Source organism: Lactuca sativa, chromosome 7 (genome assembly GCF_002870075.4).
Source record: "Lactuca sativa cultivar Salinas chromosome 7, Lsat_Salinas_v11, whole genome shotgun sequence".
In the NCBI taxonomy this organism is placed as follows: Eukaryota; Viridiplantae; Streptophyta; class Magnoliopsida; order Asterales; family Asteraceae; genus Lactuca; species Lactuca sativa.
The window spans coordinates 138,234,177-138,378,355 of NC_056629.2; the positions used below are offsets into that span (position 1 = coordinate 138,234,177).

A 144,179-nucleotide genomic window follows, 5' to 3' on the forward strand; every position below is an offset into this window, starting at 1 on the left:
GACCGCCTGAAAAATATGTTATTCATGTAAATCAGAAAATTCAAAAAGATATGAAAAGCTTATAATTTTGGAGTGAAAACTTCACCTGACTTCTTAATATTACCCCACCTTCGATTTCCTTCATATTGTTTTCCTTCAATGTGGTTCCACTACTAACAAGATCCACAATAACATCCGCAATTCCCATCTAAGCAAATGAAAATACATAGACATTAGAACAATATAATGTGAATTATAGCAGCCTACATTCATTTCCTTCCATTACATCATTATATTTTCTATTTTTTCATGGTTTTTAACATCAAGAACCGAATTAAATGAGCACCTAGCTAGAGGCTACCCAAAAGAAGGTGAAATTTACAACATACATGTTTTTCATTTTTTCTCTTGGTAAATCATTACTATCAAAAATTACCCAAGTATAACATTGTTACACTTTAACTTTTTTTCTTAGTGGGACATGATACTTTGAAACATCCACCCAGTTCTACATGTGAAAATTGCTTTGTCTTTGGATGACATTGCTATAAGTGGGTAAAATTTTCAAAGTACAATGTTGTAATAAGGAGGAATGAAAGTAAAATGCTATAATAACCAAATCAGTTAAGCTATTTTATGATTTCTTTTAATAAACCCTAAATCCATAGGAGTAATCCCTGACAGAAGTCAGAGTTAAGAAGACTCACAGCAGGAGCTGCCTCCAGTGCTCCATCAGCAGTTGAAAAGGAGACATGGTGAATACCATTTTCTTTCAGAAATTTTGGACTTAACTGCCAGGAGAAAAAAATAGGAATTAATGTAAATACCAACTTGAACCTTTAACTAGGTGAAACTAGTAAAAAGACAACTTCAGTATTACATGAGTAAAACCAGTAGCAACTCGTAGAGGCTTCTCAGCAGTCCAATGAGGCATTTGTGCTAGCTCCTCAATAGAATTGATGTCCTTGAAGATCCCATGTTTTGGAACCTAACAAATGAAGAAGAGATGTCAAATATATAGTTTTGAAATTTAAATGATCAGTTAATGTTATTAAGGTAGGTTATTATATATAGAAAAGGCTGACTTACAGCAAGAGATAAACGACATTCTCCATATGCGAGTGCATCATGAACAATGATTAGATCTTCATTACCCTATAGAAACAATCAATACATATAGACCAAAAGACACATTTATTAATCAAAGATAGCATGTAGTAACTATGTGTTTCTTTTTTACTTGGGATCACTTAGTCTTTCTTTTTTACCTAATGAGCATAATATGTGAAGATCCGATCATACAAAATATAAGAGTGTTTCTTTTTTCCTTAATAAATAAAACTTGGCTTGATGAGCCAAGTGGGAAAGGTTGCCTTTTTAACTGGACTACCCTTTACCCTAAATTCCAATTTTATAACACAATTGACCATGTTTCTCTCCAAATTTTGAAGATCTCATTTGTTGCATGTTTTTCTCCTTCTCAAGGTACTTTTTTAATTGTTTCTTCCTCTGCATGAATCACCAACCTACTAATATTACTTTTTAAATCTACAAAATATTATTATTTGAACTTTTTTCAATATTACATCTAGTTTAAGTTACTAATCATATTGTTATTTTCATTTTCTGTAAAAGTGGTCATTTACAATTTTACTTTAAAATGGTTCTTGAATAAACATTCATTTGATTTTGAAGTCATTTGTTATTTATCACTTATAAACAAGAGGGTCTTTATATATACAAAACATTATATGGACATAGACCGCTACCGTTCTACTGCTGTATCCATACCTCATAGTTGGAAACAACTCTAAAGACTAAAAATGAAGCAGGATTATGTGAAATTTCAGAAGCATGTTAGTGTTTTTAACATTAAGTTATATATTACTATGGAAGTGACTTATATGTTAATTTAGCTACTGAAATGGTAGGTATGATGAATTTTGAAAATGAATTACTATTATATTAGAATGACTTTACAGATCTGAAGGGAATTCATTTAAAATTGTTTCTCAAGTAATAAAACTGTTCAGATTAAGTGCAAAATAAGATGTATCACATAGTTAAACAGAAATACATAAAGAGAGGAGGCTGCATGTTGTTCCTTTCAAGGTTAAAGTATGTTATATACCTCTCCATATTCACTAACTGTGTCAAGACCAACAATGCCGATGTCTAGATCTCCTGAAACCATTTTTCGTACAATGTCTTTTGGACGCTGAAACCACACTTCAAGATTTTCTAGCTGCCAATCAACATTGTAAAAAATTTAAATTGAAAAGTTCTTAAAAACATTAAATAGATTTTACTAATGCAATCTTCAATAGACATTGTAACCTGTGGTATGTATGCAACGTATTGTCTAGGGTTCGGATGCCTCACAGATAATTGACAATTCTGCAAAAAAACACAAAAAAAACTTATATGTAGACAGAAAAAAAACTAAATTTAAAAAAAAATTATGAAGAGATTGAGAGTATACGTTGAGGAGATCTAGCGTATCAGTAGCCATTCGACCTTTACTCGGCAAACCTAGCCTAATCTCACTCCTCTCGGTAGATGTCGTATCTACATTTCCGTTAACATGGGTCATCGGAGATGGGATGGTGCAACATGAGATGGTGAATTTGACGGAAACTTTAGTAGAAGAAAGAAATGACGATTGAGTGAAACCGCCACCGATGATGGGGCCTTGCTGGAGAAATGTTGGCATGAGAGACATGGTTGAGTTCTCCGTTGAATCTTTGTCGGCAACGCGATTTCTGGTGGAGGAAGGAGGGGGACATGCAACGCCGCCGTGAAGGAAATGGTGTGGAGGGAGGATCTCTTTTTGGGTTTATATATACATGCGGCGGAGAAAAGCAAGTATCTAGTGATCCCGTATATCTTATACATATAATCTTGTGTTGTTATCAAAATACATGTAATTATGTTTGTAATGAATGAAGATTACAACATATATTGTGCCATCTAATTTTAACCTGAAATAAATCTAACAATTATATGTGTAAATTACAAATTTAACCCCTTGTTTTGGTGTTACTTTGCATGAAGGGTATAATGCCAAGTGGATCCTCTTTTAGGTTTCAAATGCCCACAACAATAAAAGTAATGTTTCTAGTGGTTTCGTTACCCATTTGGCTTTAACGTTTGGAGTACAAATAAATTAAATAGATGGGTAAGTTATTTTATCTCCAGGTTTTGGTGTTTTTATGGATTTTAATATTTGAATTTTGTTGTGAAAAAAATAAAAGTTAAAAAAATGTATTGTAGTATTTACGTAGTATTAAGTTATCTCCATGTTTTGGTGTTGTTATGATTTAGTGGATCCCCTTGGTATGAAATGTCCATGTCTAGGAAAGAAATACTATTGTGGTAGTATTGTTGTCGCACCATTCCACTTAAAATTTGTAGTGCAAATAAGTCATACATATGGATTAATGTCTTCAATGGTAACTATATGTATGTGAAATATGGCTTGCATGGCCTTTTAAAAAGATATATTGTAGTATTTAATGTATACAATATAGCAACATGAAATACATCGTATAATAATATTTACAAACTATCAAATTTGTGTAAGTGTTGTAGTGTATTTAATAGTATTTCTACATGAATATAATGTTAAATGGTTCCTTTTTGTGTTTAAATGCTCACAAAGAGAAAGGTTGTGTTGTTGTTGCTCTTTATTTTTAACATTTTGTGTGAGAGTAAATCGAGTGGATAAATAACATTGGTTCAATAGTTACTAAAATTATGTAGATATTACTTGCACATAAGTTTATAAAGATGTGTTATAGTATCTAACTTATCCAGTATATCAACTTAATAAACACTTGACTTAAATGTTATACTTATTGTTCAAAACAAGCTAAAATTATATAAATCAAGAGTGCTAATAGTTGAAATGTAACATATGGATTACTAAGAGAGTTTTAGTCCAACTATGGTAATATTAAACTAGCTCTTATGTTGAAGGACCAAATATATTAGAAGAGTGACAAAGTCTTAAGTAATTAGGATTTATACCCCTAATTTGAAGAAAATGGATTTTGAATGAGCTATGGAGCTTCATTAATGGTAAATAACTCATTGATTCCTTTTATTTGAAATTGGTGGACTAAACATCCAAATGTATTAGAACAAGGTTTCTAAGAATAAATGTACATTCAGTTGGAAGAAATCTATAGAGATGACACAATTGATTGAGTTGAAGTTAAGATTGTAGTTAATGAAGTTTTAAGAACCTAATTATACATTAAATTCATGTCTATGTGTTTATTATGAAGGACTTGAATCTTTACCCGATCTTTTAATATAATTTATAATGAATTAGAATGGTCATATGTGAAGTATAATTGCCAATAAGTTGAGAAATAAGGATTGAAAGTGGTTTTCAGAAAAAATTGTGTTGACTTTTGCATTTACATGGTTTTGTAATATGCAATGCAATTTTACATGATCCATATAAACCCTACGTTTGAGACGGGTACATAGTTCTTTGAGCTCATATCCTATTTTGCATGATAGTTTCATTTATGTGTTTTTTATAATGATTAGTACATATCCTTGAGTTTATACATGTTAAGTTTTAACTATTTTTAGAGAGTTGTCTTGTAAAAAGTTATATAGATAAGATTTATCAGGAGTAATTTTTGTGTTTGATGTTTTGAATATGCAACCTTGATTGAGTTTAACTTATATTGATTACATGTAGTATTTGGGAGTGTAGATTCCATGATTCCAATCTTTGAAACATGATTCAATGTATGTTATGGAGTTATAAGGTATCAATTCCTTCATATAATTTGTGAGTTCATTTAAAACCTTTGAATGTTTTTTTTTAAATTCAAACAAGTTTTACATTTAAATCCAATGATTCATTTGGAAATTTAACAATTGTTATTAATGTTTCTCTTTGACTTGAAACTAGCACATTCAATTTCAATAATGAATACAATTATACTCACAACTTTAATAGAAACCTTGGAATCACCATCAACACATGATCTTATAAATCAAAAAAATTAGCCTAGATTTCATGGGTTTAAATTCAAAAGATACAACTATAAGCTAAATTACAAATTCTCTAAGCTAATGGTGTAATTCTTTATCAGGTTTCCAAATCTCTAACACCATCACTAGAGATGGAATCAAACATTCTAATGGACCAAAGGATGTTATTTTGATGTTCAAGACCATATATTTAACAACAAACCTCACTCAAATAATGTATTTACCTTGAGGATTCTTATATGCAAATGACTCTAAACTCTGTTTCAATTTCTATAGAGAAGATGAAAGAGAGTATACCTTCCAAGTTTCACAATGTTTCCTTAGCTTCAAATCTTTAATCTATACTTCTATATCTTCTTCAACCTTGAAAAATCGCCATTCTCTCCCTCACAAAGGGAAGAAAATAAATAAATTGTGTATACCTTTGACAATTTGTCACTTTATACCCTTATAAATCCTATTACTTCACTTTAACCACCATAATAACTAGAAACTTACTAGCAACTTAAAATATTTCTCAAATGATGCTTCTCCATCAAATCACTTACATTTAAGGTTCTAAGTTATAAAAGTGAGTTAACTACTAGGGAAGAACCTAACTTTCACTAAATTTACATATTTAGCCTAAATGTCTTTAATTTTATTTTCATCATATTTTTCTATAAAATTTCATTTTTATTCAACATAGTTAATGTAAGAACAATGAATAAGATCGATTGATTCTATATTAAATAACAAAAATTAAATGAAAAGAACAAAGATCAAAAATAGTGTCGAATGCTTTGATTAGAATAGCTCTATAAGATTTCAAGGAAGAACTTCTCTGTGAGAGCTAGGTAGGGCGACAAAACGTTAACCCTAACTGATACATGCATGCACTATAAATAAGCGAAGTCTAGAAATTAAACCGTGAATGGACATTCCCAAACCGGTAAATAAGACTATACTAGCACATACATTTGACACAATAATATTAAACCTAACAATCTCCCCATTTGTGTTAAATTCCGAAGGAGAGCATCATTGTTGTCTTTTCTGCACCTTGAATAATATCGGCATCAAATTCAGAAAAGTGTTCCTGATAACTGTTGGGTTTTAGCCATAAGAACTTTCCTATGTGCGCATGCAAAACCCTAATGCTTGGATCTAGGCTTTCTAATAAACATGCATTGAATCCAAGTCTTCTAATGACTAATTAGGTTAAATAACAACATTGAAACAGATCTAGAATCATACCTTTGAGTTCCTTGTTGATCTTGAGGTCTTGGAGCTTCTAGAGTCACAAGTGTCACTCCTCTAATGGCTTACAAACACCAATAGCAATAAGAATGATTTAGGAGAGAGAAGAGGGAAGGAATTCGACCAGAGGTTCCTTGCTTTTGGAGATGTGTCGAATTCCCTATGCCATAGGGTCTATTTATACTTGTAGACTCCTTAAGGGTTACAACCTAAACCCTAATTGGATAATCTTCTCTTAAGGCTATCCAAATCCATTCCTAAGATAAGTATATGGACGATTTAAGCTATCCTAAACCTCTTAGAATTCGTCCATACCATATCCAAATGGAATTACAGTCTAAAGCTTAACTATCAATCAATTGACAGTTTATACCCCTTTATTTAATTAATCTCTTTAAGTCACCAAATTAATTCTAATTAATTCTATGACTTATATTAATCAAATAACAACATATTATTCATTATATTATTCACATAATATATTAATAATATTTACTCTCTCTTAAATCATCCTATCAAGTTGCTATGGTGAAGGCAACCCAAAAGGACCATGCACAACCGGATCAAATACTTGACTAATATAGTTACAGCCTTAGACACTATTCCAACAGTCTCCCACTTGGATAAGTCTAGTAACTATACAAGTACAATTCGGTTTGCAATCATAGCTCTCAAAGACGCTGTCAAATCTGATCTAATCAATCTTGTCCTTTAGATAAGGGAACGTACAGTCCTCTGTTAGATATCATGCTGACAATCCTATGGAATGGTTAGTCAAGCATTTAGGTTTCTCGATCTCTGATTTATTTGACATAGAACTTAATCGAACACATCAATTCAGTTCTGACCGGGCCCGGCACATAAGTCAAATCAAATCATCGAGCGGCCGAGATATCGCTTTTACCTTCTTAGATAAAAGTTACAGATAAACTTCGACTTATATGCATTTACTTATTCATTAATCAACTATACACAACAATACGTTTTATAACACCAAGTTACTGATGCGTTTTCGTATTATCAATGTACAATCAAATAACAAATAATAAACCATATATCTAGGTTTTAAGACTATAGGATATTATCGTCTTGCGATCACCTTTTATATCGTATTCCACAAGGTGATTCCAGCAAGCGTGGGTTTATTCCAATGCTCAAAACTAGTTCATAAGCACTCATGAACGTTGCAGCAATCCTTTGCTATGTCTAACACCATTTAGACACTCTACAAACCAATTCATGACAATCTTCTTTCATATCTACTCCCAACATATGAACGATTGTGGACCATTTGAATAATTCGATTATTCCTAATAAACTCAATTATTCTGGAAGTCAAAACATGCAAAGTGAAACAATAGCTAAACAATTAACATAAGATAGTATCATTACTCATAAATAAAACTCCTTTATTTAATCATCAAATGTCAATTTACATTTATCTATTACACGTTTCTAATACTATCTAATCTATGCTAATATCATCCTTCAGCCCAATACTCCTAGCATGCTGTAAGTGCTTAACCCTACTCAGTCCCTTCGTAAGCGGATCTGCTGGGTTATCTTCTGATGATATCCTCTTCACTACGAGTTGTCCTTCTTCTACACGATGTCTGATGAAGTGATATTTTCTGTCGATATGTCTTGATCTACCATGATCCCTCGGTTCCTTGGTTAAGGCAACCGCACCTTCGTTATCACATAAAATCTCCATGGGCTCCTTTATGGCAGGTACGACTCCAAGATCACCGATGAAGTTCTTTAGCCATATTGCCTCCTTCGACGCTTCGCTCGCTGCAATGTACTCTGATTCGCACGTTGAATCAGCTACGGTCTCTTGCTTGGAACTCTTCCAGGTCACTACTCCTCCATTTAGGGTAAAGACCCAGCCCGACTGCGAACGGTAGTTGTCCCTGTCTGTCTGAAAACTGGCGTCACTATACCCTCGCACCTTCAAGTCATCACTCCCTCCGAGGACTAAGAACCATTCCTTTGTCCTCCGAAGGTACTTAAGGATATTCTTCACCACAATCCAATGTGCTTTGCCAGGATTCCCTTGATATCTGCTAACCATGCTCAAAGCGAAGGCTACATCAGGGCGAGTACAAGTCATAGCGTACATGATTGAGCCAACTGCGGAAGCGTATGGTACTCGGCTCATTTCTGCTATTTCAGCTTTGGTACTCGGACTTTGAGTCTTACTCAATTTGGCATTACTTTGTATTGGTAATTCTCCCTTCTTTGAGTTTTCCATACTAAAACGTTTCAGTACCTTCTCCAAGTAAGTGTTCTGACTAAGTCCAATTAGTCTCTTACTTCTTTCTCTCACTATCCTTATTCCCAAAATGTAAGAAGCTTCTCCGAGGTCCTTCATAGCGAAGCACTTCCCGAGCCAGGACTTAACTTCCTGCAGAGTCGGGATGTCGTTTCCTATGAGCAATATGTCATCGACATATAGGACGAGAAAGCTTACTATACTCCCACTGGCTTTGACATATACACAAGACTCGTCTTCGCTTCGTACAAATCCAAACTCTTTGACTTTCTCATCGAAGCAAAGATTCCATCTGCGAGACGCTTGCTTAAGTCCATAAATGGACTTCTCAAGCTTACACACTCTATTCGGATGCTTCGGATCCACAAACCCCTCGGGCTGAGCCATGTAAACATCCTCAGCCAACTTCCCATTAAGAAAAGCGGTCTTGACATCCATTTGCCAAATCTCATAATCATGAAATGCGGCAATAGCTAGCATCACTCTAATAGATTTAATCTTCGCAACTGGTGAGAAGGTCTCATCATAGTCAACTCCAGGAGTTTGAGTAAAGCCCTTCGCAACCAATCGCGCTTTATATGTGTGTACGTTTCCATCCACGTCGGTCTTCTTCTTGAAGATCCATTTGCACCCAACGGTCTTACGTCCGGGCACATAATCAACCAAATTCCAAACTTGGTTATCATACATGGATTGGATCTTGCTATCCATTGCCTCTTTCCATTTTGCAGACTCCGGGCCTGCCATGGCTTCCTTATAGCTATTAGGTTCATCAAGGTTTACTAGTGTACCATCACTAATATACGTGTCCCCTTTGGTAGTAATATGAAAACCATAAAAATGGGGTAGAACTCTAACTCTATTGGAACGTCTAAGAGGTAAGGATTCGTCAATCGGTTCAACCGGAGTTTCCTCCTCGGGTTGAGTGCCAGCGGTAGAGGTTCCTTCATCTATCGACTCTTGAATCTCTTCAAGCTCGATTTGCCTCCCACTGTCTCCTTGGCTTATGAGTTCTCGCTCTCGGAAAACTCCTCTCCTTGCAACGAAGACAACATTGTCCTTCGGTCTATAGAAGAGATATCCAAAGGATGTCTGCGGGTAGCCGATGAAAATACATCGCTCACTTCGAGGTTCAAGCTTGTCGTGAGTATCTCGTCTTACGAAAGCCTCGCAACCCCAAACCTTGATATGTGCCAACGAGGGAGCTTTCCCTGTCCACATTTCGTGAGGTGTTTTGGCAACCTTTTTAGTAGGGACTCGGTTAAGGATATGGGCAGCAGTCTCTAAGGCATACCCCCAAAAAGAGATTGGTAGCGAAGCACGACTCATCATAGAGCGAACCATATCCAATAAGGTTCGATTACGCCTTTCTGCCACACCATTCAACTGCGGTGTCCTAGGAGGCGTCAATTGTGAAACTATTCCACACTCCTTGAGATAATCGTGGAATTCAAGACTTAGGTACTCTCCTCCTCGATCGGATCGAAGCATCTTGATTTTCCTGCCCAACTGATTCTCCACTTCATTCTTGAACTCTTTGAACCTTTCAAAGGTGTCTGACTTTTGCTTGATTAAGTAGATATACCCATATCTACTATAGTCATCGGTAAAAGTCACATAGAAGCGGTTCCCATCCTTCGTGGTTGATCTAAACGGTCCACACACATCGGAATGTATTAGGTCCAATAGACCCTCGCCCCTTTCACATGTATTCGTGAAGGGCGACTTAGTCATCTTTCCAAGCAAACAAGACTCGCATGTGTCATCTTCCCTAAGGTCGAATGAGTCCAACACTCCAGGGTTTTGGAGTTGGGCTATGCGTTTCTTGTTGACATGTCCAAGACGACAATGCCACAAGGATGCTTTATCCATACTAGTGGAAGAATCAATATTCAAAACATCATTTCCTAAGTTATCAACAATCATAACGGTTTCATATATTCCATTACATGGTATAGCTTCAAAGTAAAAGACACCATTTAGATAAGCCAAAATAGAACCATTCTCATTATTAAAAGAAAATCTAAATCCTTGTCTATATAAACCATGAAATGAAATGATGTTTCTTGCCATTTCTGGCGAATAGCAACAATTGTTCAAATCTAAAACTAAACTATTCCTAAGCACTAAGGAATACACTCCAATCTTGGTCACAGGCGACGATCTTCTGTTCCCCATGATTAGATTGATCCTTCCTTGCTCCACATCCCTACTTCTTCTTAGTCCCTGCACATTAGAACAAATGTGATAACCACAACCGGTATCAAGAACCCAAGAAATAGCATGATTAGAATCGTTAGATTTGATTGTATATATACCTGCGAAAGATGGCTTGATCTTTCCTTCTTTGATTGCTTGCAGGTAATCCGGGCAGCTTCTCTTCCAATGTCCTATCTTGTGGCAGTGGTGGCACTCTGCCTCCTTCGGGTTAGAGCAGGGCTTGGCGGGATCAACTTTGGTCCCACTAGAAGAGGCACCATCTCGGGCTTTCACCTTGCGATAGTTCTTCGATGAAGCTTTCCTCTTCTTTCCCTTCCCTTGTCCAATAGCCAAGACAGGAGCAGCGGGCGGATTGGGAGTGGGTGCAACAGACTTGTCCTTGAAGTTGCTCTCAGCAACCCTCAAGAGACCTTGGAGCTTGCTTAGGGTGACCTCTTCTTTGTTCATGTGGTAGGTCATCCTAAATTGGTTGTACATCGGAGGCAAAGAGTGAAGCACCATGTCGATCGCCAAGTCTTCACCGAAGTCAACATTTAACTTGCGGAGGCGGTCAACATACCTTTGCATCTTTTGCAAGTGCACGGTAAGAGATTCTCCATGACCCATCTTCGCGGAAATCATGTTAGTGAAAATATCGTACCTCTCTTGTCTCGCGTTTTGGTGGTACCTCTCCAATAAGTCTTGATGCATCTCGTACGGGTACATGTCCTCGTAGGACTTTTGGAATTCGGAGTTCATGGTGGCGATCATGATGCAATGTACCTTCGTTGCATCTCGCTCATGAGTTTCAAAGGCGGTGATTTCGGCGGGAGTAGCAATTTCGGGGTTGATTTTCTCGAGCTTCTCATCGAGGACATACTCCTTATCCTCATAGCGAGCAATGGTGCGAATGTATCTTATCCATTCGCTAAAGTTCGTTCCATTGAAGGTGACCTTTTGGCAAAGGCTCATCAACGTGAAAGAACTAGCAGCAGCGTTGTTTGCGTTTGACATCTTTGATTAGAAAAGGACAAAGATAGATTAGAATAAGAATCCCTAATTATCACCCAATAAGAAAATTAGGGCTAGGATCCAACAATAACATTTACATACTAGAAAAGGGATGCCGTAATCTAACATGCAAATAAATTGAAGGTAAGTGAATGACGATTCACTAATTCTCCATCATAAAACTTACACTATTAGTCCTAAGTGTTTTTTTTTTTTTTGAGAATTCCTAGGTTCGGATGAGATTCATTGAAACTATTCAATGGCATGTTTAAATCTCGATATGCCCCTCTCGTTTGTGACTGGGATGCCGAGGATCACAAAGCGGGTGTGAATTACCATGCAAATTCACATGGTGCCTTCATTGTAACAATCACCTATTCGATGTGCCGGTAAACCACACACACTCCATCGAACTATGATAAACAATGAATCACCCTTTGCCACCTTCGCTTAGAACCAATTAGTGTGCCGGTAAACCACACACGCTCCACTAACATCTTAGCAAGGTGCAAAGTGTAATTTCATGGGATTGCATCAATTCACTTTTCCTAAAGTAACTAGGATTGGGAAATTTTAAAAAATATATGTAGTTACTTTATATTTCTTATTATACTTTTAATGAGAGAATGAGGTTGCCCTATCCTACCCGTTCGGCTAACGACCCTCCACCAATCAAGCAAGCGGTGGGTGTGAGTGTACACCCATTAAGCGCCATTTTATAGGACGCAACCTTATACCCACCTTATAGATCGGCTTCGTGAATGAGGCCTACTAACGGTAAGACTAGCATTTAGTTATACATATATATATTATTCTAGTAATATCATATTTGTATAGTGTTGTATTTTAAAACTTTTAAAATCTAGGGTTTGAAATTTAAGTTGTCTAAATTAAAACTTTTAATCACAAAAGTAAATTTCAAAACATGAGGGTAGGTTTTAAACATTTAAAACATGGAGGATCAAATAACAAATAATTCCAATTAACAATTAATATCCTAATTATCTATATTTGATTTATTCAAGATTTCTTTGAAAGATAATTACCAAAATAGTCAAAATAATTAATTAATTATCATATAAGGAAATTAAATATTTAATTAGTTGATAAATATCCTTTTCTAGATCAAGATAATAGTCATATATATCATAAAATCGGATTTAGGTTGATCTATTATCATTAAGGTAAGTTTCCATAAGATAAACACAAAGAAATCCCGAATCTGGTCATTCCTGACGCCTGGACTCGCCGAGTGCACAAGGGGACTCGCCGAGTCAGGCCTACTCGCCGAGTCCACCTTGGGACTCGCCGAGTCAGTGACTCAGAAACCAAAAATCGAATTTTGCAGGTTTGTTTCAGTTAATCAAGCAACAATTTAAAGAAAACCAAGCTAGGCTCTGATACCACTGTTGGGTTTTAGCCATAAGAACTTTCCTATGTGCGCATGCAAAACCCTAATGCTTGGATCTAGGCTTTCTAATAAACATGCATTGAATCCAAGTCTTCTAATGACTAATTAGGTTAAATAACAACATTGAAACAGATCTAGAATCATACCTTTGAGTTCCTTGTTGATCTTGAGGTCTTGGAGCTTCTAGAGTCACAAGTGTCACTCCTCTAATGGCTTACAAACACCAATAGCAATAAGAATGATTTAGGAGAGAGAAGAGGGAAGGAATTCGACCAGAGGTTCCTTGCTTTTGGAGATGTGTCGAATTCCCTATGCCATAGGGTCTATTTATACTTGTAGACTCCTTAAGGGTTACAACCTAAACCCTAATTGGATAATCTTCTCTTAAGGCTATCCAAATCCATTCCTAAGATAAGTATATGGACGATTTAAGCTATCCTAAACCTCTTAGAATTTGTCCATACCATATCCAAATGGAATTACAGTCTAAAGCTTAACTATCAATCAATTAACAGTTTATACCCCTTTATTTAATTAATCTCTTTAAGTCACCAAATTAATTCTAATTAATTCTATGACTTATATTAATAAAATAACAACATATTATTCATTATATTATTCACATAATATATTAATAATATTTACTCTCTCTTAAATCATCCTATCAAGTTGCTATGGTGAAGGCAACCCAAAAGGACCATGCACAACCGGATCAAATACTTGACTAATATAGTTACAGCCTTAGACACTATTCCAACAATAACGAGGTACCACTATATCATGTCCGAGAAACATTTTTGATCAGTAGCGGTGTTAGATTTACAAGCTTCAGTCAATCCAAGGATAGAGTTCAGAGCAGCAGTGGAGTATAAGTGTTTGTCTCGCAAGAAGAACATACTCTTCTGAACATTTTGACCATCCTTCCGTTGGTACACTACACACCAATTTTCTTTTCAGATTTTACCTAGCTTGAGCTTATGTAGATCCTTCGGCTCCTCTTCAGGCTTTAGAACAGGCCTTTTCTTCAGAACAGATGCTTTTTCTACATCCATTTTCTCAATTTCATGAATGTAGCAAATCATCATCCTCTTCAGGTGTGCAACAATTGGCTCGTATGTCTTTTTTTCTTTGGACACAACCATGAACAATGAAATCCAGTCATACGGATTCATGCGTGGTAAGTCTGCCAGAGTGAATTCATCTTCGGTACGACTTGCTCCTCGGAATCCTTTGAACTTAATGTTGACAAAGTTTTCAGTCGGAACAGGTGCATAAACCATCAAAGCAACAATCTTCTGCGAACTCCGTGTTTTGAATTGAGGCTTGGCATATTTAAGATATAAAGAGAAGAGAATATGATTAACATCAAAGTCTGAGTGCGGTGCCTTCTAAATCTTCTCGAAGCATCAAAATAGAAAATCCCTGTGAGTGATTGGAAAATCAAGTTGAGAATCTATGACAACTAGCAAATTAGGGTTAAGATGTTGATCCTTGTACAAGATAACCTCCTTGTGTAATCTTGCAACATTTCATCTAGTGAATTTCAAACTTCAATGCTATTAAGTTCATACTTTCATACATTGTCATTCAAGTCGAAACAACCTCGTATAAGTCCAAAACTCAATCCAATTAACCAAGCCAATCAATTTTGGGCCTTAGCCAAGATTTTTTGACCCAAAATCCTTGACTTCCTTATTGGGCCCTAATAGGCCGATAACTTCTCCTTTTGGTCTTGTTGGGCCGAAACCCCCTCTTTGGACCCTAATGGGCCAAAAACTTCTATTAGACATTATATTGGACTGAAAACTCCTCTAATGGGCCTTTTTGGGCCGAGAGCTTTTAGTTGGCCTTTATATGGGCCGAAAACCCATACTTGGGCCTTGGTTGGGCCAAGGACTCCTATTTTTGGACTCTTTGAATAAAAAAACCCCTTATTAAGCATTACTAGGCCAAAAATCTTTATTGGGTCAAGCAAAAGCAAAGCCCACTAATTATTTTGGGCCAACCTTGGGCCGGTTGGGCTAATTAAAAAAAGGATTAAGGGGTGGATAGGAAGGGTGCCGCCTCCTTATTATCCCCCATATATCCATACTAGATGTTGCATGTATCAAGACACCATCTTATCGCCCTCCATAGGTTAACTCCTATTCTCTCCACCTCCCTCTCTACCTCTCGGCCTCCCTCCCTCCTCCTCCCACTCTCATTTAAACTTCACTCTCAACTCATTTCCTCACAAACATTCAACACTTCTCTCATCTTCTTTCCTCCCAAAAATTTCGTGGGTGTGTGCATATGTTAGCTTCAAGGAATCTTCTTCAAATTGTCATAAACTTGGTAAGTTCTAAGTTAAACTCCATTGTTTTATTTCAAGATTATACTAAGATCTTTCCTCTTACACTCTTATTTTCGTGAAAATGAACCCTAGAGCACCACCATTTCGAGATTCTTACCAAGAGAACAAGAAAGGCTTGAAAATCCTTCTTCATTCTCTTCTACATCTCAAAAATCCTCAAGGTGAGCTTCATACTCCACTATTTTCAAGTTTTCATCCTTTTTTTTGGGGGGGGGGGGGGGGGGGGGAATACAAGTCAAGTCTTGTTTAAATCTTTGGATATTGCATGCACTTGTATGTTTTATATGTTTATGTGTGTTGAAATGTTGTGACCTCATACTAATACTCCTTAAACTCGAGATTTTTACAAAGTCTCAAGTTGTTGGAACAAAGTTATCTTTGTGTAGTTTCACATATGTTGGTGTCATGTTGAAAATGAAACAAGATGCTAAGTGAAAATGGTTTCTTTTAATGGGTGTTAAAAATCACAAATAATGTCAAAGAAAATGTTAAATCATTTTTTGTTATAAAAGCCTGAGAGATGGTAAAATATGAGAGCTTACATTCAAAATGGTAAATTTTTGGATATACAAATTTTTACCACTAATACTTCTAAAATTGTTGAAACATAATAAATTTTAAGGTTTTATGTAATTTTGTGTAAATTGTGACAAGTTATAGTCACAACAAAAATAGAGTATTTTTGGTGTTACAAAACACTCAAACAAATTTTTGGTGTGTTTAAAAAAACCCACCATCTCACTTGAATATTTTACTAAAATATAGTTTTTATTACTAAAATAATCGTAAAAAGTTGTACTATTTCAAAGGTTTAAAACCTAGAGTATTTTGTTACTTTTACAACGCATATTGTAAGTTGACAATCAATTAGTAATTATTTATAAATATCGTTATAAATAATTTAATATAACCAGTATGCAAAATAGAGTTTTAAGACAGGAATATCCGTGTGTCCTAATTTGACCAACATAAAGCTTTAATAATACAAGTGTTAAGCTATATGTCATAAAGCTGTGAAGCGCGTGTCACAAAACTGTAGTCATAAATTTACACTAAGAACGCCATATGCATTATTCAATAAATTCGTGTAAATTTTATTTGAGGCTCTTGTGAGACAATCCTTCACTGTACCTACCTAGCGTACACCGTAAGTCCTGTAGTTATAACCGGAGTCTCCTGGAGGGAGAGCGAGGTAATTGTGTATAGATCTATACGGGGTTGACACCACCACACATGAGTTGTTCGCTATAGCTAGACGGGTCAGTCAAGGGTGACAAATATCTTAATAGAAACTGACGCCTAAAGAACGTCAAGGAAGGCACTTTAGTCGCATTAGCATGGTTGTAACGACTCACATAGAGAATAACAATAATATTTTGAATTTACAAAGAATATACACTCTACTAGTTTTATAAAATACAAAACTATGTTTCGTCTATTTTGTAAATTAATATCACCACTCCGGTCTTAGGGCTTTAAGACTACTACTGTTTATATATATCAAAAAGTATAGGATATTTTGGGGACACACTTTTTTCAAATACAGACAAAGGAGAATAAGAAATATGGATGCAAGTATACACGGTTTTGGGAACGAGACTCACAACTACTTTTTTTTTTTTTGAAAATATTGGATTTTTCTAGAGTTTTGCAACTTATTATAAACTAAGTTATTAAAAAGTTTTTCCTACAAATATGCTTATGAACTCACCAACATTCTATGTTGACACTTTTCAAAACAACTTCTATTCTCAAGGACTCAGTGAACAGGTACTCGAGCCTTGGATCTAGATGTTTTGCTATCTTTTTGAGACATCATACTTTATGTTATTTTTGTGTAATGGAAGAACAAGTATAATTTGTAAACGATGAATGTTGGTATATTGTGATGGGTTATGTTTGGTTGCTATGTATCATTTATATTCAACTGCTATGATATTACACAATGACGTCATCTGCCACCGGATTCCGCCATCCAGGTTCGGGGGTATGATAGAATCAGCCACATTACTCAGATAAAAAAACCAAAGGCTCCAACCAGTGGATGTTCAGATCATCAATAGCTTCCCTCTGAAATCGTTCCATTGTCCAAGGAGGAAAGAGCAACTTCTGAGCTTCAAGAGTGACTTTGGCAATGTTAGCTTCCTTTTCTTTGTCTTCTAACTCTTTTCAAAGTTTCAAACGATCATCGAGTTCCCTATCGTGCTTCTTTCTCACAAGATTTTTTCCTTCAGAAATCTCTTTCTTCTTCTTCTTCTTCTTCTTCTTCTTCTCCATCAGATACTTTCCCCTTGCCTTTACTTGATAAAGAAGCTTCATTAACCTTATGTGCATCAAAATTCAGATTTTCTTCATGTTGTTCATCAGTCATTTGCTTTACCTGGGGTTCTTCCTCGTGTTCTTTGTCTCCTCCTTGTTTCGGAAGAGCATCGCTATCTGAAACACCCTCAATCTGATTTAGCATTGCAAAGACTGGTTTAGGTTTGTCCAAAAGGTGTTGTCAGACTGAGACTATGAGTAAGGAGTCACGAGTCTCCACAAGTCGGTGTAGGAATTGATTAATCTCATAAACATAGCTTTTAACTACCGTTTTCTCAGATTTCAGATCATCTAGACACTTGTTTGTGTACTGCAGTTTCACTGAAAGAACCTTGGCCTTCTTAGTCTTTGCAACTAATTTATCCATGAGATTATTTTCTACAGCAAGGTCGATCTAAATCTTTTCAATCTTCGATACAACAAATATATTCAGTTCAGTGTTGTCTCTCTTGATCTCAGAATAGACAAGGAAAAGAGCCTCCTTTTCAGCCTACAAGGAAGTCCGAAACCCTACAATGACTTTGTTCATTGCTTCATTGTTGGAGTCAGCATAGGTTCTGAACTCATCCACAAACGATGTAACATCTTGGTGTAGTTTTTCGACTTTTTCGGTCGGTTCTGAAATAGTTTTATCTGAAGCTTGAATTGCCTTGGTCAAATCTTCAAGGACTTTCGCATTCACCTTCCTTAGCATCTCAACAATAGCTCGATGGGATTTCAGCATGTATTCCTAGTTGGATGAGGAGATTGATTTGGAAGACTCTAACAGAGAATCCAACTTCTCATTAAGATTTTTAAATTCCACTTTTGTCATCGGGGCTTCATCATCGTCACTGGTTTCGTTGATGATAAAAGGGTTAAAAACAAAAACTGTGAAATTCTCCTGATCATCTCCAAAGAGAATGTTTGGATGTTCATCATGAAGTGGAGAAGCATAGAGGTGGCTTGTTCCTTTGTCACACCAATCTTGGCATCTGCCCCCGTATCAAATACGTTGACATGAATGTCGGAAGTATGTACTTCCTCCGAAACGGATTTGGTGATAGTTACTTCCGGTGTACTTGTAGAAGTAAGAGGAACAGTGGAATCGGTAAAGATAGGTGTAGAAAAATTAATGGAGATCTGTGGAAGATAAACACCTACAAAAAACTTTGGTGGTAGTGGAGGAATGGAGATCAGAATGGTAGTGGTGGTCGGAGAGGGTGGTGGAGTGTTCATCTGAAAGAAATCGGAAAAGGGAGTAAAAGTGGTAGATGGAGATGATACCTTCAGAATTGGTTCAGTTGGAGTTGGTTTAGAAGTTGTTGTTGTGTCTTCTACCTCATTCTGAACAGTAGCCTCCTCTTGAATATTAGTATGAGTTCTGGATTTCAAAGCCTCCTGAACAATCGGAAATGGTGATCTTGGTTTCCTTGCTTGCTTTTTGACTTTCTTCAGAGTCTTCACCACTTCATAAGGGGCAACTTTCATATTTCTCTTTCCTCTGCTTTTCGGTTGTTTAGCTTCCTCGATAGCCTTTCGTAGTTCATTTGACATGAGGCGAACACCAGATGAAGGTTGCTTACGATACTCATTGACAATCGCATTATCCGAAGGAACTTTTCCCAAGGTTGCCTCCAGAATTAAACCCAAAAAAATGAACTTGCTTGGGCCAGCCATCATAAATGTTGAAGTTTGAAGAATCATAATTGCAACTACAACAAAATCAGTCATCAATTGAACATCGTAGTGGTTTAGGGCTCGTTTGACTATTAAGGACCAAAATCAAGCACATGAGATCTCGATATTGCTAGTGGCGGAAGCAGTACTCTAAATAAGTTAAGTCTACAAAATTGAACCATAATCAAGATTGATTCTATGGTAGAGACCATAGATAATAGTGTAGATGTTGGGTCTAAAATATGGTTTATACTTTGCTTTTCTTGGCAATTGGGTTTTCGGTCCATGTGGTTGGGAATGTTTACGGTCGTAAACGTGTTTATGGCCATGAACCCATTTGTGGTTGTCTCTCTCATATAAATAGTGTTAGTGGAGTCATAAGTGTGTACCGCTAGAAAGGAGCTTAAGTGTGTGTACTCTAAGGTGTTCTAGAGAGAGAAAGTAGAGAAGGTACAAGTGTGTGTGAATCTTGTGTTGGATCATAACTCTTATCATCACTACATTAAAGATTCATCTTATTCTTCTTCTCTATTTTGATCTTCCATCATCCAATTTATTGGGATTCCACGCCATCAATTGTATCTGATTGATACGTCAAGCAAATTTGGGACTTACAGTTGGTATCAGAGCTTGGATTGTATCAATCATTATGGCCAGATCTGGAGTGTTTTTGCACTTTTTCTTAAAGGATTTTGCGTTTTGGATAGTTTTTGAAGAAATATTGGGGGTTTGTTCTTTGCGTTTTTCATAAAAATGAATTTTTGATCGAACTTTGGAGCAAAAAGGGGTGAAAACACTGTTTTTTCGCGATCCAAAGCAGTGTTCACGGCCTCCGAAGAAGGGTTCTCGGCCGATCCGAAAGAGGGGTTTACGGCCGGCTCGGACGTTTACGGCTCAGCAGCCTCGATCTCGGCCCAGCAACGTGTTCCAGGTCTCTTCGCATTCGCGGCCAATACTCAACAAAATTTGGGGGTTGCAAGGATCGAACCCGAGTCCCTTGCGTAATCAACCAACGATCTTACCAGTCCATCTAGCAAGCTAGATGTTATGTTTTCTCACGTTTTTGATCAAATAGCGTCCTTTCTTCGATCCTATTTTCGCAATCTTGTCATTTTTGGCGCAAAATTCAATTTTTCAAAATTTTAAATTTCATTTTCTACCCAAAATTTTGTTTTTTAATTTTTGACTATCATTTTTTACTTTTGATTTTAAAATTTTGACTTTGAATTTCAAGTTTGACCTTTGACTTTAAACTTTGACTTTCTCATTTAACCTTCAAAATTTTACTTTTAGCTTTTCGGTTTGACTTCTAAGTTTGACTTTTAAGGTTGACTTTTGAGTTTTTAAGTCAAAGGGCAATTTAAAAAAAAAACAACAATTTCCGCAAAAATCCCGGTCAATGAAGTTTCATGCTCTCAATCTTGTGAAACTACTATTAAATTTCTCCGAGATCAAATCGATTTGTTAAAAAGAGAAAATAAGGACCTTAAGTATGAAGGCTATACTCTTAGGAAAGTTCAAAAACCCTTAAAAGCACAACTAGAGGCCAAAACCAAGGACTTTAGAACACTTCAAGAAGACTATAGCAATAAATGTGCGAATTATACCTATGTTAAGAAACAACTTGCTAACTTGACTACCGAACTTGATGCATTAAAAGCTAAATATAAAGATGCTGAATTCAACTTTAAGAAATTTGATGTGTCAAGTGAGGTAGTTGCTTCAATGATTGATAAACAATTAAAATTTGAAGATAATCAAACCAATGGTTTAGGGTATCATAGTGTTCCACCTCCCTTCAAAGACAACTATACCCCACCCCTTGAAACCAGTGAAGCAAAGATACCCACTCAGCTTGGACAACCCCCTGCACAAGTTTCAGTTAAAACTGAACAATCAGGGCCAACTGAGGGTGTTGAGATGAAAGATACTAATGAATCCACTTCTTGTGCAGGTAAAGTAGTGGAAGAGGAGAACAAGGAGAACATAAATAATTCTAATTATGTTGATGTTGTTGATTGTCAAACCAATGACTCCTTGAACTCTGAATATGTTGCTTCTAACTTAGTTACTTCTGATCAACATACTATTGGTAAATACAGGCCACCAATTCAAGTTAAACATAGTGCCTATTGCAAGTGTGGTTGTAGGAACAATCAGAGACAAGGCAAGGGCACGCCACCAGGGGCAGGAAGAAACAATTCCTACGTGAAGAAAAGACATGTTTTCATTGTGGAACACCTGGGCACATTGCCAGAAATTGTCCTAATCGTGCATATGTTCCCTACTATGCACAACGGTGGCAGGAAGCACTAAGAGGGAGATACTTCAAAAGAAACCCTTTGAGGCCACGTTCAAACAATGGTGACTGGAACATGCAGAAGGTCAAGAATCAAAATCCCAAGGGAAAGAAGGGAATGTCGGCCAAGAAATCCAATCCAAGAGATGCTCCAGTGAAACCAAGATCAGTTAGATCAAAGTCATCTCAAAGATCAGCTTCATGTTCAAAATCAAGTGTCAAGACACCCATCCGATCGAACAAGAAATGGGTTAAACCCGACTACAGATGGGTTCCAAAGGTTCAATGTCCTAAATCATCTAATGCTTCTAATATTTCTTCATTTTCTGTGTCTGATAAGAAGGATATGTCATGGGAGAGATTACCTTGCAAAGATGAAAAAGGTCGACCCAGTTTCAAAATGGATTGGGTTCCAAAGACCAACTGATCTCGCTCTGTGTTGGAGCAGCTATGGAGCCATATCATCAGACTTCGGTTTGTTGGTAGTGGCTGTTCCAGATATATGATAGGGGACATATCTCAATTGTACAACACTCAGAACTTAGTTTGCGAGTATGTTTCCTCTGTGGGAAAGGAAGAAAGGAAAGGATCACACATGGGGTTTTGTGCTTAATGATGTGAAGAATTTTCGGATCTGTTCTGAGATTATGCATGTTGTTCTCAAATCTTCTGGATGCAAATTCAATTGGTAACTTATGGTTTGAGGTTTCTTCTCGATACTCCTGAGTTTATCTTAAACTGATTCATTTTGAAGACAATCTTTTATTTTCTTATAGTTTTTCGTTAGTAGGTATTATTAGGAAATGATATGAAGTCTAGTGCTAAAGGGCAATTTATGATGCGTGTAATGCACTAAAGTCGAGTTGTCTAGACTCTGTGTTCAATGTGTTCGTAGGCACAAAGGATTCAAAAGAACTAGAAATTGATTGAAAAATGAAAGGACTTGACAATATGAACTTAGATAGTTTCATTTGAACTGACAATACGACGCTTGGGTAGATTGAGCAGTGAGATAAACATGGGAACCTACGAGATACACTAAAAGTTAATAATCTAGAACTGTGGCTCAACATTTCCCTGATGTATGGATTATGTCCTTAATTCCGGTACTGATAGGGCGACTGGGGGTTTTGATAAAGTAGGTATGTAGGAAATTATTTTCTTGCTTTCTATCTGCTAGTGATATGTTGCCTTATCTGCGTGATTGGAACATATCCGACCTGGAATGCAACAGATGCAACTCTATCTTTATGTATCCTCTTCTATATGCAATTCTTTCTATCTATTAGCCATATGTTGTCCCCTCTGCATGATTGGAAGATCCAACCTGGGACACAACATATTCACCCTACTATCTCTAATCCTCTATCTATATTAGACATATGTTGTTCCCTCTGCGTGATTTGAAGACATCCGACCTGGGATACAACATATGCATTTCTATATCTGTCTTCTCTCTTAATGATTGAATACTCACCTAAAGTAAGGAGTTCTTTAGAAGTTCTTGATTATCGAGTATATCGGGAAGTGGTAAACACGTTCTAGTGCATCTAAAATTGAACCATTTAATAGGTTTTCTATAGATTTCGCTACTTAATTTAAGTGGACAACAATATCCTTGGTCGTCGTCAGGTAAATGTCCATTTAAGAATATAGATCACACTGTCTTGTCACTTATAACATGTCCAATTTTATAACATCCTTTGTGTTTAAGCGGATCACAATACCAATGATTGACTAGATCTAAACATGCAGTCATGTGGATATAAACGATATTGAATTGCCTTACAACTTTGATCCCAAAATAGTCTTAATTTTAGCTATTATTTTCGTTTTTATTAAATTTGTTCATAGTTTTCCTCTATGCACAAATTTAGGGGATAATTAAAAATTATAAAAGACAAACAAAAATCAGAAAACCAAAAATCCAAAAATACTATTATTTCTCTTTTATTTCTTTTTCAAGAAAATATAAAAATCCAAAAATATATTTTGTTTCTGTTTTATTATGTTAAGAAAATATGAAAAATCCAAAAATATTGTGTGCTAAGTTTTCTTTTAGTTTTTTTTTATCTCAAATTCTCTTTGTCTTGAAAATGAATTCAGATGTAGATGAGACTCATGGAGACTGTATCGAATATTTCTAAGCCAAAGCTTCATCCGTGATCATTGAAGAATTCTCATTCGAAGGAACAATAAATGAAGAATATTCTTTCAACATACAATCTTCCAACCCCAGAAGCAAGGTGAAGCTGTACTAGAAGATTATGTGACAGGTTGTAAATGAAGCCTCCTCAATCAATTCGGTGCTATCTATGAATCTGCTGAAGTGATCTAGAAGATTAGCTCTCTCTTTTGTTCTCTCTGAAGATGCTCAAGTTGAAAGCACCATTTTTCAAGAAAAGCCCAACTACTCAAGACGAAGTCATTTATTGAAGATTCATCAAGTTCATCTTGAAGCTGTGAAGAAATCGAAGATTAAAGCTGAAGCCAAGCTCCAAATGAAGATTGACAAGAAAAGTCAGCTACATATTAGGAGGAGTTTGTTGGGTCAATTAGAAAAGAAAGCTATAAATAAGGGGGAGATTTTTGGGTCTAAAATATGGTTTATACTTTGCTTTTCTAGGCAATTTGGTTTTTGGTCCATGTGGTTGGGAGTGTTTACGGCTCAGGTGGTGTTTACGGCCGTAAACGTGTTTACGACCGTGAACGCATTTGTGGTTGTCTGTCTCATATAAAGAGTGTTAGTGGATTCATAAGTGTACACGACTAGAAAGGAGCTTAAGTGTGTGTACTCTAAGGTGTTCTAGAGAGAGAGAAAATAGAGAAAGTGAAAGTGTGTGTGAATCTTGTGTTGGATCATAATTCTTATCATCAATACATTGAAGATTCATCTTATTCTTCTTCTCTATTTTGATCTTGCATCATCCAATTAATTGGGATTCCGCACCATCAATTGGATCTGATTGATACGTCAAGCAAATTTGGGACTTACAATAGAACAACTTGCTCGTGTTGTCAAATTCAACAACTCATTCAGAAAAGATCTTGAACATAAGAGTGAAGATCCCATTCCACAATGGAAGAAGAAAGGTATTCGTGAACTTTGACAAGAGGGATATGTCTCCAATGTATCCCATATGGTGAAACATGTCGATGAGTGCAGTAGTGGAAATTGATTATGGATCGACAAGTACTTCGGACGAAGCAAGCCGTAGAATCCTGCAAAAATGGGCTTTGTTGATTGAGGTCCTGTTTGAGGCTACCTCGAAGGTAATGATTCCATCAACTTGAATGTAGGTGGCAGAAGAATACGCCTTAGAAAGATGGACCAGAGGAACAAATTATGCCACGGTTAGAGCTTGACCCAGTGGTGAGAACCTTAAGCATTCAATCATCGGCTTTAGAACTTCTTGGTAACAAGAAGAGTCAAGATCGAGTATGAGATTTTGACTTGCCTTGATGTTCAACATGACGAAAGATGTCGATTAATCAGCGAATGAAGTGGTTTCAGATGATCCTGCCATTGTAGCTATGAGGAAGATGATGAACAGTAGAGAGGAAGAGGGATTTTGTTTTGAAAATTGTATGAGTGGTAAGAGAAAACAAATTCTCGAAAACCCTTATAAACGTCATGTGATGAGTAGAGAGATAAAACCGCTACTTGACGTTCCCATATCCCGTAAAGTAGCCTGGGATAGCATGACAACTCATCATGTGTCAGACGTCGTGTAACTGACATGCGTGATGTCAGGGATTTGAAAAGACGCGCCTAATTTGAACTTAATCTCCAAGATATCGTTGTTTCAATTTTTATCCATTCGAAATAATTAGCCAATCAACCATGACTTGTTTTCTGAAGTACATGTAATCAATCAGAATACGAACCAGACTTTGAAAAATCATAATGATTTTTATGCAAGAGTGTGCCAAAGAAAAAGAAATAAAGCAAATTAAATTTCTGGGATTCTGTGATGTCAAATTAAATTGACATGAAATTCAGATGGATCCCGGGAACAATCTCTTCCTTCTGAGTCGAGAGAGACTCTGAAGTGTTTGTGTGGTATCCCGTTGAATTACATCTATTTGTTAAGAAATAGTGAAAGGCTTCTTTTAAGTAGGCTGCAAGGGTGGCTTAAGCTTCAACCAAATTCCAAAACTCAACATAAATCTGAAGATCTGGAAGAAGTAATTGTTTGACCAGTGTATCCATAAAAACAAGCATGCTTTGGATATTCTTTAAGTGACTGGATATTATGGAAATCTTAAGAAAAATGAGATTTATGGGAAGAAACATCTTAGGTCGAGAACATTTCATTAAGATCACTTAAAAAGAAAATTGAGATTCACATGATATATGGCTTGATCTTAAGCCCACGACATAAGTATGGCTTACCCCCAGGGCCCACAACTTATGTCTGACTTGCTCCTAGCCTAATTAATCATTATATTGGCACACAAATGTCCAACCCTTAGTATGATTCTGGCATACCAACCGGTCCTCAACTTGTATATTGAATGCTTCTGAGCCCGCAGTATGAGTCTGGTATGCCCTACCTGGCCCTCAACTCATATCTGGATTGCTCCAGTACCCTCAAGCCCTCAGTACGAGTCTGGCATACTACCAGGTCCTCAGCTCGTATCCGAAATGCTACTGAGCCCTCAGTATGAGTTTGGCATGCCCTACCAGGGCCTCAGCTCATATCTGTAATGCTCCAGAGTTTGTTGCCTACAACACGAAGTAGTACAACCTCAACCAAACACAATATACCAACATATAACAAACATATACAGATAATCACATAGACAAAATCATAGGTAGTCGTACTGATCTACCATACTAGCATATCAGGGATAACATGCATGTCAATTATATACTCAACATATCAACAATATGGATTAATTGCCTTTAAGGTTTATCTGTTCATATTCAATTTATTATGATTGCTTCATAAAGATCCTTATGTGTTGATGTTACATTCTTACCGGTTTGTTGCTAAGCATTGTTAGGTTAGACGAACATTCTAGTTTGATATGCTTGAATCATATGAGTTTATGAGTTATAAATTTGTATGACTTGTGTTTGATCAAAACGTAGGGTTAAACAGTAAGTTAGTGATTTAAGTGTGCAAGTATGAATGTGATGACCACTGATATGTAATTAGCTTCATGATCTTGATGCTAGTAGTTCAACTCTCTCATAATATGAACTGAATACTAAATTTTAGGATAATTAGTGCACTTGATCACTGCTAGTAAAACTCTTGAAAGTCAAAGGACAAGTTGTCTAGACCTAGAAACTAGTCATATTAGGAATCGGTGAATGAAGAATAAATAACTTTTGTGTGAGCAATTGTCTACAATTTTTAGATGTAATTTGTCTAAACCAAAGTACCTAAAGAGATTTGTCTTCAGTCAGTTTATCGATATTTGTTGTTTAGTTGTTTATTTGAGATTAAATTCCATAAAACCCCTATTTACTGCTTTTGTGTGTAACCTATAATCAAAAATTCCAAATTAATTCACTACCGTTCCCCTTGTGTTCGACACCTAGTCTTACCACAACTATACTATTACACGATTAGGTTCACTGCCTAGTGTGTTTAATAGTTTGGTTGCGATTAAATTAGTTTTATAAATTAAAAACTTGAGCAATTAAAATGTACACATAAAAACACACATCAAGTTTTTGGCACCATTGTCAGTGAACTGTTTTCAATTAATTTGGTTTGTTTGATTATTCGTTATTTTTTTTCATTTTTATTTTTATTTTATTTTGTTTTATTTAATTTTTAAGTTCTTTGATAATGTGACTTGTCAGAAGGTTTTTTTTTCTGTTGTTCAAGTGAAAAATAAAATTATTCAAAAATGCCCAATGGAGTGTGATTGAAAATTGATCAAAAAAAAAAATAAAGGCACGGATTTACGCCCAGTGTAAGTTTCATTACGCCTTGCGTACGAAAGAGGATCACGACTGAAATTTTCCGGAACAACGAGTACACCCAGCGAACGTTTGGAGAACGCCCCACATAAATAAAGGAGTCACGATTTCGGAAATGAGCTTCATCGAGTACGCCTTGCATACAATAGTTGTACGCCCAACATACCTCGCCGACCAGGTTATACTGTTCTTCCTTTATTTCTTTCCTCTTTCACTTATTTTTCAAAACACTCTCGTTGTATCGGATTGTACTCAACAAAAAGTTTCGATTTTTCTTCTTTCTTTGCTAAATTCGAACTAAGGTATGATTCCCGTTAACCATTTTACTTAAATTTGTGTTTAATTTTCGGACATGCTTTTCCACCCCAAAACATAAAAACCGAAAATAGGGGAGGCGTGAATACTCACAATGCATTGAGATGATGCAAATGATGCCTTGAACTATGTTTCACCTATACCATTATCAATTCTTACATGATGTTACACACTAATGAGTCTCTAACCGAAATATAATACAATTATACTTACTACTACAATAGAATTATGTCAACATTGTGTCAAAATTGTGATATTGATAAGTTACAAATATTTTTCCTATGAAATTTAGATTTCTATGAATCAACTTGTTGTATAACAAATTCAAGTGGAATTTCACATTATTGAAATGTTAAAATTTAACATTTTAATAGGTGTTCCAACGATTAAATATTTAAAAACTAAGTCAATTTAGTTCCAAAATTTCCCTAACTTTGTAAATCACTGATATGCAACATATATAATCTGGGAAAATATAAAAATGGATTTTCAAACAAATAACACGATTTTTCTGATTTTTGTGTATTTATTCTATCTAGATAGAGATAAATAAAAAAACAGTTTCAAAAATTCCCCAATGTTTTTATACTAGTGTTATTAGACATATAAAAGTTGGAAAAAAAATATAAAAGTTGGTTTCCAAATAGTTTAGATATTTTTCTTTGTTTTATTCACTTAAATAAGCATTAATTCGTGAATAATTATTAAACCATAAATGAAAATTACCAAACATTTTGTAAAATTCATCTACAGTGTGCATAAGCTGGGAAAAATACCAAAATTGATTTTCAAATAGTGTAACCCGATTTTATGATTTTTTTTGTGTTTATTTTAACAAAAATGAAGATAATTAGGAAACAGTATGTAAAATTTTCGAAACTTGGTGCTCCACTTTTATTAGAAAAATGTCAAAGGTGATTTTTTAATATACGAGTCTGATTTTAGTAAAGAAAACCGGGATCGAGAACAAGCATAGAAAATGGATCAACCGGGATCGAGAGGCGGCACATGAACTTTTAGTATGTGATTATTTTGTTGTTGATAGTTTACGTATAGCTAGAGATTTGACACGTAATTATGAGTTTTTCCAATTACGATGGGATGCTAGATTTAAACGTGGTTTTACTACAATACAAAAATTATAACATACCAAAAATCAAGACCAAAAATTTCATTTTTAATTATTAAATAAAACCATTGTTATCAAAATTTTCTCATCAAAATGTAAATCATAATATCTCATCATCATGTCAAAAACATATATCAATCTATATCCGAGTAAAAAAATCACAGGCTAAACATAATGGTGTGTGCATTGCAGTCATCCCTAGCTCTTCCCTTTGCTACCGGAAGTACCTGAAACCAAAATTGAAAACAGTAAGCACGAAGCTTAGTGAGTCTCCCTAAACTACCACATACCACACATATAATCTAATAGTCACATAATAACATATCATGGGCCTTGCCAGCTTCTGTCACACCCCCGAACCAGACGGCGGAAACATCTGAGGGCTCGTGTGACTATCAATTGAAATATCATCACAATGAATATACATGAAACATAACACATTCATCACCAAACATTACATATTACAACTGATATTGTTCACATCAAGTACATTGTCATAGGTTACATAATTCCATAAGTATTAATAGTACGATAAGTGATGTTACACAAAATAAATCCATACACACTTGAAAATCCTCCTGCCTAACGATTACCTGAGAATACAAGTTATTTTGAAAACGGTCAACATATATAATGTTGGTGACTTCATAAATATGGTTGAATAAAAGTCTTTGTATCTTTTGTAAACCCAGAAAATCCAATATTTTCTGTAAAATGTCTGAAAAATGATGTGAAAATCGAGTATAGATGCATGTGTGAATTTCATAGTAGTAACATATAGGAACGCAGTTTTAAATTTCTTTGTATTCTTTCTGCTGTAAGTAAGTGGTAATTGAATAATAGTATTTCCCTAGAAAATCCGATATTTTTTTATTTATAAAAATGTCGCGATCCTCGCAACGTAGAAATGTTTTGTATCATTATGACTTACGATTTTTTAATTTTCCGTAATGTCTTAAGGGGAATGGATCTTTATATGAGTCGTTATAATCATACATGATAATGACTGATTTGCCTGTCTTGGCATTTTTCCAAATGCCGGATTTTCGTTCAAGGTTTTGTCACGCTAGAGTGGCCTAGTCTAACTATAGCGAACAGCTCAGGTGTGGGGGAGTCACCCCATATAGATCAATACATAAACCCTCGCTCACCCTCCAGGAGACTCTGATTATAACTACAAGCTACAGTCATACACTCGGTGGTGTCAACCGAAACGTCTCACCAAATCTCATTTGTTTCCACATAAATTTGTATAATTTTAGAAGTTCGAACACTAGATGATGTATGAAATGAAAAGATAAGGCCCAACACACATGAAGAAAAGGCAACAATGTCCCATTAGACGTGTAAGTTATTTTTGGGCTAAATTAGCATGTAAATAGACAACTGAGGCCCAATAACATGTAAATGCTAAATTAGGCCCATTTAGCATGTAATTGGGTCACTTAGGCCCAATAGACATGTGATGAATACATTGTGCCCAATAAACATGTAATTGGACCATGAAGACCCAATAAACATGTATAACAATTACTAGGCCCAATAATCGCACCATTGTTGTATTTCGTTTGTTCGTTATAATATAGTTTGTTACGTCGAAATTCTATAATTTGAACTTGTTTTTAATAAACTTGCGCCTAAAACCTCTTAAAAACTAATATGAGACATGTAAAGGCTTATTTCGTAAAAATGTCATTTTTGGTCTCTTTTAGTTAAAAATAACATTTTAGCCCGTTAATTTATAAAAGTTATATATTTTCGGCCCAAATGTTTAATAATTGACAGATTTACCCAAAAATACATGTATTGGCGTTTTCAACCCATTTTTGCAGAAAATTACATTTTGACCCATTTTCTGTGAATTTTACATTTTCTGCCCAAATTCCAAAAACTTTGCATTTTTAGCCCAATTTAGAAATAAATGTTATTTTCACCCCTAAATTCGGTTTATTTACATTTATGGCTCAAACTTTTATCATATGACATTTTCAACTCCAAAACTCTTATTTTTCGTAAATTTGGGCCCAAAATCGTGAGGCCTAAATATTAAGCTCGTTAGGCTAAAATTTACAATTTTGGCCCTTTGACAAGTAGGGTTATCATAAAAACCCATTTTTATATAAGTATGACCTGTTTGATCCTTATAAAACCATAAATGTCACTTTATGCCCTTATCTTTTATTTTCTTGACAAATATGACCCTTAACAAGAGTTTTGCTTTAAATTTTCATATCTTAAACGTATAAACACTTTTAACTTGATAATATGATGTATAAGGTGTCTTAGTTCATGGATTTTTTACTCAATGTTGCTTAAGATGTCGAGATGTGTTAAGATCTAACACATTTTTTACAGAATAAACTAAGAAATCACACATGACATGCATAAAACTCATAGATCTATACATTTTACTTGTATTCTCCCCAAAAAATCATGTAAAAACCGAAAACAAGGGGGTATGAACTCACCTTTGCTTTGATGTTTCGGTTTTGGAAAGGAAATGGAGAGATTTTTGGTCCTAGCAACACCTTGGTGTAGTTTTCGGACTTAGATGATTTCTAGGGATTTAGATCATGAACAATTGTTTAGAAGGAATTTTCTAATATAAAAATGAAGTTATGAAAATTGGATATATAAGAACTTACCAAGAAATGATGATTTTTGGTGGTGAAACCCTCTTGAGATACACACTAATTCTCGAAAATTTAGAGGAAAGGGGGAGAGTTCTTGAATGAGTTTATGAAAGTGTTTGAAAAGATGAAGGTTGGTGTGATGGAGCTTGGCCGAGACCATTAAGAAGAGAAGGAGAAAAGGGATTTTGCATGATGGATAATGAGGTTCTTGATACATGTGATCATCTAGTTATTTTCTAGATATTAATGTGTTGCCATCCCCTTATTTCATCATCCCATCATTGTTTTTATTGTTTTTTACATATGGGCCGAAAATGGGCCGAATGAAGTGAAAGAAAATAGCATTGGTCTCAATCTCTTGGCTTGTTCGAAGTCATGAGGCCTATATAGAAAATTTTCGGCCCATTAGGCCTTTAGGGTAGTTCATGGCCCAAATGGCATAAAAGAATGAGTTTTATGGTCCATTAAGGTTAATTGGAATTACTTATGACCCAATAAGGCCCAATAAAGGTAAACTAATCCATTTTAGGCCCATATGGTCCAAAATGTTAAATTTCATGAGTGTGAGTCCATTTTGAACCCAATTAGTGTTTCTAGGCCCAAAATAATCAACTTGGATACTTATTGGTCCATTAGGCCCAATAAGAATGTCCTCGACCATAATATACTTGAACCGGAATATTTAGAGTTTCAAACTCTTTGTTGAACATGAGAGATGTATTTAATGAGCATTGAGTGATATCCTCTTAGAGTACATGTTTTAAAATAGTTGAATGATTACATGAGAATAGAATTTTCCTAGCTAAAATGCTAGCTGTGACAGCTTCATCGAGCCCCGCCCGGCACCGGACAATGTCCGGCATCGGGCCCCGCCCGACATCGAGCAAAGCTTGGCATACATATAAACATATCAACAAATACACATAAATAATCACATAACATAAATATATAAACATTCATCGGGCCCCGCCCGACATCGGACCGAAATTCGGAAGCATATAAACATTCCTCGAGCTTTGCCCGACATCGGACCGAAGTCCGAAAACATACAAAAACAGACACATGCAAGAATCACAAAGACATCAAGCATACAAACATTCCTCAGGCACTGCCCGACATCGGATCGGAATCCGAAAACATATAAACCTACATCGGGCACTGCCCGGCATCGGACCTTGGTCCGGAACATACTAGCATACATATACGGGTCGACATTGGTGCCTTCGACCCATTCATACAGGAGGAAACTCACCTCATAAAGCTGAATGCATAATGTCACGGTAAGGAATCTCTAACGAGTGCTCCAACGACTCTCCGACTATCATTACCAAAATGACACTTAGTCAAAATCCAATATTCCTTCTTAGGGTAAAATGAATATTTTACCCCTTATCTAATTTGGTCCATGACCTAGGCCCAAATCCAAAATATGAAGGCTCAATTCTATATAGCTTTTCCCAAGCCCACTAATGGCCCACTTATGGCCCGATTTTCTAAAGTGGGCCGAACTCCATAAATGGGCCTCCCATTAAGCCCAACATCTTATTTAGTAAAACAAAAGCCCAAAATAATGATCCAATAGGACAATAGTAGTAAAGTCCACGGGCATGAACCGAAGAGGCCCACTGAATTACAAACGCAGGGCGTTCCTTATCAATTCAGATCACGAGTCTCAACGGGAACGCAACGCATTCACGAGCCTTACGCGGGGGGTTCTTGTCCAACTTCCAAAAACTGACCATTAAGCATTTAATTCTTAATCCATGCTATCCAAACATAGATCCAAGTTATTTAGGACCCCTAGAATCATAAAGTCACGGACTTGGTGACTTTGCATGTCCCCAAAAGTCCCAATCTCAAGAAATAGCAATCAATTTCCATAAAGATGGCCATAAATCTTGCATGAACCGATTAAGACCTCCAAGGTGGCAAATTTTCTGTCTTAGGGACTCAAATGGCACCAAGGGTGGCAACCCTAAGCCTAGAAACGGATTAGAACCACAAAAATCCATTCTTGGGACCAAAAAGGTCCAAAACACAATTATTGTAGATCTAAGCACACATGAGGCAAGTTGTGAGTTTTAGTACCTCAAAATAGTACCAAATGACGATGCTATCCCGGGTCTATGAGCTCAAAATACTCAAGTTCCTCTTCACTAACTTCTTCTTTCTCCTTCCAAGCTTCAAAATACCACAAAGGATTCACAAGTTCAAAATCACACAAGATGAAGAGTGTAAGGCTTTCTAGGGTTTTTCTGAGGTTGAGAGGCTGGTAAGGAGGCTGGGGTATGGGACATAATGTTCTTTTATATGTCTTAAACCCAAAAAGTTAGGGTTTGCATTCAGCGTGTTCCTCAACGGAACTCCCCGCGTTCGGGCTCCGCCTCCAAAATCCTGATTTGGCAGAAATAGGCCCTCCTTCCTCCAAACTTACTAATTACAAGGTCCAAAAGCAATAAATGTAAATAATACTTGGACTGAGCATTATAATTCTCCCCTACTTAAATCAGACTTCGTTCTCAAAGTTTGTCGCCTCGAACAACTCCGGGTAATGCTCCCTCATCTCCTCCTCTGGCTCTCAAATCCACTCCAAGCCCTTACAGTGCTACCACTGCACCTTCACCAACTCTACCCTCTTATTCCTCAACTCCTTCATCTTCCTATTAAGAATGGCTACTGGTCTGTCGATGTAGTTCTGGCTGTCATCAACCTGAATATCCTCTAAAGGCACAACAGCAGAGTCATCCACTAAGCACTTCTGCAGCTAGGAGACATGAAAAGTGTTGTGAATCTAGCTGAGATCTACTAGAAACCCTAAACAGAACAATGTACCTAGGGCCCAACTTGAGTTTCTTTCTGAACCGGATGATACCTTTCCAAGCTGACACTTTCAAGAGAACCAAGTCGCCCACCTGAAACTCCAAGTCTCACCATCGCTTGTCGGTATAGCTTTTCTGCCGACTCTGAGCAGTCTGAAGACTACTCCGGACATGCTAAATCTTCTCAGTGGTGTTGAGTTGTCACACCCCCGAACCAGACGGCGGAAACGTCTGGGGGCTGTCGTGACTCAATTGCATACCATAACATTGAATATATATGAAACATAACAGCATTCGTCACCATTCATTAACATAGTACAACCAGTAGTGTTTACATGTCACACATTGTTTAAACATTACATTCCCAAAAATTAAATTGTTTGATTCGTACATAAATAAACTGCAACCATCACTAAATATGATTTCCCTTGGTTCACTGATTCCCTGAGAATACAAGTATTTTGAAAAACGTCAACATATGAAATGTTGGTGAGTTCATAAGTAGTGTTTGAAATCGAATGTTTGTATTTTTTGAAAAACCACCAGAAAATCCGATATTTTCTGAAAAGAGAAGCTTTTGAAAACGTTTCTGAAGATCCATAAGTATGCTTGTTTGTTTCTATACTTGTGACAAAAAAAATGTTCATTGAAGATGTATGCATTTCAAATCTGTATGTATTAAAAACCCTAGGAAAACCCGATGTTCCCCTAGTTCCTTTGAAATCCATTAAGTTGCGTTGAAACCATTACAAAGATAGAAGTGTCAGTCCCAGGCGACGTTGGAAGGTTCTCGAGCAGGATTATTTACTACAAACCCGCGTTACACAAACGCCCAGTTTATAGTTATACTAACGATTCCCGAAGGCGTCGTCAGTACTAATCGCGTTATCCAATCGCCCTGACTAGGTGTAGTCCCACATCCGAAGAGAAAGAGGACACGAAGGCCTCGATGACTCTATATATCGGTTGGGGATAATATGCGTGCGAGGGGTCCCCGACCCGCCTCGTAAAATATGCAGACTTTTCTAGCAATACCAAGGACCCTTGGGGACCAGTGGTATACAAGCCATTGAAAGTCCCTCTACGTTGTGCCAAGTCGGTGAAACTCAACACCTCGTAGAAAAATATGCGTCTTCGGGCCTTAAGATCAGGTCATTGGGCTAGCTAGGCCCAACAAGCAAGATTTTACACTTTTGGGGCCCGAAGATGGTGCATAGACGTCTGTGCACACTCGTATGTATATGTATTACCAAACGTTACTTGTATGAATCGTAGTGTCGTAGCGTTAGTAGTTGTAGATTTCTATTGGCTCGAGACCGAGCCAATTCGTTTAACAACGACTTTTGGTATTGTAATGTATTGTATTTCGTCGATAGTCGCGGTGCCATTATTTGATCAAATTGTGTATATTAAATTAGCCTTGAAATATTTCTGTTTTCAGCCCCTCATTCTTTGTAAAATTTACATGTTCAACTCTTTTATTAAATACTTCCCGGTTTGGTCCTTAAACTAATTTTCTTGACATTTTAACACCAAAAATTATTGAAATTATCATTTTTCAGCATATTTATCATAGAAAACAGTTTAAGTCCCTGAAAAAGCAGTTTTCTCGGTTTTAATCCCTTCTTTTCGCAATTCTGACAATTTTGGCCCAAATTGGAAAAATTTTGCAACTTTGGTCCTTTTTAATTTAAAAAGCATTTTAAACCTTTGAAAAGGGTTTGGAACACTTATAGTCCACTGTTTTACAGAAAATCACAGTTTTGGCCCTCCAAAACAGAAAAATTCGCATAATGGGCCGCATTGGGCCGAAATTTTCATTTTTAGCCCATTAAGCTTGAAATTCATGTTTTTAATCCCCTAATTAAGTGTATTTCCAGAAATTGACTTATGGAAACTGTTTTGGCACACTTCCTCCATCAGAATCTGTGAAATGTCAATTTGGGCCCTCAATTTTGTATTTTTCACATTTTTGGCCCAAAATTTGTGTTTTTAACCCAAAGAAAATTATTACTAAACCACTTAGCCATTTTTCTTGAAACACTTTGTATGTAGAAGTATGTTTGAAGCTAAAATCATAAAACATAAGTTATATCTCGGTTTTGAGGGGTTTTATGGCTAGATCCAACATTAAAACACATAAAAGCATACATATAAGCATGGAAATTATACAAGGCATACAAAACACATATAGATCTACACTTTCACTTGTATTCCCCCCCATAAAACTCATAAAAACAGAAAATAGGGGGTATGAAGCTCACCTTGGGGTGTTGATTCGGTTTTGCAAGGAAAAATGGAAGGAAAATGAAGTGTTTTTTGGCCTTAGCTCCCTTTGATGAAGATCTCGAGTTTTGAGATGGTTCTTAGATGAAGAATTTTGTGGAGATTTCCTCTTGAATGCTTCCTAGAACTCGAGATTTTTGAGTGGAGAGGGAGAGTTGTTCTTGAGTGATCTAGAGAGGATTTGAGAGATTTTTGTGTGTGTGTGTGTGTGTGGGTGTATGGCCGAGAGTGAGAGAGAGAGAGGAAGGAGTGAGATGATTTTTGAAGTGATACTTGCATGGGAGAAGGAAATATCTTGCATGGAGATCCTATGGACAATAATGAGGTGGCACACTTAAGTCAACTCTTCCTTATCTTCTTGGATTTGGGCCTTTGGGCCGAGATTTTTGAAAGGGAAAAGAAAAATTTGGGCTTTTTCCCTTAAGCCCAAAATTAGAGTTAGTTAGAGTGTGTTTTATGCTTAAAAGAATGTAGTAGGATTTTTATGTTTTTCTTGAACTAGTTTTAGGTTATTCATGTATCAAGGCTCTTAATCCATTTCATTCTAGGCCCAACATGACCTAAAATGTTAAAATAAATAAGTGTGGGTCCAATTAGAGCCCAATTAGGGTTCTAAGCCCATGATAATCTAATTGGAAGCTTATTGGTCCGTTTGGATCCAATAAGGGAGTCCTAATCCAAAATGGACTTAACAAGGACTTTTAGGGTCTCTAATTGTTTGATGACTATTTGTAGTTCTAGCATGTTGTATTTGATTGAAGCTTTTGATTCCCATTAACTTGAATGTATAGATTACATGGCTCAAAATTTTCAGTTGTGACATCATCCCCCCGTTAGAGGGAATTTCGTCCCGAAATTCTATTTGAAAGCTAGATTTGAGAATGCTAGAATAGGTGAGGGTACTTTTGTCTCATTTGATCCTCGCGTTCCCAGGTGAATTCTAGCCCACGCTTTGCGTTCCACCGTACCTTCACGATCGGGATGCGACTCTGCTTAGTACGCTTCACCTCCCTGTCCATGATCTCGATTGGTTCTTCGACGAACAGGAGATTCTCATTGATTTCGATTTCGTCAAGAGGAATGACAAGGGTTTCATCTGATAGTCACTTTTTCAGATTAGAGACATGAAACACGGGGTGTACACCGTTTAGCCCCGCGGGTAGTTGTAGTCTGTAGGCTACCGGGCCTATTCGGGCGACGATTTCGAAAGGTCCAATGTATCGTGGGCTCAGCTTTCCCTGTTTTCCGAAACGTATAACCCCTTTCCAGGGTGAGACCTTCAACAATACTCGATCACCGACCCGGAATTCTAAGGGTTTTCGCCGTTTATCAGCGTAGCTCTTTTGCCGGTCACGCGATGCTTGTAATCGAGCTTTGATCTGGACAATCTTTTCTGTGGTCTCGCGAATGATTTCCGGTCCTGTTATTGCCCTATCCGACGTATACGTTCTTGCTAGCTGGGTGTCACCTACTTCAGCCCAACATAACGGTGATCTACATTTACGCCCGTACAGTGCTTCGAAAGGGGCCACCTTGATGCTCGAATGATAACTATTGTTATATGAGAATTCGATCAACGGCAGGTGGGTATCCCAAGACTTTCCAAAGTCTATCACACATGCACGAAGCATATCCTCGAGCGTCTGGATGGTTCGTTCGCTCTGACCGTCCGTTTGTGGGTGATACGCGGTGCTCATATCGAGATGAGTTCCCATTGCCTTGTGGAGTGATTGCCAAAACCGCGACGTGAATCTACTGTCCCTATCCGAGATGATAGATTTTGGCACTCCATGGAGTCTTACGATCTCTCGTAGGTACAACCGCGTCAATCTCTCCATCTTGTAGGACTCTTTGATTGGCAGGAAATGGGCAGATTTCGTCAGTCGGTCGATTACTACCCATATGGTGTCCAATCCGTCCGACGTCTTGGGCAGCTTGGTCACGAAATCCATAGAAATTCCTTTCCATTTCCACTCAGGGATTGCCGGTTGCCGTAACAATCCGGAAGGTTTCTGGTACTCCACTTTCACTTTGGCGCACGTAAGGCACTTACCAACATAGGTCGCGATTTCCGCCTTCATGTTAGGCCACCAATAGTGTTGCTTAATGTCCAAATACATCTTGTCTGAACCGGGATGAATGGAGTATCGTGTCTTGTGGGCCTCCTTCATAACGGTCTCCCTAAATCCTCCAATTTTTGGGACCCAAATACGGTTCATGAAGTAGTATACCCCATTCTCTTTGACCTCCAGGCTCTTCTCCATTCCGCGTAATGCCTCGATAGTTCTATTTTCCGCTTTCATAGCCTCTGCCTGAACTGATGCAATTTGAGCGGCCAAATGAGACTGAATGGTTATCGAGTGCGTTTTCGTACGGCGATTAGAGTACTCCTTCCGACTTAAGGCATCGGCTACTACATTGGCCTTGCCTGGATGGTACTTGATCTCGCATTCGTAGTCGTTTAACAATTGCACCCATCTTCGTTGTCTCATGTTCAGCTCCTTCTGATTCAAGATGTGCTGGAGGCTCTTGTGGTCCGTGAAGATGGTGCACTTTGTACCGTACAGGTAGTGCCTCCAAATTTTCAAAGCGAAGACCACGGCTCCCAGTTCTAGGTCATGGGTCGTGTAATTTACTTCGTGCGTCTTTAGTTGACGGGACGCATATGCTATCACTCTTCCACGTTGCATGAGAACGCAACCTAAGCCTTGATTCGACGCGTCACAGTAAACTACAAAATCTTCCGTTCCTTCAGGTAGAGATAGTACAGGAGCGCTACAAAGAGCTTGCTTCAAGGCTCGAAACGCAATCTCTTGTCGGTCTGTCCACTTGAATGGCACGCTCTTTTGCATAAGCAAGGTAAGTGGCTTGGCGATTTTAGAGAAGTTTTGGATGAATCTCCTATAGTAGCCTGCTAGGCCTAAAAATTGACGAATTTCTGTGGGCGTAGTCGGAGTTGCCCATCCCTCCACAGCTTTGACCTTAGAGGGATCCACATGAATTCCATCTTGGCTAACTACGTGGCCTAGGAAATTCACACTCCGAAGCCAGAACTCACACTTGGAGAGTTTGGCGTAAAGTTTTTCCGATCGCAGCGTCTCTAGGACTTGTCGGAGATGTTGGCCATGCTCCTCTTTGCTTCGAGAATAAACGAGAATGTCATCGATAAACACAATGACGAAGTTGTCCAGGAACGGTCGACAGATTCGATTCATTAGGTCCATGAATGCAGCAGGTGCATTTGTTAGACCGAAGGGCATTACGACGAATTCATAATGTCCGTAGCGGGTTCGAAAAGCAGTTTTAGGAATATCTTCTTCTCGGACTTTGAGTTGGTGGTATCCGGACCGTAAATCTATTTTAGAAAAATAACTAGCTCCTTGGAGCTGGTCGAATAGATCATCGATTCGTGGGAGTGGGTAGCGGTTTTTGACAGTGAGTTTATTCAACTCTCTGTAATCGATGCACATTCTGAAAGATCCGTCCTTCTTTTTGACAAAGAGCACCGGAGCTCCCCATGGCGAGTAGCTAGGTCGGATAAATCCCTTGTCCAGAAGCTCACTGAGTTGGCTGGACAATTCCTGTATTTCAGCAGGTGCCAACCGATATGGTGATTTAGCGAGAGGAGTTGCTCCTGGAACGAGGTCGATTCGGAACTCAACCTGTCTCTCTGGGGGTACTCCCGGAAGATCTTCAGGAAACACGTCCGGGAATTCACACGCTACCGGAATGTCTTGGATGTTAGTTTCTTCTTTGGTCCTGTCCACTATGTGAGCCAGGAACGCCAAATTGTTCTTTCGCAGATGTTTTTGTGCTTTGATGCACGAGATAAGACGAAGATTCGTGCTGGGTTTATCTCCGTAAATTACTAGGGTTTCGTGATTTGGGAGACGAAGGCGAACGGCCTTCTCATGGCACATAATCTCAGCATGGTGGGGGCTTAACCAATCCATGCCGATAATCACATCGAAACTCCTAATTGATACTGGCATCAGATCTATTCGTAAGACGTGTTGGTTGAGGATTAGGGTACATCCGATGTAGATTTCCCTAGTGGACTCGGTTTTCCCATTGGCCATTTCCACCGTATAGGTTTCATTTAGCTTCTAGGGTTGTTGTTTTAATAAATGTTTAAACTTCTCGCTTACAAAACTTCGCTCCGCTCCGGTATCAAATAAGATGTATGCATAAGTGTAGTTTAGGAGGAACGTACCGGTCACAACTGCGGGGTCCTGAACTGCATCACTCTGACCCATAGTCAGCATTCTTCCTGCTCTCCTCTGTTTCCTGAGTTGTTGTTGTTAGGGCAATCTCGACGGAAATGTCCCGTCCTTCCGCACCCAAAACAGGTGTGGCTAGGCCCTACATTGATGCCGCCGGCATTGGTGTTGTTGGTATTGCGGTGGTTGTTGTTGTTCTGGTTGTTTCCCTGACTCTGGTTCTGAGATGGATAAGTCCTGCAGAATCTTGCAGTGTGTCCCCTTCGGTTGCAACTGGTGCAATGGAACTCCTTACATTCTCCATGGTGATGGAAACTACACTTGTTGCACTTGGGAGCATTACCGGAATAGGGTCTTGAAGCATTTGAAACAGCTGAGGCTGGAGCATGTGATGGGACTGGAACCGGCGCAATGACAACGTTAACTGCCACTGTTTGCTGCTTTTTAGAGGTCTCGGGGCCCTGGCGCCCCTTCCTCTTGTTGTTCAATCCTTTCTTACCATCGCTCTCCTTCTTCTTCTCAGTCTCTACCGGTTTCTCGCCCTTTTTGTGGTTATGATCATATAGCCTCTTTGCCAATCTCTTCGCACTGTCAAAAGTTTCAGGGTTCGCAGCTATCACATTCCCTTGAATGGGGGATGTCAGTCCCCAGATGAATCGTTCAATCTTCTTTCCCTCTGATGTGATCATACCCGGACACAACAGAGATAGTTCGCTGAATCTCGATATGTAAGCATCGATGTTCCCATTCTGCACCGTGAGATTCCATAGTTCCTGTTCCATCTTCTGTATTTCGCCTCGGGGGCAGTACTCAGCCGTCAACATCTCTTTCATTTCTACCCAGGGAATAGAGTTGGCTACAGGGAGCGTCATAGCTTCTACGTGGCCATTCCACCAAGTGAGTGCTTGGTCCACGAAAGTGCAGGCCGCGAACTTCACCTTCATCTGCTCGGGGCACTCGCATATCTCAAATACCGACTCTACCTTCTCGATCCATCGCTTTAGAGCGATCACTCCCCCAGTGCCGTTGAAAGTTCGGGGTTTAGCGTTCGCAAAATCCTTGTAGGTGCACGTTTTAGTGAGTCCTTGGTTCGTCCCGTTGTTCGAACTTCCGGATCCTTGCCCGTTACCTCCTCCGTTGTTCCCTCGGTGGAGTTGTGCCATAGCTGCTGTGACCGCAGCAGACACGGCTGCCTGGAAAGCAGTGGAGTCAACTTCGGGCGGGATTGGTTCGGGATTTCCGCGAGTAGCTGGGCGAGGCATCTTTCTGTCATGAAACGGAAAGATGTTGAGTGTACGTGGATTTCTGTGAGGTTGTGATCCTACTAGCTAGGTGTATGGTGCGAACCTAAACATTACTATCATCAAGCATACAATCATAACGTCTCAACACATAACATCTGAGAATATCATAGCAAAACACACAAAAGTTTATTAATATTATCCGCATTTAGTACAAGAAAATTTGCTCGTAGGAGCATACATATGTAACACTATTCCGACAGCATAACGGCTCCATGAGTAGTGTAGTCACTTAAACATAGAGCCGGAGTACATAACATAGTTCCTAATGATCTACTACGATGAGTCTATCCCTAACCGCGGTGAGCTGCGTCAGGAGGTGGTGCCGATGTCATATGCCGAAATGTTGTGCCAGTAGCTGTGCCATCTCTGCCATGTCTCCAATAACCTCATCCCTCTCATGCTCTGCTTGCACTGCCCGAGCCTCCATCGCATACAGCTGTTGTCGCAGTGTGGCGATCTCAGCTTCGAGGGAACGGTTCTCTCTTGGGGGGTTCGCTGGTGGAGCAGGGTGATCTGGTTGTGCCTCGTCCTCGCCTGGCGGGATGGGGTCCTGGTCCCCAGCCTGACCTCCCTCGTCGTCACTGTCGATTCCTCCAAACTTGTAGTCAGTGTCTACGTATTCGTCGGGTCCAACATCGTGTGCTTCGCCTGGATTCTCTCCTGGCTCATCCACAAGCATCCCGTGAGCTACTAAGGCCTGATGAAACTGGATACCCTGCTCCTCCTCCTCAGGCTCCTCCTCCTCCTCTAGCCACCCATTGTTTCCCTGATTAGGGAAGTAGGGGTCTCCCGGGTGATGAAAGCCAGCCATGCTGTCTGCGCGAGTACGTGAATATGCTAACCTTATTCCTAGGGTACTATGACTATTACACAGACTAAGCAAACATTCTCTGTTTGGGCGATAAAGGGTATAGTTTTAGGTTCCCTGGCTATCCCGATCTCATCAAGACGTGTGTTAGTTTTACCTTGGAGAGAATGTAGTTGATCAGGCTACATTCACTCCTTGGTATCCCTAAGAACAGTCTCGAATGAACCGAGATACCAGCATTATTGTGTTTGATTCAGCGTTAGGTCCTTATTCCTAATGCAAGCAAGTGTATTTTATTTACTTGTTTTGTTCAGAGTTATGTTAGTCCTTCTTTTTGGTTTATAGTTGCATATCAATGTATGGCTCGACATGCTAGTTCACTATAAACAAAGCTCTGATACCAACCTGTCACACCCCCGAACCAGACGGTGGAAACGTCCGGGGGCTGTCGTGACTCAATTGCATACCATAACATTGAATATATATGAAACATAACAACATTCGTCACCATTCATTAACATAGTACAACCAGTAGTGTTTACATGTCACACATTGTTTAAACATTACATTCCCAAAAATTAAATTGTTTGATTCGTACATAAATAAACTGCAACCATCACTGAATATGATTTCCCTTGGTTCACTGGTTCCCTGAGAATACAAGTATTTTGAAAAACGTCAACATATGAAATGTTGGTGAGTTCATAAGTAGTGTTTGAAATCAAATGTTTGTATTGTTTGAAAAACCACCAGAAAATCCGATATTTTCTGAAAAGAGAAGCTTTTGAAAACGTTTGTGAAGATCCATAAGTATGCTTGTTTGTTTCTATACTTGTGACAAAAAAAAATGTTCATTGAAGATGTATGCATTTCAAATCTGTATGTATTAAAAACCCTAGGAAAACCCGATGTTCCCCTAGTTCCTTTGAAATCCATTAAGTTGCGTTGAAACCATTACAAAGATAGAAGTGTCAGTCCCAGGCGACGTTGGAAGGTTCTCGAGCAGGATTATTTACTACAAACCCGCGTTACACAAACGCCCAGTTTATAGTTATACTAACGATTCCCGAAGGCGTCGTCAGTACTAATCGCGTTATCCAATCGCCCTGACTAGGTGTAGTCCCACATCCGAAGAGAAAGAGGACACGAAGGCCTCGATGACTCTATATATCGGTTGGGGATAATATGCGTGCGAGGGGTCCCCGACCCGCCTCGTAAAATATGCAGACTTTTCTAGCAATACCAAGGACCCTTGGGGACCAGTGGTATACAAGCCATTGAAAGTCCCTCTACGTTGTGCCAAGTCGGTGAAACTCAACACCTCGTAGAAAAATATGCGTCTTCGGGCCTTAAGATCAGGTCATTGGGCTAGCTAGGCCCAACAAGCAAGATTTTACACTTTTGGGGCCCGAAGATGGTGCGTAGACGTCTGTGCACACTCGTATGTATATGTATTACCAAACGTTACTTGTATGAATCGTAGTGTCGTAGCGTTAGTAGTTGTAGATTTCTATTGGCTCGAGATCGAGCCAATTCGTTTAACAACGACTTTTGGTATTGTAATGTATTGTATTTCGTCGATAGTCGCGGTGCCATTATTTGATCAAATTGTGTATATTAAATTAGCCTTGAAATATTTCTGTTTTCAGCCCCTCATTCTTTGTAAAATTTACATGTTCAACTCTTTTATTAAATACTTCCCGGTTTGGTCCTTAAACTAATTTTCTTGACATTTTAACACCAAAAATTATTGAAATTATCATTTTTCAGCATATTTATCATAGAAAACAGTTTAAGTCCCTGAAAAAGCAGTTTTCTCGGTTTTAATCCCTTCTTTTCGCAATTCTGACAATTTTGGCCCAAATTGGAAAATTTTTGCAACTTTGGTCCTTTTTAATTTAAAAAGCATTTTAAACCTTTGAAAAGGGTTTGGAACACTTATAGTCCACTGTTTTACAGAAAATCACAGTTTTGGCCCTCCAAAACAGAAAAATTCGCATAATGGGCCTCATTGGGCCGAAATTTTCATTTTTAGCCCATTAAGCTTGAAATTCATGTTTTTAATCCCCTAATTAAGTGTATTTCCAGAAATTGACTTATGGAAACTGTTTTGGCACACTTCCTCCATCAGAATCTGTGAAATGTCAATTTGGGCCCTCAATTTTGTATTTTTCACATTTTTGGCCCAAAATTTGTGTTTTTAACCCAAAGAAAATTATTACTAAACCACTTAGCCATTTTTCTTGAAACACTTTGTATGTAGAAGTATGTTTGAAGCTAAAATCATAAAACATAAGTTATATCTCGGTTTTGAGGGGTTTTATGGCTAGATCCAACATTAAAACACATAAAAGCATACATATAAGCATGGAAATTATACAAGGCATACAAAACACATATAGATCTACACTTTCACTTGTATTCCCCCCCCCCCCCCCCCATAAAACTCATAAAAACAGAAAATAGGGGGTATGAAGCTCACCTTGGGGTGTTGATTCGGTTTTGCAAGGAAAAATGGAAGGAAAATGAAGTGTTTTTTGGCCTTAGCTCCCTTTGATGAAGATCTCGAGTTTTGAGATGGTTCTTAGATGAAGAATTTTGTGGAGATTTCCTCTTGAATGCTTCCTAGAACTCGAGATTTTTGAGTGGAGAGGGAGAGTTGTTCTTGAGTGATCTAGAGAGGAATTGAGAGATTTTTGTGTGTGTGTGTGTGGGTGTATGGCCGAGAGTGAGAGAGAGAGGAAGGAGTGAGATGATTTTTGAAGTGATACTTGCATGGGAAAAGGAAATATCTTGCATGGAGATCCTATGGACAATAATGAGGTGGCACACTTAAGTCAACTCTTCCTTATCTTCTTGGATTTGGGCCTTTGGGCCTAGATTTTTGAAAGGGAAAAGAAAATTTTGGGCTTTTTCCCTTAAGCCCAAAATTAGAGTTAGTTAGAGTGTGTTTTATGCTTAAAAGAATGTAGTAGGATTTTTATGTTTTTCTTGAACTAGTTTTAGGTTATTCATGTATCAAGGCTCTTAATCCATTTCATTCTAGGCCCAACATGACCTAAAATGTTAAAATAAATAAGTGTGGGTCCAATTAGAGCCCAATTAGAGTTCTAGCCCATGATAATCTAATTGGAAGCTTATTGGTCCGTTTGGATCCAATAAGGGAGTCCTAATCCAAAATGGACTTAACAAGGACTTTTAGGGTCTCTAATTGTTTGATGACTATTTGTAGTTCTAGCATGTTGTATTTGATTGAAGCTTTTGATTCCCATTAACTTGAATGTATAGATTACATGGCTCAAAATTTTCAGTTGTGACATGAGTACTACCTCAGTACTCCCCATGACTCTCTGACCGACCTTACCCTAAAAGATTGATGTCCTATATTTCTTCCCGTAGATCATCTCGAAGGGAGGTCAATCTATGAGTTGGGTTTTGATCATTCTAACACTCCTAAGTGTACATGCAACCCTAAATACCTTGGATCTATGTTTTCTCAATTATACATGCAAATATGAACTTTCCAAGGTATTCATCCTAACTAGCATAATAACAGTGATTCATATGAATATATCAAGTTAGAATTACATACCTCTTTGATGTAGAATGTCTTCATGAAGCTTAAGTGCCTAGTGCCCCAAGTGTGACACCTCAAATGGTTCACAAAACATCATATGCACTTGGAAATACTTGAGAGAAATCCACACTTCATAAAAATCGGCTAGCCCTTTCACATATTCTCTAGTGCCGATTTTGTCCATAATAAGATGCTTATTAGGGTAAACCCTAATTGTCATGGCTTTCCATTTTCTTGGATCCATGGGTTCAAATATACCATGGAGCATCTTATGGGTTTTAGCCCAACTTGACAATCCATGAAGCATTATCCTACTATACCAGTATGGATGATTTACATAATCAACCCATATATTTAATTAGTCTTCTTTTGATCACTTAATTAATCCTAGATTAATTCTTGATCAATACTAATTAAATAATCTTATTAATATATTAGAACTTATAATATATTAACAAACCTTAAGTGTTATTTCTCTCATTATAGTCTATCTAAATGCATGATGCCATGCAACCCAAATGGACCATGCCGGGTCGGGTCAAGTCTTACCAATTATAGTTATGGACTTAGACATTAATCCAACAGTCTCCCACTTGGATAAGTCTAAAACTATTATTGCAAGTATGACTTCAAGAACCGACTGGCAATCGTAGCTCTCAAAAGCTTCTGTCAAACTCTGACCTTGCCGATGATCTCTGACCTTTTTCAATGACTTGTCCATTAGATAAGGGGTCATATATTCCTCCATTCTAGATATCATATGGACATAGACATGGATTATAATCATTCTCTCTGTCCATTTGTTGTTTCCCGATTTCCGATTTATGACGACTGACTAATTGAACAAATCAAATCAGTCATAGCCCGGCCAAGCACTTCCATTTGTCATCATCAAATCATCGATGGGCCCACAGATATCGCTTTTATCCCGAAGGTAAAAGGAATGGATAAACTTCGACTCATCTGGCTTGTTCTACTATTTGTTGAATCATACACAAAGGCACGTTTTATAACACCGAGTTACCGAATGCGTTTTCGTGCAATCAATGTACAACCAACTCATAGTAACAACTCATATCTCTAGGTTTGAATAATATAAGATATTATCGTCTCATGATCACTCGTGATAAAATCCATGAAGTGATTCCAATGAGCGCGGGTTGAATCCAATACACAGAACTTATGAGCACTCATGAGTGTTGTAGCACCACCTTGTCCAACATCGTAGACCTCTACAAGCCCAACCCATGACTGTCTTGATTCATATCTACTTCCAACATATGACCGACTGTGGATGGTTTGAATAACTTAGTCAATCCGGAAGAACGACCTAATTATTCTGGAAGTCAAAACATGCAAAATGAAACACAAGAATAATTGAATCTAATAGGGTCTCAGAACTTATGAATATAAATAAAAAACCTTTTATTTATCACCATATGATTACACATTATTTATTGCATACTTTTTCAGCTATCAACTTTATTCTTGATTTAAAAAAATAGTTGTCCCATGCTCCAAGCATGTACACTATGTTTTTCTAAACACTAGTCAGGCCACACACCAAGTATGCAGACTATGTTTGTCTATGATCTTTACTTTGCGAAATAGACCAATTGAACATAACTCCAATGATTCTCATTTCACAGTCCCAAACCTTACTGCAAATGCAAGAATTCCAAATTCATGCCATTTATAGAAATCTGTTAGATTCTAAACTTATATGCATTGATCCTCTTGTAATGATTATGCACAAAGTCACAAAGACTTGACAACAAACATTACAGAGCATTCCAAAGGAGATCAACTCCTTGGAAACATCCTTCTTGCATTAAGTTTCGTAATCTTACACAAATTTATTGAATAATTTCTAACTTTGAAACATTTCCATATTCCATTTTGATTATCACTTCTGAACAAGAGTTTCCTCCTTACAGATTATGTCAATATGGTCCTTACAGAATTAACACTATACTTCCAATTCTTCTTGAGCAACCAATCTCATTCCAACACAAGATTCATATCTATACTTGACTAAACTTTATTAAAATCTCACTATCTAATCTGTTAGATTTGAAATGAAGTATAATTTCCTCTCCCTTAATTATAGCAAAACAACTTTTCAACCCTTGCAACTTCACGAATTTAAACTTTTGTTTTCTATAATTAACATTGCTAACTTGTAATACTTATCATAATTATCATGCTCCCATTAACATGATGATTATTAGCATAACACTTATGCTCCCACTAGCTTTGACATGTACTCAGAAATCAGTTGGACTTCAAGAAATCAATACTTTATTGACTTTCTTACCAAAGTTCATATTTCTGATACTAGAGTTCTTTGATAAAACTTTATCAATAACATACACCTTATCTTACATAGCTCACAGGTGTGTCTAAACAATTTTAAGAACTATGAAAAGGGATGTCGTAATCATAGTCTCGATTGTTTAGACCTTTTCCACTTCTCACAAGTCCATGTTAGTGTGTCGGTTAACCAAACACGCTCCACTAACGACTTTGAGAATGCAAATATCACAATTGCTATCTAGCTATAATCTACTTAGTGAAAGTTTTTCCTCACCATCATTTTCATGAATCAGAGAGAAACCTTATGACACTTAGATTTAATGGTGTATGTGTTCTTATCCATGTGAATTGTCAAAACAATAGTCACAAGACAAGGATAATGAAAAATCCAAACTCATATGGACTGAACTCAATCTTAATTTCTTGCCATCTAGCAGCTCAAGGGCCTGCTATTGCTTCCAAGTTTTTGTGCAACCAATTGAGAACTCTAAGAACTCATATGCAAAGCCAACTTTAAATGGAATGGGCACATAATATGTCAACACGTTAGATTATAAACATCTAGTCGTGTGCTAGTGAAGAACTTCAGGTTTTATTCTTGATTAGTTCTTGAGACTTTCAAGACCTGTAAGACTCCCACTATCCTCTTGACATATAAGACCTTCTTATAAGATATTCAAAAGATAGTGTGGATTCTATTCAAGACAAACACTTCACACAATTAGCCTTAGTTGGTCTTTGTTTTATCCAAAACATCACAACTTACCAATTTCAAATGTACAAGAGTAGAAAACTTTTACTCTTACATTTGACAATTATTTTAAACCTTTCTTTAAGATATGTCACTCAACTTACAGTCTTGGAGTATGACTCTAAGACTTGTTTTGGAACGATGTGTGACTCATCTTCTTGATTTAACCACTTCAACAATTCATAACTCCTCTTCTTAACTATCAGAATCCACTTAGAGGATGAATTGTGATAAGGTCTCAAAATCATTAAGATGGTCTTAAAACATGATACACAAGTACTCTCTCATCTTTTCAGATTTGAGAAACTTTTATCTTTCTGCCTAAGTTGATTCTTCTTATTCGCTCTGTCATACATTGGAACCTTTTCCAATGTCTCAGAATTACACTTAAGCTTGTAAGTATAACCATATTTACTCAGCTATAGTAAATTATGACGAATAGTCTTATCGATCTTTTGTAGTGGACTTAACCATGTTGGATTAATGTCTAAGTCCATAACTATAATTGGTGAGACTTGACCTGACCTGGCGTGGTCCATTTGGGTTGCATGTCATCATGCATTTGGATAGACTATAATGAGAGAAATAACACTTAAGGTTGGTTAATATATTATAAGTTCTAATATATTAATAAGATTATTTAATTAGTTTTGATCAAGAATTAATCTAGGATTAATTAAGTGATCAAAAGAAGACTAATTAAATATATGGGTTGATTGTGTAAATCATCCATACTTATATAGTGGGCTAATGCTCCATGGATTATCTAGTTGGGCTAAAACCCATATGATGCTCCATGGATGCTCCATGGTGTTTTTGTACCCATGGATCATGGAAATGAAAGGCCATGTCAATTAGGGTTTACATGGTGTAACCCTAACTATATATGCATCTTATTCTTGACCAAAATCGGGCACTAGTATGATTCTAGAGAAGGGCTAGCCGATTTCAAGTGTTCTACATTTCTCTCATGGTTATTCCAAAAGCAATTGATGTTGTGTGAAGCATTTGAGGTATCACACTTGGGGCACTAGGCACTCAAGCTTCATGAAGACTTTCTACATCAAAGAGGTATGTATTCTATGTTGTTATATTCATTGTTTTGTATGCTAGATTAGGATAATACCTTGGAAAGTTCATATTTGCATGTATAATAGAGAAAACATAGATCCAAGGTATTTAGGGTTGCATGTACACTTAAGAGTGTTAGAATGCTCAAAACCCAACAAACCAGTGCACAAGAATGTGTACTCGATCCCTTAGTCATTTACTTGACTCACACATCCATGTGAAAAAGTAGTTAGTCTTTATTTTTCCAATGCTTGAAAGTTCTCATCCATCATGCTATACAACTTGCATGATTCCAAGTTTCTATCCAACTGAAACCTTGGGTGACGAGAATATTTCCTTATTTGGTAAATTTAGAAATTACCACAAATGAGAGAATCAAATTCAGTTTCCAATATTGCTATCAGTGGAATCTTATAAGCAACAATTTTCCACAAACGCCCTTGTAAGGATATTTTAAAACAAATAAAATCAAAAATTTTCCTTATATTTTAAAAACATTGCGGAAAAACTATCCTTACAGTGCAAAAGCACATGAAAACTTTGTTGTTATCTATTCCTAAGTAATATATCATAACTCCTAAGAAGTAGCTCAAGAATCCGATCTTCAAACTATGCGATAGAAATCCATCTAAGCGATCAGATTCAGCATATTCTTTCTTTAAGTTTCTTCACTTTTCTTTGATTCTTAAAAACATCAACATGTGACCCAGTCACATCATGTATGAAGAATCTCAGAATAGAAACTTAGCAGAGATAGATAGTGGAATTTACCTGAAGTAGAGTCAAACTTATTGACTTTAACATCCTTAGGTAAAATTGGCAGCTTCGCATCTAATGCCCCTTCCTTTGGCAATATAAACATATGGACCCTTTGGTAATGGTATGCAGGAATATCACAGACTTAGCTTTTCTCTTGACCATTTGGTCAACCGAGTTGACTATGGCCGATCCCTTTCCATTGGGAAGATAGTGCTTTTTCTGGATTTCCGGTGTCATAGTTGTCAATGTCCATAGAGTTTTGGGAAGTTGATCTTCTAATCAAATTTTCCTTACTAGCCTTCCAAATCATTGTTGATTCAGCAGCACCAAGCAAATAGATAAGATCATTAAGGGTCTTGTCATAGTATGTTCCATAGGAGTCCCAAAGGAACTCACTATGTGACTTAGAAAGTGATTGAACCACCAACTTTCTCAAGACTTTGACACCAAACTCTCCCGGCTTGTCAATATGTGACTTCATCTCCAAGATGTGAGCACACCTAAACCTTGCCTTGCCAATAGGGCTTGAGTGACCTTGAACTTGTGGGATAGGGAGAATAATTGGAGGAGGTGGAGGAAGTCAAGTTCCAAGAGATTTGGGAGGATCATAGATGTCTGAACTAGACATCTTTTTGGGAGATATTCAAGATAGTTGATCTAAAGTCCTTAATATAACACCCAATATGAAATATTAAGGCTAGGACCCAACAAACTATTTTATAACTTGGAAGAGGGATGTCGTAATCCAAGCTATAAAATATTTTGAAGGTAGGTGAATGACGATTCACCAATTTCCACCAAGATAACAAAATGTATTATTAGGTTTTAATTGGTTTTGAAACTCCTAGATTCTTTTGAGATTCATTGAACTTTTCAATGGCATGTTTCAATCTCGAGTGTTCCCTTCAGGTTTTGTGACTGGGATGCCGAGGATCACAAAACAAGGTGTGAAGTAACCATGCAAATATACTTGGTACCCTTAATATTTACCCCTTAATCGATGTGCCGGTTAACCACACACGCTCCACCGATACTATGATAAATATTAAGTTACCATTTGCCTACCTTGTTAAGTCCTCATTAATGTGCCGGTTAACCACACACGCTCCACTAACGGCTTAAACAAAGTGCAAAGTGGAATTTCATGGATTAGCACCTTATTCACATTTTCCTAAGTAACTAAGATTGGGTATTAATAATAGTTTAGTTACTTAGTATTTATCATTAATACTTTTAATGAAGGGAGAATCCTAGTCCTTGTCCTACCCGTTCGGCTAACGACCCTCCATCGGTTAAGGAAGCGGTGGGTGAGAGTGGACACCCATTAAACTGCCATTTTATAGGCAGTAACCTTATACCCCCTTATAGACCGGCTTCGTGAATGAGGCCTACTAACGGTAAGATTGACTTTACTCTTATACATATATATATAAATATTATTAACTTATAATATTATAAAGTATAAGGGTTGAATTTTAACTTTTAAAATTCTAAGGGCTAACTTGGAATTAAAGTATTCATAACTGAAAATTTTCAAATTCCAAAACTTGAGGGCAAGTTTTGAAAATATTCAAAACTAATTAATTCCATAACTTATGTGTTTAAAGTAGTTTTAATTAAAAAAACTCTTCAAGTTCCATAACTTGAGGACAAGTTATGGAAGACTTTAAACTATTAAAGAATGTAACTCTTCTTCTTTATAACTTATGGAACTAATTAAGGTTACACATTTTAATGATTTAATAAAGTGACTCTTGAACCTCCATAACTTGAGGACAAGTTATGGAGTCATAAAACCATTTAATGAGGACAAGACTCTTCATTTTGTAACCTTTGCCAACTTTTATGAGTTTTAAGAAACTTTAATATGACTTTTCATGTAACTTGAGGACAAGTTACACAAACACATTTTAGAATCAATTCTTAGATTAAAATAGATCAAAGACACATAATCAATCAACCTTTTCTATTAATCTAAGCAACTCATATGAACAAGATAATTGGAATCAAACTTTTTCTTGTAATTAACATAACACTTAAACTAATACAAAACATGAATCTATTGACAATTATCTTTGAAATTGGATTAGTATAAACATTACCACATCAAAAACAAGTTTATAAGTTCAAAAACAGCTTAGGGTAATGTTCCTAGTCCATTTCTAGCCAAAAAAACTCGAAAATATGCTGTCAGAGGCTCCTACTCGTCGAGTGTATCAACCTACTCGACGAGTAGGATGATTTTCTTCATGGACTCGGCGAGTTCATCAGTGGAATCGGCGAGTCTAGTGCCCAGAAATCCAGAAAATCAATTTTTTTTCAACATTTTTCAGCAATTTGCATCATGTAGAATTGAAAACATGCCTAGGCTCTGATACCACTGTTGGGTTTTGAGCATTCTAACACTCCTAAGTGTACATGCAACCCTAAATACCTTGGATCTATGTTTTCTCTATTATACATGCAAATATGAACTTTCCAAGGTATTCATCCTAACTAGCATAATAACAGTGATTCATATGAATATATCAAGTTAGAATTACATACCTCTTTGATGTAGAATGTATTCATGAAGCTTGAGTGCCTAGTGCCCCAAGTGCAACACCTCAAATGGTTCACACAACATCATATGCTCTAGGAAATACTTGAGATAAATCCACACTTCATAAAAATCGGCTAGGCCTTTCACATATTCTCTAGCCCTAATTGTCATGGATTTCCATTTCCTTGGATCCATGGGTTCAAATATACCATGGAGCATCTTATGGGTTTTAGCCTAACTTGACAATCCATGAAGCATTAGCCCACTATACGAGTATGGATGATTTACACAATCAACCCATATATTTAATTAGTCTTCTTTCGATCACTTAATTAATCCTTGATTAATTCTTGATCAACGCTAATTAAATAATCTTATTAATATATTAGAACTTATAATATATTAACAAACCTTAAGTGTTATTTCTCTTATTATAGTCTATCCAAATGCATGATTCCATGCAACCCAAATGGACCATGCCGGGTCGGGTCAAGTCATACCAATTATTGTTATGGACTTAGACATTAATCCAACACTATGCTAGTGTGGTAACTGTTGTTATACAAAAATTCTGCTAATGAAAGATACGTATCCCAACTATCTCCAAAATCTAATACGTACGCGCGTAGCATGTCCTCTAGAGTTTGAGTAGTCCTCTCACTCTATCCATCTGTCTGGGAGTGAAAAGCGATACCGAAGTAAAGACGAGCACCCATTTCGTCATGAAACCGCTTCCAAAATCTATAAGTGAAATGAACATCTCGGTCTGACACAACCAAAACCAACACTCCATGACGTACCACCACCTCGCGTACATAGATCTCGGCTAGCTTCTCAGCCAATATACTCTCCTGGATCGGAATGATAGGAGCACTCTTGGTTAACCAATCCATGATGACCCAAATCGAATCCACTCCACGTGCAGTCCTGGGAAGCTTCGAGATGAAATCGATAGTGATATCTTCCCATTTCCACACGGGAATCTCCAACGACTGCATCTTGCCATGAGGTCGTTGGTGTTCGGCCTTGACATTCCTGCAAGTCAAGCACCACTCCACATACCATGCTATGTCCCGCTTCATGTAGGGCCACCAATAGTGTAACATACATAAAAATCATGCCAAATTTAAACTTTTTAAAACATTTTCAAAACACACGATTATTAAAATATTTGTTTCCAAAATAGTATAATGTCAGAGTATCCTAGAATCAATCATAAAAATCATGAAATATGAGGAGTTGTACGATCACACCTTCACCTTCCCATGATCATCAGAAGTACCTGAAACAATAATCGATAAATGGAAGCTCGAAGGCTTAGTGAGCTACTCCCAAAATACCAACACCATAAAACCTATCAATAACATATAAGCAAACATCATGCATAATGAGCCTTCAGCCTGATTGGACCGCCTCGCAGGCCTTCAGCCTATATGGACTGCTCTCCGATCCTTCGGCACGTCTGGACTGCCTCGCAGGGCCTACAACCTATCCGGACTGCTCGTCAAACCTTCGGCATGACCGAACCCCCTTGCAGGGCCTTCAGTCTTTCCGGACCGCCCTGGGTATGTTGGCCTTCAGTATAAAGCAGGACCGCCTCAACCCAACCCCCAATCAAACAAACATGTGCACATAAATATCATACGCTAACATATATAATAGTCAAACCAATCTAATAGATCACCAATCATAACAACATCCTAACCAAGATACAAACCTAACCGGTCACTAACATAGCATCATCCTATATACCAGGATACCGACCGAACCAGGTCACTAAGCATATCACCATCCTAACTACCGGGATGTAAATCATAAGCATATCATGCAATAAATCTGGATACAAATCCAATAAGGGCCGACATTGGTGCCTTAGACCCCATTGATATAGTGAGAAGAACTCACCTGACACTGTTGAAGTCCCGCAGATAAGACTCTAGCTGCTGGTTGACAGGTTCCCGAACTGTCAACATCAAAACGACACCCAATTAATCATTGGGTTCCAACACATATCCATAAGTCCATGCTTGGCGTAAAGACGACTCTACCCCTAACTTTTCTTGATCCAAGCCAAAGTCCCAATCCAAAGGCCCAAAATTCAATTATGAGTCAAGGCCCAACATATGGCCTAATTTTCCAAATTGGGCCCAAGCCTCTACATGGTCTTCCCCTAAGGCCCAACTATTTAGTCCAGTCCAAACATTTGGCATTTCTAATGGCCCAATATCTCATAATCATAAAAGCCCAATTCTGGCCCACCTTTGGCCCAAGTTTCCAAATTGGGCCCAAACCCTCACATGGGCCTTACCCTAAAGCCCATCCAATTATTCTAGTCCATATGATTGTTCTTGGATGGCCCATTATTAGCCAATCATCAAAGCCCAATAGAAAGGCCCAAGTAAGATTTAGGTTTTCACATAAAATAACGATTAGGGTTAACTGTTTCTCACTTAACCGATTAAGGACTTAATCTATGAAGTCCATCAATCTACTAGGTCAATCATATAGTGTGGCCGAGCTTAATACATAATCCCAATCCGGTCATCCAAAATTCGGGTCCTGACAACCAATAATCCATATATCCAAAATTAGGGTTTCCAACAAAACCACAACCCAATAGGGCCCAAATGCTAAGTCCTTAGATCCATTAGGGTTTCATTAGGCCCACTAGGGTTTCATCAGTCGAGCACCACTCGCTACCACCTCGGGTAGTGGTGGTCAACGGTGGCTCATGGCGGCAGCCACCACCTTACGGAGGTGGTTATGGTTCTAGACCATTTTTTTCCAAGCTGTTGGATTAGTGTCAAAGTCCATAACTATTTTAGTATGTACTTGACCCGATGGTGCATGGTCCTTTTGGGTTGCCTTCACCAAAGCAACTTGATAGGATGAATTATGGAGAGAAAGGATTAAATATGATTTATTAACATATTATGAGAATAATATATTAAAGGAGAAATCATATTGATTAATTAATATTAGTCAAGAATTAATAAGAATTAAGTTTGTGACTAAAAGAGATTAATTAAACTTAAGGGACTGGAATTGTAATTATAAGACAATTGCAATTGGGCTATGGTTTGCCTTATATTAAAGGGGTGGACAAATTCTATTGGGAAACCCATTAGAAATCGTCCAAGGCATTTAAGGAAAGGAGTCCATGGGTTGCTTAGGGCTTAAGCATCCAAATTAGGGTTTCCTTGTTAGATAACCTTAATAGCCTTACTATATATAGAACCCTTATGCCCCAAAAACGTGGTGAACTAATGGTCTAGGGTTTCCACACGTTTTTTAGAGCCTCCTTCTTTTCTCTTCTTCATCATCTTGCTCTTGGTGTTTGTGAACCATTAGAGGAGTGACATTTGTGACTCGAAGCTTTCTAAAGTCAATACAAGAAGGATTTGAGATTGTTATTGCGACATAACAATCAAGGTATCATCTAAACCCTTAATTATATGTTATATTGATTATCATATGCCAGATCTAGGGTTTATAGTCTTGGATGAATTGCATGTACAATAGAGAAACCTAGATCCAAGCATTAGGGTTTGTATGAGCACATAGGATGTTGTTATGACTAAAACCCAACAGTGGTATCAAAGACTAGATTGGTTTCTATTGTATTGATGCTTTATGTTGCTGAAAATCATTTTCTGGCCTTCTGTTTGACCTGACTCGGCGAGTCACTACCTGGACTCGGCGAGTCAACCCTACTCGGCGAGTTCCAAAGTGTGACTTGGCGAGTCGGAGCGTCAGACAGAGGAATTTTCGGATTTTGTTGCTGTTTTGCTTAAGGATAATTACCATATTCGTTTTAAACCTATAAAATACGAATTTCATTGTTTCTTAATGAATATCCTTGCCAAAACACAAGATAATTACCAATTAATTAGATAATAACTTCCTTATATGATAAAGATTGGATTATTTGTGTTAATTGGGTAACTTATTTTGCAAGAAATTGAAATTAGGTCAAATATAGATAATGACAAAATTAATTTGTTAATTTATATTATTTGTTATTTGATCCCTGAGTTATGAAAAGTTTCAAATTTTCCCCTTTAGGTTTTATAGTTTAAATTTATACTCAAAAGTTTAGTTTTGAAATTTAAATAGTTGAAACCCTAATGTTTTGAAAAGGTTTCAAAACTTGCCCTCAAGTTTTGGAATTTAAATTTTGATTAAAAGTTTAATTTTGATGTATATTTAAATTCTAAACCTAAATGTTTTGAAATGTTTCAAAACTTGCCCTCAAGTTTTGGAATTTAAAAGTTGATTAGAAGTTTAATTTAGGAATGTTAAATTCTAAAACCCTAGTGATGTTTTGAAAAGTTCATATCACACCCTTATGGTTTTATTAATTAATTAAGGTGTATAATTAAAAGAGGTTTAATAAATCCATAAAAGTTTAGGTTTACATTTTAATTGAATTAAAAGTATAATTGTTAAATTTGACCTCCTAGTATTTTAAAAGTGTGAAATACACCCTATACTATATATAACATTAAAAGTCTAACATTATATATATGTATGAGTAAAAGTCAGTCTTACCGTTAGTAGGCCTCATTCACGAAGCTGGTCTATAAGGGGTGTTTAAGGAAATTGCCTATAAAATGGCGATTGAATAGGTATCCACTCTTACCCACCGCACTCTTGACTAGTGGAGGGTCGTTAGCCGAACGGGTAGGATAGGACAAAACCTTCCATTATAAGTATAATGAAGTACAAAAGTAACTAAATGTTTTACAAATTCCCAATCTTAGTTACTTAGGCAAAAGTGAATTGATGCAATTCCATGAAATTACACTTTGTGCCCTTGCGAAGACATTAGTGGAGCGTGTGTGGTTAACCGGCACACTAAATGGTTCTAAGCAAAGGTAGCAAAGGGTGACTCAATGTTTTTCATAGTTCGGTGGAGCGTGTGTGGTTTACCGGCACATCGAATAGGTGACTGTAACATGTGAGGGCACCATGTAAGTTTGCATGGTTATTCACACCCGCTTTATGATCCTCGGCATCCCAGTCACAAACTAGAGGGGCATATCGAGATTTAAACATGCCATTGAAATGTTCAATGAATCTCAAAGGATCTAGGAGTTTTCATAGAATTTAAAACTTAAATTTCCTTTTCGTTTTTCATGGTGGAAATTAGTGAATCGTCATTCACTCACCTTCAAATATTCTACAACTAGATTATGGCATCCCTTTTCTAGGTTGTAGCGTATTGTCTTGGGTCCTGGCCTTAGTATCTCATTTGGGTGATTTACTAAGGACTCAATCAATCAACTAACTTGAATTCATTTTCTCCCGTTTTGTAGATGTCAAAGTTCGACAACTATGGTCTTCCCAAATCCCGTGGAACAAGCATTCCACATGAAGATGATATTCCACGATTCGATCAAGGAACAAGAGATCATGCTTCACTTCCTCCACCTCCTCCAATTATTCTTGCTAACCCACAAGTTCGAAGGCTTGAAACGTTAAAACTCACTCAAGCCCTTTTGGCAAGTAAACATAAAGAAGGAAAGTTAGTGTGTACACACGTCCTAGGGATGAAGTCACACATTGATAGGTTAAGAATGTTGGGATCCGTTGTCTGTGAGGAGATGGCTATTGATTGGGTTCTTCAGTCACTTCCTAACTCATATAGTGATTTCGTAAGAGAGTACTATATGATGAACTGCGACGTGACCCTTATAGATCTCACCTATATGCTTATTGCTGCTGAATCAGCAATGGTTTGGCGCAATAGAAAAGCAAAGTTGATTGGTGAATCTGCCTTCAAGACCTCTATGGATATATACAATGGCAACGAAAGACATGCTATGATCGAAAGGTTTGATCATAAGAGAAAGGCAATGTCTGAAGTAGTTCCATGTCCTGTTCCAAAAGAGTCAATTTGCTTTTATTGCCAAGAGAAGGGGAATTGGAGACGAAGTTGCCCTATTTACCTAAGAGATCTAAGAGATGGGAGAGTCAAAACGTATGGCTCTGCTTTAGGTAAAACCCATTGACTAACTCATTTAAGCTCCATTCTAGATTCTTAATACATAATGTGATAAGATTACAATTGATGTTTTGTAGGATCGAAGAAAAGAGAGGAAGCTTAAGGGAAGAAGTGAGCAGAATCTAACAGTGAAGAAATGGATTTCGATCGCATTACTTGAAGATTAGATTTTTGAGCTACTACTTAGAGTTAGAATTAGATTTCTAAGAAATATGTATTAACATAGTTTTTCAATGAATTGCATTGTAAGGACAAAATTTTTTCCGCAATAAAATAAATTTTGATTTTATATTATTTATTTATCCTTGCAATGGCGTATATGAAAAATTGATGTTTGAATGTTTCTATTATTAGCAATAATGGATTTGATTCTTAATTATGTTGTTTGTGGAAACGTCGAGAATTTACCAAATAGGGAGAGTTTCTCATCGCCCAAGTTTCAATTGGACAGAAACTTGGAATCATGCAACTTGGTTGCACGATAAATGTGAAATTTCATATTTGGAAATTAGACTAATTCATTGACAAAGTGTCAAGTGAAGGACTAGGAGATCGAGTACACAAAGTTGCGTGTTGATCAAGTCCACCATAAGAGTAACAAAGATATTCATCATGATTTACTAAAGGTTTAGTAAATATGATTATACTTATAAGATTAAGTGTAATTCTGAATTGATTGAAAAAGTTTAAATCAATAGCAGAACGAATAAGAAGAATCAAGTAAGCAGAAAGATAAAAGTTTCTCCATTCTAAGAAGAAAGGAGATTACATTTTATGCTTTATGATAGGTCTTAATGATTAAGAACCATATCTCAATTGATCCTCTAAGTGAGTCTTAGCACAATTGTATGTCTAAGAAGAGGAATCAAGAATTGAGGAAATGGTTAAATCAAGAAGTCAATCATACTTCGTTCCAAAACAAGTCTTAGAGTTAAGATTGTGACATTGAGTGAAAAGTATTAAGAAGGTTTATAGCATTCATCAAATGTGGAAAGTTGTGATTTCTTGGATAAGACAAAGACCAACTAGGACCAATTTATGAAGTGTTTTGATAAAAACTACACTAACTCTTGAATATTTGGTTGTCAAGAAATGTTCATTGACAAGAGAATCTTATATGTCAAGGAGTCAGTAGGAGTCTTAATGGTCTTGAAAGGTTTCAAGAACAAATCAAAATAAACCTTATCGATCATCACTAGCACACGAGTTGAGGTTTACAACCTATCGTGTTGACACTATTTTGTTTATGTGCCATTCCAATTGAGTTAATTATGCATGTGAGTTCTATGAGTTCTCATTTGAACGCATAAAAGGCGGGCACCTTGATCAATGAAAAGTACATTGATAGGAAAGGGTGAGCTGCTTAACTACTTGGAAGACATGGTGGGCAGCTGTGTTACCATAAGGCAAGAAATCAAGATTAAGAAAGTTCGGTCCATATGAGTTTGAATTTGTCGTAAACTTTGGTTTTGACAAATTCAAATGGATAGGAACACATACACCATTAAAATCTAAGTGTCATAAGATTCCCTCCTTCATGAAAATTAATGTGAGGAAATACTTCCACTAAGAAAGATTTTAAAAGGATAGTGATCGTAAAAAAAATTGTATTCTCGAATTCGATTATGGTTACGGTATCCCTTTCCATGATTTGAATTGTGAGGTTTGGCAATTAGTCTGAATTGTTTAGACACGCATATGAGCTATCTAAAGGAAAGGTGTATAAGCTTAGATAAAGGATTATCAAAGTATTAGGTATTAGAAACATGAACTTAAGAAATTCAATAGGTATTATTTTTCTGAGAGTTAAGTTGTTTCTGAATACATGTGAAAGCTAGTGGGAGCATAAGTGTTATGTTTTATAATAATAATCATGATAGTGGGAGCATAAATGTTATGATTGTATGATTATTATCGAAAGTATTGCAAGTTAGCAATATTAATTATAGAAAACAATAGTTATACTTTGCAAAGTTGTTTTGCTATAATTAAGGGAGAGGAATGAGGATATTATGCTTCATTTCAAATCTAAAGGCTTAGGTTGTGGAATGTTAATAATTTAGTCAAGGAAACAAAGTGTGTTCTCAAATTTCGATTATGATTACGGCATTCCTCCTCATAGTTCGAATTTTGAGAACGTAGCACATAAAATATTATGGCATAAGATTGATAAAGTATCAAATCTTTATGTAAGACATTATGCATCGTGTCCCATACGCTTCGGGTATAGGATCGATTGCAAATGCTATAATATTTGACCATTCTAAAATCTTCCAAATGTCTAGCGCATTTAGAGGGAAAAAGGACAAGAATCGGTTTTGACTAAGATAATTAAACAACTATCAAAGGACAATCCAAAGTTCGCCTAGGAATGGTCGTTTGTGAGTAGTTGAAAGTATAGTATTGGATGGGCCATATCGACATTATTATGAATAGATAAGATTCTATTGAGAATGAGTTGTCATATGGTTAGTATGGAATGTTTTCCATATTGGGAATTGAATATTGAAAATCTATGTCTAGATTAGAAACTTTTATGCAAAAGGATGTTCAAAGGAATGTAATTTGAGTGAGAGACATCATATCTAAGGAATTGTCTTGTAACAATCTCCGATAGAGGACTTTGTAATTTCATTGGCAATAGTCATTGTGACTTTAGTGCAGTGACATTACAAGAGGATCATTGCATAAAATGTTAGAATCTAGCATATTCCATCAATGGCAAGAATTTGATATTCTTTCACTTATGAAAAAGGATTGGGACTTGTGAAATGAGTATGATTGGAAATGTGTTCATTTGATCTATTTCAAAAAGTAAGAACCATACGTAAACATTGTGTGCATGCTAAGAGCATGGGACAAGTGTTGTAATAATTCAAGTAAGAAGTTGATTACCCAAAACAACAAATAATGAGTAATCGGTATGGTGATAAATAAAAGGTGTTTTATTTATACTCAAAGGTTTGAGGTCATATGGGATTAGTATTATTCTTGTATTTCACTTTGCATGTTTTGACTTCCTGAATAATTTAATTGGTTTAGAACAGTCAAATTATTCGAACGGGCCACAGTCATTCATATGGTTGAAGTAGGTATGAATGAAGACTGTCGTGAATTGGTATGTGGATTGTCTAAAGAGTATTAGACATAAGCAAATGTTTGCTGCAACGTTTATGAGTGCTTATGAATATGATTTAAGCATTGGATTAAACCCACGCTCACTTGGATCACTTCATGAATTGTATCACGAGTGATTGGTGAGACGATAACATCTTGTATTCTTGAAACCAAGATGTGTGAGTTGTATCTTGCAAATCGGTTGCACATTGATAATATGTAAACGCACCAGTTACTTGGTGTGATAAAACATATTGTTGTGTGTGATTCGGTGAGTGAGTGCAAGCGAGCATTGAATCAAAGTTTATCCGTTCCTTTTATCCAAAGTAGGATAAAAGCGATATATTTGGGCCCCTCGATGATTTAGTGATGACAAACGTAAATGCTCGGCCGGGCTAGGGCTAATTTGATTTGTTCAATTAGTCAGTCGTCATAAATCGAAAGTCAAGAAATAGTACAGAGAGAATGATTAGAAATCATGTCTCATACGATATCTAGAATGGAGGAATATATGATCCTTTATCTAAAGGACACACGTATCTGACAGGATCAGAGTTAACAGCGGCTTTAGAAAGCTACGATTGCAGATCAGGATCTGAAGTCATATGCAGAATAGTTATTAGACTTATCCAAGTGGGAGACTGTTGGATAAGTGTCTAAGTCCATAACTATTTTGGTATGTACTTGACCCGATGGTGCATGGTCCTTTTAGGTTGCCTTCACCAAAGCAACTTGATAGGATGAATTATGGAGAGAAATGATTAAATATGATTTATTAATATATTATGAGAATAATATATTAAAGGAGAAATCATATTGATTAATTAATATTAGTCAAGAATTAATAAGAATTAAGTTTGTGACTAAAAGAGATTAATTAAACTTAAGGGACTGGAATTGTAATTATAAGATAACTGCAATTGGGCTATGGATTGCCTTATATTAAAGGGGTGGACGAATTCTATGGGGAAACCCATTAGAAATCGTCCATGGCCTTTAAGGAAAGGAGTCCATGGGTTGCTTAGGGCTTAAGCATCCAAATTAGGGTTTCCTTGTTAGATAACCCTAATAGCCTCACTATATATAGAACCCTTATGCCCCAAAAACGTAGTGAACTAATGGTCTAGGGTTTCCACACATTTTTGAGAGCCTCCTTCTCTTCTCTTCTTCATCCTCTTGCTCTTGGTGGTTGTGAACCATTAGAGGAGTGACATTTGTGACTCTAAGCTTTCTAAAGTCAATACAAGAAGGATTTGAGATTGTTATTGCTACATAACAATCAAGGTATGATCTAAACCCATAATTATATGTTATATTGATTATCATATGCTAGATCTAGGGTTTATAGTCTTGGATGAATTGCATGTACAATATAGAAACCTAGATCCAATCATTAGGGTTTGTATGAGCACATAGGATGTTCTTATGACTAAAACCCAACACAAGCATCCCAAAAGCAATTAAACGCAAGCAAAAACACACCGCCACCCAACACGGCGGTTGGTGGCGGCAGCCACCACCTCACGATGGTGGTTATGAGTTTTCTTTTTATTATTCTCGAACCGATTTCAACATTACAATGAAAAATCCCAAATAACAGACGCGCTAGTACAAACACACACACACACAGCAACCCTTGTGGTGGCAGGCGGTGGCACATGGTGGCAGCCACTACCTCACGGTGGTGGTGGTGGGTTTTCCAGTCAAAAATCACACATACAACCCATGTATGCAAAACACATCTTGTACACTTGAACACACACCAAAACACGCACACAGCTACTCCTCATGGTGGCTGGTGGCGGCAAAAAAGGTTTAGATGGCAGCAACCACCATGGTTGGCTGCCATGGTGGTGCTCTAGCTTTCCGGCGAAACAAACATTGTCACACTCCTGAACCATACGGCAGAAACGTCTGGGGCTTGTGTGTGACTTCATCCTTGTAGTATCATCACATAGTATATAATTGAAACATAAAATCATCATCATCACACATGTAATATAACAACATACATTATTTACATCGAGTATTGTATTTAAATATAACATGCCAAAATAATTAGTGTATGATGGAACAAAATATAACAAAACATCCATTAAACTGTTCAGCCCAACCTGCTTCAACGGTTTCCTGAGAATACAAGTTAATTTAAAAAGGTCAACATAAAAATGTTGGTGAGTTCATAAGCATGTTTTGAGAAAATGATTTGTATAACTTTGTAATCACAAGAAAATCTTGTATTTTCTTAAAATAGTTTAGTGTGTTTGTGTCCAGTCTTGTATTAATGCATGTGTGTTTTTGTTTAATAGAATCCCAAAAGTAAATGAAGAAAGTGTAACGAAAATGCCCCCAGACAACCTTATGTTGCCTGTAAAAGAGAATGTCGGTATGTCAACCCCCGAGGTTGAGTACCAGTGCGAGTATGTTCCCGAGTAATCCAAAGAGAAAAGAGAATGGTCTCTCGTAAATTTCATAACGTTAATTCCTCTAAGTGAGTCGTTATAACCATGCTAGATAATGACAAGTTCGCATGTCTTGGCGTTTATGAACGCCGACGGATAATAGAATAAGGATTTTGTTCACCCTAGACTGATGTAGTCTAACTGTAGCGAACAGCTCAGGTGTAGGGTGTCATCCCCGTATAGATCTATACACAAACCCCTGCTCTCCCTCCAAGAGACTCTGGTTATAACTATAGGCTACGATCGTACACACAATATGTGTCAACGGACACGTCTCACTAGATCCTTAATCGAATTTTACGCGAAGAGAAACATATAAACTCATTCCGGGCCCAATGAACCATGTAAGCGAACCATTGAGGCTCACTAAACATGTAAGTCATTTTTAGGCCCAAAAGGAATGAGATTATATAACATGGGCCCAAAATATATGTGAAAGGACAAATAAGGCCCATTTCACATGTAAGGTATTTATAGGCCCAAATAGCACGCAAATAGTATCAAAAGTCCATCGCGCATGTTAATGGGTCAATGAGGCCCAATAAACATATAAATAGTATTCATGACCTATCAAGCATGTAAAGGGGCCACTAAGGCCCAATAGCACGAGAATGACAAAATTAGCCCGTTTGTTATTATTTTGCTAGTATTAGCTCAATCATTTACTAAAATAGCACAAAAAGCCCGCTTTTTGTAAAAGTTGACATTTTTGGCCCATTAAGCCAAAAACTTACATTTAAGGCCCAATTTTAGTAAAAATAACATTTTAGGCCCCATTTTGGACAAAACTTGTATTTAAGGCTAGTTTTTGGTAAAAATAACATTTTTAACTCATTTTTGTCAAAAATATCATTTTTGGCTTGATTTTTGTGAAAATATACATTTTCGGCCCATTTATAGAAAATGTCATCTTTTTGGCCCAAATGTTCATAATTTCGCGATTTTGACTCCATTTTATCAAAAATTTACATTTTGACCCAAATTTCTTGAAAATAACAATTTTACCCATAAAAGACCAAAATTACAATTTTTTTTGGGCCCAAACTATGAGAAGCCCAAATAAGGCCCATTTATGAAAATATTTACATTTTCGGTCCCTATAAGGTCTCAAATGTCGAGTTTAGCGATTGTTTAGCAAAAATTTCCTTTTCAACCCCTTACTAGCCGAGACTTACATAAACAACCCATAGTTTGTCACTTTTGTCATATTTAGTCCCTTTCATGAAGTTTTTCTTTGATTCAAGTATCCTTGATGTATTTTAACCCTTTTTCTTGTGAGATATGTTGAAATAAGTGTTATGTTATACCAATATCATCATCTTTTAGTAGATCTTTTAGTTCATGAAGTTTACAACACATAAACACATATGTAACCAAAGAAAACACACAAAATCATGCATACACACATAGATCTACACATAACAACTTGTATTCTCCCCCAAAACAAGGTAAAAATCAAAAATAGGGGGTATGAACTCACTTTGCTTTGATGTTTTCGGTTTTTGATGAAGAATGGATGAGATCTTGACCCTAGATGTGATCTTGAGGAGATTTTCAAACTTAGATGGGTCTAGGAAACATGATTCATGAAAACATGTATGTGTGAGGAGTCATTGAGTTAAAAATAAAGTATATCAATCTTGAATTTGTAATATCTTACCACAATGTGAAGCTTGAAGTGATCCTCTTGATAATACTCCTAATACTCCAGATTTTCTTGAGGAATAAGAGTGGAAGAGTGTTGAAAGTTGAGAGAAATTGGTGGTGATCTTGAAATATGAGAGAGGTTGGAGAGTGAGAGAGGCCGAGAGTTAGAGAGAGATAAGGGAGAGGAGAAATGTTGGCTTTTGAAGAGGATGATGTGAGATTTGCATGGATATCCAACAAGTATTAATGAGGTGTCACCCCATTTCCCTCCCATGTTTTTTTTGTTGTTGTTAGGCCGAGAGAGGGGAAAGAGGAAAGGAAATGAGAGAATTTTAGGCCCTATATTGGCTTAGCTTGACTTTATGAGGCCCAATATGAATATTTTTTGGCCTATTAGGCCCTTATGAGGGTTCACGGCCCAATAAGGCCCAAGGATGTAGTTTACGGCCCATTAGGGCTTATGAAACTAATTATGGCCCATCATGGCCCATTAGAGATAAGATGAATCATTCTAGGCCCACACTACCCAAAATACTTTAGTTTCATTGATGTGGGTCCAATTAGAGCCCATATTGGGTTCCTTGGCCCAAAATAGTCAAATTGAAAGTTTATTGGTCCATTAGGCCCAATAAGAGGATCCTAGTCCATAGTAAACTTGAACCAGGATTTTTAGGGTTTTCAACCCATAGTTGAATATATGAGATGTATTGTATTAGGTTTTAAACTCCAATCAGGAGTTTAGATTCAAATGGATGATTTCATGTTAGCATATAGCATGATATTCACTTAGTGTAGAAGTCTTACAACAGCTGATGTTTACATGAAAACAAAATTTTTCTAGCTAAAAATGTTGGTTGTGACATCATCCCCCCCCCCCCCCCGCCCGGTTAGAGGGAATTCGGCCCGGAATTCTTTCAAAAGGTAGGATTATGAATGAGAGAATAAGTGAGGGTACTTCTACTTCATCTGGTCTTCACGTTCCCACATGAATTCCCGTCCATGCTTGGCGTTCCATCGAACCTTCACAATCGGAATGCGGCTCGGTTTCGTACGCTTCACTTCCCTATCCATTCTCTCGACTGGTTCTTCGACGAAAAGGAGATTCTTTTTTATTTTGATCTCTGCTAGAGGAATGACATTAGTTACATCTGATAAGCACTTTTTCAAATTTGAGATGTGGAACACAAGGTGTACGTTGCTGAGCTCCGAAGGTAGCTGCAACTTATAAGCTACCAGACCAATTCGGGCAAGAATCTCGAACGGTTCGATGTATCGTGGGTTTAGTTTTCTCCGTTTCCCAAAACAGATCATCCCTTTTTCCAGGCAGAGACCTTTAATAGTACTCGGTCTCTGACATGGAATTCAAGAGGCTTTTGTCGATTGTCGGCGTAACTCTTTTGCCGGTCACGCAACGATTGGAGTCGGGCTTTGATTTGGATTATCTTTTTTGTAGTCTCTCGAATGATTCCAGGTCCTGTAAGGGTACTGTCCTGTGATTTCCCTTTTGCTAGATGGGTGTCACCCACCTCAGCCTAGCAGAGAGGCAATCTGCACTTGCGACCATATAAGGCCTCAAAAGGAGCAACCCTTATGCTTGTGTGATAGTTGTTGTTGTATGAGAATTCAATTAAGGGCAAGTGTGTATCCCATGACTTTCCGAAATCGATGACACATGCTCAGAGCATGTATTCAAGCGTTTGGATGGTCCGTTTGCTTTGGCCATCGGTTTGAGGGTGGTAAGCAGTGCTCATTTCTAGGTGTGTTCCCATAGCCTTCTAGAGTAACTGCCAAAATCGTGAGGTAAATCTATTATCCTGATCCGTGATTATAGATATCGGCACTCCATGGAGTCTCACGATCTCTTTGATATAGATCCGTGTTAATCTTTCCATCTTATACGATTCTTTTATTGGCAGGAAATGAGCGGATTTAGTTAACCTATCGACAATTACCCAAATAGCATCCAATCTGTCTGTCGTCTTAGGTAAGTTGGTTACGAAGTCCATAGCAATCCTCTCCCATTTCCACTCGGGTATTATTGGCTATTGTAATAGTCCTGAGGGCTTTTGGTACTCCACTTTCACCTTGGCGCAAGTGACACACTTGCCCACGTAAGTGTCGACCTCTGCCTTCATGTTTGGCCACTAATAGTGTTGCTTAATGTCCATATGCATCTTATTCAAACCCGGATGGATGGAATATCACATTTTATGGGCTTCGTTCATGATCATTTCTCTGAATCCCCCAAGTTTAGGGACCCAGATTCTATTCATGAAGTAGTAAGTTCCATCCTTCTTGGCTTCAAAGTTCTTATCCATCCCACTCAGTCTTTCATTCGTGATGTACTCCGGCTTCAATGCATCTGTTTGGGCTTCCCTGATCTGCAAGATTAGGTGGGATTGGATAGTTATTGATAGGGTTTTGTGACATCCCCAATTTCACAGCCAGAAAAGACCGATCTGTTTATGCTTTTTTTTTAAATCAGAGTAATCTTTTAAAGAAAACAGTTGCGGAATTTGTTCCCAAAACAAAATATGATAAGAATATATCAAAGCATTTCTTTAAAGAAACATATTTTCATTATATAACAAAATCTTGGGATGTCATGTTCAATACAGACCAAAAGCATAAACAGAACAGTTTGACCTTACAACAGTTATTTACAACTACTGGTCTATTATCCAAAATCTCTCGTCAAGTCCACCAACTTATACTCTTGTGTCATTACCTGTAATACAAAGAAACTGAGTGGGTCAGGCTTGGGAGCCTGGTGAGCATATAGGGTTTTCAACCCACAATGTTAGATCATATATATATATATATATATATATATATATATATATATATATATATATGTGTGTGTGTGTGTGTGTGTGTGTGTGAGGTCCCTAGAGTCCAAAAGTCCCTGCTTTATCCAACCATAATAGTGATCTTGTGTGAAAACCCTTTTTGAGTTATGTTTTTGGCATTTTAAGCTCTAAATGCCATGCATGAACGTAAAGCATGTGACTTTACGTGATAGATGAGCCTTAGGAGTGTAAATCTAGAGTTTGGGAAGGTTCTCGGTCTTGAAATCGACTGAAAGAGATAAGAGTCTGAACGGACTCGTCCGAGTCAAGGATCCGACTCGATGAGTCGGATAAGGTTGTCCCGATGGTTTTGATCGTGCAGCAATTCGACGAATTGAGTCGGGCTTTTGAATGATCTTGAGGATCGCGAGCAGACCCGTCGAGTCCCATTGGTGCACTCGACGAGTAGGGTCAACATGGACTGTTGACTCGAGTTCGACTTTTGTTGACTTAGGGTTTGGTCAACCATGTCCTTTGGAAACCATGGAGGGGTAAAATGGTCTTTTTTCCATTTCAAGAGAGAGATAGAGAGAGACAACTTAGTAAATGTGTGATTTAAAGAGTTAATTAGATATAATTATCTTATGTGATTAGGCAAAGGCTAGATTTGGTGATTTGTGTGCGAGAAGTATTCATTCACTTAGCTTACTTACGAGGTGAGTCTTCTCACTATAAATTACCATGAGTGGTAGTTTGTGTAACTGAAATATACTATGTGCATTGTGATATCCTGCCTTATTTCTTTGTGATTTATGTCGAGTATTATTATGTTGAGCTTATGTGCATTGTGATATTCTGCCTTAAGTTGTTACAAGTTGGTGTCAGAGCCTTCGTTTCAGGGATTCGGTTGCACCTTCGGGTGTGTTTGGACTCAAACTGAGGATTTGAGAAGAATTTTTCAAAAGAAATGATTTTTTGCTAAAATGAGAAAGAGTTTAAGAGAAAACGATCTGGAAGCGGTTTGTACAATCAACTAGAGCCCGAACAGTGATTTCCCAAGATACCTTACTTTGTGTTATGAGATATTTTACTAAAATTTCATGCTAGAGAGTAATCTAGGTATTTCATATTATAAGGCTAGAATTGCCTGATTTGTGATGCCTTAGCCTAATAAATGCTTTTTATTAGTGTAATCTGTTATTTTCTTGAGTATGTGTTGAGTTTTGAGTCAGGAAATAATGTAGGAAGGGATATTTAGATGAGCTTAATAAGGGTTTACTAAGAGAGTAGTTTGTGGTTTGTGAGATATAGAGTATTTGTGATTTAGAAACCTAGGAGGAGGACTTGAGGTGACTACAGATGGGGTGTGGAAGGCAGTATTGGACCCGTACTACTGAAAGCACCCGATCTGCAGGCAATCCAAGTAAGAATCCTTAGGATGCTAAGTAACAAGTAGGGATGAGTAGTCGAGTGTGAGTATGCTCAAGCAAGTCTCTGATGATTTTGTGTTGTGTTTCAGAGACATCATGGTGGGTATGCGCCATAACCCCGAGAGCAGTGGAATGAGCGATGATGAGATTCGCCGGATGATTCATGATGAGGTGGCCGCAGCCATCCATGAGGGAATTCCGGAGATGTTTGGGTCTATAAAGACCACTTTGATCGAGATCTTTGATGAGCGATATGTTGTTGTTTCCGAGGAGGCTGCTGCTGCCAGACCGCAGGGGGTGACTCGTTGCTGTACCGGGAGTTCAGCAACACAAAGCCACTAGAGTATGATGGGACTCAAGGTCTAATTGCTGCGATGAGATGGATCTCTGAGATTGAGGGATGTTTCTACACTTGCTCATGCCCAGAGCATTTGAGGGTGCGGTTCGCGCTGAACCAGCTTCGTTTGGGAGCGAAGGAGTGGTGGAAGTTTGTGACGGCCAATCTTACTTCTACAGAGCATGTCGCAGTGACTTGGGAGAGGTTTGTTGAGCTGTTCCGAGATGAGTATGTTCCCCCTGTAAAGAGGGAACGTTTGGCCCAGGAGTTTCTGTCTCTTACGCAGAAGACAAAGTCGGTGACTGTGATTACGCGGATGTTTCATGAGAGGGCGTTGTTTTGCCCAAAGCATGTGGTGACTGAGCAGGCATGCATGAGCCGGTACTTGAGCATTTTGAGGAGGGATATTCGGGAGTTCATGGAAAACTCGTCTTATTGGACATTTGCTGAGCTCCAGGCAAATGACAGGGGGAGGGAGATCGAGCTGGAGACTCAGGCGAGGAGGGCGCAGAGTCTCAGGGGAGAGACCGGCGGCCGGCGCAGTCGCAGCTGGCATCCAAGCGGGCTAATCCCGCTGATTCGAAATCAGAAGGCCAAAAGGGTCACACTTGTGACAAGTACGACATGAGTCATGAGGGATCTTGTTGGGAAGGGATTTGCTACAAATGTGGCAAGGACGGGCATATGGCGAAGGATTGCCCCAAGGGTTTTGCAGTCTGTTTTCACTGCAATCAGAATAGCCATCGGAAGGCCGAGTGCCCTCATCTTGTTCAGGGATCAGCCCAGGGTTCCACACCTGCTGCATTGCATGTTATTGATGTTTGGCCGGTGAAGACCAAGGTTCTGAAGGCTCGTGGGAGGGCTTTTCAGCTGACAGCGGAGGAGGTCCGTGCAGCACCTGATGTCGTGGCTGGTATGTGTTTCCTTATTTATTTATTCTAATATTCTCTTTTTTGATTATCTTGTGATATATTTAGGTACATTTCTTGTGAGTTCTATACCTGCTTTAGTGTTATTTGACTCGGGTGCGAGTCGATCCTTCGTGTCTATAGCCTCTAGTCGTCACATCGGTATCCAGCGTGAGGCGTTGAGTCGACCTTCGAGGGTTTCTATAGCAGATGAGCATGCGGTTTTTGCTACCGAGGTATTCTGAGGATGTGTGATGGAGATTTTTAGTGTCGAGTTTCCGATTGACCTAGTACCAATCGCGATAGGTGATGTTTGCATCATCGTGGGCATGGATTGGTTGAGCCGTTTTGGAGCAATGATCGACTGCGAGCGCCAGTTGGTGACTATGCGAGACCCTAATAAGGGAGTGCTTACAGTGTATGGTGAGGGTACCAGATCTGGATAAGCTTTATGCTCTGCCGCCACGGCAAGGCAAAGTTTACAGTAGGGTTATATGGGATTCCTAGCGTATGTGATGGATTCACGGACTGTATCGGAGAGGCTGAGTTCTATCTCTAAGGTTCCGATATTATGCGAGTTCCCTGATGTTTTCCCCGAGGAGTTACCGGGTGTGCCTCCCGAGAGGCAGGTGGAGTTTCAGATTGATTTGGTTCCAGGAGCGGCACCTATCGCCAAGGCACCTTATCGCCTTGCGCCGCCGGAGATGTAGGAGTTATCCTCGCAGCTTCAGGAGCTGTTGGGGAAGGGATTTATTCGACCGAGTAGCTCGCCATGGGGAGCGTCGATCCTTTTTGTCAACACAAAGGATGGTTCACACTGGATGTGTATCGATTACGGGAGTTGAACAAGTTGACGGTCAAGAACCGTTATCCACTTCTGAGGATTGATGATCTATTCGATCAGCTGAAAGGGGCATCTTGGTTTTCCAAGATTGATTTCAGATCTGGATATCACCAGATGAGAGTGTGCGAGGAGGATATCCAGAAGACGACCTTTAGAACTTGTTATGGGCATTACGAGTTCGTGGTGATGCCTTTCGGACTCACCAACGCACCGGCAGCATTCATGGATCTCATGAACCGGGTGTGCAGGACGATGTTGGAACGGTCAGTGATTGTGTTTATCGATGATATCTTAGTATATTCGAGATCTAGGGAGCAGCATGAGGAGCATCTCCAAGAGGTTCTTGGGATTTTGAGGTCGGAGAGGCTGTATGCCAAATTCTCCAAGTGTGATTTCTAGTTACGAGAGGTCTAGTTTCTGGGACATCTCGTTAATCAGAACGGGATATTGGTCGATCCGGCCAAAATTGAGGCATTTATGCGATTGGAGGTGCCGAGATCCCCATCTGGGATTAGGAGTTTTTTGGGATTGGCCGGCTACTATCGGAGATTGATCAGGGATTTCTCCAAGATTCCGGTTCCTCTCACCAGGTTGACCCGGAAGGGCATTACTTTTGTTTGGGGGCCTGAGCACCAGGCATCTTTCGAGACCCTTCACCAGAGATTGTGCAAAGCTCCGGTGTTAGCCCTTCCAAAGGGAGTGGAGGACTTTGTGGTCTATTGTGATGCGTCTATCTCAGGGATGGGTGTAGTGTTGATGCAGAGGGGTCGCGTGATTGCATATTCGTCGAGGTAGTTGAAGTCTCACGAGACGAGGTACCCCACGCATGATCTGGAGTTATGGGCGGTAGTGTTTGCCCTCAAGATTTGGAGACACTATCTTTATGGTGTTAGGTGTAGCATATATACAGACCACAAAAGACTGAAGTATCTCATTGATCAGCCCAACCTAAATATCAGACAAAGGAGATGGTTGGATGTGGTGAAATATTATGACTGTGAGATCTTTTACCATCCGAGCAAGGCTAACGTGGTAGCTGACGCCCTGAGCCGTAGAGCAGAGAGTTCTCCGAACCAATATGTGTGCATGAGGCCCAGGTGGAGGCCATGAGACCGGAGAACCGGAAAAGGGAGCGGGTGTTTGGGCAGGTGTTCGAGTTTTTGGCAGACAGTATAGGGCTTATGACTTTTCGAGGATGGAGTTGGGTACCCTATACCGACAGAGCTCTCCGTATTCTACTGGAGGAGGTGCATAGATCGAGATTCTCGATCCATCCCGGAGCCACTAAGATGTACTTGGACCTAAATAGAGATTATTAGTGGCCTTGCATGAAGAGGGACGTGGCATGGGTAGTCTAGAGGTGATTGACCTGTTGTCAAGTTAAGGCTGAGCACCAACATCCTCATGGTCCATTGCATCCTCTGGAGCTTCCCGAACATATTTCCATGGATTTTATCACCAAGTTTCCGAGAACCGCGCGTGGAGTTGACGCGATTTGTGTGATCGTGGACCGACTAAGGAAGAGCGCTCACTTCCTCGCCATCGGTGAGAGTTCTTCTGCAGAGAGATTGGTCGAGATTTATGTGAGGGAAGTGGTAGCTTGGCATGGAGTGTCAACCTCGATTCGAGATGTACGTTTTACTTCCAGATTCTGGAAGAAATTTCATGAGGAGTTGGGTACCCTGTTACACTTCAATACCGCGTACCATCCGCAGACAGACGGGCAGAGCGAGCGGATGATTCAGACGCTTGAGGACATCCTGCATGCATGTGTTATGGATTTCGGAGGAAGTTGGGACACTTATTTGCCCTTGGCTGAGTTTTCTTACAAAAACAACTATCATTCGAGTATCGTTATGCCTCCTTTTGAGCTTTTGTATGGGAGAAGGGGTCGGACTCCCATTTGTTGGGGAGAGGTGGGGTAGAGAGTGATGGTGGCACCGAGATAGTGCTAAAGATGATGGAGCAAATTCAGTAGGTCAGACAGAGGTTACTGACGGCCCAGAGTCGTCAGAAGAATTATGCAGATAGGCGACGATCTAAGCTGGAGTTTCAGGTTGGAGATTTTGTTCTCCTAAAGGTATCCCCTTGGAAAGGGGTGATCCGATTCAGGAAACAAGGCAAGTTGGGGCCCCGCTACATCAGTCCTTTCAGGGTGACCGCCATAGTGGGTAGGGTAGCATACCATTTGGAGCTACCTGCGTAGTTAAGTCAGATTCATAACACCTTCCATGTGTCTCAGCTGAGGAAGTGTGTAGCCGATGAGACGGCAGTAGTACCCTTAGAGGACATTCAGGTAGATGCGATCATGAATTACATTGAGAGACCGATTATGATCATAGAACGAAAGGTGAAGGTTTTGAGGAACAAAGAGGTACCCCTAGTTCAGGTCTAGTGGCAGCATCGGAGAGGGTCCGAGAAGACGTGGGAGCCGGAGTCCGAGATGCGAGAGCAGTATCCAAAGTTATTTTCAGATCATGACTTCGAGGACGAAGTCTGATTATAGTGGGGGAGAGTTGTAACAACCGGACTTCCAGGTATATCATTTATTATTTATTTATTTGTGTTTTGAGATACTCGACGAGTCGGTGCTCCAACTCGTCGAGTAGAGTTGTGATGTGCCACGTGGGGTTAATGACCTACTCGACGAGTCCAAGAGCCGACTCGCTGAGTAGGCGCTAGGATGAGAAACCCTAAATCTTTGGGTTTGGGGCCTATTTAAAGGCACTTATAGCCTCATTTGCGACTACACTTCCCTAAGAGTAAACCCTAAATGACCATTGGGCATAGAGAGAGAGAGAGAGAGAGAGAGAGAGAGTTTAGCTAATTTTGAGTGTTTGGTGCATCTTGTGAAGAGAAGGGGAGAATTCCAAGCCAAGGAACAAGAAGGTGCTGCTAGACTGAAGGTTGTTTCAATTCAGAGCTTCTGGGAAAGGTATAAAGCTTTCACCTTTCTCATTATTTTGAATAGATCTCATTATTTTGGAAATCTAGGGTTTCTCCACCCAAATATGAGTACCTTGAGTGTTTTATGTTCATTGAGAAGTTTGGACTTCAAATCTCGACCATGTGAGGTCCCTAGAGTCCAAAAGTCCCTGCTTTATCCAACCATAATAGTGATCTTGTGTGAAAACCCTTTTTGAGTTATGTTTTTGGCATTTTAAGCTCTAAATGCCATGCATGAATGTAAAGCTTATGACTTTACGTGATAGATGAGCCTTAGGAGTGTCGATATAGAGTTTGGGAAGGTTCTTGGCCTTAAAATCGACTGACTGAGATAAGAGTATGGATGGACTCGCCGAGTCAAGGAGCCGACTCGACGAGTCGGATAGGGTTGTCCCGATGGTTTTGATCGTACAGCAACTCGACGAGTTGACGGGTCAACTCGGCGAGTTGAGCTGGGCTTTTGAACGATTCTGAGGATGGTGAGCAGACTCGTCGAGTCCCATAGGTGCACTCGACGAGTAGGATCAACATGGATTGTTGACTTGAGTTCGAATTCTGTTGACTTAGGGTTTGGTCAGCCATGTCCTTGGGAAACAATGGACGGGTAAAATGGTCTTTTTCCCATTTAAAGAGAGAGAGAGAGAGAGAGAGAGAGAGAGAACTTAGTAAATGTGTGATTTAAAGAGTTAATTAGATATAATTATCTTATGTGATTAGGCAGAGGCTAGATTTGGTGATTCGTGTGCGAGAAGTATTCATTCACTTAGCTTACTTACGAGGTGAGTCTTCTCACTATACTTTACCATGAGTGGTAGTTTGTGTAACAGAAATATACTATGTGCATTATGATATCCTGCCTTATTTCTTTGTGATGTATGTCGAGTATTATTATGTTGAGCTTATCGAGCTGGTACCGGAGGGTCCCACCGAGACACATTTATCGGAGGGTCTTATTGAGTTATGGCCTCAAGTGGCTAACGAGTTGTGTATGGTATTATGGGGAACTCACTAAGCTTGTTTTTCTTACCGTGTTATGAGTTATGTGTTTAAGGTACTTCTCAGGATCACGGGAAGGCGCCGACTTGATTGTAAACACACACCGAAGATTGTTTTATGATTCAGAGGACCCTGGAGTTTTATATACGGTTTTCTTTTGAACATGAGTCTTGATGAATTGACATTGTGGCTTTTATGGTTTATTTATTGGAATCAATGTGTTTTGATATTTAAAAATTTGGCCGAAATTTTACGTTGTTACAGAAATCCGGCATCAAGCCCCGCCCTGCATCGAGTAAAGCTCGACATACATATAAACATATCAACAAATACACATAAGTAATCACATAACATAAACATATAAACATTCCTCGGGCCCTGCCCGACATCGCACCGAAATCCGGAAGCATATAACATTCCTCGGGCTTTGCCCGGCATCGGACCGAAGTCCGGAAACATACAAAACAGACACATGCAAGAATCACAAAGACATCAAGCATACAAACATTCCCCGGGCAATGCCCGACATCGGATCGGAATCTGGAAACATATAAATCTACATCGGGCACTGCCTAGCATTAGACCTTTGTCCGGAACATACTAGCATACATATACGGGCCGACATTGGTGCCTCCGACCCGTTCATATAGGAGGAAACTCACCTCGTAAAACTGAATGTAGAATCTCACTGTAAGGAATTTCTAACGACTGCTCCAACGACTCCCCGACTATCTTTACCAAAATGACACTTAGTCAAAATCTAATAATCCTTCTTAGGGTAAAATGACTATTTTACCCCTTATCGAATTTGGTCTATGACCTAAGCCAAATCCATAACATGAAGTCCCAATTCTATATAGCTTTTCCCAGGCCCACTAATGGCCCACTTATGGCCTAATTTTATAAATTAGGCCCAACTCCTCAAATGGCCTCCTATTAAGCCCAACATATGATTTTGTCCAATAACAGCCAAAAGAATGATCCATTAGGCCCACAGTTGTATAGTCCAAGGGAATGGCCCAAAGAGGCCCACTAACTTAGGAACGCAGGGTGTTCCCTTGTGGAACGTTGGGCGTTCCTTATCAATTCAGATCGCGGGTCTCAACGGGAACGCAATGCGTTCCCGAGACTTATACGGGGCGTTTATGTACAACTTCCAAAAATCGGCCATTAAGCACTTAATGCTTAAGCCATGCTATCGAAACCCCTAGAATCATAAAGTCACAGACTTAGTGACTTTTCACGTCCAAAAAATTCCCAATCTCAAGAAACAGCAATCACCTTCCATAAAGATGGCCATAACTCTTGCATGAACCCATTAAGACCTTCAAGGTGGCAACTTTTCATTCTTAGGGACTTAATTGGCACCAAGGGTGGCAACCCTAAGCCTACAAACGGATTTGAACCATAAAAATCAATTCTTGGGACTAAAAAGGTCCAAAACACCATTACTATAGATCTAAGCATACATGAGGCAAGTTATGAGCTTTTTACCTCAAAAGAGTATAGAATGATGATGCTATCCCGGATCTATGAGTTCAAGATACTCAAGTTCCTCTTCACTAACTTCTTCTTTCTCCTTCTAATGCTTTAAAACACCACAAAGGCTTCACAAGATCAAAATCACACAAAATGAAGAGTGTAAGGCTTTCTAGGGTTTTTTCGAGGTTGAGAGGCTGGTAAGGAGGCTGGGGTATGCTACATAATGTTCTTTATATAGGTCCCAAACCCTAAAAGTTAGGGTTTCCATTAATCGTGGGAACACAACACGTTCCTCAGGGGAACGCCCCGCGTTCGGGCTCCGCCTCCAAAATCCTGATTTGGCAGAAATAGTCCTTCCTTCCTCCAAACTTACTAATTACAAGGTCCAAAAGCAATAATTCAATATATATATATATATATATATATATATATATATATATATATATATATATATATATATATATATATATAAGTGACCAAAATATAAATAATACCTAGACTGAGCATTACAAAAATGTACGGTCGTTCTTAGACAATTGGCATATGGCATCGCTGTAGGTGCATCATATGAGTATTTGAAAATGTCTAAAAGGATGGGCCGAGAGTATACGTATCTATTTTTTTAGTATGTTATAGAGTTTTACCGTGGCATATACATGCGATATCTGACTAAAAGCGATGTCGAATAGTTGTATGCCATGCGTCAATCTAAACACAGTTTTCCAAGGATGCTTGGTAGCATTGATTGTACACATTAGGAGTGGGCAAATTGTCCCAACGCGTGGCATGGTCAGTTCATACAAGGCAATCATGGGTTGCCGACTGTTATATTAGAGGCGGTTTTTTCGCATAACCTATGGTTTTGGCATGTGCTCTTTAGTACGGAGATGTCAAAAAATGACCTGAATGTGCTCCAAGCGTCTCCGATATTTAACGATATTTTATAGGGTAATGCACCAGATATGCCATACGTTGTCAATGGAAATGAATATAAGTATGGGTATTACCTAGGTGATGGGATATATCCAGAATGTTGGATTAGTGTCTAAGTCCATAACTATATTTGGTTTGTACTTGACCCGGTTGTAGCATGGTCCTTTTGGGTTGCCTTCACCAAAGCAACTTGACTGGATGATTAATGGAGAAAGAGGTTATTATGGGTTATTAATATATTATAAGAATAATATATTAAAAGAGAAATCATATTAGTTAATTAATATTGGTCAAGAATTCTTTTGCATCTTAAACATGTATTCACTTTTGGCTTGTTATTGTAAGGTATATCATGTTATAATTCATAGATCTTTGTTTAAGTTTTGAGATTTTCTAAGATCTAACCCATTATTACCAAACAAACTAAGAATTCACAGAAAACATGTCATGGAACACATTGGGCTCAATATATACTTAGTTGGGCTTAATACTCATGATACTTGGTCGTTGGTCCCTAAGGTCCCAACTAAGTATATATTGAGCCCAATGTGTTCCGTGACATGTTTATTGGGTCTTGCGACCCACTTGCTTGTTAATTTGGGACTAATTTATGGGCTACATGTTTATTGGGCCTTTGTGGCCCATTTTCATACCTATTGGGCCTAAATTACCCTTTTGTTATGTTATTAGACCTTCGTGGCCCATTGACATGTTAATTGGGCTTGGAATAGAAGGTTACATACTTTGTAAAACGAAAATATACCTCTACATATTTATGAATTTGTATACTTACCTTTGGAATGTACAAATCTATAACCTACGCGTAAAATATTAAACATGGGGAAAAATCCTATCAAACAGGAAAGGTTGAGAATCTAGTGAGACTTGTCGGTTGGCACCTTTGAGTGTACAATCGTAGCCTGTAGTTATACTCACAGTTTCCTAGATGGAAAGCGGGAGTTTGTGTATAGATCTATACGGGGTGACACCCCCCCCCCCCACGCCTTAGCTGCTCGCTACAACTAGACTAGGCCAGTCTAGGGCAACAACATCCTTAGCAAGACCGGCATTTGGAAAAATACCAAGATGGGCGACTTAGTCATTATCATGCATGGTTATAACGGCTCATATAGAGATTCAATACCAAAAGATAACATTTGAAGATAAATTCTTTAATTGTGTCAATGCAAAACGAATTATCTAACGATACAAAAATCTAAACGATGTATTAAAACAGAAAAAAATTGGATTTTCTGGGGATATTATTCATATACAATCATCATTTATTCAAAATACAATAAACCTAAACTACACTCATACGAGTTTTTAACTATTAAATTCAGACATGCATTTATACTCGATTTTCACATCATTTTCAAAACATTTTACAGAAAATATCGGATTTTATGGGCTTTTATGAAAGATATAAAGACTTTTATTCAACCATACTTATGAACTCACCAACATTATATATGTTGACGTTTTCAAAATAACTTGTATTCTTAGGTAATCATTAAGGTGGAAGAATTGCAAGGGTGTTACATTTTGTTTATGTAATATCACTTGTCGCAGTTTTAACAATTTAAACTTATGTAATCTAACAATGTACTTGATGTGAACAATGCTAGTTGTATTATGTAATGTTGGTGATGATTGTGTTATGATTTATGTATATTCATTGTGATGATTATTTAATTGTTAGTCACATGATCCCCCGGACGTTTCTGCCGTCTGGTTCGGGGGTGTGACATGTAACATCAATGGCACCATGTACATTTGCATGGTTATTCACACCTTATTTGTGTTCCTCGGTATCCCAGTCAAAAACTTGAAGGGCATATCGAGATTTAAACATGTCATTGAAAAGTTCAATGAATCTCAAAAGATCTAGGAGTTTCAATACATTTAAAACTTAATTTCCTTTTCGTTTTTCATGGTGGAAATTAGTGAATCGTCATTCACTTACCTTCAAATTATTTACAATTTAAATTACGGCATCCCTCTTTTAAGTTGTGAATAATGTTGTTGGATCCTAGCCCTAATTTCTCATTTGGGTGTTTAATTAGGGATTCTTATCTAATCAAACTTTGTCTTTTTTCTTTTTCAATTTGTTTAACTCAAACAACGCTTCCGGCTCAAACTCTTCCGACTCATTCTCACTCATGAACTTGTGTGGGAGGGTAATCTTCGATGGGTCCAATTTCAATGATTGGATCCATAACATTCGAATGGCTACTCGATACGAGGACAAGGAGTATGTTCTTGACAAAGAGCTGAAGGAGGTGAATGTCAACACTGCTACTCCCGAGGAGATCGCTGCCTTTGAGGCCCACAAGTGAGATACTATGAAAGTCCATTACATCATGCTCGCGACTATGACTGAAGAACTCCAAAAGTCCTACGAGGACTACTATCCCTATGAGATGCACCAGGATTTACTAGACAAGTACCACCAAAGTGCCAGGCAGGAGAGGTACGAGATCATCACTTCGATGATCACTACCAAGATGAAGGACAGAGAGTCTGCCACAGCCCATCTGCAGAAAATGCATAGATACATCGACCGCCTGTTCAAGTTAAATGTTAACTTCAATGAAGAGTTGGCGATTGATATCATTCTTCACTCCTTGCCACCTTGTTTCAACCAGTTCCGCATGGCCTACCACATGAACTGTGACATCCCCAATTTCACGGTCAGAAAAGACCGATTTGTTTATGCTTTGTTTTTTAAATCAGAGTAATCTTTTAAAGAAAACGGTTGCGGAATTTGTTCCCAAAACAAGATATGATAATAACTTATCAAAACATTTCTCAAAGAGAATGTATTTTCATTTAATAATAAAACATCGGGATGTCATGTTCCGATACATACATATAAGCATAAATAGAACTTACATTTAATTAAAATAATGATTTATATCTCCTTTAAATCTCTCTATGAAATATGTCTTCGTATCGATACCTGTGATACAAAGAAAACTGAGTGGGTCAGGCTTGGGAGTCTGGTGAGCATATAGGGTTTTCATCCCACAATGTTATATCATATATTTATAAATATAGAACATTCAAACTTGTACATTTTCACCATATAAAGGCAACTGTTATCACACCCCATCGATCCTCACAACGACACGATCTAAACTCTCGTATCTAAAATTTTCCTCTTTACCTGATCCTTACTCACGGATCTAAAACTAATCTTTTCACCTGATCCATACTCACGGGTCTAAAACTAACCTTTTCCCCTTATCCATACTCATGGATCTAAAACTACCTATTCACCTGATCCATACTCACGGATCTAAAACTACCAAATCCATACTCACGGATCTAAAACTAACCTCCTGACCTGATCCATACTCCCGGATCAATAATTTTACCCATTCCATACTCCCGGAATAGGGACAATTAACTATACCCTAATCCTGATCTGATCCATACTCCCGGATCTATAACTGTGCCCAATCCATACTCCCGGACTAGGGACAATTAACTTAGTCTTAATGCATACTCCCGGACTAATAACAAGTTTTATCTCTTTACCTGATCCATACTCCCGGATCTAAAACTAACCTCTTGGTCTAATCCATACTCACGGATCTAAAACTAGCCTCTTGATCTGATCCCTACTCAGGGATCTAAACTAATCTCTTGATCTGATCCATACTCACGGATCTCATCTACCCATGTCCTACCTAACATATTTGTAGATACAAAATATATATACAGTTTAACTCATTAAAGCCTATATAGTTCATCCATTCCATACTCATCTCAAATAAACAAACAATATATAAACACATAGCACGTATTTCATAACAAATACTTAATATTTATGTGTTAGAAGAAAGTGACCACACACTCACACAAAACATATACTTAATACATTCAAACAATACTTGTATAAAAATCGTGTTATGAAAGGGACTATACACTCACTTGAATAAACGATGCTCGGACAGCACTACGGCTCTTCAAGTAGATATTCTTCGTGAAACCGGGATCACTTCACACACCGGGTTTCTCGCAGGCAGAGCTGCGGCTCGGAAACTCTTTTCTTCTCGGGATCTATGGGCTTCAGGACTTGCTTCGGGTCTCGGGGTGATATTGGGGCTTCGGGGGTACTTCTTTGCATGTAAATCGAGGTAATATGGGAGAGAGATGAGAGAATGAGCAACCAAACTCAGCTGGCCTTCAAATCTATTTATAGGGCAAAATCTGCCCTTGCCATGTCGTGGCCCCTTTTTCCACGTCGTGGGCTTGGTTGTCACTGCATGCGTCATCACAAGTTGCATCCGGGGGACTCCCGGAGGTGTCAGAAGACTTGCCACGTCGTGGTATCTGACAGTTTTGGGGTTTCGCGCCCCGAACTTCAGAAATTCATAACTTTCGCATACGAACTCCGTTTTCGACGTTATTTATATCGACGCGTAGGTGAGATTATGCTCTACAACTCTCGTTTAGACTCCATTGGATATTTTTGAATTTATTTTTAATATATTATAAATATATTACTTATATATTATCTTTAGTAGGCCGGGACAGAAAAACTCCGTTCGAAATTCATAACTCCTTCATCTGAACTCCGTTTTCGTCTGTCTTTTTATCGTTGGACTACTATCAAAGACATCTTTGACTCTCGTTTAGATCACTAAGGATAGATATCTATCTACCTTAATTTCACTATTTACGTCGCGTTGGGTCGCGCTAGGTCATGCCGGTTCTGTCGCGAAACTTCGACAGGTCATAACTTCTTCGTTATAACTCGGATTTTGGCGTTCTTTATATGCACGGAAAACTTGTGACATATAATACAACTTGGTTAAGATTAATCCTTCTAAATAATCTTCCATAAAAAAGTCATTTTTGATGCTTATCGTCTCTAAATTGACTAGCCCGGATCTACGGGCGTTACATGAACAAGGAGGAGGTCACTTTGAGCAAGCTTCAAGGCTTGTTGAGGACTACTGAGAGCAACCTCAAAGACAAATTTGTTGCATCAACCCCAACTGCTGCCCCCATCTTATTTATTGGGCAGGGGAAGGGTAAGAAGAGGAAGGCTCCTTCTAAGAGCCACCATAAGGGAAAGTCCCATGATCGTACCTCTTCTAGTGGAACCAAGGATGGTCCCGCTGCACCCTCCTCCAACCAAAAGCATGTAGAGTGCTACTACTGCCATGAGAAGGGGCATTGGAAATGAAGCTGCCCGAAATATCTGCAAGACATCAAGGATGTAAAGATCAAGCCGTCCGTCGCAGGTATTTATACTATTCAATCTAATAACTCATCGCATGTTATTTCTTGGGTTCATGATACAGGACGTGGTTTTCACATTTGTTTTGATTTGCAGGGCCTAAGAAGAAATAGGGATGTGGAGCATGGGAAGATAAACTTGATCATGGGGAACAGAAGATTGTCTCCTGTCACCAAGATTGGAGTTTACTCTTTAGTGCTTAGTAGCGGGTTAGGAATAGAGTTGAATAATTGTTGCTATTCGCCAGAAATGGAAAGAAACATAATTTCTTTTCATGGTTTATATAAACAAGAATTTAGAATTTCGTTTGATAATGAGAAGAGTTTTATTAATGCATTCCTTAATGGTTTTTTCTATTTTGAAGCATTGCCTTGTAATGGAATATATGAAACTGTGATGGTTTTAGACAACTTAGTAAATAATGTGTTTCATATCGAGTCTTCCAATAGTTCGGACAAATCATGCTTGTGGCATTTTCGTCTTGCACATGTCAACAAGAAACACATAGCCCAACTCCAAAAGGATGGAGTGTTGGAGTCATTCGACCTTAGGGATGATGACGTGTGCGAGTCTTGTTTCCTTGGAAAGTGTAACATCCAAAATTTCAAAACAACTAAAACTTTTCAAAATCACCCATTTTATTAACATTATTGCAAAAAGGTTTTCAATACATTATTAAACAGAGTAATTTCCCAGGTTCATATCATAAAACACTAACGCATGGAACGGTATGATCACGCCCTTGCCTTGCCACAGACTCTTGAGAACCTGAAACATAAAACCACAACTGTAAGCCCGAAAGCTTAGTGAGATACCCCCAATATACCAACCACATATACGCCCTTCCAGGCCACGACCTTCCGGTCCATACATATCGCCTTCCGGCCCATAACATATTGCCTTCCGGCCCATAACATATTGCCTTCCGGCCCATAAGCATAAAATGCATATATAACATAACAAATAATCATATAGCAGTTCATAGACAACAATCGATCAACAGATCACATATCATAGCATTACTCTAACCAAGATACCGGTCTAGCCGGTCACTAGCATAACATTACCCTATAAATCAGTCAACATACTAAATGCATACATACGCCTTTCCAGGCCATGACCTTCCGGTCCACATAGCAACGCCTTCCGGCCTATATCATAACAATGACAACTACCCAGATTTCCATCCGAAAAAGAGGGTCGGCCTTAGTGCCATAAACCCTAGCGATATAGTGAGAATAACTCACCTCGAAACTGCCGACTGAACAGATAGCTCAAGCTGCTCCGATCACTGATACGATCTCCACCTCTGGACAGTCACCAATGCACTGAACTCAAACAATAACAACAATTACCAAAATACCCCTGGAACCACTGGTCAACCCTTGGTCAAAGACAAGGTCAAAGTCAACCCCTGACTGACCCTACTCGCCGAGTCAACCCTATGACTCGCCGAGTCCCCATACTCAGAACTTCACTCAATCCGCGATCTAACTCGCCGAGTCACCCCGAGACTCGCCGAGTTCAACAACTCTGAGTCCACTTGCCCTCAACTCACCGATTCTCTAAGATTCCCTTTCTACTCGTCGAGTATCCCCCTTGACTCGACGAGTTCCTCCTGGAAGAATCGCGGGGCCACCCCGACTCAACTCGCCAAGTCTGAAGAACAACTCGACGAGTCCCAGTTATTCTTCAAGCTACTCGCCGAGTCTGTTCATCGGACTCGGTGAGTCCATGCCATGCAACCGCTCAAACTACTTTCTAATGGCAGAACTGCTCCGACCATTCATAGACCTGGCCTTCCTAGACTGGTCTATCACGTAAGGTCCTCATTTTGGTGCTCATGATACACCCCATGATTCATAACATACATATTGAGCTAAGGCATAAGGATTCCAATCCAAAACCTTCATTAATTCCCGAAATGTACAGTCATGGGACATTCTGGACCTCCAAAGGTCCCAATACAGAGTCACAATCGTTTGGGGGACTAGGGTAGCATTCAATCTAATCACAAAAGGGTTCCACAAACCCTAATTCCATAAACACATCAACATAGCAGAGCATAACTCGAATTCTTACCTGAATAATGTGCCCTCTGTGTCCCCAAATCCTCAGAACGTGACTCCCTTGCTGTTCCTTTAGCCAAGCCCTTCTCTTCCTTGCACAACAACACTTCCAAGATCAACAATGGCCCTTGAACTTTGCTCCAGATGCACCCAATCGATTTAGGGTTCTTCCCAGAAGGCTAAAATGAACAATGACGGCCAATAAGTGCCTCTTATACGTCCCAAACCTGAACGGTTAGGGTTTTCGCTAAACAGCGCAGACTCGCCGAGTCCATATCTGGACTCGTCGAGTCCAGTCGCGAACCCGCGACCCGGTCTGCGATCCTACTCGGCGAGTCTAGGCTCCAACTCGCCGAGTCCCCTCTTAAAACACCCCAGAAACATAATTATATCAATATTTGGAATTCCGGGCTGTTACAACTCTCCCCCACTAGAACTAGACTTCGCCCTCGAAGTCTCACTCTGAAAATAGCCCCGAATGCTGCTCCCATCTCTCACGTTCCAGATCACAGTTCATTTCCGATCCCCTCCGGTGCTGCCACTGGCTTCTCGGCATAATTTCGGCTCGCATCCCCCTGAATGTCTTCTAATGGAACCACTGCCGACTCATCGGCTATACACTTTCTCAATTGCGACACATGAAAAATGTCGTGGATTTGTCTAAAATCCGTGGGCAACTCCAAACGGTAGACCATCCGGCCTACCCCCGCAATCACATGAAAAGGCCCAATATACCGGGGCCCCAACTTGCCCCTCTTCCTGAAGCGAATCACTCCTTTCTAAGGAGAGGCCTTCAGGAGTACGAGGTTGCCGACCTGAAACTCAAGCTCGGACCGGCGTCTGTCTGCATAACTTTTCCTGTCGGCTCTGGGCAGTCAATAACCTCTATCTAACCTGCTGAATCTGCTCTGTCGACTGAAGCACGATCTTTGTACTGCCCATCACTCTCTGGAACCGAGAATTACCCAAGATGCAACTCTGCTCTAAATCTCAACGATCACTTGACCCATAAGGGTTAGGAAACCATGAACCACCGGATCCCCGATCCAAAGCCCACTTTGTCCATTCCGGACCGACTGAGAGATCCATTCTCACTCTCAGAGCAACTCTCACAAGTTCTCCTCTTGCCATCACATACACATACTGAACTAGTCCCAACACCCGCAGGTTGAAAGACCCGATACATTGATGATATCCTCGAACATCTCCCAAGATGAACCACTACATCCACCCTACACTCTGATCAGAATCACACTGAGAATTTAAGATTCTCTCTCTCCCTGCATCCCTTCTGAGCCTCAACAGACATCCCAAACCGGATGGGTTCCTACTTCGCTGCCGCGAACACGATGCTCGAAGGCATACTCGAAATACTCTAACCATAACTCTGCTCTGCAACTTTCCTTCCAAGGGACCCTCTTGGCCATAATGCCACTCCAACCGGTGCTACGGTGCTCGCCCCAAGCGACACCACCCTTTTTGCGTAACCGCTATTTACATACTCTGGTTCTCATTGCAGGGGCTCTCAATCCCATGCACTCTCTCCACTCATCAAAATCACTGCCTCAGCTAAACAAGATCACTAACCCGGGGCCAGACCTTCCAATGCAATCACACTGCAACATACACGATCCGCAATCTCAAACTGATCCAGCAATACCAACAGAGTCTCCAGCATGGCTGGACCGACTCTCATAACACATACTAGCCACTCGAGGCTATATCTCTGTGGGTCCGTACACCCAACTCTGCGAACCCTCAGGTTCTAACTCCGGGAACCTTCCGGTTCCAACTCTAGAAACATGCACAACATAATCCCGTGGGATTAATGCAGTGCAACCCATCACGTACCTCAAACATACCAATACTCTGATCGTGTAACCCCGGTTACTTACTCAAGCTTGATCCCGGCCTTCTCTCAGGCCTCCACAATCAAATGCCCTAGGTCGGTATCCCGCCCCGCATACCCGACACTCGCTCTCGTCGGCCTATACTCTGCGCTGACAAACACTGCTGAATCCCAACAGCTAAGCACCCTCACATACTCATCGATCTCCCGGAGAATTCTCCAATTCTCCCCCACTAAAGCACTGACTAACTGCCACCGATCGTCATTAACGACCCTTCAGAACAATCCTGCACAAAGAGAACATTTACCCACTGACTGCTTCCCACAAGCATAAGCAACCCTCAGCAAAACACATCTCCTCCCTGATCAATCCGCTCAAAAGAATCCGGTCTTTCAATTATCCACTCCACGACTGCAGATGCTACCCGACATTCAACCCAGTGCCGCATCTCCACTATCAACCCTCACGAACGATAACCAACATAATTCCCAAGTAATAACCCATAACCAAACCCACAACCTGAAAAGGGATGAATACCGCATCGAAAACCGCACAAGGATACCGGCACCAAAACACCAACTATAACCATACCAACCATCAGGGAACAACGAATGCCAAAGCAAAACCTGAAACACCAATCCATAACCATGCCAAACCCGCGAAACAACGAATACCGCATCGAAATCCACACAAGATACCAGCACAAACAATACGCCACAATCATCTCAAGGCAATCAAGACATCAAGAAAGCATCATACCCGCAGCTGCCTCCGGCACTGCTCCGTCTCCCTCTGCCGCAAGCCGATAAGCACGACTCTGAGCCCTTGGGGCTCCGCTCCATCCTGTCCTCCTCCTGAACTCCTAAAGGTGGCCGATGCTAGAGCCTGCACCGGTCCTGCAGAAAGTTGTGGACAGTTGACCCTCAAATGTCCAACCTACCGACAATGATGACAAATCCTCAAATCCCGAATCGGCACTGACTGCCGACAATCCCGCGCATAGTGCCCCTCTTTTCCGCACTTGCGGCATGCACCACCGGACCAGCAATTCCGGTGTGACCCCTCCCATACTTCCCACAAGTGTGGCCGCTCCGATCCCCCATTCTAACATCAACGGTACTGGACCGTTTCAGCGTTGGCTGCGACTGCATCGAAGCCTGCCTCAGCTCACGCAACTGCAACTCAACCTCTAACTCACGCCGCATGGCGGCCTCCTGCAGCACCAACAAGGTCTCACACCTCTGCGCAGACACGAACTGTCTGATATCCCCCTTGAGCATACTCAGATATCGGAACATCTGAGCCTGCTCCGAAGCGAACTCAGGGCAAAACTTCGCCCTCTCAATAAACATCCTGGTGCTCTCAGTCACCGACTCCAAATCCTGCTTCAGCTCAGGGAATTCCCGAGCCAATCTCTCCGTTTCGTCCCACGGAACATAGCGAGTACTGAACATCTCTCTGAATTGATCCCATGAAACCGCAGCCCTCTACGCATCGGAAAATGACCTCGTAGTCAATCTCCACCAATCCTTCGCTCCTAGCCTCAACAGGTTCAGAGCACACCTCACCCTCTGATCAGCAGGGCATGAACTCGTGGAGAAACACTCCTCCACGTCTGATAATCATCTCATAGCAACAATCGGGTCCTAAACTCCATCGAATGTGGGAGGCTTCGTATAATAGAAGTCCCGATACTGAAAACACTGACTAGCTCCTCTCCTTGCCGTTGCTACAGCCGTTGTAACTGTCGCGGCAGCCGTCTCTGCGAGAGCCGCATATCGCTCATCAAACTACTCAACCATGGCGGTCTTGATCGACCCAAACAACTCCGGCAACTCAGCCCGGAACAATGCAGCAACCTCATCACGCAGGATTTCGCAAATCCTCGCATCCCGCTCGCTCGTGCCCGTCCGATCGATAACCTCCGACGGCACCGATTCACCCGGAACTCGCTCTCCAGCTCCCGATCCTGATTCGGATCCACTATCATCATGCCTCGAAATCTCCATACCGAAGACACCATACCAATCTCAGACACTTCCCAAAATCCTGGGATCCAACTCTCGCAACCCTGCCCTAGAGACCATGGTTTCCCTGATACGCGTATGGGTCCTGTGCTTTCAGTAGTACGGGCCCATACTACCTTCCACACCTACCCATATTTGTATGAAGTACTACCACGGTACCCTAGGGAACATGCATAACAACTATCAATCCTCACCACTAGAGGAACACTGAGAACATCCCATAGGGGACCCTAGGCTACAGGCATCACATATCAGGCAACATTATCATGAATTCCTGAAGATCCCTAGCCTAACTCTAGCATGCTGTGCTATCAAGCTCAAATAAACAAATATCATGTATGGTATGGTGGGGTTACTTACTGGCTCCGGCTGATCGTACCTCCGCGTCCTCCTTTTACCAAATTTGAAAGCCATTTTAATTTCTCATTTTAATTTTCTCTTTTTAAAATCCTCCTCGATTTGAGACTGGAGTCACACGAATGTTTCCCCAATTCACTCAAACCAAGGCTCTGATACCAACTTGTAACATCCAAAATTTCAAAACAATTAAAACTTTTCAAAATCACCCATTTTATTAACATTATTGCAAAAAGGTTTTCAATACATTATTAAACAGAGTAATTTCCCAGGTTCATATCATAAAACACTAACGCATGGAACGGTACGATCACGCCCTTGCCTTGCCACAGACTCTTGAGAACCTGAAACATAAAACCACAACTGTAAGCCCGAAAGCTTAGTGAGATACCCCCAATATACCAACCACATATACGCCCTTCCAGGCCACGACCTTCCGGTCCATACATATCGCCTTCCGGCCCATAACATATTGCCTTCCGGCCCATAAGCATAAAATGCATATATAACATAACAAATAATCATATAGCAGTTCATAGACAACAATCGATCAACAGATCACATATCATAGCATTACTCTAACCAAGATACCGGTCTAGCCGGTCACTAGCATAACATTACCCTATAAATCAGTCAACATACTAAATGCATACATACGCCTTTCCAGGCCATGACCTTCCGGTCCACATAGCAACGCCTTCCGGCCTATATCATAACAATGACAATTACCCGGATTTCCATCCGATAAAGAGGGTCGGCCTTAGTGCCATAAACCCTAGCGATATAGTGAGAATAACTCACCTCGAAACTGCCGACTGAACAGATAGCTCAAGCTGCTCCGATCACTGATACGATCTCCACCTCTGGACAGTCACCAATGCACTGAACTCAAACAATAACAACAATTACCAAAATACCCCTGGAACCACTGGTCAACCCTTGGTCAAAGACATGGTCAAAGTCAACCCCTGACTGACCCTACTCGCCGAGTCAACCCTATGACTCGTCGAGTCCCCATACTCAGAACTTCACTCAATCCGCGATCTAACTCGCCGAGTCACCCCGAGACTCACCGAGTTCAACAACTCTGAGTCCACTTGCCCTCAACTCACCGATTCTCTAAGATTCCCTTTCTACTCGTCGAGTATCCACCTTGACTCGACGAGTTCCTCCTGGAAGAATCGCGGGGCCACCCCGACTCAACTCGCCGAGTCTGAAGAACAACTCGACAAGTCCCAGTTATTCTTCAAGCTACTCGCCGAGTCTATTCATCGGACTCGGCGAGTCCATGCCATGCAACCGCTCAAACTGCTTTCTAATGGCAGAACTGCTCCGACCATTCATAGGCCTGGCCTTCCTAGACTGGTCCATCACATAAGGTCCTCATTTTGGTGCTCATGATACACCCCATGATTCATAACATACATATTGAGCTAAGGCATAAGGATTCCAATCCAAAACCTTCATTAATTCCCGAAATGTACAGTCATGGGACATTCTGGACCTCGAAAGGTCCCAATACAGAGTCACAATCATTTGGGGGACTAGGGTAGCATTCAATCTAATCACAAAAGGGTTCCACAAACCCTAATTCCATAAACACATCAACATAGCAGAGCATAACTCGAATTCTTACCTGAATAATGTGCCCTCTGTGTCCCCAAATCCTCAGAACGTGACTCCCTTGCTGTTCCTTTAGCCAAGCCCTTCTCTTCCTTGCACAACAACACTTCCAAGATCAACAATGGCCCTTGAACTTTGCTCCAGATGCACCCAATCGATTTAGGGTTCTTCCCAGAAGGCTAAAATGAACAATGACGGCCAATAAGTGCCTCTTATACGTCCCAAACCTGAACGGTTAGGGTTTTCGCTAAACAGCGCAGACTCGCCGAGTCCATATCTGGACTCGTCGAGTCCAGTCGCGAACCCGCGACCCGGTCTGCGATCCTACTCGGCGAGTCTAGGCTCCAACTCGCCGAGTCCCCTCTTAAAACACCCCAAAAACATAATTATATCAATATTTGGAATTCCGGGCTGTTACAACTCTCCCCCACTAGAACTAGACTTCGCCCTCGAAGTCTCACTCTGAAAATAGCCCCGAATGCTGCTCCCATCTCTCACGTTCCAGATCACAGTTCATTTCCGATCCCCTCCGGTGCTGCCACTGGCTTCTCGGCATAATTCCGGCTCGCATCCCCCTGAATGTCTTCTAATGGAACCACTGCCGACTCATCGGCTATACACTTTCTCAATTGCGACACATGAAATATGTCGTGGATTTGTCTAAAATCCGTGGGCAACTCCAAACGGTAGACCATCCGGCCTACCCCCGCAATCACATGAAAAGGCCTAATATACCGGGGCCCCAACTTGCCCCTCTTCCTGAAGCGAATCACTCCTTTCCAAGGAGAGGCCTTCAGGAGTACGAGGTTGCCGACCTGAAACTCAAGCTCGGACCGGCGTCTGTCTGCATAACTTTTCCTGTCGGCTCTGGGCAGTCAATAACCTCTATCTAACCTGCTGAATCTGCTCTGTCGACTGAAGCACGATCTCTGTACTGCCCATCAATCTCTAGAACCGAGAATTACCCAAGATGCAACTCTGCTCTAAATCTTAACGATCACTTGACCCATAAGGGTTAGGAAACCATGAACCACCGGATCCTCGATCCAAAGCCCACTTTGTCCATTCCGGACCGACTGAGAGATCCATTCTCACTCTCAGAGCAACTCTCACAAGTTCTCCTCTTGCCATCACATACACATACTGAACTGGTCCCAACACCCGCAGGTTGAAAGACCCGATACACTGATGATATCCTCGAACATCTCCCAAGATGAACCACTACATCCACCCTACACTCTGATCAGAATCACACTGAGAATTTAAGATTCTCTCTCTCCCTGCATCCCTTCTGAGCCTCAACAGACATCCCAAACCGGATGGGTTCCTACTTCGCTGCCGCGAACACGATGCTCGAAGGCATACTCGAAATACTCTAACCATAACTCTGCTCTGCAGCCTTCATTCTCGTGAACTTGCACTCCCTTTCGGAGTTACACACCTTTCTCTTTTCCTTCCAAGGGACCCTCTTGGCCATAATGCCACTCCAACCGGTGCTACGGTGCTCGCCCCAAGCGACACCACCCTTTTTGCGTAACCGCTATTCACATACTCTGGTTCTCATTGCAGGGGCTCTCAATCCCATGCACTCTCTCCACTCATCAAAATCACTGCCTCAGCTAAACAAGATCACTAACCCGGGGCCAGACCTTCCAATGCAATCACACTGCAACATACACGATCCGCAATCTCAAACTGATCCAGCAATACCAACAGAGTCTCCAGCATGGCTGGACCGACTCTCATAACACATACTAGCCACTCGAGGCTATATCTCTGTGGGTCCGTACACCCAACTCTGCGAACCCTCAGGTTCTAACTCCGGGAACCTTCTGGTTCCAACTCTAGAAACATGCACAACATAATCCCGTGGGATTAATGCAGTGCAACCCATCACGTACCTCAAACATACCAATACTCTGATCGTGTAACCCCGGTTACTTACTCAAGTTTGATCCCGGCCTTCTCTCAGGCCTCCACAATCAAATGCCCTAGGTCGGTATCCCGCCCCGCATACCCGACACTCGCTCTCGTCGGCCTATACTCTGCGCTGACAAACACTGCTGAATCCCAACAGCTAAGCACCCTCACATACTCATCGATCTCCCGGAGAATTCTCCAATTCTCCCCCACTAAAGCACTGACTAACTGCCACCGATCGTCATTAACGACCCTTCAGAACAATCCTGCACAAAGAGAACATTTACCCACTGACTGCTTCCCACAAGCATAAGCAACCCTCAGCAAAACACATCTCCTCCCTGATCAATCCGCTCAAAAGAATCCGGTCTTTCAATTATCCACTCCACGACTGCAGATGCTACCCGACATTCAACCCAGTGCCGCATCTCCACTATCAACCCTCACGAACGATAACCAACAGAATTCCCAAGTAATAACCCATAACCAAACCCACAACCTGAAAAGGGATGAATACCGCATCGAAAACCGCACAAGGATACCGGCACCAAAACACCAACTATAACCATACCAACCATCAGGGAACAACGAATGCCAAAGCAAAACCTGAAACACCAATCCATAACCATGCCAAACCCGCGAAACAACGAATACCGCATCGAAATCCACACAAGATACCAGCACAAACAATACGCCACAATCATCGCAAGGCAATCAAGACATCAAGAAAGCATCATACCCGCAGCTGCCTCCGGCACTGCTCCGTCTCCCTCTGCCGCAAGCCGATAAGCACGACTCTGAGCCCTTGGGGCTCCGCTCCATCCTGTCCTCCTCCTGAACTCCTAAAGGTGGCCGATGCTAGAGCCTGCACCGGTCCTGCAGAAAGTTGTGGACAGTTGACCCTCAAATGTCCAACCTACCGACAATGATGACAAATCCTCAAATCCCGAATTGGCACTGACTGCCGACAATCCCGCGCATAGTGCCCCTCTTTTCCGCACTTGCGGCATGCACCACCGGACCAGCAATTCCGGTGTGACCCCTCCCATACTTCCCACAAGTGTGGCCGCTCCGATCCCCCATTCTAACATCAACGGTACTGGACCGTTTCAGCGCTGGCTGCGACTGCATCGAAGCCTGCCTCAGCTCACGCAACTGCAACTCAACCTCTAACTCACGCCGCATGGCGGCCTCCTGCAGCACCAACAAGGTCTCACACCTCTGCGCAGACACGAACTGTCTGATATCCCCCTTGAGCATACTCAGATATCGGAACATCTGAGCCTGCTCCGAAGCGAACTCAGGGCAAAACTTCGCCCTCTCAATAAACATCCTGGTGCTCTCAGTCACCGACTCCAAATCCTGCTTCAGCTCAGGGAATTCCCGAGCCAATCTCTCCTTTTCGTCCCACGGAACATAGCGAGTACTGAACATCTCTCTGAATTGATCCCATGAAACCGCAGCCCTCTACGCACCGGAAAATGACCTCGTAGTCAATCTCCACCAATCCTTCGCTCCTAGCCTCAACAGGTTCAGAGCACACCTCACCCTCTGATCAGCAGGGCATGAACTCGTGGAGAAACACTCCTCCACGTCTGATAATCATCTCATAGCAACAATCGGGTCCTAAACTCCATCGAATGTGGGAGGCTTCGTATAATAGAAGTCCCGATACTGAAAACCCTGACTAGCTCCTCTCCTTGCCGTTGCTACAGCCGTTGTAACTGCCGCGGCAGCCGTCTCTGCGAGAGCCGCATATCGCTCATCAAACTACACAACCATGGCGGTCTTGATCGACCCAAACAACTCTGGCAACTCAGCCCGGAACAATGCAGCAACCTCATCACGCAGGATTTCGCGAATCCTCGCATCCCGCTCGCTCGTGCCCGTCCGATCGATAACCTCCGACGGCACCGATTCACCCGAAACTCGCTCTCCAGCTCCCGATCCTGATTCGGATCCACTATCATCATGCCTCGAAATCTCCATACCGAAGACACCATACCAATCTCAGACACTTCCCAAAATCCTGGGATCCAACTCTCGCAACCCTGCCCTAGAGACCATGGTTTCCCTGATACGCGTATGGGTCCTGTGCTTTCAGTAGTACGGGCCCATACTACCTTCCACACCTACCCATATTTGTATGAAGTACTACCACGGTACCCTAGGGAACATGCATAACAACTATCAATCCTCACCACTAGAGGAACACTGAGAACATCCCATAGGGGACCCTAGGCTACAGGCATCACATATCAGGCAACATTATCATGAATTCCTGAAGATCCCTAGCCTAACTCTAGCATGCTGTGCTATCAAGCTCAAATAAACAAATATCATGTATGGTATGTTGGGGTTACTTACTGGCTCCGGCTGATCGTACCTCCGCGTCCTCCTTTTACCAAATTTGAAAGCCATTTTAATTTCTCATTTTAATTTTCTCTTTTTAAAATCCTCCTCGATTTGAGACTGGAGTCACACGAATGTTTCCCCAATTCACTCAAACCAAGGCTCTGATACCAACTTGTAACATCCAAAATTTCAAAACAATTAAAACTTTTCAAAATCACCCATTTTATTAACATTATTGCAAAAAGGTTTTCAATACATTATTAAACAGAGTAATTTCCCAGGTTCATATCATAAAACACTAACGCATGGAACGGTACGATCACGCCCTTGCCTTGCCACAGACTCTTGAGAACCTGAAACATAAAACCACAACTGTAAGCCCGAAAGCTTAGTGAGATACCCCCAATATACCAACCACATATACGCCCTTCCAGGCCACGACCTTCCGGTCCATACATATCGCCTTCCGGCCCATAACATATTGCCTTCCGGCCCATAACATATTGCCTTCCGGCCCATAAGCATAAAATGCATATATAACATAACAAATAATCATATAGCAGTTCATAGACAACAATCGATCAACAGATCACATATCATAGCATTACTCTAACCAAGATACCGGTCTAGCCGGTCACTAGCATAACATTACCCTATAAATCAGTCAACATACTAAATGCATACATACGCCTTTCCAGGCCATGACCTTCCGGTCCACATAGCAACGCCTTCCGGCCTATATCATAACAATGACAATTACCCGGATTTCCATCCGATAAAGAGGGTCGGCCTTAGTGCCATAAACCCTAGCGATATAGTGAGAATAACTCACCTCGAAACTGCCGACTGAACAGATAGCTCAAGCTGCTCCGATCACTGATACGATCTCCACCTCTGGACAGTCACCAATGCACTGAACTCAAACAATAACAACAATTACCAAAATACCCCTGGAACCACTGGTCAACCCTTGGTCAAGGACATGGTCAAAGTCAACCCCTGACTGACCCTACTCGCCGAGTCAACCCTATGACTCGCCGAGTCCCCATACTCAGAACTTCACTCAATCCGCGATCTAACTCGCCGAGTTCAACAACTCTGAGTCCACTTGCCCTCAACTCACCGATTCTCTAAGATTCCCTTTCTACTCGTCGAGTATCCCCCTTGACTCGACGAGTTCCTCCTGGAAGAATCGCGGGGCCACCCCGACTCAACTCGCCGAGTCTGAAGAACAACTCGACGAGTCCCAGTTATTCTTCAAGCTACTCGCCGAGTCTATTCATCGGACTCGGCGAGTCCATGCCATGCAACCGCTCAACCTGCTTTCTAATGGCAGAACTGCTCCGACCATTCATAGGCCTGGCCTTCCTAGACTGGTCCATCACATAAGGTCCTCATTTTGGTGCTCATGATACACCCCATGATTCATAACATACATATTGAGCTAAGGCATAAGGATTCCAATCCAAAACCTTCATTAATTCCCGAAATGTACAGTCATGGGACATTCTGGACCTCCAAAGGTCCCAATACAGAGTCACAATCGTTTGGGGGACTAGGGTAGCATTCAATCTAATCACAAAAGGGTTCCACAAACCCTAATTCCATAAACACATCAACATAGCAGAGCATAACTCGAATTCTTACCTGAATAATGTGCCCTCTGTGTCCCCAAATCCTCAGAACGTGACTCCCTTGCTGTTCCTTTAGCCAAGCCCTTCTCTTCCTTGCACAACAACACTTCCAAGATCAACAATGGCCCTTGAACTTTGCTCCAGATGCACCCAATCGATTTAGGGTTCTTCCCAGAAGGCTAAAATGAACAATGACGGCCAATAAGTGCCTCTTATACGTCCCAAACCTGAACGGTTAGGGTTTTCGCTAAACAGCGCAGACTCGCCGAGTCCATATCTGGACTCGTCGAGTCCAGTCGCGAACCCGCGACCCGGTCTGCGATCCTACTCGGCGAGTCTAGGCTCCAACTCGCCGAGTCCCCTCTTAAAACACCCCAGAAACATAATTATATCAATATTTGGAATTCCGGGCTGTTACAGAAAGATGACCAAGTCACCCTTCACTAGTACTTGTGAAATGGGTGAGGGTTTATTGGATCTCATGCACACCGATGTGTGTGGGCCCGTTAGATCCACCACAAGGGATGCAAGCCGCTTCTATGTGACTTTCACCGATGATTATAGCAGACATGGGTATATCTACTTAATCAAGCACAAGTTAGAAACCTTTGAAAAGTTCAAAGAGTTTAAGCAAGAAGTGGAGAATCAGTTGGGCTGGAAAATCAAAATGCTTCGATCCGATCGAGGTAGAGACTACCTTAGTCTTGAATTCCATGACTACCTCAAGGAATGCGGAATCGTTTCACAATTGACGCCACCTAGGATACCGTAGTTGAACGATGTGGCTGAGAGGCGTAATCGAACCTTGCTAGACATTGTTCATTCCATGATGAGTCGGACTTCATTACTTATCTCATTCCGGGGGTATGCCTTAGAGACTACCGCCCATATCCTTAACCTAGTCCCTACAAAGAAGGTTGCCAGAACACCTCACGAGATGTGGACAAGGAAAGTTCCCTCGTTGGCACATATCAAGGTTTGGGGTTGCGAGGCTTTCGTAAGACAAGAGACTCACGATAAGCTCGAACCTTGTAGTGAGCGATGTATTTTCATCAGCTATCCAAATAAGTCCTTTGGATATATCTTCTATAGACCGAGTGACAATATTGTCTTCGTTGCAAGGAAAGGAGTTTTCCGAGATCGAGAACTCATAAGCCAAGGGGACAGTGGGAGGCAAATCGATCTTGAAGAGCTTCAAGAATCAAACGATGAAGGAACCTATAACACTGACACTCAACCTGGGGAGGAAACTCTTGTTGAACCGATTAATGAGTCCTTACCTCTTATACGTTCCAATAGAGTTAGTGTTCCGCCTATGTTATATGGCTTTCATATAACAAGTGAGGGTGATACGTTTATTAGTGACACTACACTAATAAATTTGGATGAACCTAATAGCTACAAGGAAGCCATGGCAGGCCCATATTCTGCGAAATGGAAAGAGGTTATGGACAGCGATATTTAGTCCATGTTTGACAACCAAGTTTGGTATTTGGTTGACAATGTGCCAGGTCGTAAGATGGTCGGGTGCAAGTGGATCTTCAAGAAAAAGACCGACATGGATGGGAAGTTACACACTTATAAGGCGTGATTGGTTCCGAAGGGATTTACTCAAACTCCCAGAGTTGACTATGATGAGACCTTCTCACCAGTTGCGAACATAAAGTCTATTAGTGTTATGCTAGCCATTTATGCGTTTCATGATTATGAAATATGGCAGATGGATGTCAAAACCGCTTTCCTCTGTAACACCGTGAATTTCAAAATAATTTTTTTTGAAATAATATAAAAACATATTCATTTAATTTACATAAAACATCAATGTTTTAAGACTCCAATCCATATCATACAAAAATCCCAAGATCACATATCATAAAAATCCCATGCGTGTGTACAGATCAAGTCGGCGCCTTCCCACGGTCATCACTGGTACCTGAAACAAACAACACTAACACTGTAAGCAGAAAGCTTAGTGAGTTCCCCAAAATACCACACATAACACATATTAGCCACTCGAGGCTATAACTATGTGGGTCCGTAGACCCTACTCTGTGAACCCACTGGTTCTAACTCTGGGAACCTTCCGGCTCCAACTCTATAAACATGCACAGCATAAATCGCATAGAAATAATGCAGCACAACACATAACATACCTATAGCATACAAATACTCTGTCACATAACTCTGATTACCTACTCAAGGTAAAGTATAGTGAGAAGACTCACCTCGCATATCTCGATAACTTGCAAATCCCGGAAATCACTCGCGCTTGATCCTCCTACAACACAATATGTCTCTAATTAACACTTTCTCAACCAAGGTTGACTACCCTTATCAAGTCAACACTGGTCAACGGTCAACGGTCAACTCTGACCGGACTCGGCGAGTGCACTAGAGCAACTCGGCGAGTCCATACGTGTTCACTGACTCCCTAGGATCCTCTTTTGACACGGCGAGTACTTCCCTGACTCGACGAGTTCCACCTGGCATGAATCGCGGGGCCACCACGACTCAACTCGCCGAGTCTCAAGAAAAACTTGGCGAGTTCCAGCTCGACTCAGTCCACCTGTCAACCCTCTCTAACTCTCCCTGACTCACTGAGTCAACCCTTAACTCGGCAAGACCACTCGCTGAGTGGTTAAGGACAATCTTCATGCTACTCACCGAGTCTGTTCTTCGGACTCGGCGAGTCCATGCCATGGATCAACTCAATCTCGCTTCTGAGGTCAGATCCGCTCCAACAACTCATAGATCTAGCCCTCCCAAGCACATTCATCACGTAAAGTTACCATCTTGGCTACCATGCAACGCCTACACGGCTTCTTTTGAAGAAATGACATCTAAAATGGTAACCTAAGTCCCCAACTCAAAAGGAAAGGCGTAAAGCAGGGCATTTGGGACTCTCTGGACCCACTAAGGTCCAGATCTGGGTACCATTTCCCCAAGGGACCTCTCACACTCCAAATACAAGGCAAACAAGGCATGAAGAAACCCTAGATTTGGCCATATCAACAAAAACACGAGAATAAGCTCTGAATGATACCTCAAGTAGCTTCTTCTGTCGAAATGGAAGTAGATCCAAGCTCCCCAACTCTCCTAGCATGACCTTCCTCTTCCTTTCTTGCAAACACACACAAAATTGGTGAATAATGGCCTCTTATCTCACTCACAAGAACTCTCAGCTGCTCTGGTGCTCTCAAGGTCGAAGGTAGCCGTAATGAAGGGCCATAAGGTCCTTTAAATAGGGCTCAAGACCGGGAAATTAGGGTTTCATTAAACAGCACGGACTCGCCGAGTCCATTCCATGAACTCGCCGAGTCCAGGCGTGAACCCGCGTCCAAAACCGCGATCCTACTTGGCGAGTTTGAGCTTCCAACTCGCCGAGTCCCCTCACAAAACACCAAAGATATATGAATAAATAATACCTGGGAATCCGGGCTGTTACATTCTCAATGGGAAATTGGCTAAGGATGTTTATGTTAGGTTTTGAGCATTCTAACACTCTTATGGTGTACATGCAACCCTATAAACCTTGGATCTATGTTTTCTCTATAATACATGCAAATAAGAACTTTCCAAGGCTTTAATCCTAACTAGCATATTATGAAGTTCTTATACTACAAAGTACTAGTTAGATGACATACCTTTTTATGTAGCTTGATGTCTTCAAGCTTTAAGAGCTTAGCCCCAATAGTGTGGAAGCCTCAAATGGAATCACAAATCACCAAAACACCTTGGAAGACTATAGAGAATATGGATACTTGGTTCTCTCTAGTGAAATTGGTTAGCCCTTCTTAGTGTACCACACTAGCACCAATTTCACCAACCAATGACATCTTTATATAGTGTGGAGGATTAGGGTTAAATCCTAATACCCATGACCTTTCATTTCCTAGGATCCATGGGTTAAACACTCCATGGACTATCCATGAAAGCTTAGCCCAACCTAAATAAACTTGGCCCCATTCCATATATATATAAGAGTCCATATTTAATTAGTTCCTTTTGATCACTTAATTAATTATAAATTAATTCTTGACCAATACTAAATAAATAATATGATTCCATATTAATATATTAGAACTTATAATATATTAATATTAATCATAAACATACTATTCTCAAAAGATTATCCATATAAATTGTGTCGGTGAAGTGCAACCCAAATGGACCATGCCGGGTCGGGTCAAGTACATACCAAATATAGTTATGGACTTAGACATTAATCCAACAGTCTTCCACTTGGATAAGTCTAAAACTATTATTGCGTATGACTTCAAACCTAACTGGCAATCGTAGCTCTTAAAGCCGCTGTCGAACTCTGATTTTTCAACGAACTTGTCCATTAGATAAGGGATCATATATTCCTCCATTCTAGATATCATATGGACTGCTACATGGATTATAATAATTCCCTCTGTCCATTTGTTGTTTCCCGATTTCCGATTTATGACGACTGACTAATTGAACAAATCAAATCAGTCCTGGCCCGGCCGAGCACTTCCATTTGTCATCATCAAATCATCGAGGGGCCCACAGATATCGCTTTTATCCCGAAGGTAAAAGGAATGGATAAACTTCAACTCATATGGCTTGTTCTACTATTTGTTGAATCATACACAAAGGCACGTTTTATAACACCGAGTTACCGAATGCGTTTTCGTGAAATCAATGTACAACAAACTCATAGTAACAACTCATATCTCTAGGTTTGAAGAATATAAGATATTATCGTCTCATGATCACTCGTGATAAAATCCATGAAGTGATTCCAATGAGCGCGGGTTGAATCCAATACTCAGAACTTATGAGCACTCATGAGTGTTGTAGCCCTTTGTCCAACACCTTAGACCTCTACAAGCCAACTCATGACAGTCTTAATTCATATCTACTTCCAACATATGACCAACTGTGGATGGTTTGAATAACTTAGTCATTCCGGAAGAATAACCTAGTTTATTCGGGAAGTCAAAACATGCAAAATGAAACACAAGAATAATTGAATCCAATATGGTATCAAAACCTACGAACATAAATAAAACACCTTTTATTTATCACCATATGATTACACATTATTCATTGTATACTGTTTCAGCTATCAACTTTATTCTTGAATTTAAAACAATAGTTGTCCCATGCTCCAAGCATGTACACTATGTTTTCTAAACACTAGTCATGCCACACACCAAGTATGCCTACTATGTTTGTCTATGATCTTTACTTTCTGAACTAGATCAATTGAACATAACTTCAATGATTCTCTTTTCACTCTCCCAAATCCTTACTGCAAATGCAAGACTTCCAAATTCATGCCATTTACTGAAATCTGTCAGATTCTAAACTTATATGCATTGAACCTCTTGTAATGATTATGCACAAAGTCAGAAGGACTTGACAACAACCATTACAGTTCATTCCTAATCTTAAACAGATTGACAATTCTAACTTTAAAACATTTCCAGATTCCATTTTGACTATCACTTCTGAACAAGAGTTGCCTCCTTACAAATTATGTCAATATGGTCCTTCCAAAATTATCATTATACTTCCAACTGTCCTTGAGCAACCAATCTTTGGTAAACCTTAGATTGTCCCCAACAATTGTTTAATCCTTTTAGTCATATCCAGTTCTAAACCTTTTTCCTTCTTAATGCCCCAGGCATTTGAAATTTTTTAGAAATGATGAATATAGCACATATAATCGATCCTATATCCGAAGCATATGGGAAACGATTCATGATGTCTCACATAAAGACTAAACCAGTCTTTTGCTATACTATTACCATTTCAATTTGCCAAGTTCTCATAATTCAGATTATGAAAAGGGATGCCGTACTCATAATCGAATTTTAGAACGCAAATAATGGACCCATATACAGAATTTCCTTATGTTGAGCCATTCCAACATGAAATTCATATATATATATATATATATATATATATATATATATATATATATATATATATATATATCCTTGACTAAATGATTAAAACCTCACGATCTAAGCTTATAGATTTGAGATGAAGTATAATTTCCTCTCCCTTAATTATAGCAAAACAACCTTTTTCCCAATTTAAACCTTTTGTTTTCTATAATTAACCTTGCTAACTTGCAACCTTTATCATAATTATCATGCTCCCACTAACATGATGATTATTCGCATAACACTTATGCTCCCACTAGCTTTGACATGTACTCAGAAATCAACTGACTTTCTTACCAAAGTTCAGATTTCTGATACTAGATTGTTTTGATAAAACTTTATCAAAATCATACACCTTCCCTTAGATAGCACACTTGTGTGTCTAAACAATTATGAAGAGGGATCCCGTAATGATAATGGTTAGACCTTTTTGCCACTTCTCACAAGTCCAAGTTAGTGTGCCGATAAACCACACACGCTCCGCTAACGACTTTGAGAATGCAAATATCACAATTGCTATCTAAGCTAAAATCTACTTAGTGAAAGTGTTTCCTCACCATCATTTTCATGAATCGGAGAGAAACCTTATGACACTTAGATTTAATGGTGTATGTGCTCTGTGCTCTTATCCATGTGAATTATCAAAACCATAGTCGCAAGACAAGGATAATGACAAATCCAAACTCATATGGACTGAACTCAATCTTAATTTCTTGCCACCTGGCAGCTCAAGGGCCTGCCATTGCTTCCAAGTTGTTGTGCAACAAATTGAGAACTCTACGAACTCATATGCAAAGCCAACTTTAACTGGAATGGGCACAAAATATGTCAACACGATAGGTTATAAACCTCAAGTCATGTGCTAGTGAAGATCTTCAGGTTTTATTCTTGATTAGTTCTTGAGACTTTCAAGACCTTTAAGACTCCCACTGTCCTCTTGACATATAAGACTCCCTTGTCAAACATCCAAGAGATAGCGTGGATTCTAATCAAGACAAACACTTCACACAATTGGCCTTAGTTGGTCTTTGTTTTATCCAAAACATCACAACTTACCAATTTCAAATGTACAAGAGTAGAAAACTTTTACTCTTACATTTAACAAGTGTTTTAAACCTTCTATAAGACATGTCACTCAAGTTACAATCTTAGAGTATAACTCTAAGAATTGTTTTTGGAATGAAGTATGAATCATCTTCTTGATTTAACCACTTCAACAATTCAAGTTCCTCTTCTTAGCTATAAGAAGGCTCATAGAGGATGAATTGTGATAAGGTGACTACACCTCCAAGATATGACCACACCTAGACCTTGCCTTTCCAATAGGGCTTGAGTGACCTTAAACTTTTCAAGAACTTGTGGGTTGGAGGAGGTGAAAGAAGTATGATTTCCAAGGGACATCATCTTCATTTAGGAAAGCTTGTTTCAAGAGATTTGGGAAGATCATAAATGTCTAAACCAGACATGTTTTTGGGAGATATTCAAGATAGTTGATTTAAAGTCCTTAATATGACATCCAATATGAAATATTAAGGCTAGGACCCAACAAACTATTTTATAACTTAGAAGAGGGATGCCGTAATCCAAGCTATAAGATATTTGAAGGTAGGTGAATGACGATTCACCAATTTCCACCATGAAAAACAAAATAATAATTAGGTTTTTAATTGGTTTTGAAACTCCTAGATCTTTGAGATTAATTGAACTGTTCAATGGCATGTTTCAATCTCGAGTGTGCTCTTCAGGTTTTGTGACTGGGATGCCGAGGATCACAAAACAAGGTGTGAAGTAACCATGCAAATTACTTGGTACCCTTAAGTGTTTACCCCTCAATCGATGTTTCGGTTAACCACACACGCTCCATCGATACTTTGATAAACATCAAGTTACCCTTTGCCTACCTTGTTAAATACGAGTTAGTGTGCCGGTTAACCACACACGCTCCACTAACCGACTTAAACAAAGTGCAAAGTGTAATTTCATGGATTAGCACTTATTCACATTTTCCTAAGTAACTAAGATTGGGTATTATTAAGAGTTTAGTTACTTAGTATTTATCATTAATACTTTTAATGAAGGGAGAATTCTAGTCCTGTCAAACCCGTTCGGCTAACGACCCTCCACTAGTCAAGCAAGCGGTGGGTGAGAGTGGACACCCATTAAGCTGCCATTTTATAGGCAACAACCTTATACCCACCTTATAGACCGGCTTCGTGAATGAGGCGTACTACCGGTAAGACTGACTTTACTCTTATACATATATATTATTAACTTATAATGTTATAAAGTATAAGGGTTGAATTTTAACTTTTAAAATTCGAATGGCTAACTTGAAATTAAAGTATTCATAAGTGAAAACTTTTAAAATTCCAAAACTTGAGGGCAAGTTTTGAAACTATTCAGAACTAATTAATTCCATAACAAATGTGTTTAAAGTAGTTTTAATCCAAAAACTCTTCAAGTTCCATAACTTGAGGATAAGTTATGGAAGACTTTAAACTAATAAAAGAATTAACTTTTCCCTTTATTTTATAACTTGTGGAATTAATTAAGGTTACACTTTATTTATTTATTTATTATTTAATAAAGAGACTCTTCGTCCTCCATAATTTGAGGACAAGTTATGAAGTCATAAACCCATTTAATTAGAACTAGACTCTTCATTTTTGTAACCTTTGCCAACTATTATGAGTTTTATGAAACTTAAATGTGACTTTTCATATAACTTGAGGACAAGTTACAAAAACACATTTTAGAATCAACTCTTAGATTAATTTGGATTGGAAACAACTATTTCACTCAACTTTTCTATTAATCTAAGCAACTCAGAAGAACAAGATAATTCAAATCAAACTTTTTCATGTAATTAGTCTAAACCTTAAACTAATACAAAACACGAATCTATTGACAATTATCTTTGAAATTGGATTAGCATGAACATTATCACATCAAAAACAAGTTTATAAGTCCAAAAACATCTTAGGGTAATGTTCCTAGTCCAATTCCAGCCAAAAAAAGTCGAATTTATGCTGTCTGGGGTTCCAAATCGTCGAGTGCACGAACCAACTCGGCGAGTTGGATGCATTTTGCCTTGGACTCAGCGAGTCCATTCATGGACTCGGAGAGTCTGCTGGGCAGACAACATCAAAACTCGATTTTTTCAGCTACTTTTGCAAGTATAACAAGAAAAAGAACCAGTCTCTGATACCACTGTTGGGTTTTGAGCATTCTAACACTCTATGGTGTACATGCAACCCTATAAACCTTGGATCTATGTTTCCTCTATAATACATGCAAATAAGAACTTTCCAAGGCTTTAATCCTAACTAGCATATTATGAAGTTCTTATACTACAAAGTACTAGTTTGATGACATACCTTTTGATGTAGCTTGATGTCTTCAAGCTTTAAGAGCTTAGCCCCAATAGTGTGGAAGCCTCAAATGGAATCACAAATCACCAAAACACCTTGGAAGACTTTAGAGAATATGGATACTTGGTTCTCTCTAGTGAAATTGGCTAGCCCTTCTTAGTGTTCCACACTATCGCCAATTTCACCAACCAAGGACATCTTTATATAGTGTGGAGGATTAGGGTTAAACCCTAATACCCATGACCTTTCATTTCCTAGGATCAATGGGTTAAACACTCCATGGACTATCCATGAAAGCTTAGCCCAACCTAAATGAACTTGGCCCCATTCCATATATATAAGAGTCCATATTTAATTAGTTCCTTTTGATCACTTAATTAATTATAAATTAATTCTTGATCAATACTAATTAAATAATATGATTCCATATTAATATATTAGAACTTATAATATATTAATATTAATCATAAACATACTATTCTCAAAATATTATCCATATAAATTGTGTCGGTGAAGTGCAACCCAAATGGACCATGCCGGGTCGGGTCAAGTACATACCAAACATAGTTATGGACTTAGACATTAATCCAACAGTTTACATGTGTAATGCCCGCATATCCGGGCAAGTCAATTTAGAGACAATAAGCATCAAAAATGAGTTTTTGATGGAAGATTATTTAGAAGAATTAATCTTAACCATGTTATAGTATATGTTACAAGGGTTCCGTACATATAAAGAACGCCGAAATCCGAGTTATAACGAAGAAGTTATGACATGTCGAATTTTCGCGACGAAACCGGCACGGTATCGGGAAGCGTAAATAGTGAATTTACGGTAGATCGATTTTTAGCCTTATCGATCTAAACGAAAGCCGTAGAATACGTTAAACCGAGAGCGTCCATAAAAAGAACGCCCAAATCTGACTTCGTATGAGGAAGTTATAATTTTTCGAAGTTTCGGCTTAGTAGTGTACTACCCGAAGTTTGAATATTAGATTGAGCGGTTTTTAGCCGACACAACCTAAACAAGAATCGTAGATCTCATTAATAGTAACATAACGATAAAAAGACAGACGAAAACGGACGTCAGATGAAGAAGTTATGAATTTTTAACGAACCAATCCTGTCCCAGCCTATTAATAATATAAATTTTAAAATATATATTCAAAATTAGCCGACGGAGTCTAAACGAAAGTTGTAAAGTACATTCCCGCCTAAGCGTGGATATAAAGAACTTCAGAAACAGAGCTCGTATGCGAGAGTTATGATTTTTAGAAGTCAGAGTGTGAATTTGCGAAGCTGTAACAAGATCGATGATGTGGCTGAAACCCAGCCGTCTGATCAGTTCACACCAGATGAAGACACGTCGCCCCTCGTAATTACGCCCAGCGTTCGAAGCTTGGTATGCCAAGCGTTCCGATCCTTTGCGCGGTTCTGGAGCATGCCACGATGACCTAACCCTTTCGCAACGCGTGGCTCATACGAAGACTAGCTGGCGCCCTTATCCAAGTTACGCCCAGCATAACCAAAGGCTACGCCCAGCGTAGTCTAAAGGTTCGGGCCTATAAATAGAAGTCGAGGCTGCCATTTTCTTCACTCCAAATCTACTTCTCTCTCTAACTTCTTTCTCTCTCAAGCCTATCCTAACACCCCTAAGCCCTAGGAAACCCCCCCTAGCACCCGAAGGAAGCCCCGAGGCTCCTGGAGTCCCGAGAAAAATGGTCTTTTGGTTTAGAAACGCTCCTCCAAGCGAAGCCCGGTGTTCTTTAAAACTCGTTGTAAGCGAGCTACGCCTATGCTATTTTTAATATAGCTATTATATAATTATAGTAATGTTATTTGATCCTTAGGATATTATTATGGGTTATATAATGCCGTTATAATATCTTTTTAACCACTCGCGGTACAGGGGTTCCGGTTTGAAGGGCCGCTTGGGTTGTTGGATTCAGAAGTGCTTATATGCCAAAATGATCCTGCCCACCGGTGTTCCAAGTCTGGCCTCGTCTGTATATAGTGGGTGAAAAGTATTGTGTCACACTTATATAATAGTAATAATAGTTAGACTATTAATTAGTCACGGTTAACGTCAGACTAAACCCTAGTGATATTGATACTAGGTTTTGTCGAAGGATAATTGTTTTGAGATAATGAAGCACTGTTCGAAGGCAGAATCACCACCTTTTTAGGTGAGTGCATAGTTACTTTCATCTTACACATAGATATGAAGTATTTTATATAAATTATGTGCTATGTGTGCATATTATCTGAATACTTGTTGTCTATGTTGGATGAATGATTTTATACATGTTTTAAATGATTTAAACTGTATATTTATTTTATATCTACAAATATTTTGGGATAAAACATGGGTAGATGAAATAGTTAGTGTGTGATGAAATAAAATGATGAGAGATAGGTGATGATAGGAAGGTGATGATAATTAGGTGAGGATAGATAGGTGATGATGAATTGGTGATGTAGAATGAAAGATACTATAACCTTGTCCGTCAATTTGAAGATGTAGTCATCTACCAGAGAATAGATGAAGACTACGGACTATTATAGACAACTCTGTGGAAACACCAGCAGGCTCATAACCTGTAGGTGATGAATTACGAGTTCAGGCGATGTTGTAACTACGTATTCATGTGATGATACTCTAATCCTTACTATGAATTACGAGTTCAGGCGATGTTGTAACTACGTATTCATTGGATGATACTCCAATCCTTACTAGGTGCGTATTGCGGGAGTAATCCCCGATCCATTATTGGTTGTGTGATGTAGGCGATGATCCTTAGAAAAAATCATTAGGAACGAACATATAAGGAAATGAGATATAAAGAGATGAGAGGTAAATACGATATAGGAGATGAACCTTAAGGTGATACTTTAGGGAATATTAAATGAACATAATGGGGATGGGTAATCGGGTTAATTGTTTGACATGTATTATGTGAAGAAACAAGTTAACTATATTATTGTGGGTTGAAAACCCTGTGTACTCACCAGGTTTCCCAACCTGACCCACTCAGTTTATGTATATCACAGGTGTTGATATGAAGTCACATTACACTGAGATATTAAGGAGATATAAATCACTAGTGATAATGAATGTAAGTTCTGTTTATGCTTATGTTTTTGTATTGACGATGACATCCCAAATGTTTTAAAATGAATAAAAATACTTCTTCGGAAATGCTTTAATAACGTATTTATCATGTTTTATTGGGAACAAAATCCGCAACATTTTTATTAAAAGAGGTACTTTGATTTTTATAAAGCATAAACAAAATCGGTCTTTTCTGGCCGTGAAAATGAGGATGTCACAATTGGTATCAGAGCATTAGTTTAAGCGAACTAGGAATATGGATTTATTTCTAGATTTAAACTTAGAATGCTAAGCAATGATGGTGAGGAGTGTGTCTTAGGTAATACACCTGAATAGACACAAGCACTAGCTTATTTAGGGAAAATGCCTAACATGCTTTTATGTGCTAAATGATTTTTGATGCTTTATGATGCTTAATGTATGATCAGATCTATGGTCTGTTGCCGACCGGATCTGGAAACTTTATGCATTCAGATTTCTAAACGTTTAATTACGGTATTAGAACTGGCATGTAACTTTTCGGAGTGATAAGGAGATTTACATGTTGGTCATAAATAAAATCCTTCTTATCTAAATTCTCGTCGCTACACACCAAATGTTTAAATTGGTGAATAGATCAAAATGGAAAGAACCTGCAGTGGAGCCGGGAACGCGAATGGAAACAGGAATCAACCACCAGTGATTGAGCTAATACCTGTTGTAGTAGTCGCTCCTGAGCCAATCACGATGGATGGAGTGCAAGCGTTGATCCAGATGATGTTGGATCGTCAAATGGAGGAAACAAGGCGTTTACTTCAACAAAATCGAGAGGAACTTACGATGCCTATTGAACAGCCCGAGCTGAATGACGGGCAGTCTGAGGAAGGGAACGACAGCAGGACCGTTGGTCAAGCTGATCTACCGGTGATTAGGAGGAACAATCAAGATGACAGAGTTGAGAGGAATGGATGCAAGTACAAAGATTTTCTAACTTGCAATCCATCGACTTTCACTGGGTAGGAAGATCCGATCGGATTCATGGATAGGATCTCGGAGATGGAGTTAGCCTTCATGACATCTGGTTGCAAAGGCAAGCTACAAACCACATATGCAGTGCGTCAGTTTAGGGGTGGAGTTGTTGTTGGATTAATGTCTAATTCCATAACTATATTTGGTATGTACTTGACCCAACCCGGCATGGTCCATTTGGGTTACACTTCACCGGCACAATTTATATGGAGAGTCTTTTGAGAATAGTATATTTATGATTTATATTAATATATTATAAGGTCTAATATATTAATATATAATCATATTATTTAATTAGTATTGATCAAGAATTAATTTATAAGTAATTAAGTGATCAAAATGAACTAATTAAATATCGAGTTTTATATATATGGAATGGGCCAAGTTCATTTAGGTTGGGCTAAGCTTTCATGGATAGTCCATGGAGTGTTTAACCCATGGATCATATGAAATGAAAGGTCATGGGTTTAACCCTAGTCTACACACTATATAAAGATGTCATTGGTTGGTGAAATTGGCACTAGTGTGGGTACACTAAGAGGGCTAGCCGATTTCACTAGAGAGAACCAAAGTATTCGTATTCTCAAAGTCTTCCAAGGTGTTTTGGTGATTTGTGGTTCCACTTGAGGCTTCCACACTATTGGGGCTAAGCTCTTACAGCTTGAAGACATCAAGCTACATCAAAAGGTATGTCATCTAACTAGTACTTTGTAGTATAACAGCTTCATAATATGCTAGTTCGGATTAAAGCCTTGGAAAGTTATTATTTGCATGTATGATAGAGAAAACATAGAACCAAGGTTTAGAGGGTTGCATGTACACCATAGGAGTGTTAGAATGCTAAAAACCCAACAGTGGTATCAGAGCCTAGGCTTGTTTTCAATTATACTTGATGCAAATTGCTGAAAAATGCTAAAAAAATCGATTTTCTGGCTTTCTGGGTGCTAGACTTGCCGAGTCCACTGATGAACTCACCGAGTCCAAGGCAAAACTCATCCTACTTGTTGAGTAGGTTGATACACTCGACAAGTAGGAGCCCCAGACAGCATATTTTTCGAGTTTTTTGGCTAGAAATGGACTAGGAACATTACCCTAAGCTGTTTTTGGACCTATAAACTTATTTTTGATGTGGTAATGTTCATACTAATCCAATTTCAAAGATAACTGTCAATAGATTCATGCTTTGTATTAGTTTAAGTGTTATGCTAATTACATGAAAAAGTTTGATGTGAATTATCTTTGTTCATATGAGTTGCTTAGATTAATAGAAAGGTTGATTGATTATGTGTATTTGATCCATTTTAATCTAAGAATTGATTCTAAAATGTGTTTGTGTAAATTGTCCTCAAGTTACATGAAAAGTCACATGAAAGATTCTTAAAACTCATAAAAGATGGCAAAGGTTACAAAATGAAGAGTCTTGTTCTCATTAAATGGTTTTATGACTCCATAACTTGTCCTCAAGTTATGGAGGTTCAAGAGTCACTTCATTAAGTAAAAAAAATGTGTAACCTTAAGTAAATCCATAAGTTACACAATAAATAAAAGTTACATTCTTTTATTAGTTTAAAGTCTTCCATAACTTGTCCTCAAGTTATGGAACTTGAAGAGTTTTTTTAATTAAAACTACTTTAAACACATAAGTTATGGAATTAATTAGTTTTGAATAGTTTCAAAACTTGCCCTCAAGTTTTGGAATTTGTAAAGTTACCCTCATGAATATTTTAATTCCAAGTTAAGCCCTTAGAATTTTAAAAGTTAAAATTCAACCCTTATAATTTATAATATTATAAGTTAATAATATATATATATATATATATATATATATATATATATATATATATATATATATATATATATATATCAGAGCAAGTCAGTCTTACCGTTAGTAGGCCTCATTCACGAAGCCGGTCTATAAGGGGGTATAAGGTTACTGCCTATAAAATTGCATTTAATGGGTGTCCACTCTCACCCACCGCTTCCTTGACTGGTGGAGGGTCGTTAGCCAAACGGGTAGGACAAAGACTATAAATTCTCCCTTCATTAAAAGTATTTATGATAAATACTAAGTAACTAAACCTTTTATAAATACCCAATCTTAGTTACTTAGGAAAATGTGAATAAGGTGCTAATCCATGAAATTACACTTTGCACTTTGTTTAAGTCGGTTAAAGGAGCGTGTGTGGTTAACCGGCACACAAACTCGTAATTAACAAGGTAGGCAAGGGGTAACTTAATGTTTATCATAGTATCGATGGAGCGTGTGTGGTTAACCGGCACATCGATTAAGGGGTAAACACTTAAGGGTACCAAGTAATTTGCATGGTTAATTCACATCTTGTTTTGTGATCCTCGGCATCCCAGTCACAAAACCTGAAGGGCACACTCGAGACTGAAACATGCAATTGAAAGTTCGATGAATCTCAAAGATCTATGAGTTTCAAATCCAATTAAAACCTAATAAATTATTTCGTTTTTCATGGTGGAAATTGGTGAATCGTCATTCACCTACTTTCAAATATTCTATATCTTGGATTACAGCATCCCTCTTCCAAGTTATAAAATATTGTGTTGGGTGCTAGCCCTAATATTTCATATTGGGTGTTATATTAAGGACTTTAAATCAACTATCTTGAATATCTCCCAAAAGATGTCTAGTTCAGACATCTATAATCTTCCCAAATCTCTTGGAACTTCACTTCCTCCACCTCCTCCAATTATTCTCCCTAACCCACCAGTTCAAGGTCACTCAAGCCCTATTGGCAAGGCAAGGTATAGGTGTGATCACATCTTGGAGATGAAGTCACATACTGACAAGCCGGACGAGTTGGGTGTCAAAGTCTTGAGAAATTTAGTGGTTCAATCACTTTCTAAGTCACATAGTGAGTTCCTTTGGGACTCCTATGAAACAGACTATGACAAGACCCTTAATGATCTTATCAATTTGCTTGGTACTGCTGAATCAACAATGATTTGGAAGGCTAGTAATGCAAATTTGATTAGAAGATCGACTTCCCAAAACTTTATGGACATTGACAATGGTGACACTAGAAATCCAGAAAAAGCATTCTCTTCCTAATGGAAAGGGATCGGCCATAGTCAACTCAGTTGACCAAATGGTAAAGAGAAAGACTAAGTCTGTGATAGTCCCATGTACCATTACCAAAGCGTCCATATGTTAAATTTCCAAAGGAAGGGGCATTGATTGCGAAGTTGCCAAATTTAGCTAAGCATGTTAAAGTCAATAAGTTTGACTCTACTTTAGGTAAAGTCCACTATCAAACTCTATTAAGTTTCTATTCTGAGATTCTTATTACATGACGTGACTAGGTCACATGTTGATGTTTTAAGAATCAAAGGAAAAGTGAAGGAAACTTAAAGAAAGAGTATGTTGAATATGATCGCTAAGATGGGTTTGTATCTCTTGATTGAAGATCAGATTCTTAAGCTACTTCTTAGGAGTTATGATAGATTGCTAGGAAACATGTAATAACATAGTTTTCATTTCAATTTACATTGTAAGGACAAAGTTTTTTCTGCATTTTAAAATAAATAAAAGTTTGTTTTACTTTATTTTATCTCCTTACAATGGCATTCATGAAAACGTGATGTTTGTATGTTTATAGCAATGTTGGAAATATGAATTTGATTCTTTCATTTGTGGTAGTGTCTAAATTTACCAAATAAGGAAACATTCTCATCACCCAAGGTTTCAGTTGGATAAAAACTTGGAAATCATGCAAGTTGTATAATATGATGAATGAGAACTTTCAGCTTTGGAAAATTAAGACTAGTCCCTTGTTCACATGTATATGTGAATCAAGTGAAGGACTAAGAGATCGAGTACACATTCTTGTGCACTAATCAAGTCCACACACAAAAGATGAATAAGACTATTCGTCATGATTTGCTAAGGTTTAGTAAATATGATTGTACTTACAAGCTTAAGTATAATTCTGAAACATTGGAAGATTTTCAATGTATGACAGAACGAATAAGAAGAATCAAATTAGGCAGAAAGATAAAAGTTGCTCAAATCTGAAAAGATGGGAGAGTACTTTAGTATCATGTTTATGATCATCTTAATGATTAAGATACCATATCACAATTGATCCTCTAAGGTCATCTTAGTGCATTTTTATGACTAAGAATAGGAGTCATGAATTGTTGAAATGGTTAAATCAAAAAGATGAGTCATACTTTGTTCCAAAACAATTCTTAGAGTCATACTCCAAGATTGTAACTTGAGTGACATATATTAAAGAAGGTTTATTAACACTAGTCAAATGTAAGAGGAAAAGGTTATCTACTCTTGTACATTTGAAATTGGTAAGTTGTGATGTTTTAGATAAAACAGAGACCAACTTAGACTAATTGTGTGAAGTGTTTGTCTTGATAAAGAAACTGCACTGTCTCATGTATATTTGGCAAGTGAGTCTTATATGTCAAGAGGATAGTGAGAGTCCTAAAGCTCTTGAAAGTTTCAAGACCTAATCAAGAATAAAACCTGAAATTCTTCACTAACACACGACTTGAGGTGTATAACCTATCGGGATGACATTTCTGTGCCTATTCAAGTTAACTTTGCATAGTAGTTCTGAGAGTTCTCAATTGGTTGCACATCTACTTGGAAGCTATGGCAGGCCCTTGTGCTGCCAGGTGGCAAGAACTTAAGATTGCACAAGTTCAATCCATATGAGTTTGGATTTGTCACTAACCTTGTCTTGTCATTATGGTTTTCACAAATTTATATGGGTAGGAACTCATAAACCATAAAAATCTAAGTGTCAAAAGGTTTCTCTCCGATTCATGAAAATGATGGTGAGGAAACACTTTCACTAAGTAGATTTTTTAAGTAGATAGCAATTGTGATATTTTCATTCTCAAAGTCGTTAGTGGAGCGTGTGTGGTTTACCAGCACACTAACATAGACTTGTGAGAAGTGGCAAAGGTCTAAACAATTGAGACTATGATTACAGCATCCATTTTCATAGTTTTGAAATTGTGTAGACATATCAGTGAGCTATCTAAGATAAGGTGTATGATTATGACAAAGTTTTGTCAAAGCAATCTAGTATCAGAAATTTGAACTTTGGTAAGAAAGTCAATAAAGTATTGATTTCTAGAAGTCCAACTGATTTCTGAGTACATGTCAAAGCTAGTGGGAGCATAAGTGTTATGCTAATAACCATCATGTTAGTTGGAGCATGATAATTATAATAAGTATTGCAAGTTAGCAATGTTAATTATAGAAAACAAAAGCTCAACTCATGAGGTTGCAAGGGTTGAAAAAGTTGTTTTGCTATAATTAAGGGAGAGGAAATTATACTTCATTTCAATTCTAAAAGGCATAGATTGAGATTTTAATCATTTTAGTCAAGAGTGTATATATGAATTTCATGTTGGATTGGCTCAACTTAAGGAAATTCTATATATTGCGTTCTTAAAATTCGGTTATGATTACGGCATCCCTTTTCATAGTCAAATTTTGATAATATGGAAAACAAAAATTATTATGACAAAAGACTGGTCTAGAACCATGTCTTTATGTGAAACATCATGAATCGTGTCCCCTTTACTTTGAGTACAATATCGATTACATGTGCTATAATATTTATCCTTTCAGAATTTTCCAAATGCCTTGGGGCATTAAGGACGAAAATGTCTAGAATTAGATATGACTAAAGTGATTAAGCAATTGTCGAGTACAATCTAAGGTTTACCAAAGATTGGGTGCTCAAGGACAGTTGGAAGTATATTGTTAATATTGGAAGGACCATATTGACATAGTTTGAAAAGAGGCAAATCTTGTTCAGAAGTAGGATTCAAAATGGGAATATAGAGTTGTCTTCATAGGTGGAAGCAATCTGTGTAAGGTTAAAGAAACTTAATGCAAGAAGCATGTTCAAAGCAATGCGCTTTGAATCTGATACATCATTTCCATGGAATTTCTCTCCATTGGAATACTCTGTAATGATTGTTTCCAAGTCTTTGTGGCTTTGTGCATAATCATTACAAGAGGAACAGCGCATAAAAGTTTAAAATCTAAACAGATTTCGATAAATGATAGGAATTTGGAGTTCTTACATTTAAGACAAGGATTTGGGAGTGTGAAAAGAGAATCATTGAAATTATGTTCAATTGATCTAGTTCGCAAAGAAAAGGATCATAGACAAACATAGATTTCATACTTGGTGTATGGCAAAGTTATTGTTTAGATGTACATGCTTGGAGCATGGGACACCTAGTGTTTTTTAATTCAAGTATAAGTTGATAAAACTGAAACAATGAATAATGAGTAATCAGTATGTTGACAAATAGAAAGTGTTTTATTTATATTCATAGGTTTTGATACCATATTAGATTCATTTATTCTTGTGTTTCACTTTGCATGTTTTGACTTCCATAATAACTAGGTTATTCTTCCGAAATGACTAAGTTATTCAAACCATCCACAGTCGGTCATATGTTGGAAGTAGATATGAATCAAGACTGTCATGGGTTGGCTTGTAGAGGTCCAAGTTGGTGGAAAAAGTTGTGCTACAACACTCATGAGTGCTCATAAGTTCTGAGTATTGGATTCAACCCGCGCTCATTTGAATCACTTCATGGATTTTATCACGAGTGATCATGAAACGATAATATCTTATATTCTTCAAACCTAGAGATATGAGTTGTTACTATGAGTTGATAGTACATTGATTGCACAAAAACGCATTGGTAACTTGATGTTATAAAACGCGTCTTTGTTTATGATTCAACAAGTAGTAGAACAATCCATATGAGTCGAAGTTTATCCATTCCTTTTACCTTCGGGATAAAAGCGATATTTGTTGGCCCCTCGATGATTTAATGATGACACATGTGAGTGCTTGGCCAAGTCAGGATTGATTTGATTTATTCAATCAGTCAGTCGTCATGAATCAGAAATCGGGAAACAACAAATAGACAGAGAGAATGATTATAATCCATGTCTCAGTCCATACGATATCTAGAATGGAGGAATATATGATCCCTTATCTAATAGACAAGTCATTTATAAGGTCAGAGTTCGACAAGAGCTATGATTGCCAGTTAGGTTTTGAAGACATAGTTAATAATAGTTATAGACTTATCCAAGTGGGAGACTGTTGGATTAATTTCTAAGTCCATAACTATATTTGGTATGTACTTGACCCAACCCGGCATGGTCCATTTGGGTTGCAGTACTTCACCGGCACAATTTATATGGATAGTATTTTGAGAATAGTATATTTATGATTTATATTAATATATTATAAGGTCTAATATATTAATATATAATCATATTATTTAATTAGTATTGATCAAGAATTAATTTATAATTAATTAAGTGATCAAAATGAACTAATTAAATATGGACTCTTATATATATGGAATGGGCCAAGCTCATTTAGGTTGTGCTAAGCTTTCATGGATAGTGCATGGAGTGTTTAACCCATGGATCATATGAAATGAAAGGTCATGGGTTTAACCCTAGTCTACACAATATATAAAGATGTCCTTGGTTGGTGAAATTGGCACTAGTGTGGGTACACTAAGAGGGCTAGTCGATTTCACTAGAGAGAACCAAAGTATTCTTATTCTCAAAGTCTTCTTGTTTTGGTGATTTGTGATTCCACTTGAGGCTTGCACACTATTGGGGCTAGGCTCTTAAAGCTTGAAGACATCAAGCTACATCAAAAGGTATGTCATCTAACTAGTACTTTGTAGTATAAGAGCTTCATAAGATGCTAGTTAGGATTAAAGCCTTTGAGAGTTATTATTTGCATGTATGATAGAGAAAACATAGATCCAAGGTTTATAGGGTCGCATGTACACCATAGGAGTGTTAGAATGCTCAAAACCCAACAGTTGTTCGCTGGTGAAACACCTTGGGAGAGATCATGAGCCCCAATGAGCCACTGCAACTGACATGGGTAGAGTTTTTAGTGAAATTCAGGCGCAAGTACTACTCATTCCAAAACCTGCTCGAGCTAGAGAACCAATTCCTGACTCTAAAGAAAGGATGTATGTCCATCGATGAATACACCGACAACTTCACAGAGAAAACGGAGTTTGCCTTGCGTCTTGTCCCAGACAAGCTGACAAAAATCGACAAGTACGCAAAGGGACTTCCTTGGGAGTATGCGGTGCCAGTATGTCAGGCACCTACTCTAGAGGCAGCTATCTGGGTTGCCAAGTCTGTTGAGGATATGATCAAGGGAAGAGCCACCAACAAGGGTGAAGTTGGAGAGAAAAGGAAGTTTGAAGGATCTTCAAGGTCCAACAAGGAGAGCAAATCTCTAAATTCTGGAGGAGAAAGAGGAAGTGAGGCAAGATGGTGCGAGAAGTGCAAGAAGAAGTACTTCGGAAGATGCGATGGAGAAGTGACGTGCTATAAGTGTGGTAGGACCGGTCACTATTCTAGAGATTGTACATTCGATAGCAATAAGTGTTATGAATGTGGAAATGATGGGCATATTTTGAAGAACTGTCCAATGAAAAATGAAGTAGTAAGACCAAATACACCGCCAAAGCCAAGGGCATTCCACATGATCCTCGATGAAGAAGATAAAAACGCGAGGAACCAAGGATGAGGACTTGATATCCAAAGATCAAGATATGAAGTAGCCATGTGGATAGTATTAGGAAGTGTAGTCTATTAGAGGCATAGTATAGGGTAAACTTGAACACCTATGTAATAGTTTCAAGAAATAATATAAACCCTCGTTTTGTTATCTGATGTGTCAAGTTGTTATGTGATTTTCTTGTATGGTTAATTGAAAGATTGCGAGACAATACTTGGGATGAGTATGAGTAGGTGTGAATATTAGTAGAGGCCTATACTACCGGAAGCACATGACTTACGCTTGGATCAGGGAAAGTCACAAGGTTACCAAGAAACTAGCAATTGATTTCGTTTTATTCAAATATGTCGTTACCGTCATTTCGGTAATGACTAAGAAGATGATTGTTATTCCGACCCTAGTGGTCATATCGAATTGAGTCCGACTACGAGGAGTATGTTACGTGGTTCCGAGAACCAAGTTCAATGTAGCACCTGACTTAAGCCAGAAGAATTAATCAAAGCAATCGAGGTATCGCGATAGTTGCTAGAAATGCTACCTTTTAAGATGTGATTAGAACATGAAGGAAGGTATAGTTTTTTCTGGAATTTGACTCTAAAAGACCTGAGTCCAAACAATGCATCATACGATGAGAGGTCATTAGAACATGACCCATCAGTCTATTATGATAATCGAAGGAAGAAACTTATCTCAAGTTTGTTGAAGAAGGAGTCTCCAATAAAGATCGATATTGTGACATGAAGATCATGATTGAAAGTCTAACATGAGATAGAGAGCAGGTCCAAGATCGGGCACCGCCTATAGTCAGGACGTCTTAGAGTTAGATACTCATTCGAAGAAACAAGGAAGTTACGATTATCACCTAGGATGAAAAGATAATGTATGGAGTCATTATACTGCCCTATTTCGTTGATGATTTCAGGATGTAATCATCCTAAGGGGAAGATAATTGTAACCCCCGCAGATTCGAGCTAGTCAATTTAGAGACAATAAGCATTCAAAATGAGTTTTTGATGGAAGATTATTTAGAAGGATTAATATTAACCAAGTTGTAGTATATGTTACAAGGGTTTCGTACATACAAAGAACGCCGAAATCCGAGTTATAACGAAGAAGTTATGACTTGTCGAAGTTTCGCGACGGAACCGGCACAGCTCCGGGAAGCGTAAATAGTGAATTTACGGTAGAGCGATTTTTAGCCTTAGCGATCTAAACGAAAGTCCTAGAATACGTTAAACCGAGAGCGTCCATAAAAAGAACGCCCAAATCTGAATTCGTATGAAAAAGTTATAATTTTACGAAGTTTCGGTTTAGCAGTGTACAGCCCAAAGATCGAATATTAGATCGAGCGGTTTTTAGCCGACACAACCTAAACGAGAATCGAAGATATCATTAATAGTAACGTAACGATAAAAAGATAGACGAAAACAGACGTCGGATTAAGAAGTTATGAATTTTTACGGACCAATCATGTCGCAGGTTGTTAATAATATAACTTTTAAAATAAATTCAAAATTAGCCGGCAGATTCTAAATGAAAGTTCTAGAGTACGTTCCCGCCTACGTGTGGATATAAAGAATGTCGAAAACGGAGCTCGTATGCGAGAGTTATGATTTTTAGAAGTCAGAGTGTGAATTTGCGAAGCTGTGACAAGATCGATGATGTGGCTGAATCCCAGCCGTCTGATAAGTTCGCACCAGATGAAGACACATCGCCCCTCGCAATTACGCCCAGCGTCCGAAGCTCGGTACGCCCAGCGTTCCGATCCTTTACGCGATTTTAGAGCAAGCCACGATGACCCAACCCTTTCACAATGCGTGGCTCGTACGAAGACTAGTTGGCGCCCTTATCCAAGTTACGCCCAACGTAACCAAAGGCTATGCCCAGCGTAGTCCGAAGGTTCAGGCGTATAAATAGAAGGTCAAGGCTGCAATTTTCTTCACTCCAAATCCACTTCTTTCTCTCTCTATCCTATCCTAACACCCCTAAACCCTAGGAAACCCCCTAGCACCCGAAGGAAGCCCCGAGGCTCCCGGAGTCCCAAGAAAAAGGGTCTTTCGGTTTAGAAATGCAGCTCCAAGCGAAGCCCAGTTTTCTTTAAAACCAGTTGTAAGTGAGCTACGCCTATGTTATTTTTAATATAGCTTTTATATAATTATAGTAATGTTATTAGGTCCTTAGAATATTTAATTAGGCTATTATTATGGGTTATATAATGCCGTTACAATATCTTTTTAACCACTCGCGGTACGGCGGTTCCGGTTTGGAGGGTCGCTTGGGTTGTTGGATTCAGAAGTGCTTATATGCCAAAATGATCATGCCCACTGGTGTTTAATGTCTGGCCTCGTCTGTATATAGTGGGTGAAAAGTATTGTGTCACGCTTATATAATAGTAATAATAGTTAGACTATTAATTAGTCGCGGTTAACGTCATACTAAACCCTAGTGATATTGATACTAGGTTTTGTCGAGGGATAACTGTTTCAAGATAACGAAGCGTTGTTCGAGGGCAGAATCACCACCTTTTTAGGTGAGTGCATAGTTACTTTCATCTTACACATAGATATGAAGTATTTTATATAAATTATGTGCTATGTGAGCATATTATCTGAATACTTACTGTCTATGTTGGATGAATGATTTTATACATGTTTTAAATGATTTAAATTGTATATTTATTTTATATCTACAAATATTTTGGGATAAAACATGGGTAGATGAAATAGTTGGTGTGTGATGAAATAAAATGATGAGAGATAGGTGATGATAGGAAGGTTATGATAATTAGGTGAGGATAGATAGGTGATTATTAATCGGTGATGTAGAATGAAAGATACTATAACCTTGTCCGTCAATTTGGAGATGTAGTCATCTACCAGAGAATAGATGGCGACCACGGACTATTATAGACAACCCTGTGGAAACACCAACAGGCTGATAACCTGTAGGTGATGAATTACGAGTTCAGGCGATGTTGTAACTACGTATTCATGTGATGATACTCTAATCCTTACTATGAATTACGAGTTCAGGCGATGTTGTAACTACATATTCATGCGATGATACTGCAATCCTTACTAGGTGCGTATTGAGGGAGTAATCCCCGATCCATTATTTGCTGTGTGATGTAGGGGATGATCCTTAGGAAAAGTCATTAGGAACGAACATATAAGGAAGTGAGATATAAAGAGATGAGAGGTAAATACGATATAGGAGATGAACCTTAAGGTAATACTTTATGGAATATCAATTGAAGATAATGGGGATGGGTAATTGGGTTGATTGTTTGACATGTATTATGTGAAGAAACAAGTTAACTATATTATTGTGGGTTGAAAACCCTATGTATTCACCAGGTTTCCCAACCTGACCCACTCAGTTTATGTATATCACAGGTTTTGATATGAAGTCACATTACACTGAGAGATTAAGCAGATATAAATCACTAGTGATAATGAATTTAAGTTATGTTTATGCTTATCTTTTTGTATTGTCGATAACATCCCAATTGTATTAAAATGAATAAAAATAATATTCTTCGGAAATGCTTTAATTACGTATTTATCATGTTTTACTGGGAACAAATTTCGCAATATTTTTATTAAAAGAGGTACTCTGATTTTTATAAAGCATAAACAAAATCGGTCTTTTCTGGCCGTGAAAATGGGGATGTCACGACATGAGTCAAGCCAGAGGGTTTTGTCAATGCGAAGCATCCTAATAGAGTTTTTAAGCTTGAGAAGTCCATTTACGGACTGAAACAAACATCTCGCAAATGGAATCTTTATTTCGATGAGAAAGTCAAAGAGTTTGGTTTTCTGCAAAGCGAGGACAAGTCATGTGTATATGTCAAAGCCAGTGGTAGTATAGTTAGCTTCCTCGTATTGTATGTCGATGACATACTGCTCATAGGAAACAACATCCCAACCCTGCATGAGGTCAAGTCCTGGCTTGGGAAGTGTTTTGCTAAGAAGGACCTCGGAGAAGGTGCCTATATTCTGGGAATATGGATAGTGAGAAACAAGAGTAAAAGGCAAATAAGACTTAGTCAGAATACTTACTCTGATAAAGTACTAAAGCTTTTTAATATGGAGAATTCCAAGAAAGGGGAGTTACCGATCCAAAGCAATGCCAAGTTGAGTAAGACTCAAATCCCGAGTACCGAAGACAAGATAGCAGAGATGAGCTGAATACCTTATGCTTCCGCAGTTGGCTCAATCATGTATGCAATGAAATGTACTCTCCATGATGTGGCCTTCGCTTTGAGCATGGTCATCAGATATCAAGGGAACCCTGGCAGGGGACATTGGACCGCAGTCAAGAATATTCTTAAGTACCTTCAGAGGACCAAGGAATGGTTTCTTGTCCTCGGTGGGAGTGATGACTTGAGGGTGTAAGGGTATAGTGACGCCAGTTTTCAGACTGACCGGGACAACTACCGCTCTCAGTCGGGGTGGGTCTTTACCCTGAATGGAGGAACAATGACTTGGAAAAGCTCCAAGCAGGAAACCATAGCTGATTTAACGTGCGAATCAGAGTACATAGCAGCAAGCGAAGCATCAAAGGAGGTAATATGGTTGAAGAACTTCATCAGAGACATTGGAGTTGTGCCATCCATAAAGGAGCCTATGGAGATTTTCTACGATAATGAAGGACCGGTTGCTTTACTAAGGAGCCGAGGGATCATGGCAGATCCCGACATATCGACAAGAAATATCACTTTATTAGACATCGGGTAGAAGAGGGACTCCTTGTGGTAAAGAGGGTATCGTCAGAGGATAGTCTAGCAGATCCCCTCACGAAGGGACTAAGTAGGGTTAAACACTTGCAGCACGCTCGGAGCATTGGGCTGAAGGACGATATTAGTTTAGATTAAATATGGCACACCCCGAAAACCGAAGGCGGAAACATTTCCGGGGCGGACTCCACGTTGAGTATCAAATCCAATGCACATAGTAAGCAAAGTAAACAACCATTACATTACATATAAAAGTTTACATTTGTTCCAAAAGTAAAGTTGTACAAGTGTGATACATAGTATATATGAACAAAGGTAAGACGTGACTTCAACGCACTCCATCTTCGACAAAAAGAGATCATCGGGTACCAGTCTAATGCGGACTCGAGAATACAAGCAGTTTAAAATTAGCATAAAGCTGGTGAGTTCATAAGCGGTTTGTTTTCTGAAAACGTACGAGTTCCTTTCTGTTTCTGAAAAAGTTACACCCAAGAAAATCCCATATTTTCTTAAAAGTAATGTTTATCAAATCCAAAATGTAATGTAAAAGATGTATACTGAAAAACATGTTTACCCTTGTGAATTGTAATGTTTAGTTATCTGAATTGTTACACGTTTCTGGTTATGTACAAATGTTATCCCAAGAAAATCCCATATTTTCCTAAATGTGTGTGAATTGTTACCGAATTTGAAAGTAATGTACAAGTATCTACTATACTTAAAGTGTGTGTGTGGAGTCTCCTGAAAGTTTGATTACCCTTAAATGTACATTAGTTTTAACACATATATAAAACTAATAATTAAGTGTAAAGTGTTCATAATATTGATTGCGAGTTCCATAACCATACTACAGACTAGATATGACTCGGGCCAGGGCCAGTATCTTTTTATGACTTTCGTCACCCTTGAACCTTTCGGTCCAGCTGTAGCTAGCAGCCAAGTACGGGATAGTCAGTCCCATATAGATCTATACACTCAAGTCACGCTCTCCCTTTTTCCGGAGATTCTGGTTATAGGGTTAGTCCTCCACTCTCGTGCCTAGGGGAAGTGTTACAAAGGACGTGTCTCCAATCTTAAGATTAGTGAATTTAAAACTGAAATTATTAATATGAAAACCCTGTTTTTATTAGTCCTTTACTCTCGTATCTAGGAGGAGTACTATTAAGGACCTGACTAAACTTCTAATGATACATGTCCTTCACACTCGAATCTAGGGGGTGTTTTATTAAAGACGATACTAAAGATCTATGATTTCAACTGTAAAAGTGTGAACAATCAATTGTGAAGTATAAAGTATAACATTATATAATAAGAATTGAAATCGGTTTGAACAACAACTCTGCAAGTCAAAACAGTTTGTTAATATGTTTTCAATTCTTAAAAATGTACGAATTATGAAATCATTCAAATGAAATAATGAATTTAAGTACAAGATATTCTAGTACTTTTGCTTGTATTCCCCCCCCCCCCCCCCCCCTGAAAACATTGAAAAACCATTGAAAAAAGGTAGGGGTATGAACTCACCAGACGAGAAAACGTGTTGGTTCGGATGCTAAGTGTTGATTCGGGGCTTAATAACGCGCGAGGTTCCTATGTAATATGAAATGATATGAAAATATATCTAATTAGATTTTAAATCACTAATTACATATGATTATATATTCCAAGACGCGAAAACACTTCAAAATAAGTGTTTGTAGTGACCCGGGTGACATTTAAGGACGTGTGGGACTTGGGAAATGAGTTTACTCTTCAAGAGTGAACCCCTTATGGAGTTTTCGGCCCTAAACACTATACACACATGAGTTCAAGGCCGTGAACTCATGGATGAGGTATTTATGATGCTAAATGGTCAAAAACACTTGAGGGGTGATGGTATGAGTTTATCTAAGGCTTGGAAATGAGTTTAAATCACCAATAACACCATCAAAGGGAGTTTACGGCCCTAAACATGGAGTTTACGGTCGTAAGCTCCTATACTCTTCTTAGATTGATGATTTGATTGCCTTAGACCAATCACATGTGATTCAAACAATTTTTACAAGCCTTAGGATGAATTTAGGGCACCTTTGACTTACTTTTATGAGTTTACAGCCCTGGAACCTATCCTTGGGGGGTTATGGTTGTAAACTCTCAAATGAAGAGTTTTTATTAAGTTTAAGGCATCCAAACTGATTGTGGTTGGTTCTAGGATTTATTCCAAAGCTAATGGTGTGTTTAAATGGCTTTTAAACACTTGGTTTTGAGTTTACTCTCCATGAATGATGAGTTTACGGCCCAAGCATGTTCTTGGGTAGTAAACTCATGTTTACTCCTCAAAAACCATGTTTAAGGTGTTCTAAGTCCGAATTGGTAAGTCATTAATTCATATCTAAGTCCCAAGATTGGTTTGGAGGGGTTTTAAGGCTCAAAAACCCAATTTATTTGAGTTTACGGCCCAAGCATGCTCCAGGGCCGTAAACTCATGAAGATGGTCCTAAATCAATGTTTAAACTCAGATTTGAAGGCTAAAGAGGATGAAAAACAAGTTAGGGAAGTTACCTTAAGGATTTGAAGCCTTAAATCAAAGTTTTTGGACCTTGAATTTGGATTGAGGAGACAGGTTAGAGAGAGAGTAGTGAGAGAGAGTAAAAGCTTCAAATGGAAGCTTAATCCCCTTTAAATTGTGTCCAAGTTCGGGACACGGAGGAATTCTACCCGATACCGACGTTAAACGAGGCTTTTGGTCGCACCCGATTAAGTTGTTGTAATCCGGCGGGAACGATTCTAAATATTTTCAAATCAATAATTTGGGCCAATTTCATGAGTTCCTAAGGGGTTTGGACACTCATTAGATTATAATAATCATATAAGTTTGAATAACTTAGCCCAAAAATGAAACCGGAATGAATTGCTAAAAAACGGGTCTTACGGACGAAATGGGTTTCGGCGATGGATAACTTCGGGTTGTTACAAAATTGCTTCGAAACATTTAATAAAAAACTTTAATTAACATTAGATGATTAAATAAAGGAGTATTATTTATTAGTAAAGTTACTGTCTTGTGTTAATTATTTACCTATTGTTTCACTTTGCATGTTTTGACTTCCTAAATAAAAAGATTATTCGAACAGTCCACAGTCGCTCATACTTTGGAAGTAGGTATGAAAGAAGATTGTCATGAATTGGTTTGTAGACTGTCTAAAGTGTATTAGACATAGAAAAAGTTTGCTGCAACATTCATGAGTGCTTATGAAATAAGATTTGAGCATTAGATTAAACCCACGCTTGTTGGCATCACTTAATGCAATTTATCATGAGTAATTGCAAGACGATAATAACATATAGTCTTTAAACCTAGATATATGGTTTATTGTTTGCAAGTTGGTTGTGCATTGATAATGCATAAACTTATCAGTAACTTGATGTTATAAAACGCATTGTTGTGTATGATTTGATGAGTGGATTGTAAATGCATATAGGTAGAAGTTTATATATTCCTTTTATCCTAAGAGGGTAAAAGCGATATCTGGGCCCCTCGATGATTTGGTTTGACTTATGTGTCAGGCCCGGTCAGGACTGAATTGATGTGTTCAATTAAGTTCTATGTCAGACAAATCAGAGATCAAGAAACAAACTACTGGACAATAAGTATGACTATGTTCAATGTATTTGCCCACACGATATCTTGAGAACGGAGGACTACACGATCCCTTGTCTAAAGGACGAGTCAGAGTTCGACAGCGGCTTTTGAGAGCTACGATTGCTAATCGGATCCTGAAGTCGTACTTGCATTTATAGTTATTAGACTTATCCAAGTGGGAGACTGTTGGATTAGTGTCTAAGTCCATAACTATATTTGGTATGTATTTGACCTGGTTGTAGCATGGTCCTTTTGAGTTGCCTTCACCAAAGCAACTTGACTGGATGATTAATGGAGAAAGAGATTATTATGGTTTATTAATATATTATAAGAATAATATATTAAAAGAGAAATCATATTAGTTAATTAATATTGGTCAAGAATTAATTAAGAAATTAATTTTGTGATCAAAAGAGATTAATTGAACTTGGGGGACTGGAATTGCAATTATAAGATAATTGGGTTTTGGGCTGTGGATCTTGTAGATTAAGTGAGTAGATGAAAGTAGGGTGGAAGGCCACCTTGAAATCGTCCAAGCCTCATTCCAGTCGGTTCCATTGGACTGCTTAAGGCCTAAGTCATCCAATTAGGGTTTTGACTGAAACCCTAGCAGCTCAGCTATTTAAGGACCCCTAGGGTATCCAAAATCAACTACCAAAAGAACCCTAGAATCCTTAGAGCCAATTTTGCGCCTCCATATCCTCTCTTCAAGATTATCATTCTTGCCTTGGTGTTTGTGATCGATTAGAGGTATTACATTTGTGATACTAGGCTCTCAAAGCTTGAAGATTCTTGCAACAATCAAAAGGTAAACATCTAAACCTATTTTATATGTTACTTCCATTTTGATATGTTAGATCTAGGTTTTATAAGCTTTGGATAACTTGCATGTATAGTAGAGAAACCTAGATCCAAAGCTTTAGGGTTTTGCATGTGCACCATAGGATTGATTTTTTGCTCAAAACCCATCACAGAATACGCTACATTTGTCAAGTCATACACATTTCCGGTCGACGATAAATGAAAATTTTTCAAGTTAGCACAAGAATCTGCAAGGAAGGATTTAGAACGGGCTTTTGGAGTCCTTAAACAAAAGTGGCACATAATCAAACATTTGGCATGAACATTGGATAGGGCAAAATTAACGATGGTGTTGATTGCTTGTGATATTTTACATAACATGATAATAGAAGAAGAGGGTAGGGCTATTTGTTCATATACCATGAACGATATACTTATTCCACCTGTTGTAATACAAGTTGGAAGCCTGACATACGTCTCAAGGGTTTTGGAAATAAAAAACAGTGAAACACATCACAATCTACGACATAATTTGACTACATATGGTAAAGACAATTCCTAAGGCAAAATGACAATGAAGACGAGGAGGATGAGGACGGCGACGACAAGGAGGATGAGGACAGTGACGACGAGGCGGATGATGTTGGTGACGAAAACGACAATGAGTAGAATTTTCAATTTTTTTAATTTTTATTTTATTTAGACAATGTAATGTTTAATTTTAGTAATTTAAGTTTTAAATTTCTATGCTTTTAATTAATGATATGTGGTTTTATTTTTTTATGTTTTCAAAAAATTAATTTAGGTTATAAATTATATTTTTTATTTAATATAATGTTAAATAAATAAATAAAAATATAAAAAAATGAATTTATGGAGTGGTAACCATTTCCAATGTTTAGTGGGTTGGTGGTGAAGCTGACGTGACGCAAAGGTGGCAACGCTTTTTCGTTGGGTCGGGTGTGACCACTACACATAGCCCGAGAGAGAAAGAGTAAAAGAAAAGTGAAGAGTGTAGGTTTGTGTAAAAGTGATTAAATGTTTTAGGAAGACAAATTTTGAAGGAGGAGAGAGGGTGGCCAAATTTTTTAAGGTCAGAGGATCGAATTGTTTAAGGTGAGAGGGGCACCCTCTCTCTTCCAATTTTATAAAATTCAAATATTTTATATAAATATCAAATTTTTATAAAATATACACCTTAACCTAGTTTTTATTCATAAAACCTTGATTTTTGACTTATAAATTAAGGGTAAATGTTAATGACTTAAATTTTTATTTTCCTTGATTATATTTCCCTGAATTTAATTATTTTAAATTGATATTGTAAGGTTCATAATTATTTTCATATAAGTTTTGAGGTTAAAGTTTATAAAATTAGGTATTTAGGGTTTTTCGTATTTTGCTAAACTTTAAATATCAAAATAAATTGAATCTTTGATACTTCAAATTATTTTTGTATCTCCTAACTCTTATTCAAGTTAGAAATAATGTTTGCAATTTATTTTTATTACTTTATTGGCATTTCTATGTAGTGGTTCCAAGATTCAAGTGAAATTGAAGAACCAAGTAAACTAGTCATAGCTTCAACTTGACTTAAGTTCCTACGAGACTCCGAACTAATTTCTACTACAAGGCCAAGTGCATGATGAGTGTATATGATTTATTAAAAGGTGTTCAATTCAAAGAATTACCTGAATATGGATAGTCACCACATTTTAGTAGTTGTAGAATTCACATATCAATGTGAAATCTAAGTACACTATCCTTCGATTCTACTTGTTTCAAAGTTTCTAGTAGGTTATAACTTATCTTATGGTTACAATGTCTAGTATGTGTCATGCCTATATGTGTAACTAAGTTTATTCAAAACTAGAACTGTCACAAATTTTGACGGTTGTCACAAATTTCAAGCAATTTGCTATATTGTGGGAAATTAGAAATCTAGGGTTTATACCATTCTTGATTTGGGGTCGATTTTTCATGCAATTTGTGTTAGATAATGCTTAAATATACCGATTGAGACCTTTAGAACATACCCCTTTTGCTAGATTTTGGTCGGGACTTGACTGAAAGCACAACAGCAATTTGCGCAAAGGTGCATACGCCCAGCGTATGAGGCATCGCCCAACTCTCAAATTTTTCTGTTCAAACTCTTTAATGTTGTGTTTGTGGTGGTTGATGTGTGCTTAATTTTTGCAGGTCATGTGTAACACCCAGTTCCTGGTATGTATTTAAAGTAATAAGTTATTCATTTTTGTACAAGAACTCAACAAGTTAGAGGCCCCAAACTCGTCGAGTAGAGATGGATTTGGACGCGGGTTATGAAGTCTACTCGACGAGTTGAGAGCCTCAACTTGATGAGTAGGCTTGGTAGAATGAAACCTTGATTTTAAGGGTTTTGCACCCTATTTAAACACCTTAAACCCCCAAAGGTTGGCCTCATTTACAGCCTTCATCGTCCCAAACCCTAGCCAAGAAACCCTAATCCATTTTTGCAAAGTTTTGAGCCATTTTTGTTCATTCTTTGTGATTTTGAATCTTGTGAAGGAAGGAGAAGCTTGGGGAGTCAAGAGGAAGCCAGTAGATCTAGAGTTTGAGCTGCATTTCTGACTCATTTGACGTATAAAGTTGATACCTTGGCTTTCTATTACTTAGATCTTCATTTAGGTTAGTATGTTGTCACTTTTGGGTCATATTGAAGTCATTTTCGGGATTTGAGTATATCATGAAGTTGTGACTTCAGATCTAGGGACTCATGAGCGTATAAGGCTTAAAGTTTCCAACTTTATCAAGCCCTGTCGCTTCTCCATGCCCTAGATCTCTTATATAGCTTAATTTTGGTGTTTCTAACTCCATCACACCATGCATGGACATAAAGTTAGCAACTTTACGTGGTAACTTAGTCCTAGGGGACCAGATCTATGGTTTGGAAGCATTGAACTTGATTGGAAGTGACTGAATGGATTAGACAAGGAGAAATCGACGAGTTTTTCATCCAACCCGGCGAGTTAGATCATAGTCCCCCAACCTTTTCTGGTTTCTAAGCAAACTCGGTGAGTCTAGGAGACGACTCAGCGAGTTGGTTAAGGTTTTCCGAGTTTTGAAGATTAAAGAACTCGATGAGTTCAAGGAAGGACTTGACGAGTAGTAGCGAAATGTCATGATTCTATTATAGGAAGGAACTCGACGAGTTGGGTTGCGATTTCTGGGTTTATGATTTATGGAACTCGGCAAGTTGATGGACCAACTCGGCGAGTTGAGTCAACCCAGATGGTTGACTTTGGCCAGCACGTTGACTTTGACTAGATGGTTGACTTTTATGTTGACTTTGACCAGAGTTGACCCTTAAAGGGGTTATGAGTATGAAAGGGTAATTAAAGGAGATTTTTTATGTGTAGGAGTTTCAGAGGAGTTGGTTCCAGAGTTGAGGACAGTTCAATTACTTCACGACAGTTGAGGTGAGTTACCTTCCAGTAGAAGTGGTTCGAAGGCACCAATGTCGGCCCACTAGTAGATGATTATATTAGAAATGATTGTCTTTGTGATAATTGTTTCGTATGGCACTATCTGTTATGCTTTATGTGCTATTACTTTATGTTATTTTGTGATAGTGGTAGGAGGGTAGGTTAAACCCCGTAGTCGGTTGAGATAAATCAGAGGGTAGGTTGGGGATCCCAGATATGTTTAACAGTATGTTATGCTATGTGATATGAAAGGGAAACTCCCTAAGATTTGTGCTTACGGTTTTCAGTTTTGGTTTCAGGTCCTTCTTCTTCGAAGGGAAAGGAACTGACATGATAGCAGCGCATCACACACGATTTTCCGCACATGAGATCCATGGGATATGTACACAAAAATTATTTTTATATGACATGTTTTGAGATGTTTGATACATGGGTTTTGAGTATGATATGAGCTGACATTATCGATGTTTTCAGATTACTGTTTTATAATTACTTAATTAAAATTAAATTTTTGCTCTTAGGTTTTGGGATGTTACATCATGGCTAGGGGAAATCAAAGAAGACACCAAAATCCACCTACCGAAGAAATTATTGATCATCAATTTTTGCAATTCCCACAATCTTTGAACAAAGGAACTCATGCTAGATATCAAGAAAAGCTTAGTTTGTTGCTCACCAAGGAGATTGACATTGCGCCATCATTTGATTGGGGATTGACATCCCGACTTGGACTTGATAAACTAATCCATAATTTTTTGCAATACACCCACTTGGACGCAAGTGGTGTACCTTTGTTTGTGTTTTGTGGTTGGGAAAGATTGTTCAAGATATAGGAGCCTGTTTATCGAGAATTTTTTTTGGAGTTTTATTCTATAATTTCCTTAGATCCTAGGAAGACCCTTGATGACTGGACAACATTTTCCTTTCGACTTGGTGGAGTCAGTAGGGAGTGCAATGCGATTGAGCTTTTCGTAAGAGTGGGAGATTATGCTTTTGAGGAGACAAATAATGTCTACTTTCCTACATTTCTTGTTGATTGTGTTATGGGATAGCCTACTGATTACAACGAGAATGAATTTTGGGCTGAGATTACCAGGGGAGTGTATATACCATCAACTGCTCAAGGCAAAATGATTCGTTCCACCACTTACAGTTTGTTACATCGATTGATTTTTATATGTCACAACTAGAAATTTTGGCGCCTTGTAACTACAACACTTAAAACTACTATGAATCAATAACATGAAATCATGCATGATACTCATTCTATAACAACAAAACTTCATCAAATACTATATTCTAGCCCTACAAATGGTCAACAAAGAATTGGAAACCTTTGAAATCCCAATTTGAGTTCAATTTGGACTAGGATTTCCTTATTGGGCCTAATGGACTAATAAACTTCCATCTTGAATCTAGAACTCTCCAATGGGACCTAAATGAACCCATATACATGAAACATGATATTTTGGGCCTTAATGGGTCACAACCAAATTAATTTAGCCCTAATAGGTCATAAAAATTATACTTTGATTTATTTGGGTCAAGCATCATCTAAATTAACTATAATATGGGCTTAAGGATAAAAAGCCCAAAAATCTTCTCTTTCCCTCTCCATTCTCGGCCCAAGCCCACAAAGAGGAAGAGTTGACTTTGTGTGTGTGCCACCTCATTTTTACATAAAGGTTTTCCATGCAACTCTCATATTTCCATGCAACCATCCTTTCACTCATCTCTCTTCTTCTCTCTTTCTTCCTCTCGGTCGAACCCAAACACACACACACACACTTCACTCAAACTTTCTCAAAAAACACTCTCTCCACTCCTCTCCAAATTTTCGAGATCTAGGAAGCTTTCAAGGAGATTTTCCCACAAACACATCATCTAAGTTAAGTTGATATTAAATCCATGATCTAGCTACTTCATTTCATCCAAAAATCTCTTCTAAATCCATTTAATCTTGTGATCTTGCACCTTAGAAGCATCTAAGTTCAAGATCCTCCAAGAAGACTTGCTAGGATCGAAATTTCTTCATCTTTTCCTTCAAAAACCGAAAACTACAACTCAAGGTGAGCTTCATACCCCTCTTTTTTTCGGTTTTCATACGTTTTATGGGGGAGAATACAATAAAATGTGTAGATCTATGTGTATGTGTATCCTATGTGTGATTTTAAGCATGTATGTGTGTGATTTTATGTGTTTTTGTGATAAATATGTAACAAAAAGGGGTGTTAATTCGAGATCTATGACTTGAGAAAGGAAACAAACATAATATAAGTTATTTTACACTAAACAAGTCAAGAAAATAGCTTATAAGGTTATGAGGATCATATTCTAACATAAAACCCATTTTAGGGCTTAATTTGTCAAAAATTACAAAACTTGGGTAAAAACTGTCAAGTCACGGTTTCTTGAGGGTCAAAGGAGTCAAAACAGTTTTAATAATCATTTTTCTGAATATTGGACTTTTCAAAGGACTTAAAATGCAAAAATTTAGCTTAATGGGCTAAATTTGGGCTTTTCGGCCCAATAAGCCCAAAATTGCGAAATTTGAAGTTTTAAGGGGCTGAATTGTAACATTCTGCAAAAAAGGGGATAAGGGGTGAAATAAAACTATTTCAAAGGTCAAAAATGATTTTCAATTCCAAAAAGGATCAAAAATGTAAACTTTTTATATTTTGGGCCAAAACTGTAAAAGTTGCGAAATTTGGGGTTTTAACCGAGAAACTCCATTCTGGAAGGGCTAAAGCTGTTTACAAAATGTATTTTGGGTTAAAAATGTCTTTTCAACAAATTTATGATACAAAAGTGTCAAGAAAATGTTTTAAGGACTAAAAATGAAATTCTTTTATATGAAGGACTAAAAGTGTTATTTCTATAAAAGAAAGGTAGTCAAAAGGTCAAAGTCATAATTTTAAACAAATTAATTCATTAAGACAAAATACAAGATATCCGACTAACGACAAAACAGAAAACGAATACAACTTCAATACCAAATATCGTTATAAACGAATTGATTCGGTCTCGAATCAATACAAAACAACAATCGTTAAATCAAAACTCTCCAAATAGTTATGTGACGACTAAAATGAATAAACCTACAAACTTTGGGCTTATGAGTTTCAAATCATGCTTGCTGGGCCTTGCAAGCCCACCAACATGATCTTTGGGCCCAAAGGGATAACGCTTATATGTTATTGGGCCATCAATGACCCAATATTTTATAAAAGGACTTTCAATAGCTTTTATGTGCTAGCGGGCCAAAGTGTCTCATTAGAAAAGCTAGTAAGGTCACAGTAATCAAGTGTGAGTTGGACCATCGTGTCTTTCGCATCCGCGACAGCCTAAGGTACTTATGATAGTGGTGGAACATAATGCCCCTTTCTCTTCGTTCGCTAAGGCTTACGAGAAATCAAAGTAGAAAAAAATTAGGACGATATACAATGTGGATTAATCAATATTCATTCGTTAAGACAATACAAAAATCAGTAATCACGAATACATTTCAATATCGGAAAACATCGGGTTTTCCGGGGAATTCAATACTACTCGCTCGAAATTTGATAACTATGATATAAAATACCCTTCATATATATATATATATATATATATATATATATATATATATATATATATATATATATATATATATATATATATATATATATGTTTTTGAAATCATTTATGCATCAAGTTATGGATCTCACGCTTTGATAAACAAAAGTCTTTTCAGAAAATATCGGATTTTCTGGGTTTTTACAAAACTACACAAATCATTTTATCACAACATTTCTTATGAACTCACCAACATTTCATATGTTGACGTTTTTCCAAAATAACTTGTATTCTCAGGTAACGGGTAAGCGGAAGAGTATTATGAAGTAATGTTAGATGTTATGTTGTTAAAAACACTCAAACTATTTATGTCATGAATGTGTAATGTTAAAACAATGTACCTGATGTGAACAATTCAAGTTGTAATATATTGATGCATGGTGACGTTTATGTTATGATTCATGTATATTCATTGTGATGGTATTCAATTAAAGTCATGTGAGCCCTCGAACGTTTCCGCCGTCTGGTTTGGGGGTGTGACAGGTTGGTATCAGAGCATTGTTTATAGTGAACTACCATGTCTAACCACACATTGATATGCAGCTATAAACCAAAAAGGGACTAACCCAACTCTAAACAAAACAAAACAAATAAGAACACAACTATAAAACATCTTTGCCTATGTGAATTAGGAAACATAATATAATACCAAACTAAACAAGATAATGCTATCATCTCGGGTGAGTCGGGACTGTACATGGTTGTATCAAGGAGAGGATGTAGCCTGATCAACTACATTTCCTCCAAGGTACAACTACCACGTGTCCCGAGGATATCGCGATGGTAGGAAAACCTAAAAGCATACCCCTCTGTCATCAAAAAGAGAATAACAACTTAATCTATACAATAATAGAAGTGTCATAGGAGTAACGATAGTTATTCGCATGCCCCTCTCAATCGACATGGAAGGAGAAAACCAGGGCATTCAGTTTCATCAAGTCTTGGTAGCCCACGGGATGATCGAAGATGAGCAGGAAGGAGATCAGGGGGGAGCACACGCCGTGGGACCTGACGAGTATACGGACACCGACTACGAGTTCGATAAGGTTGAGGGCGACATAGAGGAAGAACAAGACACCGGCGAGGACACTACCACGACACCTGTCAGCGAGGCGCAGCCAGAACATCCCGCCCCACCATCCCCAGAAGCTGAAATTGCCGCCCTGCGCCAATAGTTATTCGCTATGGAGGCACGAGCAGTGTGAGCTGAGCGTAAGAGGGACGAAGTCATTGGGGATATGACTGAGATGGCCCAGTTGTTGGCACAACACTTCAACATATGATCTCGCTGTAGTCGTCGGACGCTCCATCGAGCGTTAGGAGTAGACTTACCCTGCTAGTATTAGGATCTATGCTATGTACCCCGACTCTATGTTTAAGTGATTACACTACTCATAGAGCCGTCATGCTGCCGAAATTACACCACTTATGTATTGCTCTTTCGAGCAAAATTTTCATGTAACAAAAGATGCGGATAATATTAATGAAAGGTTTTATGTGTTCTACTGTGATGTTGTAGTCTGCTATGTGTTATATATATCCATGATTGTATGCTCAATTGTGAAATTGCGTAAGTTCGTGCTACACACCTAGTATATAGGATCACAATCTCACAAAACCATAGGCACTCAACATCTTTCTGTTCCATGACAGAAAGATGCCTCGACGACCAACTCACGGTAACCCTGGACCAACCCCTCCAGAAGTTGACTCAGCTGCATTCCAAGCAGCTGTGTCTGTTGCGGTCACCGCAGCAATGGCACGGATTCACCAAGGGAACAATGGAGGAGTCAACTGACAAGGGGCAGGAAGTTCGAACAACGAGATCAATCAAGGACCTACCAAAACATACTCCTACAAAGATTTCACCAATGCCAAGTCGTGAACCTTTAATGGCACAGGTGGTGTAATAGCCCTGAAAAGATGGATTGAGAAGGTGGAATCTGTGTTCGAAATATGTGAATGCCCCAAGGAATTGAAAGTGAAGTTTGCCGTGTGCACCTTTGTCGATCAGGATCTCACCTGGTGGAATGAACATATAGAGGCCATGACTCTCCCTGTAGCCAACTCAATGCCATGGATAGAGCTGAAGGAAATGTTGATGGCTGAGTACTGCCCTCGTGGCGAAATTTAGAAGATGGAGCAAGAGCTGTGGGATCTCACCGTCCAAAACTCTGATATAGATGCATACATATCAAAGTTTAATGAGCTGTCATTATTGTGCCCTGGCATGATTACGTCCGAAAGAAAGAAAATCGAACGATTCATCTGGGGATTGACCTCCCCGATCCAAGGAAATATGATCGCTGCCAAACCTGAAACTTTCGACAGTGCCAAGAGATTGGCCAAGAAGTTGTACGACCACAACAACAAAAAGGGCGAGAAGCCAACGGAAATCGAGGGTAAGAAAGAGAATGACAACAAGAAAGGAAAGAACAAGAAGAGAAAAGGGCAACAAGGCTCGGAATCGACAAAGAAGCAAGAAACGGTGACGGTCAATGTTGCAACCACTCAAGTACCATTCACACCACATGCTCCAACCTCAGCTAATCCAAGTGCTCCTAGGCAGTATTCGGGGAATCTCCCAAAGTGCAACAAGTGCAACTACCACCATAACAGAGAATGCAGGGAAATGCATTGCACCAGCTGCAATCGGAAGGGTCACACTGCAAAGTGTTGCAGGACCTATCCTCCCCAGAATCAACCACAAGGAAACAACAACAAAAATAGCAACCGCAACAACAACAACAACAACAACAACAACAACAACAACAACAACAACAACAACAACAATAACGCGGGATCAAGCCCCACTTGCTACGAATCTGGAAGGACAGGGCATATCCATCGGAATTGCCCCAACACCAACAACTCTAAGAACGCGGGAACAGGAGGAGTGCTAGCTATGGGTCAGGGAGAAGCAGTTCAGGATCCCATTATTGTTACTGGTACGTTTCCCCTAAACCACACTTATGCATGCATCATATTTGATACCGGGGCAGAGCGGAGTTTTATGAGAAATAAATTCAAACACTTGTTAAATTAACAACCCCAGAAGCTTAATGAAACCTTCATGGTGGAAATGGCTAATGGGAAGACAGAATCCACTGGGCAAATCTATATCGAATGTACCCTAACTGTAACAGCCGTAGATCCGGGCTAGTCAATTTAGAGACGATAGGCGTCAAAAATGGAATTTTGATGAAAGATTATTTAGAATGAATAATCTCAAATAAGTTATAGTATATGTCACAAGGTTTCCGCGCATATAAAGAACGCCGAAATCCGAGTTATAACGAAGAAGATATGACATGTCGAAGTTTTGCAACAGAACAGGCACGACGCAACGCAGCGTAAATAGTGAATTTATGTTAGAGCAATATTTAGCCTTAGCGATCTAAACGAAAGTTGTAGGGTTCGTTAAACCGTGAGCGTGCATAAAAAGAACGTCCAAATCTGACTTCGTATGAGGAAGTTATGATTTTTCTAAGTTTCAACTTAGCAGTATGCAGCCCAAAATACTCGATTTGAGATCGAGCGGTTTTTAGCCAAAACAATCTAAACGAGAATCGAAGATCTCGTCAATTGTAGTGAAACGATAAAAAGATAGGCGAAAATGGACGTCGGATGAAGAAGTTATGAATTTATAACAAAGTTTTTCTGTCCCGGCCTACTAAATATAAATAATAAAAATAAAAGTCAAAATTAACCGACGGAGTCTAAATGAAAGTTGTAGAGTATGGTCTGACCTACGCGTGGATATAAAGAACGTCGAAAACGGAGCTCGTATGCGAAAGTTACACAATTTAGAAGTTTGACGAGTCAAATTACGCCCAGCATACTGAGTACGCCGAGCGTACTTGTAAATTACACCCAGCGTACTGAGTACACCCAACGTACTTGGAAATTACGCCCAGCATAATCCCAGACCCAGCAGCCTATAAATAGAACCCGAGATCAGCCATTTCCCTTGCTAATTTTCTTCCTTTCTCTCTAAGTTTTGCATCGTTTTGCTTGCCAATTCTATCCCGAAGCCCCGATATCATTCCCGAGCCCCGAAGCAAGATCCGAAGCCCCGAGGATCCCGAAGAGCGTTATTCCTGAGTCGAAGCTCTGCCCGCGAGGAGCCCAATTTTTCTGAAGATCTTCCAGATCTACCGAAGAATACTACTTCTACAAGTTGTAGTGTTGTCCGATCATCTTCTAATCAAGTGAGTGTGTAATCACTTTCTTCTTACGCATAAATATTAAGTATTTGCTATAAAATACGTGCTATGTGTATAATATATCGTTGTTTATTCGAGATGATTGTGGAATGGATAAATTATATAAGTTTTAATGATTAAACTATATATGTATTTTGTGTCTAAAAAAATATGTTGGGTAGAACATGAGTAGATGAGGTTGTTGGTAGGTGATAAAAGATGGGTTGGACCAGGAGATAAAAGGGTAAAGAGATAAACTTGTTTTAGATCTGGATGTATGGATCAGGTCGAGAGGTTAGTTTTAGATCTGAGAGTATGGATCAAACCAAGAGGATAGTTTTAGATCTGAGAGTATGAATCAAATCAAGAGGTTAGTTTTAGATCCGGGAATATGGATTAGGTAAGGAGGTAAATTTTAGATCCGAGAGTACGGATTATGTATTTTTGAATTATGTGTTCATACGATAAGGTATCATGCGTATAGTCCCCTTTAGGAATGTGAATTTTATACGTGTATTGACTAAAGAATGGAATATACATATGTATGTAAAGTATTTGTTATTGTCCGAAATACGAGTTAGATATATTTGATGATATACAACGTGCGAATCAGTTCTGGTTCAATATGTGTTAAGATGTGAATATATGATATTATTAATTAAAACTCTGTGTTAAGTATACACTAGTTAGCATTGCCTAAACGGAGTTAATATCGAAAAGTGATTATAAGCATTGTAGGCTTGCCTAGTGATGGGTTAAGACTTAAATAGGAAATGTTTAGTTCAATTAAGTTTGGACATTGGGTAGCCTCTTATTAAGAGTACATGTGTTGTGAGATTGATGATCGGTGGAGCACGTCCTACGTATAGAAGTACATTTTATGTATGAAGTCTTTTTCAAAGCTCTGTGTCTTGGGTGCTGCTTGTGCCAGGGTACTATTATGTTCTCGGGTACGATTCTTTCGCATACCAGAGTACTATAATGTGCCATAAGTACGATCATGTACAAAGTCTGTTTGACAATCTTGTGTGTCAGCTGCGGGAGCGTACGGGAGTACTCTAGTAGTATTTCCCCACACTTTTATTTTGAGAGAGCTTTGGAGTCAGCGTTTCTTTTATGAAGTGATCGACCGAGCTTCATATGTCAGCGTTTTCTTTCACGAAGTAATTAAGGGAACTTCGTAGACTGCCTAATAAAGTGTGTCGGTTATAGACCACTGATAGGTATGTCTGGTGTTATATTGCTGCATAGGGTGCATCTGGGGGTGAAATACCTCATGTATTCAAGCCACTGCTAGGCAAAGTTCGATGTTGGGACTGGTAAAGTCTTGGGGTATAATACCTCATGATAGTCAGACCACACCTAGGCATTGTTATCTAGATAACTACCCCTGACTTAAAATGTCTTGTGGTTCTTTCTTTTACGAACAAAGTTTCATAGTGAAACTTATTCCATTCCCCTCAATTAATGTCTTTATTGATCCTCGTTTGCTGCCAGGGAATTTCTGAAGCAGCTTCGTCAGTTTGTGGTTCATATTGATTGCTTAGGCTAGATCTCATAAGATCATTGTATAGGGTCAGTATGTGGGGATCGACGGGATGGGATATATTGTTTTATAAATATAATTTATATGTGTTTATAACATTAGTGGTTTAGCAGGATCGAGATATACTTTATTATCGCGTTGTTTGAACTAAGAGCTTTCATTCTCTGTGTTCCTTAGGTGATTGGGTTCACCAGGGATATTCGAACTAAGTGTTCGTTAGATTTTTGAACTAAGTGTTCATTAAGTGTTTGTGAACTAGGTGTTCAGTGGGTAATATTGGAACTAAGTGTTCATTAGGTGTTCTTGAACTAGGTGTTCATTAATTATTGTGAAATGCGTGTTCACCAGAGGTAATCTAAGAACCTTGGCAGCACTAGACTTTGTGCCAGTTCCTTAGGGCAATTCTTAGGAATGAATGGGAGAAGGGTAATTAGATCTTTAAGAAATAAATGGAGATAATGGGGGTGGATAATTAGATTGATTGTTTGATAATTAAATATAATAATTATATTATTGTGTGTTGAAAACCCTATATGCTCACCAGGCTCCCAAGCCTGACCCACTCAGTTTTCTTTGCATTACAGGCAATGGCACAAGAGTATAAGTTGGTGGACTTGACAAGAGATTTTGGATTATAGGCCAGTAGTTATGAATAACTGTTGTAAGGTCTATTTTGTTCTGTTTATGCTTTTGGTCTGTATTGAACATGACATACGAGATTTTGTTATATAATGAAAATACATTTCTTTAAAGAAATGCTTTGATAATTTTTATCATATTTTGTTTTGGGAACAAATTCCGCAACTGTTTTCTGTAAAAGATTACTCTGATTTTATAAAACAAAGCATAAACAAATCGGTCTTTTCTAGCCGTGAAAATGGGGATGTCACACTAACCTTAAATCACCACGTCTTTCAAATAAACTTAATGCCTATTTCCATTAGGAGTTTTGGTGTGATTATCGGCA

At 38.9% G+C, this 144,179-nt stretch overlaps 1 protein-coding gene across 1 annotated transcript in view; it reads right to left on the reverse strand.

The window, feature by feature from the left end:
• LOC111913636 (ATP phosphoribosyltransferase 2, chloroplastic) overlaps positions 1–2,701 on the reverse strand; it is a 4,993-nt gene extending 2,292 nt beyond the window's left edge. Inside the window, exons 1-8 of the mRNA XM_023909354.2 lie at positions 2,462–2,701; positions 2,317–2,376; positions 2,111–2,224; positions 1,069–1,134; positions 860–967; positions 687–770; positions 86–187; positions 1–6 (exon numbers count right to left, since the gene is read on the reverse strand). The exon at positions 1–6 is cut by the window's left edge and continues 108 nt beyond it. Coding sequence (XP_023765122.1) covers positions 1–6; positions 86–187; positions 687–770; positions 860–967; positions 1,069–1,134; positions 2,111–2,224; positions 2,317–2,376; positions 2,462–2,701 — 780 coding nt within the window. The remainder of the gene's footprint in view (positions 7–85; positions 188–686; positions 771–859; positions 968–1,068; positions 1,135–2,110; positions 2,225–2,316; positions 2,377–2,461) is intronic.
• Between the last annotated feature and the right edge of the window lie 141,478 nt (positions 2,702–144,179).